The sequence below is a fragment of the Manis pentadactyla genome, chromosome 10, assembly GCF_030020395.1.
Source record: "Manis pentadactyla isolate mManPen7 chromosome 10, mManPen7.hap1, whole genome shotgun sequence".
Lineage (NCBI taxonomy): Eukaryota > Metazoa > Chordata > Mammalia > Pholidota > Manidae > Manis > Manis pentadactyla.
The window spans coordinates 121,003,145-121,147,323 of NC_080028.1; the positions used below are offsets into that span (position 1 = coordinate 121,003,145).

Here is a 144,179-nt window from a genome sequence, read left to right on the forward strand (position 1 = left end):
GCTTTTCAGCTTGATATAGTCCCACTTGTTCATTTTTGCCTTTGTTTCCCTTGCCCGGCAAGATATGTTCATGAAGAAGTCACTCATGTTTATGTCCATGAGATTTTTGCCTATGTTTTTTTCTAAGAGTTTTATGGTTTCATGACTTACATTCAGGTCTTTGATCCATTTGGAGTTTACTTTTGTGTATGGGGTTAGGCAGCGATCCAGTTTCATTCTCTTACATGTAGCTGTCCAGTTCTGCCAGCACCATCTGTTGAAGAGACTGTCCTTTCCCCATCGTATGTCCATGGCTCCTTTATCATGTATTAATTGACCATATATGTTTGGGTTAATGTCTGGAGTCTCTAATCTGTTCCACTGGTCTGTGGCTCTGTTCTTGTGCCAGTACCAAATTGTCTTGATTACTATGGCTTTGTAGTAGAGCTTGAAGTTGGGGAGTGAGATCCCCCCCACCTTATTCTTCCTTCTCAGGATTGCTTTGGCTATTCGGGGTCTTTGGTGTTTCCATATGAATTTTTGAACTATTTGTTCCAGTTCATTGAAGAATGCTGTTGGTAATTTGATAGGGATTGCATTGAATCTGTATATTGCTTTGGGCAGGATGGCCATTTTGATGATACTGATTCTTCCCAGCCAAGAGCATGGGATGCGTTTCCATCTGTTAGTGACCTCTTTAATTTCTCTTAAGAGTGTCTTGTAGTTTTCAGGGTATAGGTCTTTCACTTCCTTGGTTAGGTTTATTCCTAGGTATTTTATTCTTTTTGATGCTATTGTGAATGGAATTGTCTTCCTGATTTCTCTTTCTATTGGTTCATTGTTAGTGTATAGGAAAGCTACAGATTTCTGTGTGTTAATTTTGTATCCTGCAACTTTGCTGAATTCCGATATTAGTTCTAGTAGTTTTGGGGTGGAGTCTTTAGGGTTTTTTATGTACAATATCATGTCATCTGCAAATAGTGACAGTTTAACTTCTTCTTTACCAATCTGGATTCCTTGTATTTCTTTGTCTTGTCTGGTTGCCGTGGCTAGGACCTCCAGTACTATGTTAAATAACAGTGGGGAGAGTGGGCATCCCTGTCTAGTTCCCGATCTCAGCGGAAATGCTTTCAGCTTCTCGCTGTTCAATATAATGTTGGCTGTGGGTTTATCATAGATGGCCTTTATTATGTTGAGGTACTTCCCCTCTATGCCCATTTTGTTGAGAGTTTTTATCATGAACGGATGTTGAATTTTGTTGAATGCTTTTTCAGCATCTATGGAGATGATCTTGTGGTTTTTGTCTTCTTTTTGTTGATGTGGTGGATGATGTTGATGGATTTTCGAATGTTGTACCATCCTTGCATCCCTGGGATGAATCCCACTTGGTCATGGTGTAGGATCCTCATAATGTATTTTTGATTTTGGTTTGCTAATATTTTGTTGAGTATTTTTGCATCTACGTTCATCAGGGATATTGGTCTGTAGTTTTCTTTTTTGGTGGGGTCTTTGCCTGGTTTTGGTATTAGGGTGATGTTGGCTTCATAGAATGAGTTTGGGAGTATTCCCTCCTCTTCTATTTTTTGGAAAACTTTAAGGAGAATGGGTATTATGTCTTCTCTGTATGTCTGATAAAATTCTGAGGTAAATCCATCTGGCCCGGGGGTTTTGTTCTTGGGTAGTTTTTTGATTACCGATTCAATTTCTTTGCTGGTAATTGGTCTGTTTAGATTTTCTGTTTCTTTCTGGGTCAGTCTTGGAAGGTTGTATTTTTCTAGGAAGTTGTCCATTTCTCCTAGGTTTCCCAGCTTGTTAGCATATAGGTTTTCATAGTATTCTCTAATAATTCTTTGTATTTCTGTGGGGTCCGTCGTGATTTTTCCTTTCTCATTTCTGATTCTGTTGATGTGTGTTGACTCTCTTTATCTCTTAATAAGTCTGGTAGAGGCTTATCTATTTTGTTTATTTTCTCGAAGAACCAGCTCTTGGTTTCATTGATTTTTTCTATTATTTTATTCTTCTCAGTTTTATTTATTTCTTCTCTGATCTTTATTATGTCCCCCTGTCTGCTGACCTTAGGCCTCATTTGTTCTTCTTTTTCCAATTTCAATAATTGTGACATTAGCCTATTCATTTGGGATTGTTCTTCCTTCTTTAAATATGCCTGGATTGCTATATACTTTCCTCTTAAGACTGCTTTTGCTGCGTCCCACAGAAGTTGGGCTTTGTGTTATTGTTGTCATTTGTTTCCATATATTGCTGGATCTCCATTTTGATTTGGTCATTGATCCATTGATTATTTAGGAGCATGTTGTTAAGCCTCCATGTGTTTGTGAGCCTTTTTGCTTTCTTGGTACAATTTATTTCTAGTTTTATACCTTTGTGGTCTGAAAAGTTGGTTGGTAGGATTTCAATCTTTTGGAATTTACTGAGGCTCTTTTTGTGGCCTAGTATGTGGTCTATTCTGGAGAATGTTCCATGTGCACTTGAGAAGAATGTGTATCCTGTTGCTTTTGGATGTAGAGTTCTATAGATGTCTATTAGGTCCATCTGTTCTAGTGTGTTGTTCAGTGCCTCTGTGTCCTTACTTATTTTCTGTCTGGTGGATCTGTCCTTTGGAGTGAGTGGTGTGTTAAAGTCTCCTAAAATGAATGCATTGCATTCTATTTCCTCCTGTAATTCTGTTAGTATTTGTTTCACATATATTGGTTCTCCTGTATTGGGTGCATATGTGTTTATAATGGTTAAATCCTCTTGTTGGACTGAACCCTTTATCATTATGTAATGTCTTTCTTTATCTCTTGTTACTTTCTTAGTTTTGAAGTCTATTTTGTCTGATACTAGTATTGCAACACCTGCTTTTTTCTCTCTGTTGTTTGCATGGAATATCTTTCTCCATCCCTTGACTTCTAATCTGTGCATGTCTTTGGGTTTGAGGTGAGTCTCTTGTAAGCAGCATATAGATGGGTCTTGCTTTTTTATCCATTCTATTACTCTGTGTCTTTTGATTGGTGCATTCAGTCCATTTACATTTAGGATGATTATTGAAAGATATGTACTTATTGCCATTGCAGGCTTTAGATTCATGGTTACCAAAGGTTCAAGGTTAGCTTGTTTACTACCTTACTGTCTGACTTAACTCGCTTATTGAGCTGTTATAAACACAGTCTGATGATTATTTCTCTCCCTTCTTATTCCTCCTCCTCCCTTCTTCATATGTTGGGTGTTTTGTTCTGTGCTCTTTTTAGGAGTGCTCCCATCTAGAGCTGTCCCTCTAAGATGCCCTGTAGAGGTGGTTTGTGGGAGGCAAATTCCCTCAACTTTTGCTTGTCTGGGAATTGTTTAATCCCTCCTTCATATTTAAATGATAATCGTGCTGGATACAGTATCCTTGGTTCAAGGCCCTTCTGTTTCATTGCATTAAGTATATCATGCCATTCTCTTCTGGCCTGTAAGGTTTCTGTTGAGAAGTCTGATGATAGCCTGATGAGTTTTCCTTTGTAGGTGACCTTTTTTCTCTCTCTGGCTGCCTTTAATACTCCGTCCCTGTCCTTGATCTTTGCCATTTTAATTATTATGTGTCCTGGTGTTGTCCTCTTTGGATCCCGTCTCTCGGGAGTTCTGTGTGCCTCCGTAGTCTGAGCAACTATTTCCTCCCCCAGTTTGGGGAAGTTCTCAGCAATTATTTCTTCAAAGACACTTTCTATCCCTTTTTCTCTCTCTTCTTCTTCTGGGACCCCTATAATACGGATATTGTTCCTTTTGGATTGGTCACACAGTTCTCTTAACATTGTTTCATTCCTGGAGATCCTTTTATCTCTCTCTATGTCAGCTTCTATGCGTTCCTGTTCTCTGGTTTCTATTCCATCAATGGCCTCTTGCATCTTATCCATTCTGCTTATAAATCCTTCCAGAGTTTGTTTCACTTCTGTAATCTCCCTCCGGACTTCATCCCTTAGCTCTTGCATATTTCTCTGCAGCTCTGTCAGCATGTTTACGGTTTTTATTTTGAATTCTTTTTCAGGGAGACTGGTTAGGTCTGCCTCTGCAGATCCGTTCTCAGGTGTTGTTTGAACTATCTTGGACTGGACTAAATTTTTTTGCCTTTTCATGGTGATAGCGGTGGCTGTAGGCAGGTTGTGGGAGTGTCAGCTGGGAGAAGAAAGTCCTTTCCTGCTTGCTGGATGCCTTGCCCTTCTCCGCTGCCTGTGATGGTTACCTGCACTCCTGGGGCAGCCACTGGGTTAATCCCCTAAGCTGCTGTGGGCGGTGTCTCTGTCAGAGCAGTGCGGAGCCCTGTGGGGAGTGGCAGGCATGCCAGGTGCGCTCCTCTGTGCTAGCAGCACCCCTGCTGGGCAGCTGTGTGGCAGCAGCGGCCTTTGGGGCTGGCCCGGACGGCTGTGTGTTGGGCTGGGATTCCGGTCGGCTGCTGGGAGCGCGCCTGCTCCCTCTGGCTCTGCTGCAGGTGCACACGGGGCTCTCCCGCACAGGCCTCTACCGGGCTCCTCTGGCTTCACTGCCGCCAGTGTGCACGAGCTGAGCCTGGGCTGTTCGCTCACACCCCTGCGGGCTCGCACAAGCCTCTCTTGGTCCCGTCTGGCACCGCTGGTGCACGGATCTGCTACTGGTCCCTTCCGGCGCTGCCGTCCCCGGCATGCACTGCCACTCTCCTGTTACTGGGCCAGTGTGTCGGGGTCTGTGCCAGTTGGAGGAATGACTGGCAGGCTGCTTAGTGCCGTGAGGGGCTTCAGAGCTGCACTGCCTCCCCAGGGTTTAGGTCGCCTAAGTTTCCCCGGGATTCCCAGGCTGCTGGCTATGTGTATCGCGACAACTTCATCCAGCTATGAGGTCCCTGTCTCTTTAAGAGTTGCAGAAAGCACTCACTTTTCTTTTGTCTCAGGGGCGCCGGTTGCAAGGACCTGCCCACAGGTTTTGCTTTTCCGTTTCTCTAATATCCAGCATCCCGTGCACCTTGTGTCTGCGTTTTGGGTGCGGGTTTCTAGAGCTGGTTGTTTAGCAGTCTTGGGCTTTCACTCCCTCCCCATTCCGACTCCTTTCTTCCCGCTGGGTTTTGGGGTGGGGGAGCGTTCGGGTCCTGCCTGGCCACAGCTTGTATCTTACCCCCTTCATGTGATGTTGAGTTCTCACAGATGTAGATGTATCCTGGCTGTTATACTGCATCCACTGGTGTCTCTTTTAGGAATAGTTGTATTCATTGTATTTTCATAAATATATATGTTTTGGGGAGATTTCCTCTGAACTACTCAAGCCGCCATCTTCCCGTGATCCATAACCCATTGTTTTATCTCCCAACTTTTTCTTTTGAGAAATTTCAACCTACAGAAAAGTTGCAAGAGTAATGAAATGAACACCCAAGTTATTTTCCACTTAGATTCACCAACTATTAACATTTTGGTCACATTTGCAGTTATCTTTCTTTTACTATGTGTGTGTGTATATGTCAGTGTGTGTGTAAATGTTTTATGAACCATTTGTGAGTATTGATCTGAAAATAAGAGCTGCAATGACAGGCAAAGGAGCATTTACTTTGGGATCAAAGAACTGCAATTTGGGGAGCAGAGCTTCCAACACCCTCACGCCTTGCTCCTTCACATGCTCCATCCCTCAGTTTAAGGGCCCCCTTCTCCAAGAAGCCCTCCCTAACCAGCCTCTCACATAGCCTTCCCCTGTCCCCTTCCCTGTCTGCAGTACCTCACTGCTTATGTTCCTCACGGACCACGTTGCATCGCTCTGAAAATCTCGTGTGCGACTTTTCTCCTTGTTAATCTCGTGTGTCCCTAACTAGGTCAGCTCCAGGAGGGCAGGCACATGTTGGGGCTCCGGGGCTGCAGTTGAGGTCTTGGGGTGATGCGGAGAGCAAAGAAGGAAGTGGGAGTCATCATGGAGGGTGCTCAAAAGAAGCCACTTTATTTGCATTAAGTTGTACTTTTTATAGTGCTATAGTGCTGAGTCATGGCTACATAAGTATTGAAAATGCACATGTGTGTGGCCTTCATGGCCTGGTGTCCAGCCTTCAAGGCTCTTATCTAGCTCCTTACTCATGGGTACAACACGCTGTGTTTTCAAGGTTTACAGACGTATCTGGGATGAAGCAGCAGACAGCCGTCCTCATAGAACATTAGGGAAAGTGGGGGGCTTGCTTCCCTACGTTCCACCCCTTTCTATAGGACAGCAGCCGCCTGCTGCTTTCTTGCATACAGAGCAGTGCCCAGAGCCACAGAAACAATAGAAAGAACGGGAACAGACAAGGAGGCCGCGTGTAGGAACAACCGCCAAGCGGGACCAAGCTGTGACCACCACGTAGACGGGGGGTCCTGGGATGAGGCTTGTATCCGAGGCACTTCATCATCTGTTCCCTGGAGCACGGCTTGTGTTTGCTGCTGGTGGTCTGGGATATAAACACAGGAGTCAATGTGCAGCAAGGCACAGGTGCCCCCTTGCCCAGCTGTGAGTATATCCAGAGCCAGTCTGTTTTGTAAAACCATCTTCCGCATTTGGGTGACGTCATCTAGCAATAAGGCCAGCGAGGACCTCGTTGTATTCAGGGCATGAGCAACATGCTGTGCCAGGGCTTTGTAATTTTAATTTATTTTTTTGTAATTCTACATCTATAGTGCCAGTTCTTGGAAAGAAAATAGCCAGGGGTTCAAACCACCATGCCATCCGTTTGGGACAATGCCAATGGGAATATACAGCATCCCAATTATACGTGGGCCTTGGCAAGGTCTGTAGAATCTGTCCTGGCGGCCCCAAGAACAACGGCCTGTCCAGTTCTCAGGGGGATAGGACCAGCCGTATTTCCCACATATCCAAACGTTTTCTCCCAGTAGGAGGTCGGTCGGCACAGTGCCCACATGGGTGCGACGGTCCCACCAGCACTTAAGGGTGCGATTAACACTGGCGTTGGCACACAGTTCTCTGGGTAACCAGCTAACCGTGCGATTGGGTGTGGAAACCTGCTGTTCCATGCACAGAGGAGCTATGGGTAGCAAGGTCACATGTATACCAGGCATCCATCCCCGCCCATCATACACGGTACCCTCCCAGGCGGAGCGTATGCTGATTGTCAGATCAATTGCTTGGTTGTGCACCGTTTTGCTTCATCTTCGGCATCACTGCGACTCCAGGCTCGAAGGCACTCACTCCCACGTGGACAGGTTGGCGGGGATGATTTTCCGTGGCAGTCCGGCAGTGATGTCCGTGGGCAGTTCCACACACGGCCAGCAGTGGGAGACATTATGTATCTGGGCCAAAGTTTGGGCCATGCCACCATACTATTGCTCTGTCAACCTGGGCGGAAAGACAGGGCAGACAGACACCATCGATGGCAAGTCCTGGCTATCTGGGAGGATACAAGCCACCTTGTCATCTTGTGACAAAACAGTGACTGCCAGGGGCGGTTTCCCTGGTCTGATACCAGACCAGGGCGCCTGAAGACACTGGCAGAGCATCGGTTCAGCCTTCAACAGAAATTGTGGTATTTATTGGCCACACCTGCGTGGCCAAAGTCCCTGCCAATATGGCAGTTACCCCCTCCGGCAGGGAAGCAGACAGTTTAAAAGCCACTTTCCTATCCAGGGGGTAACTTGTAACCTGTGGGTCAGACCCTCCCCCATACCTCGTACAGTGTGGCCCACGGAGGTCCTTCAAACACCAAGGTCCGCGGCCACACCCACTCCTAGGTGCGGCCAGGAGACAGCGTACGTGGGGCAGGAGGGAGCAATGTTTCTTCCAGCAACTGTGCCTGCAACTCACTGGGGCCTTGTTTCAAGTATTTCAAGATGTTCGGGTGAGCCACCAGCAACCTCTCTGTGGGACTCCCCTCCTTATAGGGGCTTACCGTTGGTGCTTCCACGCTTGGTAAGGTGGGTGCGGGCTCGACCCAGACTTGCTGCAATTCCTGCGAGAGAGCGCTTTTGGGGAATCTAGCCCAGTGCCCTAATAGGCACCCCACTTGGTCAGGATGGGTGTTCCACCTGGTATGCAGGGAGAAACCTCCGCAGACACAGCTGCCCGCCGAGTCAGCATCCCAGGGCTGGGGTCGGGATCCAGGGAATAATTCGCTTTGTTTGGGGGGACTGCCCAGACACCTGCTTTCCCATTCCCCATCGGACACCAGGGACGGGCAGGAAGAGCTGCGCCCAACACTCAACTCAATTGGTGCTGCCCAGTTCTCCTACCTCCTGAGGAGACACCAGAGGGGTCCTAGCGAGGGCGAACACCGTTTACTTCATGATACAGTAAAGGAAGAATCAGGAATGCTCAGTCCGTATCAGGGGCTTCTGTGGAGAGCTGGACGTGGTCGCCCAACCGCTCTCGCAGGAGGATACTCAGGGCACTCTCCTGAGGTCCGCCCGCAGAAACAGGAGAGAAGCAGCTCCTCACGGATGCCCGACTGGGCTGCCGGGGTCTGACAGGAGACCTGAGGGCATCCGCCAAGGAGTGGCTTTGACCTGCACCCTGCACCCAAGGAGAGCTTCAGGTTCCCCACTCAGCCACCATTCCTGACTCCTGAGGGAGACGGGGGACCAACTGAGGACTCAGAGGAACCTCACACCCAAGTCTTTAAGGTCAGAAGCCACGCTAATCACTTTTTAAAAAGGCTGTCGGGTGCCCAATGTTATGTGCAGCAGGTGATGCGTCATTGTAAGGAAAGTGAAGGACTGGTTGCAGCGGATACCCACCCTTCAGAGGCGATCCTGGACAAGACCCCAGACGTTACCAGCTGAGGTGCTGAGTCTCCCAGGATTGTGTCTTGGAGGTGACGACGAAGGAAGCCAACAGACAAGGGTATGAAACAACCAGCAAAGCCTTTAATGAGGAGGGAAAAGGAAAGAAAAAGACTCACTCTAGACGGGAGGGGCTCCAGGAGAGGATACTGCCCGGGGCTGCCTTTTCTAGGGTTTATAAGCCAAACAAGTTCACAGGATTGCCTGGGGCTCGTTGCTAGGAAGACCCCCTTGCTTTTCAAGCTGAATTATCCACAAGTCCAGGATGCGGCTCATTTACTGTGAAGCGTTGACCCCGTTTCCCTCCTGTCTTCCCCTTCCCTGGGGCCACCGGTTCTAACAGCTGCCTACATCCCACTACCCGCTGCCTCCAGCTTCTCTACCTGCTGAGCTGCCAGGGCTCCTGGTTCTAGCATCAGCCTCACTCGTGTTCCTCACACAGAGGCATGCCCGGGACACATCTGTTGGAGCCCCTTAGTGATACGTTCTTTCTCCAGGTAACGACGACAGCCAGGAAACAAGGGTAGAATTAGGGAGTCAACAAATTAAAGCCTTAAATCTAAGGCAGACAACTCCATTTTCTTCAGTTGAAATAGGTCAAAAAATGCTTTTATAAGACATTCTGTACTGTGTACACAGCACACAATATTTAACTTTATTATGTGTCTAAATATACACATTTAGGGAAAACTTCCTGTTTTCCCCAAATGACTGACACAGACAAAAATTGGAGGGGGTGGGGGGGACGGGGATGTGGAGGGCACACATTAATAGCCCTTAGATTTGAACAGGATGAGAAGACATTTAATAAACTCTTGGTGGAGATGCACCCTAGGAATGATCTGGTCTCAGTAGAGCTGATTTTTCCCTACCTGTACAGACCACAAGTAGGTAACCAAAAGCTGGCTGTCAACAGAGGACATGGTTACTTGTAAACTAGGGCTTCTGTATCAGCAGCCCCAGAGCCACTAAAGGTATTGTTCACAGCACAGCTTAGCGACGTGGGTCTCTGATAGTGTAGTGTATGTTTCAGAACATACCCACCCACTGCAAGTCCTTACTGAATGCAAATCAGAGATTCATGAAACTAGAGGTCACTTACAACACAGGGAAGATGGCTGTCCCTATACAAAGGGTTCACAATCTGAACTGGCCCTTTAAGATGGCAAATAGTGTTACAGAAACACTGTGAACAAACAACTGTGAAAAAACAAAACAAAATGCGGTACAATATGTAATTATTGAAGACTTCTCTTTTCGGTAAGGTTTTCAGAAAACCCAGGGATAGACTTTATATCACAAAATGGTCCGTATCGCCCAAAAATATCTTTTGATTGGACAGTGAAATAATATTTGTTGGAAGCTAAAAACTGAGATAAAGTACAGGCCATTGGGAGTGGTAAAGCTTTAATTTCTCCAATTTTCTTCCAGATCAACTTGTTCCTAGGGTTCTCGTGGCACAGGAAGAGGTGGTAGCTCTCCACCGGAGCACACCTGGGGTTGATCTTGGCGATGTTCCAGGTCAGGGCAATGCCCCTGGGCTTCAGTACCCGTTTCACTTTGAGCTCAGGCTTCTGGGGCGGAAGTGTGTCTCGGACTCTGTCCACCACTTCAGGCGGTGGTGACGGTGGTGGTGGAAGGGGTGGCAGGTGCTCAAAGGACTCAAGAACCTAGAACACATTTGTGAAAAAGCTCAGCGACCTGGAGTGGGGGTTCTGATTATTTTAAGTGGGCAGCTGCAGTTTTACTACAGTTGACCCTTGAACAACATGGGTTTGAATTGCACAGTTTCACTTATACATGGGTTTTTTTCCAATAAGATCTGGAGACAATAAAAGTTTTTAACAATTTGACAAAAATTTCCCCCCCTTTTTTTAGCTTACTTTATTGTAAAAATATAGTATATAGTACATACTAATACACAAAACATGTTAATTGACTTTATGTTGACGCTAAAGCTTCTGGTCAACAATAGGCTGTTCATAGTTAAGTTTTTGTGGAGTCAAAAGCTATATTTGGATTTTCAACTGTGAGAGAGTCAAGAGTCAGCACCCCAGCCCCCATGTTGTTCAAGCATCAGCTGTATATATGTTTCCCATTCTTCAATCCGTTTATCGAAAACATAAGAACACAAAGATGCTTCAAGAATATGTTAAGCTGGATCAGTCTTTACAAGCCTAAGATGTTTTTGGAGTTAAGATTTTTACACTCTGGACTGTCACTCATTCAGAATGGATTAGGTCTCAGACATTCTGAATAAATTAGTCCATCTCATGTCCAAATTGTGTTCCCAAACACGGCGCAATTTCCATGAAAAGTATGAGTGTATACAGGAATACCCATTTCTCTCTACCCTCATCAACAATGGTTATTACTCTTCAGAGAAAAATCTTTTCCAATTTATTGGATAAAAAAATGTGTATTTGTTTTAATTTCTACAGCTTCTGGAAAATTCAATTACTTTGTGTAGATAAGTAGACTCACAGTAGCATATTTTAAAATGCACATTTAAGTGCTTTCTAAGCTGAAATGTGACCCAACTGTTTCTTAATGACTAAAATGGTTACTTCCACTCAATTTGGAATGAATACCCCTTAGAGAGCATTTCATATCAGTACCTGGGCTGCGTTTGGTGCCACTGAAACGGTCTCTTTTGAGATTGAAATAGCTTTTATAGATGACTCCAGGATGGATATTGGACTTCCTGTGAACACAAGGTTTAAGAAGTAAGGTTTATCTGCAATAATCACTTCTACAGCCTTTAAGCAAAGAATAGTTTACATTTTGGGTGGTAATTAAATGTGAACTACAATTACAAAACTGTGAAGATAAACTTTTGATAAAAGTTCTAGACCCAAAATATAATTTTCATTAAATGTGACCAAAACTTCCCTCTTAATGTAAACAGTTAAGTTATTACACAAGTGGAAACAAGGCGAAATTATACACGGGAGACAGATCCCTGCCCAGGGCTCTAAATGGCAGATTTTGCTGTTAGGTCAATAACGGATGTTTGTGAACACAGAGCCATTTACAATCCTGCATGAATGTGTAACCCTCCAGCCCTGGGAAGTCAAAGTAAAAACTCACACAGGCTGTGGTATAGGAATTTCTCCTGCTGAGGTCTGGGTTAGCTTAGAGGGCAAAAGACATAAACTGTGGATTATGGACAGGGAGAGGGGAAGGAGGGGCAGAAAGGAAAGTCGTAAGAAAGAGAAATGGTGGGAGGAAGAAAGGAAAGGGGGATATAAAGAACATGTGGGTGTGAGGAGAGAAAGAGGGTTTAGTAGGTCTAAAATGGTTTGAAGTCAGCCAGGGAGAACACACATGGTGATGCTAAGGGGCTCTGTCCTGGGAAGCAGTAGGGCTGGGTTGCTAAAAATTTCACAAGTTTGAGCATATCTAATAAACAGTAAAAGCCATTTCAGATGTATTTTATAAGCCTTTATGTAATTGCTTGAAATACTTTGTGACTTTCCCCAAACGAAATTTCTTTTACTTGTCTTTTTCTTTTGACTGACAAGGAGAATCAAGATCCTGTATTGTGTTTCAAAGTTAATTTCTTAGTTTTATTTACTGATGTTAAAAAACCCTTTTTAGAAGAGATAATAACTTTATGGTTTTAATTGTAAGAGAGTCTGTACAGCCTTTTTAACTGGTTTAACTAGAACTAGATTTGTGAAATCGTAATCTGTAGGTTAATCATCACACAAAAGCTGATACAAATAACCTTTAAAATTTCAAGCTAATAGTATCATACAAAAAAATTCTAACAAATAATAACTTCGTGTAACTAACATTCCTTCTTTCAAGGCAATACATGAACAGGCCCTTGGCAAACTAAAATAGGCTAAGACGGAAACTCAACTTGATGAAGAGACTAGACAAAACAGGACTTTTATCCCAAACTAGTTAATGTTTACATCCTTTGTGTCATCAGTGTTAATGTATTCTAAATACTCCCCAACTTATATCCTTATCTTTATAAAAATGAGTAATGGTTATTGCAGTGTTTTGTATTTTCAAAGCAATAGCAGCCGGTATCCCATTTTTTAAGGTTCCTCATTAAAGTGCTAGATGAGAATTGTGGCCTCTGGTTTCAACTTAACCCTTTGGTGTCTGACCTTCTGGGTCCTTTGCAGCATGGCATGTATACGCACGTGGAGATGCACATACACTGTAAAAATGATTTTTAAAGTTGGCATTTTTCAATGAACTATTTGAATATAATTCACATACAATAAAATGTACACATTTTAAATGTGCAACTCTGAGTTTTGATGAGTGCACGTGTGAAACAATCCCCAAAATTAAGCCACAGAATGCTGTTGATTCTGTTAATGCTGAAAGAACCCCAGAGGTTCTTTCCCATTCCTCTCTCACCTCCGGCGCCATGAAACCACACAGGTTTGTTGTCACTAAAGATCAGAGTTGCCTTTTCTAGAACTTCACATAACTCACACGGTATGTAAGATTCTTCTGCCCACCATAATGTTTCTCAGATTCATCCATGTCGTTGTATATAACAATTACTTTGTTCATTTTTATTGTTGAGTACTGTTTAGCTGTGTAGATAAGCTGTAACCTGTTTAACCACCTGTTGATGGACATGCGAACTGTTTCAAGTTTGGGGCTATTATGAATAAAGTTGTCATGTACATTTGTATGAAAGTCTTTGTGTAGATGTAGTTTTTAATTTCTACTGGGTAAATACCTAAGAGTGAACTAGTGTCATCTGGTAAGGGCATAGTCACTGCTTTGAGAAACTTGAAACCACTTCCATCCAAAGTGATTTTATCATTTTATCCCACCATCAAAGCATGAGGAACTCCAGCCCGTTCCACATCCTTGGCAGAACTTTGTAAATTTCTTGTTTTTAATTTAGACATTCTAGTGATATGTTGTGGTATCTCATGATGGTTTTAAATTCCCCTAATGAATAATAAAACACAGTATGTAAGATTCTTCTGCCCACCATAATGTTTCTCAGATTCATCCATGTCGTTGTATATAACAATTACTTTGTTCATTTTTACTGTTGAGTACTGTTTAGCTGTGTAGATAAGCTGTAACCTGTTTAACCACCTGTTGATGGACATGTGAACTGTTTCTAGTTTGGGGCTATTATGAATATGAAAAATGATGCTGAGGTTGCCTTCCTGTGCTTATCTGCCAGTGCCCTGTCTTCCCTAGTGAGGTGTCATCTACTTTCTTTAGGTTTCATCTTCTTTTTTCCCAGCGTCTATCTTAAGGTAGAAGCTTAGATTGTTCATTTTAGACCTAACACTTTTTCTAATATAAACATTAATGCTAGTACCTTCCCTCTAAGAACTGTTTTAGCTGCATTCCTCAAATTTTGATATGCTGTGTTTTCATTTTCATTCAGTTCAAAATATTTTTAAATTTCCCTTTTGATTTCTTTTTTGACTCATGGGTTGTTTAGAAACATGATTAGTTTCCAAATATCTAGGGATTTTTCAACTATCTTTCTGTTACTGATTATTAATTAATTCTGTTGTGTCAGAGAACATACTTTGATTACAATCCTTTTAAATAGACTTGTTTTATGGTCCAAAATCTGATCTGCATGTTTCATAAGCACTTAAAAAGAATGCATTTTGCCATGGTTGGATTGAATGTTCTATAAACATCAATTAGGTTAAGTTGATTGATAGTGTTGCAACCTCTGATTATAGTTGTTTACTTCTATTTGTAATTTCAGTCCTATCAGTGTTTGCATCAGGAATTTTGAAGTTCTACTATGAAGTGCATACACACCTAGGTTTACTATGTCTTCCTGACGAAATGACTGCTTTATCATTACAAAATAGCCTTTCTTTTCCTTGGTAATATTCCTTGTTCTGAAGTCTTTTTGTCTGACCGTAATATAGTGACTCCAAGCTTCTTATGATTCGTGTTTGCATGCTTCATCTTCTTCCGTCCTTTTCACTTTAACCTGTCTATATACTTATATTTAAAGTGCATCATGTAGTTATCATACAGTTGCATCTTGTTTTGTGTGCAGTCCAACAATGTCTGCTTTTTTAATGGCATGTTTAGGTCATTTACACATGCTAATTATCAATACAGTCAGGTTTAAATTATACTGTCTTGCCTTTTGTTCTCTACTAGTCTTTTTTATTTTTGTTTTTTTGCTTTTGTGGCTTCTCTTGAACTGAGTGTTTTAAAAATTCATTTTATTTCCACTATGGGTCTGCTGGCTATACTTCCACTTAAAAATGTTATTGCTCTAGGCATTACCATATGTATCTTTAATAACTTATAGTCTATCTTCAAATAGCATACAACTCATATAATGTAAGACTCTTATAACAACATCCATTTCTTTTGCACTATTGTCATACATTAACTTCTACACATATTATAAACTCCACTCTATGGTATATTCCTTTGTGAAAAATCACTTTCCACCTGGTATTTTCCTTTTGCTTGAAGAACTTCCTTTATATTTGATAATGAAGGTTTGCTGCCAACAAATTTTATCTGAAAAAGTCTTAATTTTGCTTTCATCTTTTGACAGATTTATTTTCTGGATATAGAATTCTAGGTTAACAATTATTTTCCCCCAGCCTTTTAATGGTGTCATTTGACTGTTTTTTGGTTTGCATAGTTCCAATTGAGAAAACTGTTATTTGTTCTTCTGTATATATTGGTTTTTGTATATATTTTTAAATTTCCCTTTCTGTATATATCTTGCTTTTCTCATTGTTTTTAGGATTTTTCTCCTCATCACTGGTTTTCAGGAATTGATTATGACGTGCCTTGACATGGTTTTCTAGGTATTTATGCTACTTGAAATTCTTGGTTATATGGGTTTGTGCTTCTCATTAAATTTGGAAAACTTCTGACCATACATGTATGTTAGACCACTTGATCATGTCCCACAGGTCCCTGAAGGTCTGATTCTTTTTTCCCCAGCCTCTTTTTCTTTTTTCTTTTTACTCAGTCTTACTTTGGATAGCTTCTTTCCAAACCACTCGGTCAGGAACTATTCCCTCCAGTATGCCTGTGTGCTTTCCTTTGGCGTCTAATATGCTGTTTTCTTCTATCCATTAAACTTGCTGTTTTTAATATCCACTGAAGTATTCTCTTTTTTGTCATTTGGTTCTATTTTGTATCTTTTTTTCCTCTTCTTGTTTTGTTCATGTTTTCCTTTAAATCTTTGAAATATTTCTATCAACTGTTTTAAAGTCTCCATCTGTAACTTCTGTCATCTCTCTCATTTCTACATTGGTTTCTACTGACTGATTTTTCTCCTGGTTTTGGGTTCCATTTTTTTTCTTTGCATCTCTAGTCATTTTTTTAAATTGGATGATGGGTATTATGAATTTTACATGGTTGTGTGTTTAACTGTTGTCTTAATAGACAACGGACTTTGTATAAGTCACTGGGTTACCTGCAATTCAGCCTGGTCCTTTCAAAAGCTTGTTATTAGGTTTTATTAGAGCAAGGTTTTTTCCTGTAAGATGGGTTTACACTCACATATTCAATAAGAATCTGCCACTCTTGGCTGGTCAGAACTGACCATTTCCCACCTCTATTTGAACTCTGGAAACTGTTCAGCATAAAGTTCCTTGGTCATTCTTTGCCCACATTTGTGGAGTTTCAGTCTATGAATGTGTGGCTTAATATTTTGGCAAAGACTCAAGAGGACTCCTATGCTGCCTCTCGGAGCTCTTCCTCTGAGTGGCTGGCTCCCTCATCCTGATACTCCTCCTCCCCTCCAGGGGAGTCAGCCTCTGAATGGCAATCTCTGTATTCTCACCTCACAAAGAGCTACTCTCTGTGTGGGGTCTCCTTCACTGTACTACAGTCCCGGAAGATAGTGGGGCACACTATAGGGCTCCTGTCATTCATTCCTTTCTCTCAGGGACTGCAGTCCTATGCTGCAAAACTGAAAAAGTTTTTCTTTTATCTTGTTTAGTTTTCTAATTGTTTACTGCAGAAAAGTTAAATCTGGTCCCAATTAGTCCATCACAATTCTATATATAGACTGTTATCACTTTTTTCTCTTCTTATATCATTAGTATGTTTATTTACATCAATACATGTACTTCTTCTACATTATTTTTAATGTCTGAATATTGCTGCACTGCATAAATCTAATTTGCATAATCAATCCCTTCTTTCTAGAAATTTAAGGGTTTCCGAAGTTTTACTTTTCACAAATAGCACGGCAATGAACATTTTCATACCTCCCTATACATTTGACTTCAGAGATTTCTTCAGAGAACTATTCAAAGAAATTCTGGGTCAAAAGGCTTGCATATTGTAAGTTTTTTATATTGATAAGATGTTTTCCAGAAAGATTAATTTACACTCCCATTTACAGTATATAAACTTACATTTCTTTTACAACATTTTAAATCTGTAAAATCTGCTGCATTAATTCAACATTTTTTTGAAAAGTGTACTTGTGCCGAGCACTGTGCTAGAAGGATGGAAATTTACAGATTAAAATGCTAATTCATTCAATTCCTTTCAGGAGGACAGATACATAAAGAAACAATTACAGAACAATGTAACAAAGCTAACTGGTATGCACAAAACACCAAGGGTAAGGAGAGCTTGGAAAGCCAATTTCTGCGGAAAGGAACAGTTCAGCACAAGTGTCTACCATACACGTAACAATCTGGATTGTTATGTGGGGGGAATTCTGCTAAGTGCAAGAAAGCAATCTCAGAAGGATACAAATTGTATCATCCCATTTATATGACACCCATGAGAAAAACCATTACAGTGGTGAGGACAGATCAGAGGTTGTCAGGGTTTAGGGACTGGGGGCAGGAGGTAGGTGCGGCCACTAAGGGGCAGCACCAGGGAAGCCAGTGGTGCTAGATGGTCATGTGATTTGATGTGGCCGTTACATGAATGTACACGTGATGAAATTGCACAGAACTATAACACACACACACACACACACACACACACACACACACACACACACACTAAAATAAACTTCATAAATGGGTCAAATGCATTTTGACTTGTCACCATTCCCTCTTTCTTAAAAAAAGAAAGACAAATCCTTTACCTGGGTTGCAGTTTGATAGGCCTTCATTTGTCAGATCAATCACAGAATCAAATTTCTGCCCTACAGCCTGAAAAGTTAAGAAAAAAAGATTATGCCTCAACAGCAGAAAATGTTTTTAAAAAATAAAAAACATACTATTTTTAATAACCATTTGGAAGCTACAGATTGAACACTGTTAAGTCTTATGTTTTAGTTTAAATCCACTATAAAAGAGAAGCTTATGAAATACTGTGTGGTTTGCAAGAATACGATTAAGTGTCTAAGTGAGTTAATAGGGTAAGTAAGTATGACTGTGAAATATGTTTATCATTAGCTGTTTGCTTTTGAATGTTTAAGCTTGACTGGGAACCTGGTTATGCAAACTAGCTACTGTTAATTTCTCAGAGAATGAATCTCCCAAATGAATGACAAACCTGAGTTATCCAACCGGAGCAACACTAAAACTAATGTTAGTTAACTCTGAGAAATAACATATTCAAGCGAACAACATTCAGAGACAATATTTATTACCTACCTTAATTTTAGCATCAGGTGAACTGTTAGAATTTCCTGATGGAATTTTTTCAGAATCTGAAAGAAAATGACTAAAATATGAACATTTCACAAATCTGTTAAACCATGAAATATTTATGGACTATGTAACATATGGATGCTGAGACACATGTAATAATGGGATGCTAATTAACTGTTCATTATATAATCAGAAAAAGTAATTCAGTTGATTTTGCCTATTCCAAAGACTGATGAATCAGTTCAAAAACACAAAATCTGATTTTGGTTTGAAAGATTTTGTTCTGTTAACTTTACAAATATATTATTAACTCTTAAAAAAAAAACTATCTGAGATGGCTTAGGAGCATTCTTCCTGAAACCAGTAGGAAGCCTCAGTAAAACTATTTGATTCACAATCTTAACAGCCCAAATTAGGTCACTATATAAGTGGAGACAAAGTTTTCTGAAATTAAGATGCAAATAATCTAATATAATAAAAAAATGAAAAGGAAATGGGGAATTTTGAATGAGAAATTATGGGCCAACAAGACACCTATTTTAAGAGAGGAAATTTATTGGAAATCTAAGGTTAAAGATTTTTACGTAAGTGTATTAAGACAGAAGCTTTAAAGAGCAACAAAAGTATTATTTAAAAAAATGAAAATTAGAAAAATCAAAGATACTAATAGCCAAATTTTAAATTTTAAGTGGACTACATAACTTAATAGATTAAAAAAAGCAAACAAGAAACAAATAATTACTACCACCAACACAGGCCAGAGCAAACAAGTAAATAAATAACATATATGAAAGGTAAGTAACTTTATAATTTACAAATCCATTAAACAACACAGTAAAGAAACAAAGGCCATAAATGAATAAATACAAAGTCAAAAAAACCCTCAATTATATTAAGGAATCATTTATTTATTCAGGTAATATTAATCACAGATATAAATTAAGACATTTTTGAGAGTAGAATTAAAATTTTATTAAAACATAATATTCAATTCTCTATTTTAAACAAATACTGATTTGGAGCTTTTTAATTTGATAGATCATATTTTACTCAATTTAAGATACCTGTTGGACTTGATGTAATTGGAGTTGTCAAATTAGAACTTTCCAGAGAAATCGAGAGATCATCGTTACTAAAATGATAAAAATTAAAAACAAAAATAAACATGGAATAGGCTTAAAATGCAATCAATGATTAGAATTCTTCTGTCTTAACATTTTATAACTGACATGTTTTATTAACAATTTTTGTGAAGGGTGAAGGTGATAAAACCAAATACCCAAGAAACCCTATGTCCTACCAATTAACTCTATGACCAAAAGTTCATGGAGATCCAGTAGTAACAGACCCTTAAGACTTTAGAGATACATTTACAATGACTCCAAATATAAAATCTATAAGTATACAATATACATAGATGTACAAAACATACAAACTCTGGCACATATACTTGGTGTCATGAAAATGAAACAATGTGTAATTGAAAGAAACCAATAAAGACACTGACTCTTACAGATGTGGGACTATAACAAAGCTATTAAAAATTAGTTCTGCGTTCTGTACACTTTATCACTGTAGTAGCAATATTTACCACACATTTACTAAACTGAGATACTGATGGTAAATGATGCCAATTATGGTTACAGAACATTCTGAGTAGACTGTCTTCTACTTCTATTTGACCCTGACTCCGTTTTTTTTGAGTTTGACATTTAAATCAGAATTTCTAAGGAGAATCTTGAAACAAATTTCATTAAGCACATAAAATGCTAGATGAATTTTCTATACACAATGTTACATCATTTTCTTATAAATATTTTTTATTTTTACCTTTTACATTTAGGTCTCTAATCCATTTTAAGATATTTTTGAATATAGTGTGAGGAATAGAGTTAAGGTGTACTTTTTCCCTCTTGTTATTCCAGCAATGTTTGTTGAAATCACTCTCTTTTCCCCATTAAATTATCTTGGTATCTCTGCTGAAAAATCAATGGACTATGTGTATACTCTAAACTGTCCATTAATTTATATGTCTACTCTAAGACATCACTGTCTTAATTGCTATAGTTTTATAGTAAGTCTTGAACTCAGGTAGTGTATGACATCCAACTTGTTCTTTTTTATAACATTGTTTTCATCTTCTAGGTCTTTTGCATTTCAGCTTGTTTTCTTTTTGATCAGCTTGCTACTTTCTACAAAAAGGCTGCTAGGATTTTGATTGCGATTGCATTAAATGTACAGAACAATTTGGATAAAGTGACATTAATAATGAATTTTCTGATTTGTGAACATAGTGTATTTCACCATATATTTAGGTCTTCTTTAATTTATCTCAGCAACATTTTTTTTGAAAGAAAGTTTTTTTATTAAGGTATCATTAATATACAATCTTATGAAGGGTTCACATGAGCAACATTGTGGTTATAACATTCACACATATTATCAAGCTCCCCCCACCCCATTGCAGTTACTGTCCATCAGTGTAGTAAGATGCTGCAGAGTCACTACTTGTCTTCTCTGTGCTACACTGCCTTCCCCGTGACCTCCCTACATTAAGTGTGCTAATCATAATGCCCTTTAATCCCCTTCTCCTTCCTTCCCCACCCACCTTCCCCAACCCCTTCTGGTAACCACTAGTCCCTTCTTGGAGTCTGTGAGTCTGCTGCTGTTTTGTTCCTTCAGTTTTGCTTTGCTGTTATACTCCACGAATGAGTTAAATCATTTGGTATTTGTCTTTCTCTGCCTGGCTTATTTCACTGAGCATAATACCCTCTAGCTCCATCCATGTTGTTGCAAATGGTAGGATTTGTTTTCTTCTTATGGCTGACTAATATTCCATTGTGCATATGTACCACATCTTCTTTATCCATTCACCTACTGATGGACACTTAGGTTGCTGCCGTATCTTGGCAGCAATAAACATAAGGGTGCATATGTCTTTTTGAATCAGGTATCTTGTTTTCTTTGGGTAAATTCATAGGAGAGGGATTATGGGTCAAATGGTATTTCTATTTTTAGTTTTTTGAAGAACCTCCATATTGCTTTCTACAGTGGTTGAACTAATTTATATTGCCACCAACAGTAGGTGGGTTCCCCTTTCTCTGCATCCTTGCCATCATTTGTTGTTCTTTGTCTTTTGGATGTTGGCCATTCTAACTGGTGTGAGGTGATATCTCATTGTGGTTTTAATTTGCATTTTCCTGATAATTAGTAATGTGGAGCAAGCATCTTTTCATGTACCTGTTGGCCATCTGAATTTCTTCTTTGGAGAAGTGTCTGTTCAGATCCTCCACCCATTTTTTAATTGGGTTATTTATTTTTTGGGTGTTGAGGTGTGTGAGCTCTTTATACATTTTGGATGTTAACCCCTTATCGGATATGTCATTATATCAGCAGCATTTTGTACGTTTTTTATTAATTAATAAACTTTGCTTCTTAGAGCAGTTTTAGGTTTCTATCAAAACTGAATAGAAAGTACAGAGTTCCCATATACCTCCTGTCCTCTGTCTTACACAACTTCCCCCACCATCAATCCTGTACCACAATGGTACACTTGGTATAACTAATGAATCTACACTGACACATCACCCAAAGCCTAGGTTATAATAGGGCTTACTTGTAGTGTTGTATATTCCATGGTACTTGACAATATATATATAATGATACGTAGCTACCATTACAGTAACATACAGAATAGTTTCAGTATCCTAAAAGTTCCCTGTGCTCTATCTGTTCATCTCTCCCCACTAAGCCCGGCAACATTTGATCTTTTTTTTGTCTCCACGGTTTGGCTTTTTCTAGACTATCATATAGTTGGAATCATACAGTAAGTAGTTTCTCAAATTAGCTTCTTTCACTTAGTAATATGCATTTAAGTTTATTTCATGTCTTTTCATAGCTTGAGAGCTCATTTCTCTTTTATCACTGAATAACGTTCCATTGTCTGAATGTACCAGTTTATTTGTTCACCAACTGAATGACATCTTGTTTGCTTTCAAGCTTTGGCAATTATGAGTAGGACTGCATTTTACATGATTCCATTTTCTCTCTTTTCTTAGCCTATCAATTATATTTTTTAAGTGCTTGCCCTAGAGTTTGCAATATGCATTTACAACTCATTCTAATCCACTTTCAAGTAACACTACACTGCTTCACAAGCAGTGCGAGTACCTTAGAGTAACAAAGTATTCCTAATTCCTCCTTCCTGTTCCTTGTGTCATTGCGGTCATTCAGTTCACTTATATACAGGCAAGTGCATGCGTGCACACACACACACAAAAGCATACATAATCAAATACACTGCGGCTATTATTTTAAACTTCTGTTTATTCAATCAATAAAGAAAAACGCTATTTTACTTTCACTCATTCTTTCTCTGATCTTTATGAAGATCTGATTTTTCTGACTTGCCATTTTCCTCCTCTGTAAAGAATTTTAAACATTTTTTGCAAGACAGGTCTACTGGAAACAAATACCCTCAATTTTTTTTTGTCTGAGTAAGTCTATTTCACCTTCACTTTTGAGGAATAATTTCACAAAGTACAGAATTTCAGGCTGGTGGCTTTGCTTTCTTAGCACCTTAAATATCTCACTCCACTCTCTGCTTGCTTGGAGAGCTCTAAGGAGAGGTTAACTATATTTCTTATCTTTGCTTCCTACAGGTAAGGTGTTTTTCCCTCTGGCTTCTTCAAAGACGTTATCTTTGATTTTCGGAAATTTAAATCTTATTACAGGTGCAGTTTTTTTGGTATTTATCCTGCTTGGTTTTCTCTGAACTTCCTGGATTTGTGGCTTAGTAACTAACACCAATTTGGGGAAATTCTTAATCATTGCTTCAAATATTGCTTTTGTTTCTTTCTTTCCTATCCTTCCAGTATTCCCATCACGTTACTCCCTTTGTAGTTGTCCCAAGTTCACGTTTATTCTGGCGAGTTTTGGGGTCTTTCTTCTTTATGCTTTTCCACTGTGGAAGTTTTTATTTTCATATTCTCAAGCTCATTCATTCTTTCCTCAGCTGCATCTATTGTATTAAGCCCAGCAAGGGCATTTTTCAATTCTGTTAGTGTTTTTGACCTCAAGCCATTTATTTTTCTTAGAACTTGCATCTCATATTATCCACCTGTTCTTGTATTTTGTTTAATTTTCCATTAAAGCCCTTAGCAAATTAATCATAGTTTTTCAGAATTCCTAGCCTGTTAATTTGAACATTCCTGCCATACCTGACAGGTTCTGATGCTTATTCAGACCCTACAAACTGTGTTTTCTCCTTTTCAGTGTGTCTTGTAACTCTTTACTGAAAGGTGGATGTGATGAGCTGGGTAAACGGAGCCCGGGTGGACAGGCCTTCAGTACTGTAGTGGCAAGATGTCGGGGGAGGGGGGGCGCTCTAGCCCTACGCTTAGGTCCGTCTTTCAGAGAGCTGGTGCTCGGCTTGGAGAGCGCGCTTCATCAGTGCTTCTCAGTCCTCCCAGCCCTTCGGTGGGACAGAGTGGCTGCAGCGGGCCAGAGCGGAGCATTTCCCTTCCTCCATGCGGTAGGCTAGAGGGCGCGAGAGTCGGTGATTTCCTTTCCCTGAAGTGGGTTAAGCTCTAGGAATAATTTCTCCTGAGGGCAGGCCTTGCTAAGAACAGGGTGTGCTGGCAACTTTCAAAAGGTTCCTGTCTTCCCCCTGCTAGAAGTCTGAGGGGCCTTTTCTCCGATTTAACTGGAAGGACCTAGCAGAGCTCTCCTAGAGGTAAACTCACAAAACTGTGGGGCGGCCCTACAACTGGCCCCCACCCGAGTTAACTCTCGGATGGTCTACTCTGAGCCTCCGGACATCAGTTTAGATTTTCCTTCCAAGTCCTGGTTCCTGTGGAGGCTTTTGCTCAAGGGTTTCTGCTCCAGTTCTCGTATGTTGTGATTCTGTTTCTGTCTGTCTGTTACTCCAATTTTGGGGGCAGCAGTTTGCTCTGTAACTTTACTTATCTAATGGATCTAAGAGTCATTGATTTTTTTCAGTCTGTTCAGCTTTTTATTTGTTAGAATGAAATGAAGACTCCTTATGTACTAGATCGGAAATCTGAAGCCTACTTTGTAGTTTTGAAGTTACGTTTTACAGATAGTTTGGTAATTTTATCCCTATAGATATCGTGTTCTTTGATCTTACATTTCAAATTCCAAGTGTTTATTGCCCGCACATAGAAATACTATAAGTAATATGACATACATATATATATATGTGTGTGTGTGTGTATATATATATATACACACACACACACACTTCACAAAGCATAGAGGAACAGTATGATACATACATACACATATATCATATAAATACAGAAAATATTTTATATTTATCCACATAATTTATAATTTCCAGTCCCCTCCGTGATTTACCTTTGGAAAGACCCAAATTTCCTTCTGTTATTACTTTCCTTGTTTCTGATGAACTTCCCTTATCATTTCTTGTAGTGCAGGTCTACTGATGTATTCTTTCATTTCTTTTCTTAGTGTGAAAAAAGTCTATTTCTCTTATACATCTGAAATTTATTTTCACTGAGTATAGAAATTTGAAGGGACAGTTTTCCTTTCAATGTTTTAGAGTTGTCTATTTCAATACTTTAGAAATGTCTTCTAGTTTGCACAGTTTACAGTAAAAGTCTCCTGATCTTAATGTTTTGTTCCTTTCTATGTAATGGGTCTTTCTCTCTGGTTGCTGTTAAGATTTTCTTGTCACCACTGATTTTCATCGATTTGATTATGATGTGGTTTTCCTTTATGGTTCTTAACCTTATTTATTTATTTATTTAAAATTTTTTATTAAGGTATGATTGATATACACTCTTACGAAGGTTTCACATGAAAAAACCATGTGGTCACAACATTTACCCATATTATCAAGTCCCCACCCACAGCCCAATGCAGTCACTGTCTATCAGTGCAGCAAGTTGCCAGAGATCCACTATGTGCCTTCTCTGTGCTACACTGTTCTCCCCGTGATCCCCCACACCATGTATAACAAACATAATACCCCTCAATCCCCTTCTCCCTCCCTCCCTACCCACCCTCCCACACCCCTCCCCTTTGGTAACCACTAGTCCCTTCTTGGAGTCTCTGAGTCTGCTGCTATTTTGTTCCTTCAGTTTTGCTTCATTGTTATACTCCATAAATGAGGGAAATGATTTGGCATTTGTCTTTCTCCACCTGGCTTATTTCACTGAGCATAATGTCCTCCAGCTCCATCGATGTTTTTCCAAATGGTAGGCTTTGTTTCTTTCTTATGGCTGAATAATATTCCATTGTGTATATGTACCACATCTTCTTTATCCATTCATCTACTGATGGACACTTAGGTTGCTTCTATATCTTGGCTAATGTAAATAGTGCTGTGATAAACATAGGGGTGCATATGTCTTTTTGAATCTGAGAAGTTGTATTCTTTGGGTAAATTCCAATGAGTGAGATTCCTGGGTCAAATGATATTTCTATTTTTAGTTTTTTGAGGAACCTCCATATTGCTTTCCACAATGGTTGAACTAGCTTACATTTCCACCAGCAGTGTAGGAGGGTTCCCCTTTCTCTGCATCCTCGCCAGCATTTGTTGTTCTTAGTTTTTTTGATGCTGGTCATCCTTACTGGTGTGAGATGGTATCTCATTGTGGTTTTAATTTTCATTTCCCGGATGATTAGTGATGAGAAGCATCTTTTCATGTGTCTGTTGGCCATCTGAATTTCTTCTTTGGAGAACTTTCTCTTCATATCCTCTGCCCATTTTTTAATCAGGCTATTTACTTTTTGGGTGTTGAGGTGTGTAAGTTCTTTATATGTTTTGGATGTTAACCCCTTGTCAGATATGTCATTTACAAATATATTCTCCCATACTGTAGGATGCCTTTTTATTCTGTTGATGGTGTCCTTTTCTGTACAGAAACTTTTTAGTTTGACATAGTCCCATGAATTCATTTCTGCTTTTGTTTCCCTTGCTCAAGGAGATGCGTTCAGGAAGAAGTTGCTCATGCTTATATTCAGGAGATGTTTGCCTATGTTGTCTTCTAAGAGTTTTATGGTTTCATGACTTACATCCAAGTCTTTGATCCATTTTGCATTTACTTTTGTGTATGGGGTTAAACAATAATCCAGTTTCATTCTCTTGCATGTAGCTGTCCAGTTTTGCCAACACCAGCTGTTGAAGAGGCTGTCATTTCCCCATTGTATATCCATGGCTCCTTTATCGTATATTAATTGACCATATATGGTTTGGTTTATATCAGGGCTCTCTAGTCTGTTCCATTGGTCTATGGGTCTGTTGTTGTGCCAGTACCAAATTGTCTTGATTACTGTGGCTTTGTAGTAGAGTTTGAAGTTGGGGAGCATAATGCCCCCAGCTTTATTCTTCCTTCTCAGAATTGCTTTGGCTATTCGAGGTCTTTTGTGGTTCCATATGAATTTTAGAACGATTTTCTCTAGTTTGTTGAAGAATGCTGTTGGTATTTTGATAGGAATTGCACTGAATCTATAGATTGCTTTAGGCAGGATGGCCATTTTGACAATATTAATTCTTCCTATCCATGAGCATGGGATGTGTTTCCATTTATTGGTATCTTCTTTAATTTCTCTTAAGAATGTCTTGTAGTTTTTCAGGGTATAGGTCTTTCACTTCCTTGATTAGGTTTATTCCTAGGTATTTTATTCTTTTTGATGCAATTGTGAATGGAACTGTTTTCCTGATTTCCCTTTCTGCTAGTTCATTGTTAGTATATAGGAATGCCAGAGATTTCTGTGTATTAATTTTGTATCCTGCAACTTTGCTGAATTCGAATATTAGATCTAATAGTTTTGGAGTGGATTCTTTAGGGTTTTTTATGTACAATATCATGTCATCTGCAAACAGTGACAGTTTAACTTCTTCCTTACCAATCTGGATGCCTTTTATTTCTTTGTGTTGTCTGATTGCCGTGGCTAGGACCTCCAGTACTATGCTGAATAGAAGTGGGGAAAGTGGGCATCCTTGTCTTGTTCCCGATCTTAAAGTTAAAGCTTTCAGCTTCTCGCTGTATGATGTGGGCTGTGAGTTTGTCATATATGGCCTTTATTATGTTGGGGTACTTGCCCTCTATACCCATTCTGTTGAGAGTTTTTATCATGAATGGATGTTGAATTTTGTCAGATGCTTTTTCAGCATCTATGGAGATGATCAGGTGGTTTTTGTCCTTCTTTCTGTTGATGTGGTAGATGATGTTGATGGATTTTCGAATGTTGTATCATCCTTGCATCCCTGGAATAAATCCTACTTGATCAAGATGGATGATCTTTTTGATGTATTTTTGAATTCGGTTTGCTAATATATTGTTGAGTATTTTTGCATCTATGTTCATCAGGGATATTGGTCTGTAATTTTCGTGTGTGTGTGTGGTGTCTTTGCCTGGTTTTGGTATTAGAGTGATGCTGGCCTCATAGAATGAGTTTGGAAGTATTCCCTCCTCTTCTACTCTTTGGAAAACTTAAAGGAGGATGAGTATTAGGTCTTCACTAAATGTTTGATAAAATTCAGGGGTGAAGCCATCTGGTCCAGGGATTTTGTTCTTAGGTAGTTTTTTGATTACTAGTTCAATTTTGTTGCTAGGAATTGGTCTGTTCAGATTTTCTGTTTCTTCCTTGGTCAGCCTTGGAAGGTTGTATTTTTCTAGAAAGTTGTCCATTTTTTCTAGGTTATCCAGTTAGCATATAATTTTTCATACTATTCTCTAATAATTCTTTGTATTTCTGTGGTGTCTGTAGTGATTTTTCCTTTCTCATTCCTGATTCTGTTTATGTGCGTAGACTCTCTTTTTTTCTTGATAAGTCTGTCTAGGGGTTTATCTATTTTGTTTATTTTCTTGAAGAACCAGCTTTTGCTTTCATTGATTCTATTGTTTTATTCATCTCGATTTTATTTATTTCTGCTCTAATCTTTATTATGTCCCTCCTTCTACTGACCTTGGGCCTCATTTGTTCTTCTTTTTCTAGTTTCGTTAATTGTGAGTTTAGAGTGCTTATATGGGATTGTTCTTCTTTCCTGAGGTAGGCCTGTATTGCAATATACTTTCCTCTTAGCACGGCCTTGGCTGCGTCCCACAGATTTTGCGAGTTGAATTACTGTTGTCATTTGTCTCCATATATTGCTTGATCTCTGTTTTTATTTGGTCATTGATCCATTGGTTATTTAGGAGCATGTTGTGAAGCCTCCACGTATTTGTGGGATTTTTCATTTTCTTTGCGTAATTTATTTCTAGTTTCATACCTTTGTGGTCTGAGAAACTGGCTGGTATAATTTCAGTCTTTTTGAATTTACTGAGGCTCTTTTTGTGGCCGAGTATATGATCTATTCTTGAAAATGTTCCATGTGCACTTAAGAATGTGTATTCTGCTGCTTTTGGGTGTAGAGTTCTGTAGATGTCTGTTAGGTCCATCTGTTCTAATGCTGACCTTATTTTTTTAAAAATTTAGAATTTTCACCAAATTTGGAAAAATTTTAGCTGTTGTGTTTTCCTGCCTCCCTTCTGTCCCTCTGCCTAGTGATATCCAATGATAAATATATATTAGACTGCTCAATACTGTTCTATAGGTCTCTGATGCTCTGTTCGTTTTTTGTTGTAGGCTAGTCTTTTTTTCTCCCCATGATTTTTAACAGTTTCTATTGCTATTCACTGATTTAAAAAAAATCAATAATTCTGTTGTTGATCCTATCCAATGTACTTTCCACTTTTGTTACTGACTTTTCTATCTCGAGGTCAATTTGAGTTGCTAACAGCTTCCTTCTTCATCATGTTCAGATTTTCCTCTATGTTGCTAGACATGAAGATTATTAACAGGTGTCTTACATTCTTGTCTGCTAGGTCCATTAGCCATAATATTTCTAGGTTTGATTCTATAATTTCAGTTTTCTCCTTATTTTTGGGTCCTATTTTTTGCTATTCTGCATGCATGGTAATTTTTTAATAGATATCAGACATTGTCAAATTGACATTATTGGATGATGTTTCATTCCTTCCAGAGTGCCAGTCTTTGTTCTGGTGTGCAGTTTAGTTGCTCAGGATTAGTCTGATTCCTCTGAGTCCTTTTACCTTTTTGAGGTAGGTCCTTTGCAGTCGTTAGGACTAATTTAGCCCTGCTATGGATATACCCATCTAAAGAGTGACCTTACCTGTTGTTCCATGATTATTAAAAGTTTTTTCATTATAGCCAGTGGGAAATCAAAATGCTTGCAGCCCTATGCAATCTCCAAGAAATGTTTGGTTTTATTCTTTTCAGTGGTTCTTTCCCCAGCCTCTTATAGTTTCATCCTTTGCATGTATAGATCTATATTCAGCCAATGATTTAAGAGGCTCACTTCGTAGATCTTCAGGGCTCTTTCTTCATGCAATTTCTTCTTTTTATTGTTCTGCCAAACAAATTTAACCAGCTCAGACTCCATCCTCTGACCTAAATGCAAAGCCACTAGGTTGTTTGGGCTCCTCCTGCCTCTGCTCTTCAACCTGGGAAATGCCTCCAGGCATTAAGCTGGGACAATGGTAGGGTGCGTTTCATTTGCTTCCCTTCTCCAAGGATCACACTCTTGTGCTCCCTACTGAACAATGTCCAAACATATTTCTTTTTTGGTCTGGTTTGTTTCACAGTAAAAGAACAATTCCTGAAGCAGATAATACTTTGTGGCAGAAGCAGACATTTTTTTAAAGTATCATTGATATACAATCTGAGGAAGGTTTCACATGAACACTGTGGTTTCAACATTCACCCACATTATCAAGTCCTCACTGGCCCCCCCCCATTGCAGCCACTGTTCATCAGTGTAGTAAGATGCTAGAGAGTCATTACTTGTCTTCTCTGTGTATTGCTTTCCCCATGACCTACCTATATTGTCACTGCGAATTAGTGTCCCTTAATCCCCTTCTCCCTTCCCACCCACCCAAAGCCTCCCCTTTGGTAACCACTAGTCCCTTCTTGGAATCTGTGAGTCTGATGCTATTTTGTTCCTACAGTTTTGCTTTGCTTTTATACTCCACAAGTGAGTAAAGTCGTTTGGTACTTGTCTTTCTCCACCTGGCTTATTTCACTGAGAATAATACCCTCTAGCCCCATCCATGTTGTTGCAAATGGTAGGATTTTTCTTTTTATGGCTGAACAATATTCCATTGTGTGTATGTACCACATCTTCTTTATCCATTCATCTACTGATTGACACTTAGGTTGCTTCCATATCTTGACTATTGTAAATAGTGCAGCAATAAAATAGGGGGCATATATCTTTTTGAATCAGGTTATCTTGTTTTCTTTGGGTAAATTCCTAGGAGTGGAATTACTGGGTCAAATGGTATTTCTATTTTTAGTTTTTTGAGGAACCTCCATAATGAGAAGCATTTTCTATCCAGTCATTTTCTTTTTATGAAATCAACTGTTTTTCATGTACATTTTAAAACACAGATTTAATTCAATTAATTTTTCCCATATCAAATTTATCAATAAGAGTTTCTGACAACAGTCATTATTTCTAAGATGAATAAACAAAAACAAATGTTCAGATCTACATTTTATCCAGAATATTTTTATTCTATACCTTTTTGGCTGCTAATAAAACTTATAAAGTTTACTTCATATATATTTTTCCCTCCTAGTAATAGTCATCATATGGATGAAAGACTGACAGCTGCATTTATTTTGTTGCTTAACTACAAGAAAACTACAAATTCTTTTCAAAACAGTCAAAATCTTTTATTAATCTCAAAATTCCTCATTTAATATTTCTATATTTCTAATATTTTAATATTTCTATTTGCTGGTTCATTACAGCAAATATAATGTTATTTAGCAGTTTAAGTAATGGAGTTTTTGGCCATCTCATTGGGCTGAGAAGATAAGGATTAAGATTTGGGGCCCACCAAGGTGGAGGGGCTGTGGTGAGCGTGTGAAGCTTTCAGCTGGAATCCCTGGAGGGCTGCACCTTACAGCGTGAACAGAACACAGAAGGCACCTTACTGAAATAACAAGAACCTTCCATTTATGCTATCCCTGTGTAAATTATCAGGTCCTTCTCTATCTGCCAAAGGAGAGAAGAAACCTTGTCTACAGGAAGATGCTATCATTTAGAGCCTCACAAATTTTTCAGAAATTATCAAGCATGCCAACAGACAGCACCAAATGACTAGAAACTGACAGAAAAACAATAGAAACATATGTATAGATGATCTAGGTATTGGAGTTATAAAACAAAGACATTTAAAAAACTATGATTAACAGTTTTAAGGATATGGAGTATAGAGAAAATAGTTAAACCAGATGGAACACTCATCATAAAAGAGGAATTTATGAAAAAAAAGACTACATTGAAATGAAGAAGAGTCAATTTATATAAAGACACTGTTGTGGAAGTGGAAGGCTTTGGAGTTGGGAAAAAAAATCTTGACAAAAATTTCAGAAAAAATAAGGCAATTCAAAAGGAAAATACACAAAAGTCTGAGAGAAAATGTCATCAAAGAAGATATCCAAATGGCTAACAAACAATTAAAACCAATATATGTATTCCTATAAAACCAATAGTTTGGCTAAAATGAAAAAAGCAGTTAATACCAGGGGTTAGTCGAGGGTATAGAGTAACAAAACCTCATGTACTTTTAAGGGGAGTTTAACTTGGTACAATTTCTTAGGTAAAGTGTTGGTAGTATCTATTAAAATCAAACACACATATACCCTGTGACCTACCGATTCTGTTTATAGGCAAATGTCCAACAGGAATGTATTTATGTACACTCACCAAAAGACAAGGTAAAAGAAATTCATAATTTCCCCAATCTGCAAAAAACCCAGATGCCATCAATAGTTGTGAATGGGTAAATCATGTTATAGTCATATGACAAACATTATACAGCAGTAAAAGCAAATTAAGCAATAGCATGGATGAATCTTGTAACACATAATGTTGGGCCAAAAGAGGTGAGACACCAGAGTTCACTGAGTATGATTCCATTTATATAAAGGTGAAAAGCAAAAAAGAAGTTAGAAGTTAGACTGATGTTTATGTAGGTAGGTGTGGTATGCAAGGGACCAGGGACTAGTCAGGTATGAGGCACAGTAGCTGCCTCTGTTGTCATTTTTTGATCTGGGTGATATTTATGTAAGTGCTTACTTTGTCAAAATTCATCAAGCTATACACTTACTGTTTTTCGGTTTTTAGTATGTTATATGTCAATTAACTTTACTTTAAAAAATTGTGTGTGTGTGACAGTGCATATGTAAAGCTGTTCATGTTTATCCTGAGAAATCCCTCTATAAATCTACAAACTAAGGATTGAAATACCAAGAGTATTTAAGGATATGTAACTTTCATGAAACGGTTCCACTGACTGCTACCAATAATGGCTTTTTTAAATGAACTGTATCTAGGAGGAACACTGAGGAACCTGATGAGTTTAATGGTTGTCTGGATGCACCAGCATGTGTTCTACTTGCATTTTACCTTGGAGAAAAATTTCTGTGTTTAAAATTAGTAATTACAATTCTCTAGTAATGTTATAATAGATTAAGATTATGGGGTTTGGAGTCAATTGTCTGGGTCTAAATTCTGGCTGTGCTACTGACCAGCTGATGTTTTGGGGCAAGACACCCTGCCTCGGCTTCTGCATCTGTAAAACAGGGATAGGTTTGTTATTGAGATTAAATGAATATTAATAAAGAATGAGTAGGAAGGAGTATATGCAAAACCACAGGAAATTTCTTAAAACAACTGTGGCTGGTAACTGCTTTTTTCTCTTTTGTGTCTCTATACACATTTCTTCACATGAAATTCAATAAAGGCATTTTTTAGACAGTAGTAATGTTTCATTCACTCAACATTGGTGAAGTGTTGGGTGCTTTTTTATCTTGGGTGCTTGCTTAAACCTTAATGTTTACTTTTCATATTTGGAAATGACTTAACAAAGCCATTTTCTTCCTGTTTAAGGAAGTTCCTTCTTTATCAAGTATGTGTTCTGGTCCATAAGCCTTCTCTTCTGTGAGCTCTTTCAGCCCAGTTGTTACTGCCTTTCCCATTTTCTTCACATTCTAAAAAGAAAAACGCTTGAACTTCTAAATTCAACCAACCACTCCTATAGACACAGAAAGTAAGTAGTGGCAATAATTCCTCCAATACTTGAGGTATCAGAAGAAACAATTATAAAACCTTCTGGCTTTCTCTAGAGTTATAATAGAGGGGAAATATGTTTCATTCTTTCTTTCTTTTTTAAAAGTTCCTTTATTTCTTAAATATTTTTTAAAATTTTTAAATAAATTATATCTACAGAAAAGTTCATAAACTATTATGTAAAAAAACTATGATGGAGCCCTTCACACTTGAACAATTTAAGAAGCTATATCAAAAAAAATTTTTTTTAAACTAAATAAAGAAAAAAATAAAAGTACGTAAGGAGGTCAGAAAGCTGTAATGGAAGTGAGGACTTTAGGGATCCCAGAGAGGAGAAGGGTATAAAGTGGGCTAGATGCTTACCATTCATGTTCCTCTCAAGGCATGGGTCAACTAAACCATTCAGGACTACAGTGGGCTGTACTGGGGAAATAAAAAGTGGAATACAATTTTGATGGGGAGCCATACAAAACAGCCCAGGATTCCTGGTGGAATTCTTGGAGGACTATACCATAGGCCTGGGGAAAAATCAGAATAGACTTGAGTCTTACAAAGACTGCAAAGCAGTCTCAGTTCTGTTCAATTCCTGATGGGATCAAAATGTATTATTTATCTGTTGCTTTGAACAGTTTATTCCAAAATATAATAGCTTAAAAAATAACATTTATTATTTCACAGTTTCTGTGAGTAGAAAAGTAGGGAGCAGTATAGCTGGGTTTTGGCTCAGGTTCTCTCATGAGGTCACAGTCAGGCTGTTGGCAGCAGCTGGGGCATCTGAAGGCAAGACTGGGGCTGGAGGTTATACTTCCAAAATGACTTATTCACATGGTTGTTGGCAGAATACCTCACCACCTGGAACTCTTGATGTTCTCAAATAACTTATGCTGTGGCCATGTTATCATGGTCATTAATTAACTTGCTCCAGAGCAAGCAATCCAAGAGAAAGCAAGGAAACCACTATACCTTTAATGATCTAGGTATATACAGTCACTTACACTGTATGCATCTGTTGTCACTAAGTCTAGCTTAAGACAGGAATTAGATTCTATTTTTAAAGGGAGGAGTATCAAAGAATTTGTGGGAATATTTTAAAACCATCAACAGAAGCTGTATTCCTCCCTCTGCTGCCTGCCAGAGTAGAGGGTGAATCCACTCTGATGGAAGATAACATCACTTAGAATCTCTACAATTTTTGGTATACAATGTCCAAGATTCAAGCAAAAAATGTGCAGGTATAACAAGAAACAGGACAAAAATGAAAAATAACAAATAAAAACAGTTCAAAGTGACCCAGATATAAGAGTCATAAGAGGTAAATCAGAAAATAACAGTGATTAAAATATTCAATACATGATTGACAATATGAATTTCACCACAGAACTTGAATCTATAAGAAAGATTCCAATAGAAAGGGGAGAACTGGAAATTAAACAAACTGAAATTAAGAGTGCAATACATGGGTTTAACAGCCAGATGGATCCAGCTGAAGAGAGAATTAATAACTGGAAAATAGGTTAGTAGAAAATATCCAGACTGAAACATGGAGAACAAAACAGTGTACAGAGAAGCATGTGCTTGGAATACCAGAAGGGAAGAAGAGAGAGAATGGTGCAGAAATAATATCTGAATAATGATCAAGAACTTTCCAAAGACAATGGAAAACAACAAGCCATAGACTTTACAAGGACTCTGAGTCCCACTCAGGGTAATTAAAAAACAAATCCCTCCTTGACCTAGTGTCACACAGTAAGCACACTGATGAAAACTAAAGATAAGTAGAGTATCTTCCATTATCTTTAAAGAAGCAACAAAAGATTGATATCTAACTTTTCAAAATTATGTAACACAGAAGACAACATATGATATATTGAAAGTGCTAAAATAACTGCCAACAGTACCCATGCTAAAATATCCTTTAAAATAAGCACAATATCAAGTTATTTCCAGACAAACAAAAACTGACAGAATTTATCCTGGGCAGAACAGAGTAAGTAACAAATGGAGTTCTTCTGGCAGAAGAAAAATTATCCCACATGGGAAGATGGATGAACAGAAAGAAATGAAGAGCAAAGAAAGGGTAAATACATGGGTAACTCCAAATGAATAATGACTGTTCTAAGTAGTGATATTATTCTGTGAGATTTACATGCTTGAAAATACAAAAGATGGGGCAGGGAGCAATAAATGGAGTTAAAGTGTTCTAAGGTCTCATCAACATCATGATCCTTAGGACAGCTTATAAAGGAACAATGAAAGAGGTATAAATAACAAGGTAAAGAGGAATAGAAAAAATTTTAATCTAAGAGAAGGCTAAAATAGACACAGGGAAAAAATGATAAAAATAGAACACAACTACAGTGGACCTCTTAACAATGTGGACATTAGGTCACTGACCCACCCCCGCCCCCACCTCTGCCCTGGCAGTCAAAAATCCACATATAACTTTTGACTCCTCTAAAACTTAACTACTAATAGTATACTGCTGACTGAAAGCCATATATTAACTTTTGACTTCTCCAAAACTACTAATAGCATATGTTGATGAGAAGCCTTACCATTAACATAAAGAGCCAATTAACACATATTTTATGTTTATATGTATTAAATTCCAAAATAATTTCCAAAGTATTTATTGTGAAAGATCTGTGTATAAGAGGACCCATGAATCCAAATCCATGGTGTTTTAAGGGTCAACTGCAGTTAAGATTGTAGTTATGAATTCATATATATCAAACTACATTAAACATAAAATATCTAAATTTTTCTAATGACCATTTTCAAATTAGATTAAAAATACATGTTCAGTCTAATAATTACAAAGCTAGCACCCATGTAGCTACCATTCAGGTAATACATTTTAAATTATCAGCAGTTCAGAAACTCACATGCTTCTATCCTATCATAAATCTCCTCCATAAATAGCATTTGTGGTGCTAATCTCCTTGTTTTACTCTTTAGATTTACCATCTAGCTTTGATTTCCTAAATAACACATTTTTTTCTGGCTATTCTTGAACTTCATACTATTCTTTTGTGTGTGCTTTTCAATAATGTTCTTGTGGGAGTAACTCACACTGCTGTGACTGCAGTTCCTTCCATTTTCATTAATGTACAGAATTCTATGTACATTAATGAAATTAATGGATTTATGGCAATTCATTTTTCTTTTCAACTTTAGGTGCACTTTTTCTCCTTCCAGTTTTTGGCTATTATGGAAAATGCTGCTCTATGCATTTCTCTCTATATATCCTATTGCACACATATAGGGTATCTATCAAGGAATGGCACTGCTAGGCTTAAGGATATTCAAATCTTAAATATTACTAGACAATGCCAAATTTTTTCTAAAGTACGACATCAATTTACTCACCTAACAACAAAATATTAAATAAAATCAATTCCCTTTTTTTTTCAAAAGCTCACAAATCCCTGGTATTGTCAGATTTCAAAATGTTTTACATCTCTTTACCTGATATGAAATGATATCTCACTGTGGTGTTAATTTGCATTTCCCTGATACTAATGCAAATAAAGCACCTTTTCATATGTTTATTGACCATTTGGAATTCCTCTTTTGTGAAGTAAATGTACAAGTCTTTTGCCCATTTTTCTTTTGTATTATCTGGCTTTTACTCATTGATTTTTTTAAAGCTCTTTATATATATTCTGGGTACTAGTCCTCTACAGGTTATATGTGCTGCATGTATCTTCTCCCACTCCATGGCCTGTCTTCTCACTATAATCACAGTGCCTTTTGAGAAAAGTTTCTAATTTTAAGGTGGTAAAATAGATCAATTTTTTTTTAATGGAGGGGGTAATTGTGTCAAGAAATCTTTCCTTATCCAAAGTTCATGAAGACATTCTATATTATATTTTAAAAGCTTTATAATTTTCCTTTAGATATTTAGTGCCTTCAACCACATGAGATTGATTTTTATGTATACCTGACAAAGATTTCCAATTTCTTTCATATTTCCCCGAAAATGTATAGTAAATTAACAGTACCATTACTAAATGTCAATCACTTCCCAAATGATATACCACACAATCTCCATGATGTATCACATATACATATAAGCATAGGTTTCTGGACTCTGTTACACTGCTCCATTTGTCTAGTACTTGCCAATATCACATGATCCTAATTACTGCAGTTTTGTGGTGTCTGATATCTAGTGTCAAATTCCTTCCTTTTTGTTTCTTTACTTGAAGGATATCTTGACTGCTTAACTCACTGCATTTATATTTCCATTAGAATCAAATCAGCTTGTCAAATTTCATGAAATTACACATTGGGAAACTGAAACTGTACTCAAATTAATTTGAACAAAAGTTAAAACACTTTATAATATTGCAGTGTCTGAATCATAAACATAATACATTTCTCCACTGAGTTCTTTAGTATCTCTCAAAGGTTTGTAAATTTCTTCAGTTATTTCATGCCTTGTTAAATGTTTTCCTAGGTACTTAATATGTCTGGTGCTACTGTAATGGTATTGTATCTTCTTAAAAATTTCATTTCCTAATTGTTAATATATCGAAACATGATTTCTTAAATACTTTATAAAACTCTTATTAATCCTAATAATTTACCTGTAAATTCCTTTGTATTTCCTACATACCTCAATCATCCAAGGAGAGTAATAATACTTAGAGTTCCTTCTTTTTGAATCCTTTATATTTTTACTTCTTTTTCTTTCATTTTTTTACATTTTTGCATTAGCCAAGATATCCAGTATGATGTTAAAGTGGTGAACATCAGCCATCCTTCCATTTTGTATCTCAAAGGGAATACTTCCAGTATTTCACCCTCAGATTTTTTAGAGGGTTTTGGTAGATATTCGTTATCAGATTAAGTAAGTTACCTCCTTTTCCAAGTTTGCCAAGCATTTTTAAAAAATTATAAATAGGTATTTTATCAAATCCTACAGCTATTGTGAGCTGATAATGATTCATCTGGCAGATTACATTAATTGTTTTTTTTTATTGTTGAACCAACCTTAGAGCATTCCTGGGACAAACTCAACTTATATAGATTGTTGAACCTGGTTTATCAGTATCTTCTTTAAGATATCTACATTTATTTTATGAGTAAAAGTAGACTTTAAATTTCCATCTCTGTAAAATTTTTAAATTGATTTCAGTATCAGAGAAATAGTATATTTTAGATCTAGTCTCATATTGATGCCGGGGTTCTTGTTCATGAAGCTGAAGAATGAGCTTCACAAACACTCAAGGTAGGAGAGCAAGGTACAGGCTTTTATTTAGAGATGAAGTGAGAGGACAGAGCTCCCAGCTCATGCCAGGAGGGGACAAGAGAGTCCGTGGTTGGCTCACTGTCTAGGGGTTTTATGCGCGGTTGAGGATTTTCAGGAATGAGGGTAAAGGGTTAGGGGTGCAGACTTGTAAGACCGCCTGCCCTGCCCCCAAGGTGGGCTGGGTTGTTGTCTGTTTGCTTGGGTTGTTTATAGTTGAGATTGCTTACCAAAGTAGTCTTTTGCCTAGGTTGCAGATTACTTGATTATGATTAAGGAAGGGAAAATAGCACATAGTTAAAATTAAAATAAACTTGGCCTTTTAGCAGGATAAGGTAAATTTTACATTGTCATGATGTAATTGATAAAATAAGTGATGGTTTATGCTGAGATATTTTTCTTTATCTGCACAACACTCAAACATTCCAGGCCAAGTTGCTCCTGGCCTTTGAGCTTTAAGCGACTTCACTGAAGAATGTCTATATTCCTAGTCATGTATACAAATCTTTACCCTAGAGAATTAGTGTGACTCTGACTTTGCATTATGTTTGACACAGAATTTTGATAGGGACTTCTTTGCATATTGTTACATTGTTCTGGCTGTAATTATCTTGCTCTGCTTTTTCTCCGGAGGCCCTCACCCTACTCTGCCTAATCCCATGGTCCCTGTCTCAATATAATGAACCAAAGAATATCCCTTCTTTTTCTTTTTTTGGAAAAGTTGTTCAGAGCTGGTGGTGTTTTCATAAAACTCACCACTGAGCCCACCCATCCCAGTCACATTACATACACATTTGTTCCACCTATTCCCAACTCTTACCATGGGCTGACAGTACTGCCAAAAGTTTCATAAATTACAGGTTCTTCTTTTATTATAGAGCTTAAGGAGGATTGTTTGTATCATAGATTTAAGCTACCAATAAATCTGACATATTTGTCTATAAAATGCTATTTCACTTTTTACTTTTGCTAGTATTTTCTTTTTTTGTCACTATGAGTTTGAGGACATGCATTAACAAGTGGTAATGAGAAGACTCACTCCAACGTGACCTTTGCCTTCACCAACTAAATAAATGCCTCCTTCATAGCAGCTTCCAGGCTCAAAGCTAAACACAGGCCTCCGTATTAGGGTTTTTCCCAAAAGAGTCAAAACTGCACATAAATTCCCAAATACCAAGAATCTACTACTGTGAATGGTGTAGATCTGTAATGCTTGCCCCCTTTATGTTTTAGCATCCTTGAGTATGCATAATTATTTGGGGAAAGAGTATTATTCTTCAAACAATGGCCATGATTTAATTCACTTATTTTTGGTTATATATTTTCCTCTTTAAAAGCTGAGGTGTAAGGGGCAGAAGATGGCGGCATGAGTAGAGCAGCGGAAATCTCCTCCCAAAATAACATATATCTATGAAAATATAACAAAGACAACCCTTCCTAGAATAAAGACCAGAGGACACAGGACAATATCCAGACCACATCCGCACCTGAGAGAACCCAGCGCCTCGCGAAGGGGGTAAGATACAAGCCCCGGCCCCGCGGGAGCCGAGCGCCCCTCCCCCCAGCTCCCGGCGGGAGAAGAGCAGGCAGAGCGGGAGGGAGACGGAGCCCAGGACTGCCGAACACCCAGCCCCAGCCATCCGGGCCAGAGTGCAGGGCCCTCGATACTGGGAAAACAGGGCAGCAAGAACAGTGAGCAGGCACTGGAGGCTGGGCGACAGAGGACATAAGAAAAGCGCGCGACCATTTTTTTTTTTTGCTTTCTTGCTGTTTTGTTTTGGCGAGCGCTTTTTGGAAGTCTTAAAGGGATAGGGACCCCAATACTAGGGAAACAGGGCAGAAAGACTGGTGAGCAGAGGCCTGAGGCTGGCACCGCAGAATAAAGAAAAACGAACGACCACCTTTTTTTTTTTTTACATTAAAAACTTTTTTTTTTTTAATTAAAAAAAATTTTTTTTCTTTTTTTTTTTGGTGGGCGTTGTTTTGTTTTGGCGAGTGCTTTTTGGAAGTCTTAAAGGGGCAGGGCGGGTCACCTAATCCAGAAGTAGGGAATCCGGGATCTCTGGGCACCCTAACCCCTGGGCTGCAGGGAGCAGGAAGGCCCCTTGCGGAGATTAATAGCCTCCCAGCAGCTCCTGCTCCAACGCGACTCCACCATCTTGGAGTAGCTGCCCGAGCCAGGCCACGCCCACAGCAACAGCGGAGATTAACTCCATAGCAGCCGGGCAGGAAGCAGAAACCCTGTCTGCGCGCAGCTGCCCAGCACAAGCCACTAGAGGCCGCTGTTCTCCCAGGAGAGGAGGGCCACAAACCAACAAGAAAGGAAGTCCTTCCAGCCGTCACTCGTCCCAGTTCTGCAGACTATTCCTATCACCATGAAAAGGCAAAGCTACAGGCAGACAAAGATCACAGAGACAACACCAGAGAAGGAGACAGACCTAACCAGTCTCCCTGAAAAAGAATTCAAAATAAGAATCATAAACATGCTGACAGAGATGCAGAGAAATACGCAAGAGAAATGGGATGAAGTCCGGAAGGAGATCACAGATGCCAGAAAGGAGATCGCAGAAATGAAACAAACTCTGGAACGGTTTATAAGCAGAATGGATAGAATGCAAGAGGCCATTGATGGAATTGAAATCAGAGAACAGGAACACATAGAAGCTGACATAGAGAGAGACAAAAGGATCTCCAGGAATGAAACAATGTTAAGAGAACTGTGTGACCAATCCAAAAGGAACAATATCCATATTATAGGGGTCCCAGAAGAAGAAGAGAGAGGAAAAGAGATGGAAAGTATCTTAGAAGAAATAATTGTTGAAAACTTCCCCACACTGGGGGAGGAAGTAATCGAACAGACCACGGAAATACACAGAACCCCCAACAGAAAGGATCCAAGAAGGGCAACACCAAGACACATAATAATTAAAATGGCAAAGATCAAGGACAAGGAAAGAGTGTTAAAGGCAGCTAGAGAGAAAAAGGTCACCTATAAAGGGAAACCCATCAGGCTAACGTCAGATTTCTCAACAGAAACCCTACAGGCCAGAAGAGAATGGCATGATATACTTAATACAATGAAACAGAAGGGCCTTGAACCAAGGAAACTGTATCCAGCACGACTATCATTCAAATATGACGGTGGGATTAAACAATTCCCAGACAGACAAAAGCTGAGGGAATTTGCTTTCCACAAACCACCTCTACAGAACATCTTACAGGGACTGCTCTAGATGGGAGCACTCCTAGAAAGAGCACAGAACAAAACACCCAACATATGAAGAATCGAGGAGGAGGAACAAGAAGGGAGAGAAGAAAAGAATCTCCAGACAGTGTATATAACAGCTCACTAAGCGAGCTAAGTTAGGCAGTAAGATACTAAAGAGGCTAACCTTGAACCTTTGGTAACCACGAATTTAAAGCCTGCAATGGCAATAAGTACATATCTTTCAATAGTCACCCTAAATGTTAATGGGTTGAATGCACCAATCAAAAGACACAGAGTAACAGAATGGATAAAAAAGCAAGACCCATCTATATGCTGCTTACAAGAAACTCACCTCAAACCCAAAGACATGTACAGACTAAAAGTCAAGGGATGGAAAAACATATTTCAAGCAAACAACAGTGAGAAGAAAGCAGGGCTTGCAGTACTAATATCAGACAAAATAGACTTCAAAACAAAGAAAGTAACAAGGGATAAAGAAGGACACTACATAATGATAAAGGGCTCAGTCAAACAAGAGGATATAACCATTCTAAATATATATGCACCCAACACAGGAGCACCAGCATATGTGAAACAAATACTAACAGAACTAAAGGGGGATATAGACTGCAATGCATTCATTCTAGGCGACTTCAACACACCACTCACCCCAAAGGATAGATCCACTGGGCAGAAAATAAGTAAGGACACGGAAGCACTGAACAACACAGTAGAGCAGATGGACCTAATAGACATCTACAGAACTCTACATCCAAAAACAGCGGGATATACATTCTTCTCAAGTGCACATGGAACATTCTCCAGAATAGACCACATACTAGGCCACAAAAAGAGCCTCAGAAAATTCCAAAAGATTGAAATGCTACCAACCAACTTTTCAGACCAAAAAGGCATAAAACTAGAAATAAACTGTACAAAGAAAGCAAAGAGGCTCACAAACACATGGAGGCTTAACAACACACTCCTAAATAATCAATGGATCAATGACCAAATCAAAATGGAGATCCAGCAATATATGGAAACAAATGACAACAACAACACTAAGCCCCAACTTCTGTGGGACACAGCAAAAGCAGTCTTAAGAGGAAAGTATATAGCAATCCAAGCATATTTAAAAAAGGAAGAGCAATCCCAAATGAATGGTCTAATGTCACAATTATCAAAATTGGAAAAAGAAGAACAGATGAGGCCTAAGGTCAGCAGAAGGAGGGACATAATAAAGATCAGAGAAGAAATAAATAAAATTGAGAAGAATAAAACAATAGCAAAAATCAATGAAACCAAGAGCTGGTTCTTCGAGAAAATAAACAAAATAGATAAGCCTCTAGCCAGACTTATTAAGAAGAAAAGAGAGTCAACACAAATCAACAGTATCAGAAACGAGAAAGGAAAAATCACGACGGACCCCACGGAAATGCAAAGAATTATTGGAGAATACTATGAAAACCTATATGCTAACAAGCTGGGAAACCTAGGAGAAATGGACAACTTCCTAGAAAAATACAACCTTCCAAGATTGACCCAGGAAGAAACAGAAAATCTAAACAGACCAATTACCAGCAACGAAATTGAAGCGGTAATCAAAAAACTACCAAAGAACAAAACCCCCGGGCCAGATGGATTTACCTCGGAATTTTATCAGACATACAGGGAAGACATAATACCCATTCTCCTTAAAGTTTTCCAAAAAATAGAGGAGGAGGGGATACTCCCAAACTCATTCTACGAAGCTAACATCACCCTAATACCAAAACCAGGCAAAGACCCCACCAAAAAAGAAAACTACAGACCAATATCACTGATGAACGTAGATGCAAAAATACTCAACAAAATATTAGCAAACCGAATTCAAAAATACATCAAAAGGATCATACACCATGACCAAGTGGGATTCATCCCAGGGATGCAAGGATGGTACAACATTCGAAAGTCCATCAACATCATCCACCACATCAACAAAAAGAAAGACAAAAACCACATGATCATCTCCATAGATGCTGAAAAAGCATTTGACAAAGTTCAACATCCATTCATGTTAAAAACTCTCAGCAAAATGGGAATAGAGGGCAAGTACCTCAACATAATAAAGGCCATCTATGATAAACCCACAGCCAACATTATATTGAACAGCGAGAAGCTGAAAGCATTTCCTCTGAGATCAGGAACTAGACAGGGATGCCCACTCTCTCCACTGTTATTTAACATAGTACTGGAGGTCTTAGCCACGGCAATCAGACAAAATAAAGAAATACAAGGAATCCAGATTGGTAAAGAAGAAGTTAAACTGTCACTATTTGCAGATGACATGATACTGTACATAAAAAACCCTAAAGACTCCACCCCAAAACTACTAGAAATGGTATCGGAATACAGCAAAGTTGCAGGATACAAAATCAACACACAGAAATCTGTGGCTTTCCTATATACTAACAATGAACCAACAGAAAGAGAAATCAGGAAAACAACTCCATTCACAATTGCATCAAAAAAAATAAAATACCTAGGAATAAACCTAACCAAAGAAGTGAAAGACTTATACTCTGAAAGCTACAAGTCACTCTTAAGAGAAATTAAAGGGGACACTAACAGATGGAAACTCATCCCATGCTCGTGGCTAGGAAGAATTAATATCGTCAAAATGGCCATCCTGCCCAAAGCAATATACAGATTTGATGCAATCCCTATGAAACTACCAGCAACATTCTTCAATGAACTGGAACAAATAATTCAAAAATTCATATGGAAACACAAAAGACCCCGAATAGCCAAAGCAATCCTGAGAAAGAAGAATAAAGTAGGGGGGATCTCACTCCCCAACTTCAAGCTCTACTATAAAGCCATAGTAATCAAGACAATTTGGTACTGGCACAAGAGCAGAGCCACAGACCAATGGAACAGACTAGAGAATCCAGACATTAACCCAGACATATATGGTCAATTAATATTTGATAAAGGAGCCATGGACATACAATGGCGAAATGACAGTCTCTTCAACAGGTGGTGCTGGCAAAACTGGACAGCTACATGTAGGAGAATGAAACTGGACCATTGTCTAACCCCATATACAAAAGTAAACTCAAAATGGATCAAAGACCTGAATGTAAGCCATGAAACCATTAAACTCTTGGAAGAAAACATAGGCGAAAACCTCTTAGACATAAACATGAGTGACCTCTTCTTGAACATATCTCCCCGGGCAAGGAAAACAACAGCAAAAATGAGTAAGTGGGACTATATTAAGCTGAAAAGCTTCTGTACAGCAAAAGACACCATCAATAGAACAAGAAGGATCCCTACAGTATGGGAGAATATATTTGAAAATGACACATCCGATAAAGGCTTGACGTCCAGAATATATAAGGAGCTCACACGCCTCAACAAACAAAAAACAAATAACCCAATTAAAAAATGGGCAGAGGAACTGAACAGACAGTTCTCCAAAAAAGAAATACAGATGGCCAACAGACACATGAAAAGATGCTCCACATCGCTAATTATCAGAGAAATGCAAATTAAAACTACAATGAGGTATCACCTTACACCAGTAAGGATGGCTGCCATCCAAAAGACAAACAACAACAAATGTTGGCGAGGCTGTGGAGAAAGGGGAACCCTCCTACACTGCTGGTGGGAATGTAAGTTAGTTCAACCATTGTGGAAAGCAGTATGGAGGTACATCAAAATGCTCAAAACAGACTTACCATTTGACCCAGGAATTGCACTCCTAGGAATTTACCCTAAGAACGCATTAATCAAGTTTGAGAAAGACAGATGGACCCCTATGTTTATTGCAGCACTATTTACAATAGCCAAGAATTGGAAGCAACCTAAATGTCCATCAATAGATGAATGGATAAAGAAGATGTGGTACATATACACAATGGAATACTACTCAGCCATAAGAAAAGGGCAAATCCAATCATTTGCAGCAACATGGATGGAGCTGAGGGTATTATGCTCAGTGAAACAAGCCAAGCGGAGAAAGAGAAATACCAAATGATTTCACTTATCTGTGGAATATAAGAACAAAGGAAAAACTGAAGGAACAAAACAGCAGCAGAATCACAGAACTCAAGAATGGACTAACAGGATCAAAGCCTAATTGGGCTACCCCTAAAATGAACTAAGATATGATATGAAAAAGAACTTCCAACATCTGCACTCTCTGGAAGACTCATGCCAGAAGATGATCATCAAAAAACCCCAACAAAGATCCACGCACTGCTACAGCTGTAGATGCGCTCATCCCACCAGTTCCTGGACTTGCCATGGGAATGAGGAAGGAGATATCTAAGCTGGCCTGTGCATACAGTAAAACAACAAATTTGACTCGATCTATACTGTTGGAACTCAACCAAGAATTTGGAGAAGTGCAAATTGTAGCGCTCCAAACTCTTACAACTACAGACTATTTACTGTTAAAAGAACATATGGCATGTGAACAGTCCCCAGGAATGGGTTGTTTTAATTTGTCTGATTTCTCTCAGACTGTTCAAGTTCAGTTGGACAATATCCACAATATCATAGATAAGTTTTCACAAATGCCTAAGGTGCCTTAATGGTTTTCTTGGTTTCACTGGAGATGGCTGGTAATTACAGATATGCTTTGGTTATGTAACTATAGTCCTATTATGTTAATGTGTGTGCGCAATTTAAGTAGTAGCTTAAAACCTATACATGCTGAAGTTACTCTACAAGAAGATATGTCAAAGAAATAATCAATCTTCCCAGGTTTTCTTCCGTCTGCTACTTCTATAGCTTTTCTTCTTCCTTCCTAATTACAACCCTTAAATAGAATTCGTGCCTCATATCAAATTTACCGAGTATCATAACTCCTCCAAGTGGTAAAGATACCTCAAGACAAATGCTGGGCATAGAAGCCACAGGGCATAAATATGCAAAGAAGTAAAAAGCTAACCTTTTCAAACAATAAGGCTTCCCTCTCAGTTACCAACTTCATATTTCCCTGTATGGCCCCGGAAGATGACTGGTTAGCCAGAGACGGGTAAGATTCCTCAAGGGAGGAACAACCTAAGACAGGCACAGTCGCAGGGGGGCCATCAGGTGAGAAATTGGGGATCAACAGAGGTGAGGCTTAGAACCTCACCCCCCCTATTCTGAGAGAAATCTTCTGCATACGTGGATGTTTTATTGTCCTGGTCTAGCTTGGATTAACACATAGTCTACAGGCACACACCTGATCATCTACATTTGCTCTCTTACAACACTAAACTATGTTTTCTACCTTTATCTTGTATCTACCTACCACTTCAGCATTTTATTAAAAATAATAATAAAGAGAGAAATGTGGTATCCACATATAAATCAAGTATAAAAACCAAATGAGTATTCATATTTGAACTGACTGTTTATAGTTCATAATGCATGAGCAAAACCGAAAGTTTCTGTGATGACTGCCCTTGTACTGTTCACTATGTAACTTATTCATTATGTAAGAGTTTGTTCTACATGTAAGAACTTGTTTGTTATGCCTCAGAAGATTGGAGACTGACGAAAATTAGGCTTGGGGTGGATTAATGATTGTGCATTGAGCATTGACTCCCCTATACAGAATTTTATTGTCGTTAACAACCATTTGATCAATAAATATGAGAGATGCCCTCACAAAAAAAAAAAAAAAAGGATAGACTTCCAATGGTAAAATAAATAAGTAACCGGGATGTAATGTATAGCATAAGGAATATAGTCAAGATATTGTAACAGCTTGGTAGGGTGATAGCTGGAACCTAGAATTATGTATATAAATGTTCTACCACTGTGTTGTACACTTGAAACTAATGTAATGTAATACTGTGCGTCAACTACCCTTCAATAAAAAATAATTATTTAAAAAAAAAAAAAAAAAGCTGAGGTGTAATTTAACATATAAAAGTAAAACCACAGAACATTTAAAGGAGTGAATGTTCAGAATAAATAAATAATATGATAAAGTTTCAAAACTGCTGAGAACTACCAGTGAAAAGAATTCATTAAAATGGGGCCCCCTCCCGCCCCTCAACATCAACTGAGCTCAGGATCACCGATCATGTTTCTTTGTTAAGATCAACTACTTTTTCCCCACTAGTCCCAAATCTTTTAAACTAGATCACAGAATTAGGTGCTTTGTGTGACTCACTTATACAAATAAGTAAACCTGTTCACTCAAATTTGAAGTTAAAATAATATGACTTTCGACATGCAGAGAATGAATTTTAGGCACTGTTTTCCTTGTCTCACTTTCCTAGCCTTAATTTTCTGTGTAAGTTTTTTTAAGCTACGATTTCAGTTTTCTATCTGTAGAACTGCAAACTACTGGAAGGGATCAGTCCAGAAACGAAAGCTGGAAAGGATAACAGTGAAAAACCTGAGCACCTAACCAATTCAAAATTTTATTGAGTGCTATTAAAACAATGATAAAAGCTTTGGAGAATGAGTTCCATTCCTTCATAACAGACAAATATAGTGTTCATATGAATATAAAGCTTTAAGATATTTTATGTTTGAGAGAAGGGTATATAAGTGTATGCTTAGGTATATAAGTTTATGCATGTAGAAATAATGCCTACCTTTCAGAAACAGCCTTGTTATGATCCTGCCACAAGTGAATCTTTTCATTTGCATATTCAGAAGGCGTAGAAGGTTCAGAGTTCACATAAATCCTTCTTTTATCTGGACTAATAACTGGCTCTGGATTCTCATCCGAATCTGTGGTCTCTGAGTTTGCAAACTGTTAACAGGGTGAGGAGAAAACAGTTGATGTGGGGCAGGTAACCAGCAGTGCTCTTCTACACAAAATTGATGACAGGTAAAATTTCACTTGGAAATGTTCTCAAAATTTTCTCAAATACACAGGGCAAATTATATATTCAATTATATGTGTTTCAGTGGCTGATGACCACAACTGCAGTTTCTCTGACCGAATGAATAAAAAGCAATACTTCAAAGAAATAAAAATGACAGTAAAAATCAACTTCCTAGCTTGGATGGAAAGAAGGAAAAACAAATACCTAAGTATTTAGACATTTTATTCCTATTAGGCTAAGTTTTAAGAACATCAGACTTAAGAAAACTTCTTACTTTTATTATACCCCTAATAATGACAAGACCAGGAATAAACCAGATTTCCAACTTGCTCTTCCATTTGAGGAGTTCTGTTTAAAACTTGGAGCTGAAATATTCAGTCCATGCTTTGGTTGAGAACTTGCAGCATTTTAAATATTTGTGTTTTAATCAGTACAGAAAGATCAATTGATTGCCCAGCTCATGGGTTTTTCTGGCAGAAAGCATGAACAAAAGTACAAGTACACAAAAGCAAAATTCGGAAATGCCATACAGATTTTATATGTAGACACAGGTTCAGATAACACTGGAAAAAATAGCGCAAAAAATTGGTATCCCTTCCGTTCCAGGACAATGTCTTTTTCTCTGCTCCTCCCCTCTAGGCACAACTAAGGACCCTGGAAATAATTCCACAGATAATCATAGAACATCTCTGAAAGGAGGAAGGAAGAGGGCAGACTGCCTGGGGACCTCAAATCTGAGGAGCAACACCACAGTGAGTTTCCTGAGTTTTCTTTTTATTATCCACTATCCTGCGCTGTGTCCCAGAAAGGCCAGGGACCCATCTTTTTCTTTAAGTCTGGAGCAGGGGTGGCTAATCATCCACTCCACAAGTGCAGAAATCAGCAGACAGATTCGCTGCAGTAGTAGTAGTGTCAGCTGGGCCTCCACCTGACACCTGGACAAAGTGGCCCCAAGAGGCTGTTGCGGCAGTGTTAGCAAAGCCCAGCCAGGGCCCAACCTGGAACAGGAGCGGGGGAGCTCCACTGCACTGTCAGCAGGGCTACCATCCCACCCTGAGGACAGTGGCGGGTGTGCACTCCTAAGTCATCAGCAGTGTCCCTGCTCCCCACCTGGGGTCCCCTGCAGTGGCAGTGACCATAGGCCAATGTTTCTTGAATTTCCCACCAACATAACTGGGGAGCCCAGGCAGCACAACAGGAGATCCAGGGGAGCCAGAAGAATGACGTCAACCAGGAGCGTGCCCCATGGGCTTTGAAAAGTGAACGGTCATTGAAACTACAGCTCACAAAAGACAGCCACACTAAATCTCAACAGGGTAACTGCCTGCTGAAAAAGAGTCAAATGCCTCATCTCTGAATATTCTCTGACCTTTTGATCCTTCAAAGGCACTAGTAAAAGGCTATCCAAATACACCATTGGCTTTCTCTCCAGGGCATGCTTTTCAGACAGGGAACCTCTTATTTTAGGGTCTTCTGCCGTCTGGATAGACTCAGAATTTTCTATGTCAAGTAGTGGTTCCTTTTTGCTAAATAGTTTTGCCATTAATTTCTTTCCTTTCACATTTTGCTATAAAAAGCGAGAAACCAAGCCTAACATTCAATTTTGCTCAAAAATCTTGTCAGCCCAATAAAAATGCAAGTTCATCACTTCTGAGTTCTGCTTTCCCTATCACTGTAGGACACAATTTAGCTAAGCTTCCGCCTCTATCTAACAATAATCCCTTTTCTCCAGTTTCCACTAACGTGTTCCTCATTTTCTTTTGAATCCTCACCAATAGTGCTTTTAAATGTCCATATTTCTACCAATAGTCTGTTTATGAAGATTCAGGTATTTTCTTGGACTATGCAGGCTTTCTGGCTTTCTCTGAGGTGTTTCTCATTTCCTTTTGAGCCCTCAGTTGTAGTCTTTAACATCTGAGTTCTCCTGAGAGTCTGTTCAAAGCAGTTCAGGCTTTTTAAAAATCATGCTCCTCAATATTCTTCTGGCCTCTACCCATTATCTCATTCCCAATCCACCTCCTCCTCTTTAGGCCCCACTTTCTGGTACCACACTCTGTATTAGTTTCCTAAGGCTGCTATAACAAATTACCCCGATTGGGTGATTTAAAACAACAGGGATTTAATCTACCACAGGTCTGGGGGCCAGAAGTTTGAAATCAGTTTTACTAAACCAAGATCAAGTTGCTGGCTGCACTACTCCCTTCTGGAGATTTCTGGGGGAGAATGTTTGCTTTTTCCCCCCCAGCTTCTGAAAGCTGCCAGCATTCCTTGGCTTATGGCCCCTTCTGTATTCAGTGCAGTCATTCCGACCTCAGCTTCCATTGTCCCATTTCCTCCTTCGCCTTTGACCCTGGTGATTATATTGAGCCCACCAGGATAATCACCCCATCTATAAGCTGCTTTTACCATGTACAGTTAACATACTCATAGCTTTTGGGGATTAGGTCATAGACATCTTCTTGGGGCCATTATTCACCACTGTCGGCCACCTTGACACAACCGACACAGAAGTGACATTTATAGAATATTACACCCAACATTCTTTTTATGTGTACATGGAACATTCCCCAAGAGAAAGCATATCTTGGGCTATCAAATAAGTTTCAATAACTCCTAATACTGAAATTTTACATAGTATGTTCTCTGACCAAAGTGAAATGAAATTAGATATCAATAAAAATAAGGTATCTAGAAAAGCCCAAATATTTGGACGTTAAACACACACTTGTAAATAATCCATGGGCCAAAGAACAATACAAGGGAAATTAGAAATTATTTTGAACTGATGGAAAAAAATAGATAGTATATCAAAGATTATGTTATAACCTATGCACTAAGAGGTGTATAATCCAAGCACTGAGAAGATGCTCAGAAGCAAATTCATAGCTTTAAATGTTTTTTAGTAGAAAAGGCTAAAAATTAATGCTCTTTCACTCTTAAGAAGCTGGAAAAAGAACAAATTATACCCGAAGTAAGGAAAAGGAAGGAAATAATAAAAAGCAGAAAAGAAACAAGTGATAGGGAATTAATAAGATTTAAAAACCCCAGCAAAACGAATCAAGAAAACATAGGTTATCAATATCAGAAATAAAACAGTATATCACTACTGATACATAAATATTAAAAGGACAAGGGAATTTTATCAATTACTTCATGCCAGTAATTCAACAAGTCAGATTAAATGGATAAATTCCCTGTAAAGCTAACTTATAAAACTGATTCAAGATGACAGAGAAATTTGAATTGCCCTACAGCTATTAAAAAATTGTATTTTCAAGTAAAAGTCTTCCAACAAAGAAAGCTCCTTGCCCAGATAGTTTTCAGAGATGGATTTTATCAAACATTTAAGGAAGTAATAAAAACCTTACACAAACTTTCAGAAAAAGAGGGTAAAATTGCTCCCCAGTTCATTGAGGCTAACATGCATATGATAACAAAGCAAATAAAGACACTATAAGAAAAAAATTCAATGAATTACACTGAAGGTAAAATTTTATGTAAAAACTATAAACAGATACCAAACTCTAATTGTATGCATGCTGAAATATTCTAGAAGTTATACTGCAAAGTGCATTTTGATACAAAATACATTAATACTTTTGAATGTACCAAATATAAAGACAGCTTAGAGGATGAACAGATGGAACAGATATGTGACAAAAACATATAGTTGGCTACTGAACAACATGGGTTTGAAGTGCACATGTCAATTTATACATGAATTTTTTTCAATATATATACTGGAAAATTTTTCGGAGATTTGCGACCATTTAAACAACTGTTCTTTTTTCTAGCTTACTGTAAGAATACAGTATATGGTACATATAACATACAAAATATGTGTGAACTGTCTTGACTGCTTACTACTGGTAAGGCTTCTGGTCAACAGTAGGCTGTTAGTAGCTAAGTGGGGAATCAAAAGTTGTATGTGGACTTTCGACTGCTCAGGGGCGTCAGTGCCCCTAATCTCTATTTTGTTCAAGGGGCAACTGTATTAAAATAGTAAACATAGAATTTAGGTGTCCAGTATACTAGGTGTTCACTGTAAAATTTTCAACTTTGATGTTTATGTTTGAAAATTTTTGTAATAAAATGGTGGGAAGGGGGACAGTCCAGGCAATCACAAGTCACTCTTCTACTCACTTGTGAAAGAAACATAAGCGCCCTTAACTTTTGGTTTCCTAAGGGTGTCTTATCCAGAGACAGAGTGATAGGAACATACTAAGTATAAATTTATTTTCTTCTAAGCCTTTTATCTTATTATGGAAATATATTCATTTCTTAAAATACAACTACTTATAATGTGGGTCAACTAAGTTACTAAAACTCCTTTGTGTTTTAATACCAACCTTATAGGCTGTATCATTGGATAAGCTGTTTGGTTCTGAACAATTCCTTTGAGATAGCCAAATTGTTTTAATACATCTTTGAAGTTTTGTTATTTTTGCCTAAAGGAAAAAGAGAAGAATAAATAAGAAACCAGAGTACTAAAAAACATATAATAGAGATGGAGGGAAAACTTTTTGCCAAAGTAGTTTTGTGAGACTTTTCATCCACCCAAATAAGTGAGAAATTCTTAGATAAACCAATGATTTAAATCACATTTGATGCTAGTACAACATTAAAGCATGCAAGATAAACCGTCAAATTTCTGATTGGTCCACAATAACATTAATGTTGGTAGAAACACCACTTAGCAAGGAATCTTGGAAGAGTAAAGAAAGAAGAGACTCCCAAAAGGCTCCAAAGTTTGTACAAGTTCAAGTACAGAAATGTATTTTCAATCAAAAGAAACTGCCTATGTATTAAGTCTGTCAATTGACAAAGAATGGCTGGTACTTCTAAAAGCATTGCTTGGGCCAATACTGCTAAGATAAAATAAATTCTATTACCTAGGATATAGCATATCAGGCTTGTAGCCAGGGATCAGATTTGTGTCTGCCTTTACTCTTTTCCTTTCCTAACATGTAAAATATCACCAAATTCTAATTTTTAAAAGGACTCAAGTGAAATCAAATGAAATTAGAAACTTACGAAAAGTTCACCCGCTATCGCTTCATGCTTATTCCTGCACTGTGTCTTCCCAATGCGCTCAGTCAATTCTTTCAGTTTGTTATCAAATAGTTTGTAATTTGCACTATAGGTCTCCTGTCGAATCAAATGTCTGACCTAGAATTTAAAAATAAAAACCAGAACACCCCACGTTTCAAACTTAAAAGCAATTTTATTTTCCACTTCTTATAATAGCTTTGCTCATTTCTGGATTTACTGGAACCAATAAAGTATCTTATATTTTTATGTTTATATTACTATACTAAGTAAGCTTTATGAAAGTTGAATATCAAATTCAGCATAACACACCTAATATTTAAATACAGATATTAGAAATTAAATATATTCTGCTAGTGCTAAGTTTTCTGTAGTTCATTGATTAATACATATAAAAGGAACAATAAAAGCCTATATCCCATTTACATTTTTTAATGACCATAACTGGAACCTAGTAGTCCATAAAAAGGAACTCCACTTATTTGAGAACCAGAGCCTACTGAAAATGCTTGGTTGGTCTGTAGTAGATACTTGACCCTGCCACTAAGAAGCTGTATGCACCTTGGGAAGTCACAACATCTAAGCTTCAATTTCCCTGTCCACAAATGGGTTGAAGTTGAACAAATGATGCTCATAGGATTTTTATAAGAATGTATAAAGATAACGTGGGAAAGAGCTCCACAAAATGAAAAACAGTGAATTGATACGAAGGAAATAAGTATGCAAGATGATCTCCTTTAATTACATAGTTTTTTAGGGGGTGGCTTTCTTATTGCTAAAACTGAAAGAAGCCAGGGACCAATTATGTAGTGACTATCTGGCATACTACATGCTATTCTAACAGATTGTAGTAGTTATCACATGAAGCATTTAACGCATTTTATTATCTCACTGTTTTTTAGAAAATAGACTGCCTATTTTCAGAAAGCATAATTAATCTCAGTGGTCACTGGTAAGAACAGCTCTGCTGGGCCAAACATTCAGAAACATCCACTGTAGTTTTTTGCTTAATTTGTATCCTTCCTGTAAGCAACTTTCATAATGATAGTCCCTTTTAATAATGAACCCTGTCATGATACCTTTAAGGTATTTATTAGTATTTTTAATATCTTTTCCCTACTATCTTGTTACTTGGTGCTCAAAACTGGAACACAGTTTCTATGTTAAACTCTTTTATATCGATATCACCCGGATGATTGGTCATATTCAGTAATTTTATTTGATTATTTCCAAAGTTTTTCCTTCTCATTTTCTATTCTTGCTCTTCAACATATCGTTTACTTGATATCTTCTGTAATGCTTCATTAACATTTCAGTGGTTTCTCAACATTATTAGACTTGTCATTTTTACTTTCACTTTTAATTTTTGATTAAATTAATAAGTGCTCAAAATATATGTATTATGTAAATAAGTGCTCAGAAACATATTGTTTTTACTGACACATTTCTTGTCACCCATGTGTAGTTTTTATGGATTACTGCATGTTTGCCAATTCACCGCCTGGAGATATATGAAGCTTACACTCAGGTCGGTCTTGGAGAAACCTATCTAAATGTTTGAATATAGAATACAGTTTGGCTAACAAGCAAAGGCCACATAATGTTTGCCTAACTTCCCTGGTGAGGGAGAATCACATGGGATACTTGTAAAAAAACACAAATTCCTACGCCCTACTCTGGATTCACTAAACAGAACTGCCTGGAAAGGGGCCTGGAAAGTTGTGTTAACACTACTAGGGATTCTTATCAGGTAAGTTGGAGAAAAGAGGAGCCTAAAATAATAGTCTAATTGTTAATGAGTTCAACAAACCACAATTTAAACAAGTACTCCTGATGATTCAGATGGAGGCAGACTCTTAAAACTTGACTGATAAATGCCCTCCAAGGGCTGGATCCTCCTGATCGGAGTGGACATCTGCTCTCATGTACTGGTGATGTTCCTCATACAGAGGAAGCCAACAACCTCCACCAAACACCTCACAAATGTCTTCTGGAGATAGCAAAGTGTCTAAAATGATGGGATCGGATGGAAGTCCAGGCTACAATTTGTAGACGGCAGCCACGGTAGCCTAAAGAATGGAGAAAGATTGGCAGTTTTATATCCCTAATCTGCCTCAACTTTCTAAAACGATGGGTAGAGTGAATAACTCAGACTTTAAGAGAAAAACCCCTCTACTTCAGTATTTGGAATCAGGTGGGCTGGGATTCTTACAAAACCTCAAGTGATCAGAGTCAACAGCTTTGGGACTCTAAGGAAACCCTATTCTACTGGGATTCAAACAAGAAAAACAAACAGATGCGGTCTACAGAGATAAGTGTTTAGACAGGAATTTAAAACAAAAGCGAGGGAAAGTTAGTTCTTTTGAGACAGGTAAAAAGATATGAATTAGCTAAAACCGAAGTTGTCTCTGAAGAATGTGCAAGAAACTTTCAGTGAGATGGAGGAATACAAATTACATTCACTAAACCATTTTCTGTATCAACCTGGACCAAGTATTTTGTGAGGTAGGTAACAGTAGTGAATGAAAACCCTGCTTTTTTCATGCCAGTGAAATTAAAATGTTTTGTCTTTGTCCAGACAGAACTTATTGCTACATTCACCCACTAATCATTGAGAGTAAGATGCAGCTGGAATCCCCAACCCTTTTCTTAAACCAGATCCATGCTTCCCATAATTCTGCTACCCCTTCCCTGTACGCAACAGAACATTCACATATTTTTTATTAGTGTCTCCTTTGATCTTCCTGGAAGAAAGAGGTAGAGAGGAAAGAACTGTTGACTCAACTTTTAAGCTGTTCTACCTGAGTGTCTCAAAGAAGTTTCCATTTATTAGTGAATACACATTTATATAATATGTAACTATATAATTGCAATGGTCTGTTTTAGAAAACAGTAATGTTTTTGTTTTTGAAACAGCAGGATAGTTTGGATTGGGTATTTTGGTCCGTTGCAGCTGACTGACATTAATCTACCACATAATGACTTTTCATCCTGACATTTTAGGGTTAGTAAAGCAGCAAAACATGACCACCCAAACAGGTCTTCATTACAGGACCTACTAAGACAGAAGCTCATTCTTACACTCAGAGTTGATCACACATATATGAAAACTGTAGTAAGAGTTGAAATGGGGCAAAAATGAAAGCAAAATGTGCATTTAATGAGGCTATAAAGCAAAGTACCATATAAAGTAGCATATCTGTGTAAGCTTGGAAATTAGGGCAAGTAAAACATGAATGCAGCAGGATTCTTCAGTGGACTTCTTGGTTGTCTGAGTCTATGATAGAGTGGTCAGTTGTGATAGAGACTACAAACAGCTATAGCTGTAGATCAAAGAACCCCAAGACCAGTACAGAAAAGACTGGATTGTTCAGCCAAGCTCAAGGTTATGCAGTGTCCAACTCACAGAGATTTGAGTGTAATATTGACTGAAATGTCGATTCTATTTCTACCACAGCACTCTACCTACACAAGATTCTCTAGGTTATTCTGCATAGGATCATTTTCAAGAAACTGGACATGTTTTGGTAATGTAAACAATCACCTTTCCCTAATACTTCCATTTGCTGATTCAGTTTCCATATACCAGCTTTGCAGCAAGTCAAAGTCTTCTGTACTAATCATTGTGAGAGCAATTAACTTTTACCATTTTTCACTAATCAAAAGTAAGTTTCTGAAGCAAATATGTAAGGCCCAATATTTTACCTTTTCCAGAATTGCTGTTTCCTTTTCCAGACCTACACAAATAGTTTCATTAATTTGCTCTGAAGTTTTTGTGCGCTTAACATTTTCTTTGTTTTCTGAAAACATCCTCTTCTTTTGTTTATGGCCTTGGGGAGATGGAAAGATCAGAGGTAAAAATATTCCTTCTAGTGGAGAACAGGGGAATTCTCTCATTTAGGGACCCTCTAAGAAAATGGAAAAACTAAAACATGGCCATGACAGTATTTTTTAGAAAAATGTGATTATATAAAAAATTCTGGCCAGTAGATCCTTAAAAAAGGATGACTATCTTAGGTAGGTTTCTGGTCTCAAATACACTTTCCCTTCAGTCTTATTTAATGCACATTTAACACCTATTTAATCCCAACAAACACTGAATGAACTATAGCATTTAATCCTCTATTTATAGTTACTTAAGTAGTCTTACATTATTTTTATTAGTAATCATTTAGGCAGTTCTATGTATTTTTAACAGGTGATGCTAATATTATTTTTAAGCAACTTTAAATTCCTCTTGTTAAATGATCACTCTGTAGCCTAGCCAAGAGCATAAATAAAATATTACCCTTTGAAATTTTTTTCTTACATTCTGTTCACCTACAAACACACCCTATTTCTAATGAAATTTTCTTTTGTTATTTTATGACTTTAGAACATTAGAACTTTTAGTTAATTATTTGGTTCATTTCTCTTTCACTCTACACACACAAGTGTGTATGTATATGTGTATACTTATGATCTATCAGCTTTTACTTGGCATGTGACTTACAGATCAATTCTGTGGAGAGAAATGGGTTTACCAACAATTAAAAAACCCATTCTCTTTCAACTAGTCTCCTTATTAACCTAATAAAACTTTAAAAACAAGAAGAGATGTAGATGAAATAAACCAAACAATTGCTGTAAACCACAAAAAACCCTTCGGTTTTTTTGTACTCTTAAGGGAAAGTGACTGATTCCTTCTTTGCCAGAATTTACTTCTCTTTGGATATGGGGGCTACCATTACCCTCCCGACCAGGAATGGTTCAGAAACAAAATACTGTTAAATAATTGTCATAATTTATTCTTTTCCTGCATATATGCACTTTACTGTTGCTATACCTGAGACTATAAAATCCGCCAAAAAAAATGAAAAGAACTATTTTAGTTTCTCCTAAAGACATGTAAGTATAGACTTACTGTTACAATGGTCAGTGTCAAGTGACGACAGCCGCGTTGCGTATGTACTTTCACAATCTGAAATTCTGGAATGACAGGTTCTACAGGGCTCACTTTTCAAAATGCCAGCAGCACAGTCACTAGAAATGACTGAATTGGCCACCTTAGGTATTTTATCAACAGGCACAAAATGGATGTCTGAACTTAAAATGTCATTTTGTCTTTTATCGTGTGACTCAGAATTAGAGTTTGCTTTTAAATAGGAAAGTCTCTTGTCAATAATCTTATCATCCAAGGTACTGGTTACTGTAGACTTTGGCATTTGAACTGTACTGGATGGTGGGCAAATAGATTTCGTATTACAATCCACTTCATGTTGTTCCAAAAAGGATTTTCTTACATCTGCTCGACATTCAACATCGCTTTCAGAAATGTTTTGTGAATCTCTTGCCCCTTGTGTTAAGAGTTTTCTGGGAGATTCTACTGTTTCACGTGGCTTTTGGTGCAGGCACATAGCTTGTTCTTCAATGTATTCCAATCTTGTTTCTGAACCAACGACTTCTAGTGGTTTTGTTAAATTCTGAGAAAACACTTTACTTTTCTGTATGCATACCGAATTTTTGTTTGAGTCCAATAAGGAAGTGTCATTTTCGGAAAGTCCACATTTGCTACTTATGACACCAGTACTTGAATTCTGATTGCCACTTGACACATTGTCCCCAACTGCTTTTGTTTTCAGGGCTTCAACATTCTTTGACTTACTCAGAATCTCTGCTTGCTTCCGGCAACTTGGAGGCATTGTTTTTTTGGCTTTTAATATCTTCCGTTTGCTTTTATCTGGACTTGCCATGTTTCATATCCTACAATTTAAGATACCACATTTAAGTGCTTTTCTCCAACAGACAAAAGCTAACTTATTTTCAATATTAAAATAATGTTGAGACTATCTCTCCAAATTGATAATTATTTTTATTGAAAATTACATCCATTTTCATCTGTCACTGAAAATGTACAAATAACTTAAATTTTTTTCTATAAATCTAAACTAAATAAATTTAGAATTTATATTGCCAGTAAGCCTCTACTTCATCCTAAGCCTGATAATTTATTTGGCCAATTTTGTTATATTACCTCACTGCTTTAATCCTTAAAATCTGGTTAAATCAAGCAGGCCATACTTTAGATAATCTAAAGATTAAACTGTATTTCTTCATAAGGACAAAAGGCCATATTTTACATAGAACATTCCATTTTCTACACATAATGGCGCCTTCTCAAAACTTTTCCTAATGTTCAAATTCCCAAAATAAATGGTACTGCAGGAGTAACTTCCAATAGTCCTGAGCATAAAACATGCACACAGGATGCCAGTTCAAATAAGCCAATTTAGGTTTCATAATACTTGTAATTATTTCTCATAAATAAGAAAAACCTACTACGTGGCAGAGAAAAATATTTTAGCGTTTATCCCTCGGTATCAACATTAAGTTTGATCTGAACTGGTTTAAAAGAAAGCAATACTGCCAAATGATAAGGCAATCAAAAGGCATAATAATAATAAAAAAGAATTTACACAATAGAGCAGTTATCTAACAAACTATAGAACACTTACTAAACTCAAAAGCAGAATCTAGGACGTTTTAAGGCACAAATAACCCAGCCAAAGCTACTGTGGATAAAATGAGAGTTCCTGTGGCCAGGATTCTCACCTGGCCCTGGTTGACTAGCTCATTGCACACCTGTGGGCAATATATGGCTGTTGACTCTATATAAAGAGTTCTGCCCAGTGCTCTGGGCGCAACATGGTGGCAGGGCTGCAAGGCTGCAGGAGAGCAGAGCAGAGCAGAGGCTGGAGTGGTGGCAGTGCCGAGGACAGAGGCCCAGAGGATGGCTGTGCAGGACGACTGTGCAGAGAGGCCCAGAGGACAGCTGTGCAGACAGAGGGGCCCAGAGGCAGAGACCGGCTTGCTGCATGCAGACTCACTCTGAGTGAATGGGATTCTAGTGACTGACCTGCCACCTGGAAATAAACTTGGGTATAACCCTTTCACCCCAAGAACGTTTTGCTGTCAATTTCTTTGGTCACACTGAATCCATAGCAAACTTGCCTGGGGCTGAAACCCATTGGCAAGACAGTTACCTAAATAACTTTTTCATTTATCATCTATTTTCTTACTTCAAGCTTTTACTATATTGTTTTTGTTCAAGATATCATTTGATCAGATACAGTTCCAGGATCTGTGAGAGCTGAAAGGTGAGAGTATTTATTTAGAATGAGAAAATGAATCACAATAAATTCAAATTTAAAAAACTGTTATGTATACATAACATCACAAAATCCAGAAAAACAGCATACTTTCATTAAGGGCCTACTATAATACAGAACTCTATTTTTCATGTATAACTGCATAGTTGATTGCCTCTTCATAAACATAACTTTTGTAATATTTCCCGGAGAGAGAATAGACAAACTCTTACCTCTAGTTGTTGATTTTTAAAATTGATAATCAGGTTCACCTAAACTTCTTGTTGGTACTGCTACAACTTTGTGCCCTATAAACACAAAATTCCTGTTTTATTTGAAAGGCAGAATTCCTACTCAAAAAAGAAAATTACAGTGAATTTCTAATTGAATGTGCTGTTTTTGAGTATATTTCTAACAAGAGAAAACTTCTCTTTCGACTGGAAAACTAAATCCTCTACTTATGATTTTAGACATCAGATTAATTGGAAAATTTTTGTTACTACCTTTGACTTTGTATGTTTCAATCCTTGGTTTTTTCACTACTCATGTATTTCGGGTGCTAAGCACTGTAGACCACATTCCCATCACAATCAGGCTGATAGGCAACAATTACTTTTACTTGAAAGTGACTGTGAAATACAAATGCATTGTATGAAACCCACACTAATTCAATTTCCATTCACAAACTGCCTGAAACCATTCTATTGCCAGGTGTCACAAAGGTAAGGAGAAATGAAGATGTGAAGAGAGACAGCAGTCTTAAATGATTGCAGATTAAATATCTTACTACTTCGTAAATCTTACAAGAATATCCAACAGTGTGACCACCTTGCTACAGTAGTCCTTCTCAGTGCCTTTAGGAAAGGCCCAGACTAGTGAAAATCTCTGAAAACTTTGGGGTAAATATTTCTCTAAATTTGATGCATTGAAAAGACATGTGATACTCTTGATTATCAACCGTAACAACATACTGGAAACACTGAATAGCTTTGAAACACCCACCGTTCAACACTACCAGTAACTTTTCATTTACCTACATTTACCAAGTGTTCTTCCCCCTCTTCTCCATCCTGAGGTAATCTAAGTTTTGAGCTATACTTCTACTGCCTTTTGTAAATTATAGTTTCATTAAAAATGTAACATGTAAGCAACATAGTTTAATTTTAATTGTTTCTAAGCAAACTATAGTTATCTAATATTGTTTTTTCACTCATATCTCCAAAGTTCATCCATGCAGTTGTGTATAACAATAATGCATATACTTATGTGATGCTATAATAACCTATTGGGTCCATATAACAAAATTCGATTATCCAGTGATCTATGAAGGATATCAGGGTCATTTCCAGTTTTGTCTGATTTGTTTTCCTAACATTGCTACCGTGAATATTTTTGTTTCAGGGTGCGTATCTGCAAGCATTTCTTAAGTGAGTTTGTTGGGTAGTAGTAAGGTGGACAAATGTTCAGCTCTTCAGGCTAACCAAATTATTTCCCAAAGCAGTTGTATCAATTTACATCCCTACATGCAGTGTGTAAGAGTTAGCACTGTTCACATCAACCTGAACCTTTGGTATAGCCAGACTTAATTTTTACCATTCTACTTGGATATCAATTAGTATCTCACTATTCTTAATTTGCATTTCCCTAATTAGTAGCATCTTTTCATGTTTACTGGCTATACATTTCCTTGTTGGCAAAATTCCTGGTTCTGTATTACTCATTTTCTATTGGGTGTCTTTCCTCATTTAGTTCTTAAAAAATAAATTATTAGTAATAATCCTTTGTCAATACTTTAGTTACAGGTATCTTCTCTTGTTCTGTGGGTGGTCTTTACTCTTCCTAATTTTAATACAAACACATTTATACATTTCTTTTTTTCTTTTATGGCCAAAGCTTAATCTCTCCTCTGAAAAATCCTTCCCTACCCCATAGTAATGTGTGAAATACTGAAGCCTACTGGTGGTGGAGAAGCCTTTTTCTGACCTGGATTATCCAAGGACAAGGAATTATACCATGGCTGTGAAGTGATGAAAATATGTAATAGTAATGCAGAACTCAGAGTGAATATGCAATAGAAATGCTTGCTCTGAGTGAATTATTATTAAAGTTTATAAGTAACATGAGATAATTGGTAGTAACAGTGTGCAACTTGCTAGTTGACAAAACTTAGGGGGCTAAGGAGAGGTACTTTACCTGGAAAAACCTCTCCATCAGAAGAATGCTTAAGGAAAACAAATAAAACTGCCAGTAAAAGGCCCAAGAAAATAAAGTAAGGCGACTCCCTAAAAGGTGAGGGGAAGGTTTATGCCTTGTAGAGAGGTTTAGTGAAATTTATTACTGGGAGAATAAAAAGTAACAACTCATTCTAATTGAAGGGATCTTCAGCATCACCTGAAATCAACTCTCTTTCATCAGCTTGAATTCTTTGTTGTCAAATAAGCTACATTTCACAGACTTCTTTGGAATCATGGTACTGTACTACAGCAAAAGGTCAGAAAGATTAGTTATCTCTATTTTCTCAAGTTTACTTTGTCTTTTATAATTTAAGTCCTTAATCCATCTAGAACTGATTTTAGCATATAGTGAAAGGATCTGACTTTGTTTTCACTCAGATGTGTTAATTGACAGTTTCCTGTTAAATTTAAACTTTAAAAATAATATGTCCCTATTTTTACTTACCTGATGGAATTCCTGTTCAATATACTATTACTAATCCCATCAATTTTTTAGCTGTCTCTTATAACACTTACTGAAAATATTTTAACCTAATGAGTATGTCTTTGAAATAGAACAAATTAACCGTTATATTTATGATAAATGACATTGACGTTTAGTTTAGTTTTATGCTTTCTGATTTTTACAGCTTTGTTGCTGTTATCTTTTACTTTCTGTTACTTGTTACTTCTGTACTACCTTAATATGAAAATGTCCTTTTTATTTTTTAAGGTCTACATAAGCTTCACAATTGCATGGATTCTGGCATAAAGATTTTCTAAAAGCATCCTTCAGTCAACATTTCATTAACCACTGAGGTCAAAAATGAAACAATATTACCTGAGTAAATCTTATCCTTTTTAAAAAAGTAAACTTTTCTTCATTACCCCTTTTAAGTGTCTTATTTCACTTTTTAATTTTACATCCCAGATTTTACCTTCTATATTATACTTTCAAGAATAACCTTGGATATTCAAATCCTACTACAGAGCCAAATTTGGCTTTTATGAATAATGCTGCTATGCACATAGATGTACAAGTTTTTGCATGGACATACGCTTTCTTTTCTCTTGGGTATATGCCCAAGGATGGAATTGCTGAGTTATTCAGTAACTCTATATTTATAAATGTTTTCATGAGTCACGGTGAGAGTGTTTTAACAAAGGGTCTGAACCAATCTACATCCACACTAGAAGTGAATGACGGATCCAATTTTAATACCTCTTCATCAACACTCATTATGTGTCTTGGGTAGTTATCTTGGTGCAAGTGTCTCACTGTCATTGACTTGCATTTCCCAAGTGACCAGTGAACACCTTTCCACGTGCTTTTTGGCTATTAGTATTGACCCTGTGCTGTAGGACAGCACCATGACTCCAAAGACATTTACAGAAATATCTATTCAGATAGCTTGCCCACTTTAAAACTGGGTTATCTGCTTTACATTATTGACTTGAAAGAGCTGAATTCTAGGTTGAAACCTTATCAGATATCAGTCCCTTATCAGATATGATTTGCAAACTTTTCCTCATGTTCTGTGGCTGTTTTTACAATTTTTTTGTTGGTATGTTTTGAAAATCTAAAATTTTTAATTTTGGAAAAATCCAGTTTATTTTTTCATTTGTTGCTTGTGTTTTGGTATCATACCTAAGAAATCAGTGCCTAATCTAAAGTCATTAAGATTTATTCCTGTTTAAAAGTTTTATAGTTTTAACTCTTTGATCCATTTAAATTTTTATGAATAGCATGAGGTAGGGGGGTCACGTTTGTTCTCTTGCACGTAGACATACAGTTGTTCCAGTACCATTCAAAAAGACCATTCCTTAACCTGCTGAATTGTTTTGTCACTCTTGTAAAAAAATTGACTATAAAAATGAAGGTTTATTTCAGGATTCTCAATTTTATCCCACTGATAGATATATAGGTCTGTCCTACGTCAGCACCATACTATCTTGATTACTGCAGCTTTCTGGTAAGTTCTGAATTCTGGATGTGTGAGTCCTCCAACTGTTCTTTTGGAGAAATGTTTTCATCATTCTGAATTCCTCAAATAACTATATGAATTTTTAGAGCAGATTAACAATTTATTCAAAGAAGTCAGCTGAGACTTTAGTAAATTGTACTGAATCTGTAGATCAATTTTGAGTTTTGCTACCTCAATTCTGTCAAGTATTTTGATCCATGAACATAAGACATCTTTCAATTTAGACATTTAATTTCTTTCAATGTTTTGTATTTCTCAGAGTTCAAGTCTGCACTTCTTTTTGATGCCACTGTAAATAAAACAATTTCATTTTTTTCTTAATTTCATCTTTGGATTGTTGAAGTACATGTAAATACCATAGAATACTGTGTGTTGACCTTGTATCTTGCAATACTGTTAACCTTGTTTTTACTTCTAAATAGATTTTTAAAATTTTGATATCATTAATGTGCAATTACTTGAACATTATGGTTACTAGACTCCCCCTATTATCAAATCCCCCCCATATACCCCATTACAGTCACTGTCCATCAGTGTAGTAAGATGCTATAGAATCGTTACTTGTCTTCTCTGTATATACTGCCTTTCCCGTGTTCCCCACCACTACATTACGTGTGCTAATTGTAATTCCCCCTTTTCCCCCTTATCCCTTCCCACCCATCCTCCCCAATTCCTTTCCATTTGGTAACTGTTAGTCCATTCTTGGGTTCTGTGAGTCTGCTGCTGTTTTGTTCCTTCAGTTTTTTTTTTTGCTCTTATACTCCACAGATGAGTGAAATCATTTGGTACTTGTCTTTCTCCGCCTGGCTTATTTCACTAAGCATAATACCCTCTAGCTCCATCCATGTTGTTGCAAATGGTAGGATTTGTTTTCTTCTTATGGCTGAATAATATTCCATTGTGTATATGTACCACATCTTCTTTATCCACTCATCTACTGATGGACACTTAGGTTACTTCCATTTCTTGGCTATTGTAAATAGTGCAGCAATAAACATGTGGGTGCATATGTCTTTTTTCAAACTGGGGTCCTACATCCTTAGGGTAAATTCCTAGGAGTGGAATTCCTGGGTTAAATGGTATTTATATTTCAAAATTTTTGGGGAACCTCCATACTGCTTTCCACAATGGTTGAACTAGTTTACATTCCCACCAGCAGTGTAGGAGGGTTCCCCTTTCTCCACATCCTCACCAACATTTGTTGCTGTTTGTCTTTTGAATGTTGGCCACCCTAACTGGTGTGAGGCAATATCTCATTGTGGTTTTAATTTGCATTTCTATGATGATTAGCGATGTGGAGCATCTTTTCATGTGACTGTTGGCCATCTGAATTTTTTCTTTGGAGAAGTGTCTGTTCAGCTTCTCTGCCCATTTTTTAATTGGATTATTTGCTTTTTGTTTGTTGAGGTGTGTGAGCTCTTTATATAATTTGGATGTCAACCCCTTATCGGATATGTCATTCATGAATATATTCTCCCATACTGTAGGATGCCCTTTTGTTCTACTGATGGTGTCCTTTGCTGTACAGAAACCTTTTAGTTTGATATAATCCCACTTGTTCATTTTTGCTTTTATTTCCCTTGCCTGGGAGATATGTTCATGAAGAAGTTGCTCATGTTTATGTCCAGGAGATTTTTGCCTATATTTTTTCCTAAGAGTTTTATGGTTTCATGACTTACATTCAGGTCTTTAATCCATTTTGAGTTTACTTTTGTGTATGGGGTTAGATAATAATCCGGTTTCATTCTCTTACATGTAGCTATCCAGTTTTGCCAACACCAGCTGTTAAAGAGGCTGTCATTTCCCCATTGTATACCCATGGCTCCTTTATCGTATATTGACTGACCATATATGCTTGGGTTTATATCTGGGCTCTCTATTCTATTCCACTGGTCTATGGGTCTGTTCTTGCGCCAGTACCAAATTGTCTTGATTACTGTGGCTTTGTAGTAGAGCTTGACTCTAAATAGATTTTTTGTGGATTCCTTACAAGATCATGTCATTAGTTAACAGTTTCATTTCTTCATTTCCAATCTCAGTGCTTTCTGTTTCATTTTTTTCCCCCCAATTGTCATGATTAGAACCTCCAGTACAATGTAGAATACACATGGCAAGAGTGGTCATCCTTTTTTTTTTGTAATTTAGAGGGAAAACTCCAGTCTTTAACCATTATGTAAGATCTGTTATGAGTTTTTCACAAGATGCTCTTTATTAAAGAACTTCTGAACTGTCCCTACTTTATTGTGTTTTCATCATGAAGCACTGTATTTTGTTAGAAAATGCTTTTTCAGCATCTGTTAACATGATCACATGACTTTACTCTTTTTTTCTGCTGATGTGATATACCACACATTAATATATTTTTGAATGTGAAATCAACCTTGCACACCTGGGATAAATCCCACTTGGTCATGCTGTATAATCCTTTATGAATATATCCTATATTCAATCTGCTAGTATTTTGTTGATGATTTTTACATCCATATTCATAAAAGATACTATTCTGTAGTTTTCTTTCTTGCAATGTCTTTGATTTTGTTATCAGAATAGTGGCCTCCCTCACAGAATGATTAGGGAAGTATTACTTCTTCTTCTGTTTCTTGGAAGAATTTGCAAATAATTGGCATCTTTAAATGTTTGGTAGAATTCAACAATAAAGCCATCTGATACTGAGATTTTCTTTGTGTTCTAATTCAATCTCTTATAGGCCTGTTCAGATTTTCGACTTCTTGAAGTAAGTTTTTTTTCATCTGTGTCTTTCTAGGATTTTGTCTATTTCATCTGCTTAACTGATTGGTATATAAGTGAATTGTTCTATAGTATTCTCATAATCTTTTTTAACTTCTGAAAGATAGGTAGTAATGCTCTTTCATTCTTGACTTCAGTAATTTGAGTCTTTTTCATGGTCCATCTAAGTAAAGGTTTGCCAATTTTGTTGATGTGTACAAAAAACTACTTTGGTATCCTTGATTTTTTTTTCTTTCTTGATTTTTGTTAATTTTCAATGTAATTGTCTTCATATCTTTCATTCTGCTGACTTAGGTTTAGTTGTCTCCATTTATATTAAGATTAAAAGTTAGATTGATTTGAAACATTCCTTTTTTAATACAAGCATTTTACACTATAAATATCCTTCTAAGAACTGCTTTAATTGCACCCACAAGTTTTGGTATGCTGTATCTTCATTTTCATCCTCAAGGTATTTTCTAATTTTCCTTGTGACTTCTTTGACCAATTGGTTACTTAGGAGTATTACTTTCCATACAGTGAATTTCTTACATTTCTTTTTGGCAATGAATTCTAATTTTACTCCACTGTGCTCAAAAAATGTACTTATTACTTCAGTCCTTTTAAATGTGTTGATGTTTGCTTCATGGCCTAGCATAATGTCTATATACTGGAGAATTTTCTATATACACTTGAGAAAATGTGTATTTTGCTGCATTTGAATGTTCAAAAGATGTCTCTTAGGTTTAGCTTGTTCACAGTGTTACTCAAGTCTTTCCTTACTGCTCTCCCACCTAATTTTCTATCCATTATTAAAGTGCTGTCCTTAAGTCTCCAACTTACTGTTGAATTGTCTATTTCTCCCTTCAATTCTTGTCAATATTTGCTTCATGTATTTTGGTGCTGTTATTAGGTCCATGTATATTTACAACTGTTAGAACTTCCTGAGAGACTGATCTTTTTATTATAAAAGACACTCCTCTTTACCTCTAACAATATTTCTTCTTATAAAGTCTATTTTGTCTGAAATCAGTATAGCCACTCTAGCTTTCTTCTTATGGTTGCTGTTTACATGAGATCCTTTTACTTTTAACATACTTGTATCTTTCATTTCTAAAGTGTATCTCCTGTGGACAGCATATCCTTAGATGCTGTTTTTCCTCTAGCCTGAAAAACCTCTGGTACTTAACTGGTTTAATCCACTCACATTTGACAGTATCACTGATGTAGTTGGATTTGTCCACCATTTACTTTATGCTTTATAAGTCTCATGTCTTTTGTCTCTCCATTCCTTTACTGCCCCAGATATTAGTTCAAAATGTTTTATAAGTTGAATCATTGAAATTTTTTATTGTATCAAAATCAGTGTTTTTTATTGGTCACTTCTCCACCTAATTCATTAAATTCACTTGTTAAATATTGTTTTGAACTTTCTACGTCATTTTTTATTGCTAATCCTTTCACTTTTCTTGTTTTATTACATTAGTTGGAACCTCCAGTATGATATAAATAGGTATGCTCTTAGTAGGCAACCTTCTCTCATCAATCTTGCACAGGGTGTGGCGTTTCACTGTATCACCACTGAATAGAATGTTTGCTATATGTTTTTTTATATAAATATTCTATTGGATTAATTATCCTTCTACTTCTAGGTAAGATTTTTATCATGAATGTGTTCTCAATGTTATCAAATGCCATTTCTTATCTATTTAAATATTACATAATCTCATTTTTCTTCAACTAATTTGTATCATATACGCCTTTTAAATTATTAAATCTAGCTTATTCCTGGAATAAACCTAAGTAATAATGTGCCTTTTTTTTTATGTTCCTGAATTCAAATTTCTTATTTTGTTTAGGACTTCTGTATCAGTATTTTAAGAAATGAGTCTGTAATTTTCCTTTATCAGGTTTTGATATCAAGGTTATCCTGTTCTCATAAAATGAACTGGAAAATCTTTTCTATTCTGTGAAGAGTCTGTTTGCAAGTGATATTACTTCTGCCTTAAATGTTAGAGAAGTAATTCATTATAATGCCATCTGGGCTTGGAGTTAACTTAGTGATAAAGATTTCCAATTATGATTGAATTCAAAATATGTACACAGGACCATTCATATTTCCTTGTTTTTTCCTAATTTTAGTTGTTTTTCCATTTTAACACAATTTCAAATCTTCAACAGAATTTCAAAATTTTAAAGTTCTTCTTCATGTTTTCTAATTATACTTGTAATAACCACGCATTTTTTTTTTTCTGTAAGACAGGTTACATCAAAGGGCAGGCCAGTCTCAGCCTCTAGCTGCCACACCACCTGCACAAGCTTCTCTAGCTAGTCTAGGCAGTTGTTAGGGCAGTTGAGTGAAGCGAATGTACATCAGCAGTCAATGGTCCTGGAAGTCAGCTTTGCAGCAAACTTAGCCCAGTGGTCCATCAGGATGGTCATACTGGCTAATGGCTGCCTGGTACAGGACCTCTGTTCACTGCTGTCACCTCCACTGCTTCCTCCCAGCCCTTGTGGCCAGCAAGGCCCCACCCAGCCAAGTGTGGTGCTCTTCTTATTCTTGATATTGTGTTTCTTTTTTCTTTATTATTCTTACTAGAAATTTATCCATTTAATCAGTACCTTTAAAGCACTGACATTTGGCTTTGGTGACTTTCTATTCTAAGTAGTGGTCATGATTTCCTATTAGTATTAAAATCCATTTTCTTTTGGCTTGATCTGTTCTTGTTCCAGCTTGAGAGAAAAACTCAGATCTTTAATTTTCAATCCTTTTGTTCTAACTTTGCATTTAAAGCTATACATTTTCCTCTAAGTCTTGCTTTAGTTGTCTCACTAATTTTGACAAACCCTATCTTAATTATCACTTGGTTTAAATATAATCTAATTTCCATTGTAATTCCTTCTATCATCTGTGGATTTTTAAAGATTATATTAAGTTTCAGGCAACTACAGATTTCCTAGTTACATTTTTGTTGAAAGTTAGCCTAATTCCACTGTAATGAGAACATCTTCTGAATTATTTCTATCCTGTAGTATTTATTGAGGCTAGCTTCTGGTCAATTTTTCCAAAAGCTCCGTGTATACTTGAGCAACACACGTATTGTAACATTGTCGGGTGCAGTGCTATCATACATCAATACCAACTACTTTGATTTCTTAGTTGCGCTGTTCATCTTCCAGCTATTAAAACGGGTGTGTAAGAGTGGCTCACTGTGGTTGTGGATTTGCCCACTTTTCATTGTTGTTTTCTCCTTTATATAGTTTCAGGGTATGAGTACATATTCATTTGAGTTTATTTTTTCTGTTTCTGAAGATGGACTGGTTATTATGAAATGTCTCTATCTCTGATATTGCTTCTTGCTGTGATAGTATCTTAATACATTATAAACACTTTAAATAAAGGGCAATTCTTATTATATTTAAAAAAAATCCACTGAACCAAATCTTTTTCTACCTTTTCCTAAAAAGTAAAGACTTAAAAAAAGCAAAGAACCTATGTTAGGTTATATAACCTGTTCAAGTAAACAGTTCAAAGACAGTATTTGAACCCAGGATCTTAAGACGCAAGGAAATCTCATATCACAAGTACAAATTAGGTAAGGTATTAAAAAGAGAAAGGATTACCTTAAGGGTTACATACTGATCAACAAAATGACAAAACTTGACTGTGTGCCAGACGGCAACCTCATAATGACCATGAACTAATCTTTACTACTCTAAGTATGGTCCACAGAGCAGCAGCATCAGTATCTTCTAACTGCTTGTAGAATTTTGACTTTAAAAAAGTGTTTATCCAATAAGGCTTCTCTCTCACTTACCAACTTAACATTTCCCTGTATGGCCCCGGAAGATGACTGGTTAGCCAGAGACGGGTAAGATTCCTCAAGGGAGGAACAACCTAAGACAGGCACAGTCGCAGGGGGCCATCTGGTGAGAAAATGGGGAGCAGCAGAGGTAAGGCTTAGAACCTCCCCCCTCATGTTCTGAGAGAAATCCTCTGCATACATGGATGTTTATTGCCCTCGTCTAGCTCGGATTAACACATAGTCTACAGGCGCACACCTGAACATCTACATTTGCTCTCTTACAACACTAAACTCTGTTTCCTACCTTTATCTCGTATCTACCTACCACTTCAGCATTTTATTAAAAATAATAATAATAGAGAAATGTGGTATCCACATATAAATCAAGTTTAAAAATCAAATGAAAATTCATATTTGAACTGACTGTTTATAGTTCATAATGCATGAACAAAACCGAAAGCTTCTGTGATGACTGCCCTTGCACTGTTCACCATGTAACTTATTCACTATGTAAGAATTTGTACTCCATGTAAGAATTTGTTCGTTATGCATCAGAAGATTGGAGACTGACGAAAATTAGGCTCGGGGTGGATTAATGATTGTGCATTGAGTATTGACCCCCCTATACAGAAATTTATTGTTGTTAACAACTATTTGATCAATAAAAATGAGAGATGCCCTCACAAAAAAACCAAAAATAAATAAATAAATAAATCTTTCATTTGTAGAAAGAGAAAAAAAAAAGTGTTTATCAATGTAAATAGCATAAAATGAAGCAGTATAAAATGCTTATAATGAAATAAGAGTAGTTGCTTGTTCATATTCCTTAATGCCTAGCTGCAATCTTTTTAAATTAAATTTTGTTTTAAGTCTCAGTATTTTTAAATAATATATCCATACTAATATTTCTTAAATCACAAATTTTAGCCATTATCAAGTACCTGTAATTACAGATGAACAGATGAGGATTTAACACTGTAAGTCTTGTCATCACATTTGTAGTTACATCAATCCTTAAGCTGTTCTCTACATAACCATATTATCTCTACATAATTATCACATATGTTCTCTACATAACCATATTATCACAACAATGTTATTTTTCCTATGACATTGTTTTTTCTGAAGCTATCAAATTTTATCTCAAATTCATCAGAACCATCATATACCAATATTTTCCCTAATTTTACAGTCCTTCAAGGTCATGTTTAAAGGTCATCTCTTCAGGGAAGCCTTTCCCCAAGAGAACTACTTCCTGGTCTTAATTTCCCATTACAAATACGTAGTTTTAGTCATGCGCTTTGAGGGCAGAAATGTGCCATTTATTTCCATAACTTCAGCAATATGCCTTTCACATAGCTTCATTAAATGATGTTTAAATGGATACTCAACTTACAAAAAAGCCACCCAAGGCTAGGAACTTTTGCCATAGCTATCCCATAAACTATTTCACAGGAGCAGTACTATACACACATACTAGAACCTCAGAAGTATACTAACGGTACTACATATAGTAGATACAAATAGTGCCTCTATATAACTAATGGTTAAAATTTAGAAAGATGTGTATATAAACCTACTTTATGTTCCTAGAATTTTAATCAGCGGTTCAAAAATTCAAATTATATCTGATTAGCTTCCGCACCCAGAGTAGTTTCTTTCTTTCTGGGTATTGCCTGACTACAATCTTTCTGTCCTACTTAGGTTGGTAAAATTAAAGAAGTATACGAAATTATTTGAGTCTATAGTAATGCATCTTAAAGGTATGGGTTGAGGTTTAAGCCTCGGAGAAAATATTTAAGTGATGTAGTAATATGCGACAGAATAAGAAGAATATGGTTCTTTGTATTTTATACTTAATATCTCACTAAACTTAATGGGGACTAATATTCTTGCGCATTTAAAGTTTTATTTTTAACTACTCAGTATATTACTTAAAATTTGATTACATCAAATGAAATACACCTTTACACACCCACTGGGAGAGAACTACATGATACACCCGGGTAAGGAGGTAGGAATCATTTAATATTTTCATAGCAGAATTCAAGATATTAAGTTCAAGAAAATACTGTGGGATGTAAGGCTGAGGTAAAGTACAAGAGTCAGTAAGTTAAGCAGAGCAGAAAATTCAAGGTGTACTTAGGTACTCGAATTCTTAAAAGATGCAAATCATTTCTGAAAGGCACTGTTCATGCATTTCTGTTGAGGCAGAAATCAGTCTTAGGATGTGGTCTGTATGAATCTGCAGATAAGACTGGAGAGTTAAGTAGATTCATATGATTAAGGTCAAATTCAACATTTCTAAAAACGAACTGAAGGATTAACTAAGGAGGCATATTTCCCTAAAGCTGCATTCTGTGTAATCCATTCAGATGCTTCGGTTTTGCATTTTCAATAACTTGCCTGTGATACAAATTACCTTGAATGTTTTTCCCCATCTGTTTTGCACACAGTTGTGTCCCAGATCATTTACAGACTACACTAAGTAAATATATGACAAAATCTTAAGGAAAAAGTATTAAATCGCAATCTGGAACCTCAGTCTGTTTAAATGGATATGGCATAATTTTCCTAAAGGTTTATTTCTAATGAATTATTCAGAACAATTATCTTTTTCTAGATCTTGACCACATTTAAGTCTTCAGAGCAGTAAAAACTGACTTGTCACCAAGCAAGCAACATACGCTGGCTTAAAACGTTACTAACTGCATCTTCACCACAGTAACACGGAAAAATGGATGTCAATATTCCGGGCGCAGTATTAGAAACTTCATCTTCACCATACTAACACGGAAAGGCGAGGTCTGTCTTCCCAGCGCAGCAAGGTCTTGGTCAGAAGAACAAAGCAGAACATTTGCTGCCTCGGTACTGGACACATCCTTGAACCTCACAACAATGAAGAGAGCAGGTGTGGGAGGGGCAATAAGGAGAAATGTTTTTCTTTTTAACTTATAACAATGAACTTGTGTGTTAAAAAACCATCTCTGTCCGCATAGGGCTTTCCTCAGTAAATCCCGGTGTGAAGGAATGATCCCTGCCCCCACAACGCCCACTGAGCTAACCGAAGGAATGTCCCCTGGGGGCGTTCCCTGCCCAATGGCCCAGTAACTGCCCAAAGGCCCGGCCCATCCCGGAAGACTGCCTGTACAAAAAAAGCCTTGCTCGCTGCATCACCGTGCTCAGCCTTTGGAGGGTACTCTGCGGAGGCCGCACCGGTGCCGTAATAAACCATTTTTTCTGATCCCTGACGGCGTGCCGTTCGTCTCTTTCCGCGCTGGGTCCGATTTCCAGTACACCAGCATCCCTGTACTGTAAGCTCTGCAGGTGCTCCGGGTTCCTTCATTTAAAAAGGCATTTTGGCGTGTTGCTCAATTAAAATATCCCTTATGTCCCAGTGCCTACTTCGTAACACTCTTTTATCAAGGGATGTCTCACCGCCGTCGGGTGAAATCCAGTGAACTGTTCTGGCCCCGGTTTCTTGACAAACATGAAACAACTCAAGGAAATTTGGCAAAGGAACGCAGAAGTTGGGGCTGGGGGAGCCTCCGTGTGACCCGTTCGCCTGGGAAAGTAAGCTGGGCAGGTCCGAGGCGTTTGCTTACTCGGCAAGCACCAAACCCCGAGGCGGGTCCTTCCGCAGCCCGGCTCCCACGCCGGACAGGCTCCGCGCGCGGCCGCGAAACACGGCCACGCCCACCGAGGCCGGCTCGGAACGGGGTGCGTAGGCGTCCGTTGGCCCTTCGGCGGCTGTCTTCTCGGCCGGGCCAGACGCCCAGCGACTCCGCGGGCCCCTTTCAGTCAACCCCGCCGCAACCGCCCCCGAAGAGGCGCATGGCGTCCGCGCACCCCCGACCCGGCCAACCGCCGCTTGCGCTGGACTCCTGCCCGGCTCCCACGTACCTCCAGCGGGGCCGCTCCAGCCTCCTCCCACAGGTCCTGCTCCGACCGCCACCGCCGCCGCACACACAATAACGCCCCACCTCAGAACAGCGGAGCTAAGTCTCTCAGGACCCAGCCCCCGGGACTCCGCACCAATGGCAGCGCGAACCTGGGCAACTCAGCCAATTAGAGACGAGTGTGGAGTGGGCGGGGCGGGCTGAGCAAGGGCTGCTGGGAAATGGAAGTTACCTGAGGAACAACCGGGATTCACTCCCTTGAGTACTGCTAAGTCAGCCCGTTTGGGCTTCCCCGCCCAGTCGGGCCAGCGAGTCCCTGAGTTAGGCCTTTGTTGTGACTTGCGCGGAGACTTGGTAAGTTTTTCGAAAATCATTATTAGTAAAACTTTGTTTACAAAAACAGGTAGCCTGTCTGCAGGGCACAGGCTAACCCATTTGAATTTTTAAATCGTGTATTAAAACAGTATCTTGATGACAGAATTTTTTGAGGACTCAAGTCTTGTGACCAGGCGAGTGGTCATGGCCTAGTGGTGTTTTCTGGAGTTTCCTAAGTTGTCCCAAGGATCTCAAAATTCACAAGACCTGCCCTGCTGCCCGATAATCACGCTCAGCTTTTGAGTACCCTCTATGTGCCAGGTACAGGAAATAGAATCGTTCCATAAAGCCCACCTCATCACCGATAGAGCTGGTAGAGTCGCTGCCTAATACTGGTAACTACTGACAAGCACAGACCATCTGGAAATCTAGGTCAACCACAGAATACCATACTCTAAGCCGGTGGATTCCCAAAATGTGCTTCAGGGATCCCTGGGGGTATGCAAGGTCTATGCTATTTTCCTCATAGGAAGACACGTGTCTTCTTCATTATGGTAGTCTCAGTAATGTTCAATGGAATTTTCCAGAAGCTTCTGGAAAATTGTCATATATGCTATCATAACAGATTGAATGTGGAAACACATGAGAATCTAGCTGTTTTAAGTCAAACACGTAAGGAAATTGGCAAAAAATGCAACACAATGCCAACTTTTGTACGACTTGTTTTGGAAAATAGTTTTTAATGTAATTGAAGGGTTTATGTAGCTTATTGCTGAGAGAGAGATGGTGTTGGGAGTTAAGTACATTGGAGCAAGATAAGGAATTTGGACTCTGAATCCAGTCAATAGTAGGTAGCCTTTAGAAATATCATGTCTATTTAGACTAATAGTATATTTTGTGTGTCATGTTAATTATAATATTTACTGGGCAGTATGTTAACCAAGTTAATTGCATGAAATGTTATCCATTTATTTCTACATTTGAAGTTGGACAATCTGTATTTGAAACCATATGCTGGTTACTGATTAGTCTTGTGGTCTTGGGCAACTTAGGTTGCCTCTCAGAGCCACATGATCTTATCTCTGAAGTGGCAACAACAAGTGATTTGAGTTCTTAATCATCTCAGGCACTATGCTAAGCACTTATCTGTTATTTAAATTATAACACACTACATTATGTATTGTGAAGTCTCTCAATTTGCTATTTGACTTTTTAAAAGAAATACATGGGGTAACAGAGATACATCTTATACATTTTCTGACTTATAGTAGACACTTGGTATGTGGTAACTGTTATTAAAATTGATAAACCTGAAGAACATGAATAATTTTGAGCAAATCTCTTAGCCTTTTGTGTTGAAATGTTTTCTTCCAGTGGGGATTGTGGTAGGCAGAATTTTGACTCCCATGATCTTCATCCCCTGGTATTCCTCTCATGGTTACATTAGATGATAAAAGGGACTTTGCAAATGTATTTAAGGGTACTAATCAGCTGGCCTTAAACTAGAGGAATTAGACTGGATTTTCCAGGTAAACCCGACGTAACCCTATGAACTGCTAAAGGAAAAATAGCAAGTCAGAGAGCTACAGCAGAAAGGAAATAGAGATTTGAAGCATGTGAAGGACTCAACCCATGGTGTGAGCTTGAAAGATGGAAATCACACTGAAGAAATTAATTCTGCCCACATCCTGAGCAAGCCTGAAAGCAGATTCCTCCCCAGGGGCATGGCTGGCTGACACCTTGATTCCAGCTTTAGGAGACCCTAAAGAGTTCCCAGTTGGGTCCAGTTGGCTTCTGACTTACAGAACTGTGAGATAAGGAGCGGGTTTGTTTTAAGCCACAAAATTTGTGCTAATTGGTTATGGCACCAGTAGAAAATGGATACTAGCATTCTTTCTCACATACCCTTCTCTGCTATTTTTAAGGCAGGGCTGGAATCCTGGGAACTACATTTCCCAGAGCCCTATGGCCAGTGTTCTGGATTCATTTACATTTTGCCAAGTGCGATGTACTTAACCGAGATTTGGAAGTGTAAGAAAGACAAATTATTCTTCTGTGTTTTTGGGCTTTGGCTCTTTTCCCTGCCAGTCCCTGCCTCACACCAGTGGTGGTTTTCTGGCATTTTCAGGCTTCTGAGTGGCAGCTGCAGCACCAATAGCAGCAACTTCCCTGTTCTCTGAACCATAGAAGCAGTGGCGCAAATGAAAACTTACTGTGACAGTAGTTCCTCCAGCTCCTCCAAAGGCTTTTCAGCACTTGATTTTCTGTACTAAATACTGTCATGTTTGAAATTTCCAGAGTGGTTTCTATTTTCATGATTGTACCCTGATAGATTCTCCATGCCTCAGTTTGCTCACCTGTAAAGGGGAATCACCATGAATGCATCACACATACTAAAAAGTGACCTCTTAGAATTATTGCATGGGTTAAATTACATGGATTAAGCCTAGGGGAAGTGCTTAATAAGAGTATTTAACACACAGTAGGTGCTCAATAAATGTTTGTTACTATTTTTTTCTAAAGTGCTATTCATGTGATTACTAAATTGTCACTACCAAGTGGCAGTTTATTCTATCTTTGTCCTAACTTATCGTCAATGTCCTTACCTTAAGAACACATACACATTGTCACTACTTTGTCTACTGGGGAGTTGTAGCAGCCACAAAGTACTTTATAACATAAGAAATCAGGATAATACATAGTTCTCAGCACTGCCAACTGTGAAATACAACTCCAGGGTTAGACAGTTTATTTTACTCCAGTCTTCTCTGGATATTTTTCAAAAGCCATATGAAAAGTCTGGAAATACAACAGTTGCAGAGAGCAAACACACTTTTGTGTTAACTTTCTGGAAAAAGTACCCCCTGCCTAGTTTATCATATTCATTTCTAGCCCTTGATCTCCAGCCTCTCCAGGGGCTATATTATTATCGATATAAAAATACCATATTACATCAAGACTTGGGAGTTTGCATTTGTTGCTCCAACTATTTGGAAAAATCTTCTTCCTTTTCTTTACCTGGCTAATGTTTATGCACACTTTAAGTGGCTTCAACTTTACCCACAGCATAATGCTTATGTTGTTTTGTCTCTTTTCTCATTTGTCTCTTCCTACTGATTATGAACATCTTGAAAGCAGTGATTTATTTTTTAGTATTGTGTGAAATTAGGTGTGCCTGACCCCTAGTGCTTAAAAAAAAGTTTGTTTATAACTACTAATAAAATCATCATTGCCATACTCTCATTATCATTATATACCCCTATTTCCAGTATCTGATTATATAATAGGTGCTCAATAAAAGTTCATGAAAATGAATCAATTCATTCAGCAAGTTTTTCCAACATATTCATTATGGTATCATTCCACTAGCATATTCAAAATAGAATAATTTGATTCTACTTAAGGGAAAATTACAGATAACATAATTGCTGATTATGAATGCAACAGTAAAATTATAGGATGAATAATTTTTTGTATGGTTATTGTGATGGTTAAATTTTATTTAGATCTGGATCAATTTTGAGTTTATTTCTATAGATGTGTGAAGTTAGGATCAAGATTCATTTGTTTGTTTCAGTAACATTTGTGGAAAAGACTATTCCTTCCTACTTCGAATTACCATAGCACTTTTATCAAAAAGCAATTGACCATATACATCTGGATCTATTTCTGGACTCCCTATTTGTTCCTATTATTTATATATTTATCCTCATGGCAATACCTCATGGTTTTGATTATTATGGCTTTACAGTAGGTCTCCAATTCAGAGGGTATAAATCCTCCATCTCTGTTCTTCTTTTTCAAAATTGTCTTGCCTATTCTATATCCTCCTCATTCTCATAAAAATGGTAGAATCCACTTGTCACTTTACATTAAAAAACTGCAGTGGTTTTGATCTTGATTTTATTGAATACATAGACAAATATGGTGAGAACTGACACCTTAATAATATTGGCTTTTCCCATCCATGAGTAGCTAACACTGTCATGTACTATTTATCATGTATATATATAATTTTATTAAAAATAATAATAGTGATCCTCTGAGTGCTGGGATTATAGAATACTTTTATTCTTTTTATTTTTCTGTCTCAAAAATATTATTTAAAAATATTTAGCTAGACTAAAAAAAGATACTAATTTTGGTTATGCAACAGCTCAATTTGAATGATTCAGAGACAAGTAGCTATATTAGAAAAATAGAGGGTAATTGTTTCTGTCTTTCCAACTAAAATAGAAGATTCTTTACCAAAAGAAAAAATTTGATGATGTGTCCTTAGCAACTAAACTTTAAAAAGATAGTTGAAAAAATGAGAATGAGAAACTGGGTATTCATCTACATCATGAAAGCACCTTCATCCAAATAACTTTTTTTCTACATGGTGAATTCATAGTCTGTTTTCTCTTTTGAAAACAAAAATATCTATTTCTAACTTACCCACTGAAAAAAAAACAAGAAACAGTGACCAGTCTAATGGCAATAGATGTCATTTCCCACCCCAAGAAACCAGAGCTTCTTGGAGAAATAATTGATTCCAGGTCTGAGCAGCAAAGCACAACTTAACCTGCAACATCCTGCATTCTTAAGGAGGAGAATTAAATTTTACCTCTTAAATGGTGGAGTGTTCTAGAATTTGTGTGCATATTTTTAAAAAGCACCGCAAATCCATTAAATGATTTTGATTTTTTAAAAAAGTAACACAAACCATATAGAAGCATATTCTATACAGTAAAAATTGGAATTCTGTCTTCATAAACTTACTCACACCCCCACTCTAACCTTCCTAGCATGACTTTACAGATTTTCGTATTTACATATTCATGCGCACATACACACCTATATATATATGCACAAATTTAGATGCATAAAATTATTGCATGCATAGGCTCATCCTACCATTCTCTCAATCCAGACATAATATGTCTTGAAGCTCTTTCCATATCAGCCCAGAGCTAGCTCCTTTTTAAAACTGGACTATATTTTACTGTGTTGACATATAGTAATTTATTTCACCAGTTCCCAACTAGAAGACATTGGATGATGCCCCCTCCTTTTTTCTGTTATAAACATTAACCCAGTGAATATCTTTTCAGTCTTGTCCTCCTAGTTCTAGAAATTAAAAGGCCTTAAAGTGAAAACAGTGCTCAGTTAAATAGTATCTGTGTTTTAAATTTTGACAGTAATTGCCAAATGAGGGGCTCACAGAGAAGTGCCTCAAAAGGGAAGTTGTTCCACGAAGGAAGAACAGACTTTTATGAGTTTGGATGTTTTGCAAGTAACAGAAAACAACTTCAAGAAGCCCAAACATTTAGAAAAAGTTAGTGATTGCAAAAGAGCATTTCCTCTCACCTCCCCAGTGCAGTGACTAAGATCCTGTGGATTAAGATTAACTTGAAAGTGTGGGATGGAACCCAAGGCTATTTAGTGCAAACAACCTCAGCCAAGCTGCTTCAGTTAAAAACGGTGGACAAAAGCCGATTCTCCGATTCCCAGCAGTCAGCACAGCAAGCAGGCTGTTGGCTGAAGGCCTGCGGATGAGCTGAGTCCCCTGGACGGCTGCAGCCCACCGCCCCCCCCAGGCCCTGAGGCAGCAGCAAGCCCTCCCGACCCACAACCTCTCACCTCCTCGGCAGTCTCGCTGAGCCCGAACCCAGCCCCACGCGACACTCTCTCGGGTTGGGGCCGCAGCAAATTCCCATCATGTCGCGGAGGTCACAGTGCCTTTGGGTGGCACGTGTGGTGGCAGGGCAGAATGATGGCAGCCACAGGAAGGGCATGGAGATGGGGAGGCAGGTCCAGGCAGATGTGAGCTTGGCCAGCTCCGCGTTCGGCCAAGGAACTGTGCAGATCCAGTACCTGGGGGTGGCTGTTCAGTCCAATTGGACAAAAACGACCCCTCTTCCGGACCACGTGGGCAACGTTTTTCAGGGCTGGAATGGAACCCAGCCGGTGGCAATGACCGTTGGAAACGCTGAAGCCGTTGGAACCGTTGGAACCGTTGGAGCCATTGGTCTTGACACTGGAGGCCGGAAATGGTGGAATAACATACAGCACTGGGCTAATAGGAAGCGCTCACCTTCCTTAAGGAAGATTTGCTGGCCTTGATAGAAAGCCTGTCACATTTAATAGGAAAATGCGGCTCTCCCATCCCCCCCACCAACCTTGTAAAAGAAAACTACTACATGTCAGCTTTCTAGATGTAAAGAGGTTCATGCCATTAGTGTTAGAAAATCACAGGGCTTGAAAGTGACCCTTTCGGTTTTTTTAAATATAGAAAATAAATGTTTTCTGGAATGACTTTTTGAAATGGAATTGTTAGACCACCTCTAGAACCAACGTCAGGTGCAACACACATCCATGTTTGTTCCCTGGTTTGGAGGACATAGAGCAGAAGGCCGTGAAGAGGAAGAGAGGATGCTTCTGTGCCAGAATGGTCATTTTCACGCTAAAACCGTTGCTCTGCAAGTGCATTTTATTCCTCACTATATTTAGCTGACAATGCTAAGTACTTTTTTGAAACATCTCATCTTTCTGTCCTGAAGTGCTTGATATATGTTAAAAGTAGAGGTAGTAAAATAACACATTTTGTAAATATTTTTGATCCAAATTTGTAAGAAATACTGCTTTTTATTGCTTTTGGGATAGCCCAACCACTTCTCTGAGCATTGTGTTTGCACATTGGTTTGGGGGGAGGGGAGAGGAGACACAACTGCAAAGGGCTGTAAGCAAGTGTGCTTATACTTGGGCAGATTAACCATTATCCCTACAAATGTTATGGAAACCTGGACTGGATCGCAGACGGAAGAACCAAGCAGCACTCGGAGGTCTTGGTGGAGGTTTATTTCACACCTGTGGACTGAGAGGAGGGTAATCTCCTAAAAGTCTGAGCCCCGAACAAAGGCCAAGGGAGCAATTCGTATTTTTCTACTTCCGTATCTGTGGCATTTCTGTGTGTGCAGCAAGCAGGGTGAAATAAGGGTCGGAGAGAGCAGAGAAAGGGGAGGGGGCCAAGAGCTGCTGACCCTTTCAACTGTGATAAATGTTTTCGCAAAACAGTAAAAGGAACCCAGAAAGTTTTGTTCTCTCCACATCGTTCACCCTCTGTTTTTCAACATGATTCATTATTTACCCTTGTTGTGCCCTTTTTTCCTCGAGTGCCCCATGTGGAGCCCCAAGTCACCAGACTCAGTCATGAGATGCAAAAGCAAAACAAGTCTTTATTGCTAGCTCGAGCTAGGGTCTCAGTGGCCCATCAGAACACAGGGCTCGGTCTGAGACCCCGAACAAAGTTCCCTTTTTGCTTTTATACTTTTTGGAAAGTAATTAACAGTTAGCAGATGCAGCAAAAATAGTTAGGGGCTTTCCAAGGGGCAGATTCAGCAAAAATGGTTATTTACTTATTGTGGTTTTTTTTCTCGGTATTTCTAGTTTGTGGTTTTTCCAGGAAGGGGTATTTCCTTTCTTATTTTGCTTAGGACTGGGATTTTACCGATTTTGCTTAGGACTAGGGTTTTAACACAAAATGGAGTTAGTTAGGCTAAGCTTACAAAATGGAGTAAGTTAGGTCAAGCTAACTTTCCGGGGGTCCCACAACCCTCTGTTTTTCCACATGATTCATTATTCACCCTTTGTTTTCCCACATCACCTTAGGTTCATACATTTTATTTTACATTACTATGTGTGTAATAGGGCATATAATGGACAAACAATTCCTAGTTTACAGCATTAAGTCTTTCTAGATATTACGAAGATTTCCAGTCTATGATAAAAGTATAGGTGTTAAACTAATACATTTTATATGTTATATGTGTTAAAATTCCCAGAAAGATTGTCTCCTGATAATTTGAGCATTATAGCCCACTGGGTTGGTGGAGGAGGGAGAGAAGAAGGAAGGGCTTTATGCCAGAATATGTTTATGTAAAAGACACTTTCAGCTTATAACTGTTGACGTGTGTGCAGTTTATTTAGTACTGCTCAGTGTATAGTGGACAAGCAAAGCCCTTATTTGAAACAGCTCGTCTAGATATTTTGAAGTTTCCAACATATGTTTAAAATAAAGGTAGCAAAATATCAATTTGTTAATATCTTTGTGCTAAAAGTCATAGGAAATACTGTCTTTTGGGAAAGGAATTGCTAAACCACCCTATGTGAACAGTACACTATTGTCTACACTTACTCAGTGGTTTGGAGAGGTGGTAGGGAAGGAAATGCAGAGAACAATATGCTGATGTGTTCCTATTTGGATAGTTTCAGACAAAACCATTTTTGTATGTTATATACATTTCGTTTTTCTGTTTACATAGTGCATATAATAGACAAATGAGTCCTAATTTTGTAACATTTAGTCTCTAGATGGTAAAGAGGGTGCCAAAGTTTGACAAATTAGATTAGTAAATGTCTTGCCTGAGGGTTTCAGCCCTGGGCAAGTTCACTCTGGATTCAGTGAGATGGAAAAATGACAACCGAATGTTTGGGTGTACAGGGGACTTATACCAAACTTTATTCTCGTGGTAGTAGGTTGAACACTAGAATTCTGTACCTCCATCTCAACCTCTGCCCCAGGCGCTGCCTCCACTCCACACTCTGTCTCTGCTCATCGTCTCTGCTGTTCTCTTTCCTGCTGTCTTGCTCACTTCTCTAGAATCTGCTCTTAGCACTGGGGGAGCTCTTTTTATAGCAATACAGGCAGTAATGGCTTATTGCCAACAGGTATACTTAGTATGGGCTAAGTATTACATCATCGCATGCAAATTAGGATCAGGTGACAATCCTGGCCATGAAACTTCTATTTTCCCTACAGTAAAATTGGCACCTTTTGTACAGTTCATGTTGAAATTCACAGAATAGCTTGCCTTCTATAAATGACTTTTGGATATGAATTTGTTCAACCACCTCCAGGCATTCCCCATGCCTGTACTGCCCATTGGATTGTGGTAGAGAGAAAGAAGTGAGGAAGAAATGGTTCAGGGCTGAAATGCTCATATTAGAACACATTTCAATTAGATATTTCTACGTGTGTGCAGTTTTATTTAACAGTACTGTATATATAGTGGACAATTAAGTTATTATTTGAAATATCTAGTCTTTCTAGATGTTTAAAAGTGCTTTATATATCTAAAACAAGAGGTGGTAGAATGACATTTTGTAAATAGCTTTAAAAATTGATGGGAATCTTATACATTCCACTTTTGTGAGGTGCTTAGAATAGTCAAATTCAGAGGCAGAAGGTAGAATGGTGGTTATCAGAATTTGGGGGGAGTGTGTAATGGGGAGTTATTTTTTAATAGGTATGAAGTTTCAGTTGCAGATGATAAAAAGTTTTGGAGATGGATGGTGGTGATGGTTGCACAAAAGTGATAATGTACTCAATGCCATTGAAATGTAGACTTAAAAATGGTTAAGTGGTAAATTCTACGTAATGTATGTATTACCACAATAATCAGTTTTTAAAAATCAATGGGATATAACATCTTTGCATATGGTATTGTTTAAGCCACCTCTGTGAACAGTATAGTCTTTATATTTGTTTACTGGGCTGAGGGAAGTGGGAGGAAGAAATTACAAAAGATGTTTTGCTGACATGTACTAGAAGATTTCATGTTGCACATTGCCCAGTATGTTATCTGCATTTCACTTAACTTTCTGTACTGTATGTATATCCAGGAGTACCTTTCTCAAGGGACTGGGAACCATCTCTTCGAAATCTAATCCTCAAGTGAGATGGCTACTATGTATGGGAAAAACCTACAGTTCTCCTGTGCCTCTTGCCTTTACTTTCACAGAGAACATTTTATTTCTGACACTTATAATCACCAAATGTGTGGGTGTCGGTGAGTGAGAGTAATGCCGTCTCGACGAATCTGCTATGATGACCACTCAACCCCTTTATCCTGTAGGTACTGCGAACTAGGAACATTCCATAGATGAGATCTCACTTGGTTTAGGGGCAGAGCCAAGATGGCAGCATGAGTAGAGCAGCAGCAATCTCCTCCCAAAACCACATATATCTATGAAAATATAACAAAGACAACCCTTCCTAGAATAAAGACCAGAGGACACAGGACAACATCCAGACCACATCCACACCTGCAAGATACCAGCGCCTCGCGAAGGGGGTAAGATACAAGCCCCGGCCCAGCGGGACCCGAGCACCCCTCCCCCCAGCTCCCGGTGGGAGGAGAGGAGTTGGAGCGGGAGGGGGAGGGATTCCAGGACTGCTGAACACCCAGCCCCAGGCATCCAGACCAGAGCGCAGACACAGTGCATGCGAGGGGTCCTGGATACTAGGGAAACAGGGCAGCAAGAACGGTGAGCGGGTGCCTGAGGCTGGTGCCCAGGGACAAAGAAAAGTGAGCGGCAATTTTTGTTGTTGTTGTTGTTGTTGTTGTTTTGTTTTGGCGAGTGCTTCTTGGAAGTCTTAAAGGGACAGGGACCCCAATACTAGGGAAACAGGGCAGCAAGACCGGCAAGTGGGTGCCTGAGGCTGGCGCCAGAGAAGAAAGAAAAACGAGCGGCCATTTTTTTTTTTTGTTGTTGTTGTTGTTTTGTTTTGGTGGGTGCTTTTTGGAAGTCTTAAAGGGACAGGAACCCCAACACTATGGAAACAGGGCAGCAAAACTGGTGAGCAGGTACCAGAGGCCGGTGCCGGAGAATAAAAGAAAAGCGAGCGGCCATTTTTTGTTTGTTTGTTTTGTTTTGTTTTGGCGAGTGCTTTTTGGAAATCTTAAAGGGACAGGGACCCCAATACTAGGGAAACAGGGCAGCAAGACCGGTGAGCGGGTGCCTGAGGCTGGTGCCAGAGAATAAAGAAAAAAAGAGCAGTCATTTTTTGTTGTTGTTGTTGTTGTCGTTTTGTTTTGGCGAGTGCTTTTTGGAAGTCTTAAAAGGAAGGGCAGGACACTTAGTCCAGAGGTAGGAAATCCGGGATCTCTGGGCACTCTAATCCCCTTGGCAGCAGGGAGCACGGATGCCCCTTACGGAGAAAAAGAGCCTCCCGGCTGCTCCCCCTCCAAAGTGACTCCACCATTTTGGAGTAGCGGCCCGAGCCAGGCCATGCCCATAGCAACAGCGGAGATAAACTCCATAGCAGCCGGGCAGGAAGCAGAAGCCCTGTCTGTGCACAGCCACTCAGCACAAGCCACTAGAGGTTGCTGTTCTCCCAGGAGAAGAAGGCCACAAACCAACAAGAAGGGAAGTCCTTCCAGCTGTCACTCGTCCCAGCTCTGCAAACTATTCCTATCACCATGAAAAGACAAAATTACAGGCACACCAAGATCACAGAGGCAACACCAGAAAAGGAGACAGACCTAACCAGTCTTCCTGACAAAGAATTCAAAATAAAAATCATAAACATGCTGACAGAGATGCAGAGAAATATGCAAGAGAAATGGGATGAAGTCCGGAGGGAGATCACAGATGCCAGGAAGGAGATTAAAGAAATGAAACAAACTCTGGAAGGATTTATAAGCAGAATGGATAAGATGCAAGAGGCCATTGATGGAATTGAAACCAGAGAACAGGAAAGCATAGAAGCTGACACAGAGAGAGATAAAAGGATCTCCAGGAATGAAACAATATTAAGAGAACTGTGTGACCAATCCGAAAGGAACAATATCCGTATTATAGGGGTAACAGAAGAAGAAGAGAGAGGAAAAGGATGGAAAGTATCTTGGAAGAAATAATTGCTGAAAACTTCCCCCAACTGGGGGAGGAAATAATCGAACAGACCACGGAAATACACCGAACCCCCAACAGAAAGGATCCAAGGAGGACAACACCAAGACACATAATAATTAAAATGGCAAAGATCAAGGACAAGGAAAGAGTTTTAAAGGCAGCTAGAGAGAAAAAGGTCACCTATAAAGGAAAACCCATCAGGCTAACATCAGACTTCTCGACAGAAACCCTACAGGCCAGAAGAGAATGGCATGATATATTTAATGCAATGAAACAGAAGGGCCTTGAACCAAGGATACTGTATTCAGCACGACTATCATTTAAATATGATGGTGGGATTAAACCATTCCCAGACCAGCAAAAGCTGAGGGAATTTGCTTCCCACAAACCACCTCTACAGGGCATCTTACAGGGACTGCTCTAGATGGGAGCACTCCTAAGAAGAGCACAGAACAAAACACCCAACATATGAAGAATCGAGGACGAGGAATAAGAAGGGAGAGAAGAAAAGAATCTCCAGACAGTGTATATAACAGCTCAATAAGCGAGCTAAGTTAGGCAGTAAGATACTAAAGAAGCTAACCTTGAACCTTTGGTAACCACAAATTTAAAGACTGCAATGGCAATAAGTACATATCTTTCAATAGTCACTCTAAATGTAAATGGACTTAATGCACCAATCAAAAGACACAGAGTAATAGAATGGATAAAAAAAGCAAGACCCATCTATATGCTGCTTACAAGAAACTCACCTCAAACCCAAAGACATGTACAGACTAAAAGGCAAGGGATGGAAAAACATATTTCAGGCAAACAATAGCGAGAAGAAAGCAGGGGTTGCAGTACTAATATCAGACAAAATAGACTTCAAAACAGAGAAAGTAACAAGAGATAAAGAAGGACACTACATAATGATAAAGGGCTCAGTCCAACAAGAGGATATAACCATTCTAAATATATATGCACCCACCACAGGAGCACCAGCACATGTGAAACAAATACTAACAGAACTAAAGGGGGAAATAGACTGCAATGCATTCATTTTAGGAGACTTCAACACACCACTCACCCCAAAGGATAGATGCACCAGACAGAAAATAAGTAAGGACACAGAAGCACTGAACAACACAGTAGAACAGATGGACCTAATAGATATCTATAGAACTCTACATCCAAAAGCAACAGGATATACATTCTTCTCAAGTGCACATGGAACATTCTCCAGAATAGACCACATACTAGGCCACAAAAAGCCTCAGCAAAATCCAAAATATTGAAATTCTACCAACCAATTTTTCAGACCATAAAGGTATAAAACTAGAAATATGTTCTACAAAGAAAACAAAAAGGATCACAGACACATGGAGGCTTAACAACATGCTCCTAAATAATCACTGGATCAACGAACAAATTAAAATAGAGATCAAGGAACATATAGAAACAAATGACGAAAACAAGACAAAGCCCCAACTTCTGTGGGACGCAGCAAAAGCAGTCTTAAGAGGAAAGTACATAGCAATCCAGGCACACTTGAAGAAGGAAGAACAATCCCAAATGATTAGTCTAACATCACAATTATCAAAATTGGAAAAAGAAGAACAAATGAGGACTAAAGTCAGCAGAAGGAGGGACATAATAAAGATCAGAGAAGAAATAAACAGAATTGAGAAGAATAAAACATTAGCAAAAATCAATGAAACCAAGAGCTGGTTCTTTGAGAAAATAAACAAAATATATAAGCCTCTAGGCAAACTTACTAAGAGAAAAAGAGAATCAACACAAATCAACAGAATCAGAAATGAGAATGGAAAAATCACGACAGACTCCACAGAAATACAAAGAATTATTAAAGACTACTATGAAAACCTATATGCCAACAAGCTGGAAAACCTAGAAGAAATGGACAACTTCCTAGAACAATACAACCTTCCAAGACTGACCAAAGAAGAAACACAAAAGTTAAACAAACCAATTATGAGCAAAGAAATTGAAACGGTAATAAAAAAACTACCCAAGAACAAAACCCCAGGCCAGACAGATTTACCCAGAAATTTTATCAGACATACAGAGAAGACATAATACCCATTCTCCTTAAAGTTTTTCAAAAGATAGAAGAGGAGGGAATACTCCCAAACTCATTCTATGAAGCTAACATCACCCTAATACCAAAACCAGGCAAAGACCCCACCAAAAAAGAAAATTAAAGACCAATATCCCTGATGAATGTAGATGCAAAAATACTTAATAAAATATTAGCAAACCGAATTCAAAAGTATATCAAAAGGGTCATACACCCTGACCAAGTGGGATTCATCCCAGGGATGCAAGGATGGTACAACATTCGAAAATCCATCAACATCATCCACCACGTCAACAAAAAGAAAGACAAAAACCACATGATCATCTCCATAGATGCTGAAAAAGCATTTGACAAAATTCAACATCCATTCATGATAAAAACTCTCAGCAAAATGGGAATAGAGGGCAAGTACCTCAACATAATAAAGGCCATCTATGATAAACCCACAGCCAACATTATACTGAACAGCGAGAAGCTGAAAGCTTTTCCTCTGAGATTGGGAACAAGACAGGGATGCCCACTCTCCCCACTGCTATTTAACATAGTACTGGAGGTCCTAGCCATGGCAATCAGACAAAAAAAAGAAATACAAGGAATCCAGATTGGTAAAGAAGAAGTTAAACTGTCACTATTTGCAGATGACATGATACTGTACATAAAAAACCCTAAAGACTCCACCCCAAAACTACTTGAACTGATATCGGAATTCAACAAAGTTGCAGGATACAAAATTAACACACAGAAATCTGTAGCTTTCCTATACACTAACAATGAACTAATAGAAAGAGAAATCAGGAAAACAATTCCATTCACAATTGCATCAAAAAGAATAAAATACCTAGGAATAAATCTAACCAAAGAAGTGAAAGACCTATACTCTGAAAACTACAAGTCACTCTTAAGAGAAATTAGAGGGGACACTAACAAATGGAAACTCATCCCATGCTCGAGGCTAGGAAGAATCAATATCATCAAAATGGCCATCCTGCCCAAAGCAATATCCAGATTCGATGCAATCCCTATCAAATTACCAGCAACATTCTTCAATGAACTGGAACAAATAATTCAAAAATTCATATGGAAACACCAAAGACCCCAAATAGCCAAAGCAATCCTGAGAAAGAAGAATAAAGTAGGGGGGCTCTCACTCCCCAACTTCAAGCTCTACTGTAAAGCCAAAGTAATCAAGACAATTTGGTACTGGCACAAGAACAGAACCACAGACCAGTGGAACAGACTAGAGACTCCAGACATTAACCCAGACATATATGGTCAATTAATATTTGATAAAGGAGCCATGGACATACACTGGTGAAATGACAGTCTCTTCAACAGATGGTGCTGGCAAAACTGGACAGCTACATGTAGGAGAATGAGACTGGACCATTGTCTAACCCCATATACAAAAGTAAATTCAAGATGGATCAAAGACCTGAATGTAAGTCATGAAACCATTAAACTCTTGGAAAAAAACACAGGCAAAAACCTCTTAGACATAAACATGAGTGACCTCTTCTTGAACATATCTCCTCGGGCAAGGAAAACAACAGCAAAAATGAGTAAGTGGGACTATATTAAGCTGAAAAGCTTCTGTACAGCAAAAGACACCATCAATAGAACAAAAACGAACCCTACAGTATGGGAGAATATATTTGTAAATGACAGATCTGATAAAGGCTTGACGTCCAAAATATATAAAGAGCTCACACGCCTCAACAAACAAAAGACAAATAATCCAATTAAAAAATGGGCAGAGGAAATGAACAGACAGTTCTCCAAAAAAGAAATACAGATGGCCAACAGACACATGAAAAGATGTTCCACATCACTAATTAACAGAGAAATGCAAATAAAAAGTACAATGAGGTATCATCTCACACCAGTAAGGATGGCTGCCATCCAAAAGACAAACAACAACAAATGTTGGCGAGGCTGTGGAGAAAGGGGAATCCTCCTACACTGCTGGTGGGAATGTAAATTAGTTCAGCCATTGTGGAAAGCAGTATGGAGGTTCATCAAAATGCTCAAAACAGACTTACCATTTGACCCAGGAATTCCACTCCTAGGAATTTACCCTAAGAACGCAGCAGTCAAGTTTTAGAAAGACAGATGCACTGTATGTTTATCACAGCACTATTTACAATAGCCAAGAATTGGAGGCAACCTAAGTGTCCATCAGTAGATGAATGGATAAAGAGGACGTGGTACATATACACAATGGAATACTACTCAGCCATAAGAAGAGGGCAAATCCTACCATTTGCAGCAACATGGATGGAGCTGGAGGGTATTATGCTCAGTGAAATAAGCCAAGCGGAGAAAGAGAAATACCAAATGATTTCATTCATCTGTGGAGTATAAGAACAAAGGAAAAACTGAAGGAACAAAACAGCAGTGGAATCACAGAACCCAAGAATGGACTTACAGGTACCAAAGGGAAAGGGACTGGGGAGGATGGGTGGGTACGGAGGGATAAGCGGGGGAAGAAGAATGGGGGTGTTAAGATTAGCATACATGGGGGGGGAGAAAGGGGAGAGCTGTACAACACAGAGAAGACAAGTAGTGATTCTACAACATTTTGCTATGCTGATGGACAGTGACTGTAAAGGGGTTTATAGGGGGGACCTGGTATAGGGGAGAGCCTAGTAAACATAACATTCTTCATGTAAGTGTAGATTAATGATAACAAAAAAAAAAGAAAGAAAAGGGGGATTACTCCCTGATAGGATAAAACTAACTGTAAATCAACTATTAATGCATGCTTTAAATATCCTTAATTTTGATCACTTAAAGGGTGTCAGATGTTCGGCTATGGAGGTACATTTTTCTGATAATATTCCTTTCTCTTAAAAAAAAAAAGTAGTTCCTGTGTGGTGACCTCCAATGAGTTCTACACAATGGTATAAAGGGCATATCAAAGTGTGGGCAAAGGGTCTGTTTGTGATTATACAGAGGATCAAAGCCTAATTTGGCTACCCAGAAAATGAACTAAGATACAATATGAAGAAGAACTTCCAACATCAGCACTCTCTGGAAGAGTCATACCAGAAGATGATCACCAAAAAACCTTAACAAAGATCCAGGTGATGCTGCAGTTGTAGCTGCATTCATCCCACCAGTTCCTGAACTTGCCTTTGGAATGAAGAAGGAGATATCTAAGCTGGCCTGTGCATACAGTAAAACAACAAATTTGACTCGATCTATACTGTTGGAACTCAACCAAGAATTAGGAGAAGTGCAAGTTGTAGCGCTCCAAAATCTGATGACTACAGAGTATCTACTGTTAAAAGAACATATGGGATGTGAACAGTCCCCAGGAATGGGTTGTTTTAATTTGTCTGATTTCTCTCAGACTGTTCAAGTTCAGTTGGACAATACCCACCATATCATAGATAAGTTTTCACAAATGCCTAGGGTGCCTAACTGGTTTTCTTGGTTTCACTGGAGATGGCTGGTAATTATAGGTCTGCTTTGGTTATGTAACTGTATTCCTATTATGTTAATGTGTGTTCGCAATCTAATTAGTAGTTTAAAACCTATACATGCATAAGTTACTCTACAAGAAGATATGTCAAAGAAATAATCAATCTTCCCATGTTTTCTTCTGTCTGCTACTCCTATAGCTTTTCTTCTTCCTTCCTAATTATAACCCTTAAATAGAATTCGTGCCTCAAATTGAATTTACTGAGTATCATAATTCTTCCAAGTGATAAAGATACCTTAAGACAAATACTGGGCATAAAAGCCACAGGTCATAAATCTGCAAAGAAGTAAAAAGCTAACCTTTTCAAACAATATTGCCTCTCTTTCACTTACCAACTTTACATTTCCCTCTATGGCCCCGGAAGATGACTGGTTAGCCAGAGACAGGTAAGATTCCTCAAGGGAGGAAAAGCCTTAGACAGGCACAGTCGCAGGGGGGCCATCAGGTGAGAAATTGGGGATCAACAGAGGTGAGGCTTAGAACCTCACCCACCCTGTTTTGAGAGAAATCTTCTGCATCCGTGGATGTTTTGTTGCCCTTGTCTAGCTTGGATTAATACTTAGTCTATAGGCACACACCTGATTATCTACATTTGCTCTCTTACAGCACTAAACTAAGTTTTCTACCTTTATCTTACATCTACCTACCACTTCTGCCCCAGCTGGTGGGGAGTTCAATAAGGGCTCGAGGGGATGTTAACCTGGATGAGAGACAAACCAGACACAAAGAAGGAAACCAAGTCGAAAGTCTGATCAAGGTCTCAAAGTTTATTCTTACAAGGTAGATTATATAGGAGCTAGGAGGGGGAAACAGCCCCAGCTGAAGTGGCAAGGATTATCTAGGTTGCTAGGATACCTAACTGAAGAATGTTCTCTGGAAAAGATCATGGGTGGGGGATTACTGAGAAAAGACAGAATGTTTTACTAAGGAGGAGATGTTATCACGGCAGCTGCTTAATCTCTATCCCAGCAGTCTAATCACAAGCTGGGTCAATTGATCTTTCGTAAATGGGGCAGGCTTGAGAAACTAGAGACCTAGGCGAAAAGGGTGAGACCATTGTTTCTATGGCCTACGGCTCCCGACATCTCCTCCTTTCTTTTATACAAAAGAGGGGGAGGCCCGCTATTTAGTGGTGGGCATTAACCAATTGGGGGAGTAGTAACCTGGCTACTCCGAGACTCCCCATTGATGGGGGTCAACATTGGCCCTTGGTATCTTTTGTGGAGGGGAGGAAGGGGGTATTTATTTTAGATACCAACCTCCATGCAAGCCAGGTTTTTCTCTCAGGGAATTCAGAGGCGGTTCATGGACCTTCCCTTGCGATGCTTAGCTTCGCACCCACATTGGTGCCTATATCGCACTCACTTTATTGTGAGCCGACATGCATAGGTCTGAATCCTATGCAGCTTCTAAAGGAGGGGAGTCATCTGGCACATCATAGCCTTGGTCCGCAAGGTCAAGCTGGTGATAGTGGACTTGTATTTGTCTGCCGAGGGCAGTATTGATCTGTTCTCTAATGAAGGTGGTAATTCTCCGGAAGGCCCAAGGGCCAAGGGAGAGCACAAGCATGAGACTAAGGAAGGGTCCTAGTATAGGGAGAAGATAAGGAAGAAACCCACTCATCCCAGTCCATAGGGGATTTTCAAACAGTTTTTTCTTTCTTTGCACGAGATCTTCTTGGAGTCTTTAAATTTTGTCACGAACTACTCCGGACTTGTTTGCGTAGAAGCAGCATTTCTCTTCTAAGGCTAAGCAGATGCCGCCTTGTTCCGCGGTGAGAAGGTCTAGGCCACGTCTGTTCTGTAAGACTACTTCTGCAAGGGAATCTATTTGGTCTTGAAGATCTTGTAAGGTTCCTGAAACAGCCTCAATATCATTAATTAATTGATGGGATAGTTGATTATATTTGTGTATGGCAATTCCCATTCCTGCGGTACTGGTCGCCAGACTGCCTTTGACTCCAAGAGCGATTAACAGAGGAAGGATAGTAACTGCTCTTTTATGCCTTATGGGGTAGTAATCAAAGGTTGGCAAAGGGACCGGTTCTTTTCTGTAACTAAGGATATATCAGGTAAAGGGCTAGCAGTGGTGCACTGCCCTGTCCAGTTGGTGGGTAGAGAGGTGTATGCCATGTTAGTCCCACAAACAAAGATTTGGTCTTTGGGGGTGCATAGGACAGTGTTTGTAATGTTAGTGACAAGAATTTCTGAGCAGTGGCTGAAAGAAATGTTCCCTAGGTCAATATCATAGGAATTATTTTGAAATCTCTGGTACAAGTAGGTTATGTTATCTAGTGATACTGGTTGCACTTTAGAAGGAGAGAAAAGTGAGCAATGGTTATTATTTTGGAGATTTTGTGTGATATTGGGTGTGAGAATAGCTAGAGGCATGGGTGTTCCCCAAGGCAGACAAAGCCAACAATCGGACGCAAGGTCAGGGTTGGTAAGATTAAGGAGTTTGTGAGTTTCTTTAAGCAGGTTGCTCATGGGTGAATTAAGATTGATTCCTCTGGGTTTTGGGAGAGCCAGGGGGTGATATTTTAAGGAAGGATACATATACTCTATGAGTTGCTCTATACGCTGTTGCATGAGTTGTTCACGGGCCCTATCCGATGGACCTCCTCCATCGGACACATGAATAGGTGACAAGACCTTCCAACAAACAGGTTTTCCTGGCATCCCTGCACAACTAGCTGAAAGTGGTGAGTTATGGGAATGGGTCTGTACAGCACCTCGGCAGGCTGTCTTTAGAATGGCTGTCAGATAAGTCTGGTTTTTATGATGACAGCTCTGGACAGAGTCATAGCAACTACTATGCATTTGATCTTGGACTGTAAAGGTGCCGGTGGCATTGCAATTACAGGGTATTGATTTCTTGTCAGCAGTTGGTGTTACGGAAGGCTTTTTAATGCATTTCCAAGAGAGTTGTTTCCATCCTCTGCTAGAGGAATATCCTCCTGCAGAGATATCTGCTGTGAGATATGCTGTCTCATCCTGACAACCTATGGGTCCTCGGGCGGTCAACTGGGGTCCAGCTAAGTATTTTGTCCCTTGAGATGTTACTTGTTTATGTCCTTCTATATTGGGTTCTAAATCCTGTATTCTTCCTTTACAATCACATGGTTGTCCAAATAGCTGCATATAGATCTGTTCTTTGTTAGGGGGTGATTGAAACCCCCCCTGACAATAGAGAGGGAATAGTATACTTACCGTGAAGAAGGTGAAAACGTGAGAGTTGATGGGCTTCATCTTTTTATAAGGTGCAGTTAAGAAGTGCGAAGACGCCAACAAGGATCCAGTAAGTGGTAACAAGAATAGTCTGCTGTACAAGGGTCCACTGGGGAGGGGTGGAGGCAGTGAGTCCTATGCCTAAGATAAAGGCAAGGACTAAACTGGCAGCCAGAATCTATGGAGAGAAGAAGAAAAAGGATGTCTCAGGGGGTGTCACCACCCTGAACAGTTGGATAAGATTTTTAAAAATCTTCTGGTAAATCTATTGGTTTAATCAAATGCTCTGGCAGCCAGCGAGCAACTCCTTCTTTGGTGTCGAAAACACAGGCAAATCCCCAGCCCCATATGAGTATGGGGTCGGGGCCATTCCAATGGGAAGTGAGGGGGCCTCTCCACATGACAGTGGCATAAGTTTTATCAGTTTGTGGGTGCCAAAGGCGATCAGTTGCAGATTTGCCATGAGCGTCCAAAGTTAGAAAATTAAGAACAAACAAGGCATGATGAAGAATATTTCTTGGAGAGCCTTTCATGGGATATAAATCCCCCATTTTTAATTTGTGGAAGGTATGTTTAATAGTGAGATGGGCTTGTTCAACAATCCCTTGACCCTGGGGTTTGTATGGTATGCCTGTAACATGCTTAATTTGTAATTGGCGACAAAATTCTTGGAATTTTTTTCCAGTATATCCAGGACCATTATCAGTCTTGATAATCTCGGGTTTTCTCATGACACTAAGACAATTGAGTACATGAGCAATAACATTTTTTGAAGCTTCTCCAACATGGAGGCTGGCAAAAATAAATCCTCTAAAGGTATCTACAGTAACATGAAGATATTTAAGATTTCCGAATGAGGGGACATGTGTTACATCCATTTGCCAGATCTCACTGGGAACTAGGTCCCTAGGGTTCACACCCAAGTGAGGAACAGGCAGGAGAGTGACACAATTTGCACATTGTTTAACAATCTGACGGGCTTGTTCTCTAGTAATTTTAAAAAGAAGATGTAAGGTTTGAGCATTAAGGTGGTGTAAAGAGTGAGCTTCTTTGGCTTGAGCCACAGGATCGAGCTCAGCAAGAAGGGCAAGTTGGGTAGCTTTATCAGTCACAGCATTGCCTGTGGCTAGAGGTCCAGGAAGACCAGAATGGGCACGAATATGGCTTATATAAAAGGGATGTTGCCTGGAATGTATGCACTGCTGGATGGAAAAAAACAGAAGGGTGGCGTTTGTAGTGGGTTTTATATAGGGCACGGTCTCTAAAAGGGGAATGGATTGAGCAATATAAGCACTGTCAGTGTATAGGTTAAATGGAGTATTTGGGAGTTGATGAAAAACTTGTAAAACAGCAAAGAGTTCAACCAATTGAGCGGAGTGGAATGGGGATTGTAGGGAAGTGGTTTGATTATCTATGGTGAAGGCTGCCACTCCATTGGAGGAGCCATTGGTGAAAACTAGGGAGGCATGAGGAAGGGGTTGGGAGGAGGTCAATGTAGGGAAAACAAATGGTTGGGTCCTTAGAAAATGGAGAAGCTTGTTAGCAGGGTAATGATTGTCAAGGGCTCCCTGAGAAGAGGTGCAGGATGTTGCCCATTCATCGTCATTCTCTATCAACCACTGGATTTTGGGTAGGGGAATAGGGTAGGACAATTTTGTCGGCGTCTTTACCAAATATTTTCCTGCTGTGGTCGCGTCCGATTTTTATCAGCTCAGCCACCCAGGAGGTATAGGGGATAAGGACTTTGGGTGGCGAGGCAGGCAAATGGACCCAAAAAAGGGGCCCTGTAAGAATGAGAATAAGTTAGCATAAGAGTAGCCATCTTAAGGGCCTAGAAGCAGTTTTCTGAGGTTGTGACTTAAAAGAAAAAAACTGGAACTGGGTAAGGCCTTGGAAAACAAGTTAATCATGAACACCGGGATGGGGGCAGCTGTGGCCTTCGGTCAGCTAACCTTGGTCAGTTAATCCTACATACCAAGCTTATCGTGCAGAACCTCCCTAACAATTGAAGAGTGGTCTTATCTTGCTCTTGCTTACCCCAGGATGTATGTCTTGCAAAGATAATGTGCAGCTGTGGAAAATTACTAAGAGTTAAGTGTTTTGAAAATGCCATATAAACCCTTGGTTTTGAGTGCTCGGGGTCCTTGTTGAGACCCGCTGCGTTGGGCTAACTTGGACCCCAGCTAGCTGGTTCCTGAATAAATTCCTCTTGCTTGTTGCATCAAGAGACGCCTTTCGTGAGTGATTTGGGGCGGCGTCCTCCTCTGGGAGAATCCAACAGCCCCTCTTGCCAGAACACTCTGGTGGGTGTAAAATCAGTAGCACAAATGACTAGGAGAAGAGGCTTCTCCTAAGAGATAAAGGTGACCCTTTGGTTTAGAATTGTGGCTTCCACTGCCTTTAGGGCTTCTAGGGCGGGGGCTGTTAATGAGCGACTGGAAGTAGGATCTGGGTCCCCTTTAAGAATATCAAACAAGGGTTTAAGCTCTCCAGTAGTTAGCTTGAGATAAGGCCTGAGCCAGTTAATATCTCCTAGAAGTTTTTGAAAATCATTTAAAGTTTTTAAGCAATCGGTTCTAAGTTGAACCTTTTGTGAAAGAATCTTATTATGAAAGAGTTCGAAGCCTAAAAACAAGTAAGGGGGTTTTAATTGAATTTTATTGGGGGCTATCTGAAGACCAGCTCTGGTAAGGGCCCTAGAAAGCTCTTGGGAATAAGCAAGGAGTTCAGTGGGGTTAGGACCAGCCATGAGGATGTCGTCCATGTAATGAATTAAATATGTAGTAGGCCATCTTTGTCTAAATGGGTCTATATTTGAGCTACAAATTTTTGGCACAGCGTAGGGCTGTTTGCCATTCCTTGGGGCAGAACTTTCCATTGGAATCTTGGCATAGGGCCTTTAAAATTAATCACCGGCAAACTAAATGCAAAATGCTTGCGGTCTTTAGGTTGTAGGGGGATTGTGAAAAAGCAATCTTTTAGGTCAATAATGATTTTACAGTATCCCGCAGGAATCGCCACAAGAGTGGGGAGGCCTGGTTGAAGGGCCCCCATAGGTATCATAGCTTTATTAATTTCTCTAAGATCTTGAAGTAACCTCCATTTTCCTGATTTTTTCTTTATGACAAAAATAGGAGTATTCCAGGGGGAGGTGGTGGGCTCGATATGGCCTGCAGCAAGTTGTTCCTGTACTAACATTGTGGCTGCAGCCATTTTTTCAGAAGTTAAGGGCCATTGATCAACCCATACAGGCTCTGTTGTTTTCCAGGATATTTTATCTGCATGGGGTACAGGTATGTCAATGGCTGTTAGGGTAAATTTTCATAGCCAATTCCAGCACGATCAGTTTTTATGGTGACTGGGACCGGCTCTTTTGAGCCCTGAGAGTGTTTGCCCAACCCTTGCCCAGGGCGAAAGCCTTGATTGAGCATCTGGTGAGTGACTAGTTCATTAGGGCTGCACATAATGAGCTTCACTTGAGAGAGAATATCTCTGCCCCAGAGGTTGATAGGTAGGCCTGCAACCACGTAGGGCTGGAAAGTACCGTGATTGCCTTCTTCATCTTCCCATTGAATAACTTTGGAGCTTTGTAGGGGGTTGGAGGTGTGTCCAATACCTCTAAGGTGAGTCCTGGACGCGGTGAGAGGCCAAGATGAAGGCCAATCCTTACTGGAAATAATTGTGGCATCCGCGCCAGTATCTATAAGACCTTCAAAGGTTTTTCCTTTTAATTTTAACTTAAGAAGGGGTCTTTTTTGAGTGATCTCTTGTGCCCAATAAACATCTGATGATCCAAACCCATGGGGGCCTCTCTTTTGCTTATAGCAAGGATTTTTATCATCGAGGGGGAGTAATATTAATTGAGCAATCCATTGGCCAGGGGAAATGGTAATTGGTCCCTGAAAGGCTGTAGCCATAAGTTTAATTTCTCCAGTATAATCGTTGTCAATGACTCCTGGAGAAATAGTGAGGCCCTGAATAGTGGAGCTGGCATGACCCAGAATAAGACCAAAGGTGCCTTGCAGCAAAGGGCCAAAAATCCCCGTAGAAAGAATTTGAGTTCCTATTTCTGGGGTCAATATTGACTGGGAGGTGGAACAGAGATCCAGTCCTGCGCTACCAGTGGTTGCTCGGGAGAGGATAGTGACGCTGGATTTTGGACTGACTGGGGGATGAACCTGACGAGCCCAGGGTTCTGTCCCGGGTAGGTTTTGGGGCCCTGGGGTGGGCCCCGTATCAAGTTTCCCTGCTTTGGAGGCAGAGGGTTACCCTGTATATCAGCCTTGGAGCGGCATTCGGAGGCCCAATGCTTACCCCGTTTGCATCGCGGGCACAGGGATGATGGAAGCGATCGTTCGGTCCTAGGGGCTGTGCACTCTTGAAAAATGACCTGGTTGCTTGCAATTAAAGCACGTCTTGGGCCTGGCTCCCTGAGTAAAACCTTTAAGAGCTGCTCCTATGGCTATTCCGATATTGCGAGAGGTTGGGTCGACATCGGCACAAAGTTTTATAAAATCAGAGACATTTTTGCCGTGGCGATGGGGACGCATAGCCGCTTGACAAGCTGAGTTAGCATTTTCAAAAGCAAGATGTTTAATGAATTCATTATCTGTTTCCTCCCTTCCCATGAGGCGTTCAGCGGCCTCTGTAAGGCGGCCTATGAATTCACTGTAAGGTTCCTGCAGCCCCTGTCTAACCTTGGCAAGAGAGGTGACGGCCGACCCTTTAGAAGGGAGGCTCTTCCAGGCCTTAAGGGCTGCATGTTGGATTTGTGTGAGTAAGCCTGGAGAAAACTTGGCCTGTTTTTCATTTGTGTCATAGGGGCGATTGCCCAGAAGTTTGTCTAATGTCCAGGATTTGGAAGGACCGCTGGCAGCCATATTGCGGTGGGCAGTATCCTGGCATCTTTCAGTGTAATCAGCTTTCCATAAGAGAAAGTCACCTCTTGTTAAGGTGGCTTTAGTTAACATGCCCCAATCATTAACTGTAAGACAGTCTTTACTTAGAGACTCTAACAATGAAATAGTAAAGGGGGCAACAGGGCCATATGAGGAAACAGCATTCTTTAAGTCTTTTATATTTTAAAATTTAAGGCGGCGGTACCGCTGAGTCCTAATGGTTGAAGTTGCATTCTCGTCCTCTCCCTCAGTGTTTTCTGACTCAAGCTGGGCTATAGGCTCTTCTGCGTCTGTATCTCCCCCTTCTGATTCTCGTGGTTCAGCCTCATTTGACTCTCCCTCAGTCGGTTCTCCCTCGGTCAGTCTAGTTTGGGATCGGGTCACCAGGAAGACATGAAGGGTTTTATTTTTGGTTTTAACTTTCTGAACGGGGGGAGCAGAGGGGGAACTTACTTTTATTTTCTGAACAAGGGGGACAGGGGGGGAGCTTATTTCTAAGTCAAGGTCACGTAATTGCCTAAGCAATTGGGATCTCTCCCTTTTGATCTGAAGCAGTGCCTTAAGGGACTGCGCCTCCTGAGAGAGTTTAACAGTGGCTTGTTAAAGGGGGTGGTATTTTATAGGGCGGTGGTATGTTATAGGGCGTGGTATGTTATAGGGTGGTGGACCTGCACCTAAAGGTGCTTGAGGGGGCCAATCAAGATTATGGTGCTTAGCTGCAGCGTCTTTTAGTTCGGCCTCCTCTTCAGGGGAGAGGGGATCATCATCAGGGCTGTTGGACTTGAGACCGGACAGGACTGGGTAAATAGATTTTGGGGGGGCTGCTAGATGGCGGATCATTATTAACCTCAGGCATGGGAATGGAGACAGAGGGACAATTAGAGGCTGGGGAGAAGGGACAAAGGTCCTCGGGGACCTCCTCTTTGTGGAGAGAAGTCTGACTGGTTTTAAACTTTCCCTTCAGATAATTTTCACTATTGTCAACAATACTTGAAACATCTGGGTGACAGTGGCGGACCTGCAACACATCGTTTATGAGATTCCAATAAGAAAATGCCCATAGTGGGACCTTCTCAGAGCCAAAGGAATGATAATAATCATTCAGGCAGTCACCAACTCGGCGCCACCATTTCTCATCTATAGTTTCTTCCTGGGGGAACCATGGGCAGACATCCTCTAGCAAGATAAAGAATTTAACTAAATCTTTTTTCTTAACCCGTATTCCTCATGTCTTGAGAGAAGCCTTAAGCCCCTTAACAAATAACTCATGCTTATTTAGTGTTTGCCCCATGATTGCGTCACTTTCCTTACCTTTACCGATCTGTGTCACAGGCGGGTACTCCTGTGGTGATCTTCATGCAGATCTTCAGTCACCGGCGGGGTGGCGATCCAAAGAAAGAAGGACGGCCATCCATATGAGCGACGTCCAGATCAGGCTTCATACCTCGAGCCCCACGTTGGGCGCCACTTGCCCCGGCCGGCAGGGAGTTCAACAAGGGCTCGAGGGGAAGTTAACCTGGATGAGAGACAAACCAGACACAAAGAAGGAGACCAAGTTGAAAGTCTGATCAAGGTCTCAAAGTTTATTCTTACAAGGAAGATTATATAGGAGCTAGGAGGGGGAAACAGCCCCAGCTGAAGTGGCAAGGATTATCTAGGTTGCTAGGATACCTAACTGAAGAATGTTCTCTGGAAAAGATCATGGGTGGGGGATTACTGAGAAAAGACAGAATGTTTTACTAAGGAGGAGATGTTATCACGGCAGCTGCTTAATCTCTATCCCAGCAGTCTAATCACAAGCTGGGTCAATTGATCTTTCGTAAATGGGGCAGGCTTGAGAAACTAGAGACCTAGGCGAAAAGGGTGAGACCATTGTTTCTATGGCCTATGGCTCCCGACACACTTCAGCATTTTATTTAAAATTTAAAAAAATAATAATAATAATGGAGAAATGTGGGATTCACATATAAATCAAGTATAAAAATCAAATGAATATTCATATTTGACCTGATTGTTTATAGTTCAAAATGCGTGATCAAAACCGAAAGTTTCTGTGATGACTGCCCTTGTACTGTTCATCATGTAAGAATTTATTCACTATGTAAGAATTTGTTCACCATGTAAGAACTTGTTCGTTATGCTTCAGAAGATTGGAGACTGACGAGAATTAGGCTTGGGGTGGATTAATGATTGTGCATTGAGTCCCCTATACAGAATTTTATTGTTGTTAACAACCATTTGATCCATAAATATGAGAGATGCCCTCTCAAAAAAAAAAAAAAAAAAGATCTCACTTGGAACGTACCAGCATTGGTCCTTATGTGCTCTTAAGGTTACTAGTCAGCCCCTGCTTTGACTAAACACACAGATGGCCACCCTGCATGTAGACCCCTCTTCTTTGCCTCTATAAATTAGCCTCTCTAGACACAAAACAGGGCAGAGATCTATGAGTCCTACAGCCACCTAGGACAAGCTTCTGTAGGAGAGATCCCCTCAATAAAGCTCTACTGAATTCAAGGTGGACTTGACAGCCTCTTTCTTTAGTCTCACAGCCCTTTGGCCTTCTGGGGTCAGTTGGCTTATACCTTCCCCAAGTGGGACACCAAGCAATTCTGCAACACCAGCTGGGTGTTCTACAATGTAACTCAACTCTGACACTATCTACCTGGAGATAAGGGCCACAGGTTAAGAGCTCAGGCCTATGAGGCTGCCCCACACTTCAGATGCCAATCACACATTGGAAGTCCCCCAGGTAACTTACAACTTCTGTCCAAATTGGCTACACAATGGAGGTTCCCCAGACCCTCCTCCTCTTTGGATTCCATTATTTGCTAGAACTGCTTGCAGAACCCAGGGAAACACGTGCAGTAGTCCCACCTTATCCGCAGTTCCACTTTTCCCTGGTTTCAGCTACCTGTGGTCAATCATGGCCTGCAAGTAGGTAATCCTCCTGTTGACTTATTGTCAGAAGCTCAGTAATATCCTAGTGCTGTGTCACAATGCCTGCATCATTCACCTCACTTCATCTCATCAAGTAAGCATTTTATCATTTCACGTCATGCCAATGAGCAAAATACAATGAGATATTTTGAGAGAGACCGTATTCACATAACTTTTATTGCAGTATATCATTGTTATTATTCTATTTTTTAGTAGTAATTGTTGATCTTTTATGTTTAGTTTATAAATTAAACTTTATCATAGGTATGTATGTATAAAAAACAATATATATAGGGTTAGGTAGCATCAGCGCTTTTTGGCATCCATTGGGATCTTGGAACTATCCACCCTGCCATAACGGGAGACTACTGTACTTAAGTTTACCAGCTTGTTAGAGGATATGGTAAAGGATACAGATGAACAGCCAAGTGAAGATACCTAGGAATAGCCCTGGGATGGGGTGGGGGGTGCCAAGTGTAAGAGCTGCTGCTCATGGAGAGTTGGGGTACACCCTCTTCCTGGTATGTGGATGTGTCCACTAACCTGGAAGCTCTCCATACCCCACAGGATTGGGATTTTTATGGAGGCTTCCTCATGTAGTCATGATCAATTGTAACTCCATTTCCAAGCCCTCTCTCCTCTCTGGAGGATGGGGTGGGGCTGCAATTTCCAAGCTTCTAATCTTGGTTTGGTGTTTGACCAGCCCTCAGCCAGGAGCCCCCCTGACAGCTGCCTCAATAGAACAAAAGATGCTCTTAATGCTCTTATCACATAGACATTTGCAAGGGATTCAGGAGCCCAGTGTCAGGGATGGGGTCAAAGACAAATATTAGAACAAGAGATCCTCCTAGTGTCCTTATCACTTAGGAAATCACAAGGGTTTGAGGAGCTCTGGGCCAGGAGCTTGGAACAAAGACCAATATATTTCCTATTGTCTCACACCCTGTCTCCCCGCTCCTGTGGGAGGGTAGGCGCCTAGCTTCAGTGGGCCCCCACCAAGTTGCAAAGCTACCTTCTGTCATAGATGCTCAAAATAAGAAGCCTCGTTTTTCCTTTGGATAAAGCCAATTAGCAAACGCAGCTGGCCACCTCAATTACCAGGTGAACTGAGGATGGGCCACGTGTGATGAAGGGTGCTGTCAAGTCCTCCTACCTTTCACCTGAGCTCTAGTTACTGTTTACCTTGAGAACAGTAATAGGTCGTATCTGCTTGGCATGAGAAAGGACGCCAGGAAGAAAGGGTGAGATTTCTTCCTTTTTTGCAATCTCTTAGTGGATTGCCTATGATGGGCATCACATTCTGGTTTAATTTTTATTCAATCATAAAACATTTTCTTTATTACTTTTGTGGAGAGGATTTCTGGGTTGGGAGATGATTTTTTGTATCTGCTCAACAGGGTCAAGAGTTAACAAACTACCACATTTCATTCGCTTTGTGTTTAAGTTCAGAGAAAAATTGTCTTCTGAAAATGGCTTTGGGTATAAAATTGTAAAAACCATCTCTCATTTAGTGGGTCGATTTGGAGAGAAGACATCGAGAGAAATGAAGGATTGTAGACTAAAATGTGTACTAATTAAAGTCACTTCAGATCTAACCTTTATTATATGAGTGTAGTTTATTCAATACTACTGTGTACATAGTGGACAAACAAGTCTTATTTGAAACATCTTGCTTTTCTAGATGTTTAGTAGCACATTTTATAAATACCCTTTTGTTAAAATTGACATGAACTGGTGTATTTTGGAAATGGAATAATGGTCAAACTACCTCTCTGAGCAGAACATACTGTATTTGTGATGGTTCAGGGAAGAGCAAGAAGAAAATGCAAACTGCTCAGTGCCAGTCTGTTTATAGGTAGATAAGACTAGCCATCGTCCTCTTATGTCCTGCATTTTGGTTTGTTTGTTTTTGTACATTACAAAATGGTCCCCATGATAAGTCTAGGTCCCATCTGTCACCATCAAAGTCACTATAATATTGTTGACTGTATTCTCCATGCTGTACATTAGGTCCCTCAAGACTTACTTATTTTATAACTGAAAGTTTATACCAACAGTTTCCCTGCTCTGGTAAAATTTCCTGTATGTATGGGTCTGTTTCTATTTCGTTTTGTTTGCAGCATATATAGAGGATGAATGAGTTCAAAGTGTATAACCTCTAGTGTTTCTAGATGTTAAAGAAGTTGCTAGTGTTGCTGGGCAGCTGGGTCTGGGGAGGTCTCTCCCTGCACACTGGGTGAAACTGTTGCAGGAACTGGGGGAACTACGAACAAGGAGTCGGGCCACCGAGACATTTGAGGAGAAGCAGAGATGATTAGAGCCGGCACTGGCTCAGCGGATTCCTATCCAAAGGCTGAGCCTGGAGCACGTGGGGCCATGCCTTTAATACATTCGTTACAAGGTTAAGGGGGAGTCAGCACCCAAGAAACGCCGCAGTGGAGCTATTATGTCACTATGGGAGTAGCCAGGATGCTAGTTATATTTTAACCTATCTCTGTACAGGTTACCAGGATACCCTACTCTAAACTAATGGGCCTGGGTGACTATGATCAACAAGCGGGTGGGGGTGGGAGGTACATTGTTACATTGTTTCAACCTCAAACGCCTGGTGATTCCTCTACATTCTTGAAGCCTCAACAAAAACTTTGTCTCCTTGGCCCCCTACCACATTCCCTCCTTTGATGCTCAGACCTCTTTAGAGGCTACAGAGCATCACCTGTGTCTTCACGTTGCTCATCTTGGTCTAGGGGTTTGTATTTCCATAATAACAGTACTGGAGCTGTGGTCTTCCTTTCAATAAAGTTTCAGTGAGTGTGGTGACAGATCACAGCACTAAGGGGTGAGACAAAAGAAGGATCAGATAGATTCCTAAGGTTAAGAGTATTATGCCTATCAGGGTTTTGAATCCCCCAAAGGTCAAGAACCAGCCTCCACATAGTTAATTTGGCCTCCAGCCCTTCCAGGTTTGAACTGGGACATGGGCTACTTTCCTTATTCTGTCAGTAATTTCTTCTATAACTTTCCCTTCGTCATCTGTTTGTAAACAGCAGTTGCTAAGATTAAATTTCCCACAGACTCCTGAGGCGAGCAGGTAATCTAAGGCTAAGTGGTTTTGACAGATAGCATTGTGCATTTTAGTTTGTTGTCTGACCAATATATATTGTGAGCCTCTGCAGTCTCATTCATTATAATTTCAACTGCAGCCTGTAAACTGATGATACAGTTAATGTGTAGATGGGGGTGCGGTATCCACAGGATCCATCCTCCACCCATGTAGCCGGGACATAATAGTGAATGATTCGATCAGGGGGCCATCAGTAATCCTTCCAGTTGCCAATTTGTAAGGCGCACCCCTCTCTTTGGCCTCCTCGGTTTTCATATATGGGGATTCCTGGATGTTCTCCCCTGGTTAGTGGGAGAAGGAAGAAGGAGGGGCATGTAGTCCCCAGTACACGAGATCCAGACCAAAATATCGAGGTAATTTGGGATAGGCAGCCCTTCCACATATCCAGTATAGCCTTCCTGGGGTCTGCCACTTGATTTCTGCAGCAACGTTGTCCCAGGCTTGTCTGAGGTGAGTAAAGTTAGACAAGGGGTGGGGGTTTGGTTCAGTGTAATTTGGGGATCCCCACCATTGGGTTTCCTGGGCAGTTGCATGGTAGAACTTTTGGCCCAAGCATGTCAGGCTCCCAACAGAGGTGTTAAATCGTCCTCCTCACCTGGTGAGACAGCTTTTCCCTACAACTGAGGTTTTTAGCAGCTAAACCCGGGTAGTAGGACTCGGGTATTGGGTCTCAGTATAGGGCTCCTGGGAATCTAGTACTATAGCTTCCTAAGGCCCCTGGTCTCCCATATTGGTTCCTCCACATACATAGCAAGAAGAGACGCCTAAAGATTGGTCTATAGCCTCTGCCAGGGCCAGAGACAGGATTCTTGCTGTGTGGAAAGGGGAGGAGAACTACTACTTATTTCTTCATAAAAGGAATGAAAGACCTCATGAGATGAGGCTTGGAGTGAAACTGTGACCCTCTTGAGTAGCAACAGGGTTCCAGACTCTGTGCCTCGTCCATGGACAAGTATACCAGTCTGGCATCCTGCCGTCCATTTAGGTTCCTCTGGGTCCAGGATGATGAAGTTAACAGGATTACAGTACAGGCCCCTGTTTGGCAGTTGGCGTGGCAACGTTCATTTGGAGGAATGCAGTTTTACCCTTATTTTGACAGGTGGCCCATGATACACCGCTCCAATAGGGACAGTAAAGCTCATTTTCATCAGTACATCCAGACCAAACCAAGGACTCTTCACACATACACTTATCATTAAGTCGGTACTCTTGTTCCCATTGTAACCCCCGACATGGCCTATTACCTATTGACCAGGTATTACCTATGGCCTGGCACACATCAAAGAATAAAGATACTGGCTGTTTGGGTTAAGAATTTGGGTGTGGTTAATCAAGGTCCCACCAGGATGTCTCCAGACCTCTAGCCACTCTTCAGGTGGGGAGTACTGGGGGTTGAAACAAGTGTACTGATCACCCTGTTGACAAATAGAGTAAGTGGTCTTACTGTGACTTCACTGTCCTATAATAGCTCCTGGAGAGCAGGAGAAATAAGTGTGATACAGCAAGGTTTCTGTAATGCCCGTACCTGACTTAGTAGCCCATATATATTTGTCACAAGAGTTTTCTGCCAGGACACCTCTGGATTTTAAGAGTAGAGTACCCACAGTTATTAATAACACTAACAGGTTATGCATCTTCAAGCTGCGGATCCCTCCAGCTTCTGCCGTGCGTAGATTGATCAGCTCCCGGAGTGATCAAAGCAGGGCTGTAGTCCTCTGGCTCCTTTGGATTGGTGGGGGCCTGTCTCTAGACGGTTAGCCTGTAGGGGGATACTGCATCAGGAACCCACCCCCACTGGCTGGTGGCAGGCTTCAGTCGGCTGTGATGCATCCAGGGAGTGACTTCTGCCACCTTGACTGAAGTAGGGGTGGACAAATCAACAGGAAAAGGTCCCCTCCAGAGGGGCTTTAAGGGTTGTAAATTCCATTCTTTAACCCGTACTGAATTCCTTGACTTTAAGGGATGAACCTCTTTAGTGAGGCTAACTGGCAACCTTTCCCTGACCCACTGGTTTTGTTATGGAAAACTGGAAAACCTGGACTAGATCGCTGACGGTCGAACCAAGCAGCGCTTGGAGGACTTGGAGGGTGGAGGTTTATTTTACACCGGTGGGCTCAGAGGAGAGTGATCTCCAAAGGTCTGAGCCCCAAGCACAAGCAAGGGGAGCAATTTATACTTTGATATGTGGCATTTGGGCATGTGTAGCAAGCAGGGTGAAAGAGGAGCCCGGAGGAGTGAGGGGAGGGGGGCTGGGAGTGTGCTGCTGACCTTGCCAACCAAGGGCCCTGGGGAGGGAGAGAAAGCAGAGGGGACCAAGGGTTTTCTTCTGACCTTGATGGCTGTGTTGAATATTTTCCTTATCACTAATCCCTCTGATGCCCCTTTAAACAGTTCATTTTCAGGGGCATCATCATCTTGGCTTATCATAGGGTCATGGCTTGTATTTATACCTTCAACCACTTTGAGCTAGGATTTTTCTGCCTGAGGACAGTGTAAAGTTGTATAGCTTAGGGTTTCTCCATTCTGGTTTGGTTTTGGTAGTTAAGCACAGTCCAAATAGGTATAGAGGTAACATTATAGAGAGGCACTGGGGAGATGCAGGCTGAGGCTTGAGTTTAGTTAGGAGAGACAGGTAAGCACAGCAAAACAACCTATGATTACCCAATAGACACTAGAAAGGGCAACTTTTTGAGGAACAGTCCAGTCAGAGGGGGCACTAGCAGAGAGCCTAGTGCCCAGGATCTTACTCCGGTGAGGGCCAGGATCCATGCGGTAGATTGTTTCAACCTCAAGCACCCTGTGATTCCTCTGCATTCTTGAAGTCTCCACAAAAACTTTGTCTGCTTGGTTCCCTACTGCAAAACCTCAACCTGGATGGGGGTCGGTTCTTGACTCTGAATGAGAAAGAATTCTCCAGCAGGTCCGATGAATATAGGTAAGGAAGGAATTCATTACAGTGAGAACAGCAGGGAATGGCAGCTGCTTTGCAGGCAGCAGAGAGCAAGGAAGCTGAAGAAGGACAGGAAGAGTGAAGACTTGTGTTAAAGTCTAGAAAATAGAATGAAATAATGAAGTAACAAAGACGCTTACCACTGGAGGAGCTCAGAGGCAAAATGCAGTAAGTTGAGCAGTGAGAATTTTTTTTTAAGGCAAAAAGTACACATTTGAAGAAAGGAGTGTGGGCAGTCTCAGAGGGGAGGCGCACTTAAGGACTTAGGATTCTGGCTTTAAGGCTTTCAAGAATGGGGCAAAGGGTGGGGTGGGGGCTGTTGGGCATAGGCTTGACTTGCAGTGTCATGATGTCCCTCTGCAGTGGACACTACGTCCTCCATCTACAGTCAGTCGTCTAGGTAATTCTGCAAGATAAACTTAGCCCAAGGAATTTATTGATCCTGTTCCTGTCTAAGATAGTGATTTTCCTCAACCACTGGGAACACAACAGTTAAGACTGCCTGCCCTGTCCTAAGATTGGGTGGGCTATTGTCTGATTTCCAAAGAATATGTTAGGAATCTTAACTCCTAACTCTCTGGTTTTTGAAATGGAAACTTACCTCAAGATGGAGTCCCTCCTGTTCTTACTATGCCATTTATATCTCAGCTTTTTTGGAAAATTAATCATGATGCTTGTCCCCTGTCCTGAATCACTAGTGTATGATGAATGTAGAGTTTTTTAATCCACCTCTTAGTGCTAGATGACTTTTTGTACTTGGTCACTGACATGGTGGAAGGGGGAGATAAAGGAGCGCAGGGAGGGGCTCTTCGCTAGAAGCTTCATATCTGGAAGATAGTTTTGGATTATATCCAAGGCACTTAAAGTATGTGAAAAGTAGTTCAAAATCCACAATAGACATTACTTCTGGGTGTTTCCAGAGCCAACTCCAATCAATCCATCAATCACTCCTTTGTATATTTTTTATGAAGTTGCCTTTGTTTATTATAGACAAAGCTCATTGTTTTGCAAGATTTAAGGTTTTGGGGTATCTTGAGGTAATGAGGTATGATAAAAAGTAGAGGTAGTGAATTACCCAGTTTGTAAATATCCTTTAGAAAGTAATTAATAGAAAAGAAACATCTTAGACATGGAATTATTAAACCACCCCTGAGCAGTGAAAGTCAGGCTTTGTAGGTTAGGTTTGTGGTCAGCGGGAGGGATGTAGGCGATTGTGTTCATGTTCACATTTTGATGATAACCATTGATATATGTGTGACTCTTTTGGCTGTACTGTAGGAATATATTGCTAATAATTCAATGAAAACATACCTTCTTGATAATATTTTAGTGACTATATCTGATATTGAATTATCTTAGAGTCATTGTTGTCTATTGCTTTATGTCTTATTTAATACTGATCATAAGGGAATGCCGTATTTTCACTGTAACTCTGTCAGTACCTTTATCTAGAGACCCATTGCCATTTTAATCTTTTATAAGTTTTTGTCCTCAAGTGTATTAGGATTCTCCAGAGGAACAGAACGAGTAGCATTAATTGATTGGTTGGAGTTGTCTTTGGAAACACCCAGAAATAATTTTAAGTCTGGGCACTCCATGACCAATCAAGTCAAGACATAAAATTAACCATCACACCAAGAAAATCAGGATTTCTTTTGTTTGTTTTGGATTGAGTTAGTGTAGTGTTTTCTTGGTTACTGAAATACACATGGCTTTTGGACTTCGAATTGTTAAATATTTATGATGCATAGGGTACAATCTCAACCACAAAAAAATATTTGCATAGTTCTGTATATATACACATAGGACCTATAAGGACACATCAGTCTATAAGATGCTTATGATTCTGGATGATATTTGTGTACTTTGCTTCCTGTGTTTTTCAGGTTTCTATAATGCACATATTAACTTTGAACAGTTTACAAAATGACACCAACATGTCAGTGAATCCCTCAAGAAAAGTTAATTACTCACTTGCTCCTGTTTGCGTTGGCTGTTATGTTGGTTTTCTAGAGCCACCGTAACGAAGTAGCACAAACCACCGGGCTAAACAATAAGTTCATTCACAGTTCTAGAGGCCAGAAGTCCAAAACCAAGGTGTTGGCAGTGTAACCACGAATGTTCAGTTCTGCTGCTGCCTGATTCAGCCAATACATCAAGAGACACAGTGTCAGCTAGAGAAGAGCTTTACTTGATAAGCTGGCAGTTTAGAAGATGGGAGGACCATTGTCCTAAGGACCCATCTTGTTAGCCTGCTATTGTGGACAGTTTTTATAGGATCAGTGAGTGGGAAGGGACATTTTTCAGCAGTCATGTAGCATCCAGACTTGATGGTGCCTGTCCAGTCATTAATTTTTGCAATCCAGGGTCTGACACGTAATTCTGGCTTAATTCATGATCACCAGATGTGATTATTCCTGTAAATCTAAAAGGGAGTGTTGATTAAGGGTCTTGTGGCATTTTCAGTTCCCCTCCTTCATTTGTCTTTGAACTATTTCTCTCTCTAAATTCCAGGAACAAAACACCCATAAGGAATGTTGCCACATCTACCCAGTCAACCTTATCTTGTTATTGGCAGCCTGCAAGCAGCTAGAGACTGTTAGGGTCCAGAATCAACCACCCCTCAATTAGACAGTGGACACTCACGATAATGCAAGTCACACAGCGAGGTTTATTTCCAGCTAGCTGGGGTCCAAGTGTCTGCCCGACGCAGCGGGTTTCAACAAGGACCCAGAACACTCAAAGCCAGGGGTTTATATAGCATTTTCAAAGCACTTAACTCACAGTAGTTTTCCACAGTTACATATTATTTTGGCTTGCGCCACATCCTAGGGGTTAAGCGAGAGCGGTTTAGCAAGATAAGCTCTCTCTGACCAGTGCAGAGTGGTTTAGCAAGATACACTCTTTACCAATGCATCTGACCCGTGTCGCAACCACCCACAACCTGGCGCTTATGATTAACTTGTTTTTCAAAACTTGTTTATCAAGCTTTACCTAGTTCTTCTTCCCTCAAGTCACGTACTCAGAAAATGGCTTCCCAGCCTTTAAGATGGCCGTTCTCATGCTAACCCATTCTTACATTCCCCCGTTTTTGTGTTTATAATGAGGAATCCTGCTCATTTGTAGGGCAGTCGTAGGGGCCCTCAGGAGTGGGCAACTTTTCGTATTGTTGTCTTAAGACCAGGAGTTGGACGGTATTAATACGGTCCTTTACAAAATTAGTAAGTTTGTTTAGAATGCAGGGGCCAAAAGTTAAAATGAATACAAGTAAAATAAATGGGCCAACTAGGGTAGAAACTAGGGTGGTGAACCAGGGAGACTTATTAAACCAAGCCTCAAATCAGTTCTCTTGTGCTTCTCTTTCTCTCTTTCTCTTGGCTAATCCTTCTCTTACTTTAGCCATGGATTCTTTTTTTTTTTTTTTTTTTTTTAATAATTATTTTTTATTGAAGGGTAGTTGACACACAGTATTACATTACATGAATTTCAAGTGTACAACACAGTGGTAGAACATTTATATACATAATTCTAGGTTCCAGCTATCACCCTACCAGGCTGTTACAATATCTTGACTATATTCCTTATGCTATACCTTACATCCCGGTTACTAATTTATTTTACCATTGGAAGTCTGTCCTTTTTTTTTTTTTTGTGAGGGCATCTCTCATATTTATTGATCAAATGGTTGTTAACGACAATAAAATTCTGTATAGGGGAGTCAATGCTCAATGCACAATCATTATTCCACCCCAAGCCTAATTTTTGTCAGTCTCCAATCTTCTGAGGCATAACAAACAAGTTTTTACATGTAGAACAAATTCTTACATAATGAATAAGTTACATAGTGAACAGTACAAGGGCAGTCATCACAGAAACTTTCGGTTTTGCTCATGCATTATGAACTATAAACAGTCAGTTCAAATATGAATACTCATTTGGTTTTTATACTTGATTTATATGTGGATACCACATTTCTCTCTTTATTATTATTATTTTTAATAAAATGCTGAAGTGGTAGGTAGATACAAGATAAAGGTAGAAAACATAGTTTAGTGTTGTAAGAGAGCACATGTAGATGATCAGGTGTGTGCCTGTAGACTATGTGTTAATCCAAGCTAGACCAGGGCAATAAAACATCCACGTATGCAGAAGATTTCTCTCAGAACGGGGGGGTGAGGTTCTAAGCCTCACCTCTGTTGATCCCCAATTTCTCACCTGATGGCCCCCCTGCGACTGTGCCTGTCTTAGGTTGTTCCTCCCTTGAGGAATCTTACCCGTCTCTGGCTAACCAGTCATCTTCCGGGGCCATACAGGGAAATGTGAAGTTGGTAAGTGAGAGAGAAGCCTTATTGTTTGAAAAAGTTAGCTTTTTACTTCTTTGCATATTTATGCCCTGTGGCTTCTATGCCCAGCATTTGTCTTGAGGTATCTTTACCACTTGGAAGAATTATGATACTCGGTAAATTTGATATGAGGCACGAATTCTATTTAAGGGTTATAATTAGGAAGGAAGAGGAAAACCTATAGAAGTAGCAGGCGGAAGAAAACATGGGAAGATTGATTATTTCTTTGATATATCTTCTTGTAGAGTAACTTCAGCATGTATAGGTTTTAAGCTACTACTTAAATTGCACACACACATTAACATAATAGGAGTATAGTTACATAACCAAAGCATATCTGTAATTACCAGCCATCTGCAGTGAAACCATGAAAACCAGTTAGGCACCTTAGGCATTTGTGAAAACTTATCTATGATATGGTGGATATTGTCCAAATGAACTTGAACAGTCTGAGAGAAATCAGACAAATTAAAACAACCCATTCCTGGGGACTGTTCACATGCCATATGTTCTTTTAACAATAAATAGTTTGTAGTTGTAAGACTTTGGAGCGCTACAATTTGCACTTCTCCAAATTCTTGGTTGAGTTCCAACAGTATAGATCCAGTCCAATTTTGTTGTTTTACTGTATGCACAGGCCAGCTTAGATATCTCCTTCCTCATTCCCATGGCAGGTCCAGGAACTGGTGGGATGAGTGCATCTACAGCTGTAGCAGTGCGTGGATCTTTGTTGGGGTTTTTTGATGATCATCTTCTGGCATGAGTCTTCCAGAGGGTGCAGATGTTGGAAGCTCTTTTTCATATCGTATCTTAGTTCATTTTCGGGGTAGCCCAATTAGGCTTTGATCCTCTGTATAAACACAAACAGACCCTTTGCCTACACTTTTATATGCCCTTTATACCCTTGTGTAGAACTCGTTGGAGGTTACCACACAGGAACTGCCCTTTTTTTTTTTTTTTTTTTTTGCTATCACTAATCTACACTTACATGACGAATATTATGTTTACTAGGCTCTCCCCTGTACCAGGTCTCCCCTATAAACCCCTTTACAGTCACTGTCCATCAGCATAGCAAAATGTTGTAGAATCACTACTTGCCTTCTCTGTGTTGTACAGCCCTCCCTTTTCTCCTACCCCCCCATGCATGTTAATCTTAATACCCCCCTACTTCTCCCCCCCTTATCCCTCCCTACCCACCCATCCTCCCCAGTCCCTTTCCCTTTGGTACCTGTTAGTCCATTCTTGAGTTCTGTGATTCTGCTGCTGTTTTGTTCCTTCAGTTTTTCCTTTGTTCTTATATTCCACAGATAAGTGAAATCATTTGGTATTTCTCTTTCTCCGCTTGGCTTGTTTCACTGAGCATAATACCCTCCAGCTCCATCCATGTTGCTGCAAATGATTGGATTTGCCCTTTTCTTATAGCTGAGTAGTATTCCATTGTGTATATGTACCACATCTTCTTTATCCATTCATCTATTGATGGACATTTAGGTTGCTTCCAATTCTTGGCTATTGTAAATAGTGCTGCAATAAACATAGGGGTGCATCTGTCTTTCTCAAACTTGATTGCTGCATTCTTAGGGTAAATTCCTAGGAGTGCAATTCCTGGGTCAAATGGTAAGTCTGTTTTGAGCATTTTGATGTACCTCCATACTGCTTTCCACAATGGTTGAACTAACTTACATTCCCACCAGCAGTGTAGGAGGGTTCCCCTTTCTCCACAGCCTCGCCAACATTTGTTGTTGTTTGTCTTTTGGATGGCAGCCATCCTTACTGGTGTGAGGTGATACCTCATTGTAGTTTTAATTTGCATTTCTCTGATAATTAGCGATGTGGAGCATCTTTTCATGTGTCTGTTGGCCATCTGTATTTCTTTTTTGGAGAACTGTCTGTTCAGTTCGTCTGCCCATTTTTTAATTGGGTTATTTGTTTTTTGTTTGTTGAGGCGTGAGAGCTCCTTATATATTCTGGACGTCAAGCCTTTATCGGATGTGTCATTTTCAAATATATTCTCCCATACTGTAGGGATCCTTCTTGTTCTATTGATGGTGTCTTTTGCTGTACAGAAGCTTTTCAGCTTAATATAGTCCCACTTACTCATTTTTGCTGTTGTTTTCCTTGCCCGGGGAGATATGTTCAAGAAGAGGTCACTCATGTTTATGTCTAAGAGGTTTTCGCCTATGTTTTCTTCCAAGAGTTTGATGGTTTCATGGCTTACATTCAGGTCTTTGATCCATTTTGAGTTTACTTTTGTATATGGGGTTAGACAATGGTCCAGTTTCATTCTCCTACATGTAGCTGTCCAGTTTTGCCAGCACCACCTGTTGAAGAGACTGTCATTTCGCCATTGTATGTCCATGGCTCCTTTATCAAATATTAATTGACCATATATGTCTGGGTTAATGTCTGGATTCTCTAGTCTGTTCCATTGGTCTGTGGCTCTGTTCTTGTGCCAGTACCAAATTGTCTTGATTACTATTAGCCATGGATTCTTTTACTACTCCTGAATGATCAGCGTAAAAACAGCACCCTTCTCCTAGCGCAGCACATAGTCCCCCTTGTTGGAGGAACAATAAATCAAGTCCTCTTCTATTTTGGAGGACGACTTCGGATAGGGAGGTGAGAGATTTTTCTAAATGACTAATGGAGGTCTCTATTCTTTCTATATCTTCATCTATGGCCGCTCTCAGGGATGTCATACCTGCTTGTTGAGTGGCCAGGGAGGCTATGCCAGTTCCGGCCCCAGCTACTTTAAACTGAATAGGGTGGCAATGGTTAGAGCAGGGATGGGCTCTCTCTTATTTCTTTGGCTCGTGCCTTTACTCCAGTGAGAATACATGCTTTCCTCGGGGCGGTAGAGGATGCGGGGTATCACAGTCACTAGGACACAGAACTCCTTAGAGGCGTTAAAGATCGAGGTTGAGAGGCACAGGGTGAGGCCAGTCCTGGAACATATCCACCGTCCATTACTTTCTGGGGTCAGCCACTTTATGTCATCCCAACTAGGGGTGGCTTTATGGAAGTGCATAAACTTATCTTGTGGCACTTTCCCTAGGCAGGTCCCTTTACCACTCACATGCTGTAGAGTTAAGCCTATTTTATGGACCCCCATGAACACTGAGAGGGATTTTCACTAGTTGATACATTATAAGTGGCATTTAGGCCTATGGCTTCATAAAATGGAGGCTTTATATCATAACATAGCCAGTATGAGGCCATGAGGTTAGGGCTGGTAGCATTAAGGGTCTCATACATAGCGTGCATCAGTTTCCATAGGGGGTCTTTGGTGGCCTGCACAGCAGGTGCCGGGGGGTTACAGAGGTATTAGTCTGGCATTCTGTTATCTCTTTTGAGGTGCTCTTGTTATCTGGGTTTTTAGTAGGGGCAGGAGGAGCCAATACCTGATTTGGACCCACAGGAGCCATGTTTATCTGAGACTTATGGATAACTAGTTTAGTGGTTAAAAGTCCACTTGGGTAAGGGCCAACCCAGGTGAACCAGCCCATATCAAGCCGAAAGCCCCAAGTCACTCCGGACATACAGGACTTTTCATTTTTAGCCCGTTCTTGGTTAAATTGTATACTCACTTGGGGTACCCTGTTGTTGGGGTCTCTGAGGGTGAATTTAACTAAATCTCGATTCTCAACTGCCCACTTCCAGGGCCCATCATTAGAGGTTACACAACTCCAGCTCTTGCAGTAAACACTTTCTAAGCCACCACAGGTCTTCCAGTTATTTCTTAGATTGCCAGGGCAGGCCCAGAACCCCTGTGTTCGTCCTTGAGCTGTATCAATAAATGCCCATTTCTGTAGGACATGATAATTGTGTTCTCTCCCCCGCATGAGTTCAAAAAGCTCCCTGAGGTTGAAATATAAATCCAGCCACTATGTGGTTAGTGGGGCCATGCTGGAGGTTTCATTGAGGGTTTTACCAGTTTGTCCATCTGTCAGGATCCATGTCTGCTTATGAGGTTGGTGAGGGTTGGTCTCTGCATAGTTTTCTCTCCAGTTGTTGAGCAGGGTCAGGACCAGTAGCCATTTCATCATCAGGCTGGGCGGGAGATTCGGTGTGTTCCTGAGGTCTTGAGATCTGTAGTTTCAGGGGGTTATCAGGGTGCTGCTGCATGGTCCACTCTCTGGCTTGTCTTTGCTCCGGCTGAGTGGCTCAGCGCACGTGGGAGTGGTGGACCCAAGGTCCAGTGCCGTCAACCTTTAAGGCAGTTGGGCTAACCAGAACAACTACGTAAAGACGCCTCCATCTTTCTTCTAAGGTTCGGGTCCTGTGCCTCTTTACCCATACCCAATCCCCTGGGGCAATGCTGTGTTCCAGACTCGGTGTGTCTCTTGTCTCATACAAAGAGTGCACCAAGAGCCAAATCTCATGTTGGACTTCCTGCAGGGCCTTCAAACTGGCCAGATAATTTGGGGTCACATTAGGGTCTTGGTCCGACAAGGCACGGACAATAATGGGGGGTGGTCTCCCATATAGGATTTTGAAGGGAGTCAATCCGTGCACATAAGGGGAGTTCCGAACCCAGAAGATAGCATAGGGTAGGAGGGTCACCCAGTCCCCGCCAGTCTCAATGACCAATTTAGATAAGGTCTCCTTTAGGGTCTGATTCATTCTTTCTACTTGCCTTGAGCTCTGGGGATTATATTCACAATGTAACTTCCAATTGGTCCCCACCGCTTAGGCCAGTCCCTGTAGGACTTTACTGATGAAAGCCAGACCGTTATCAGTCCCTAAAACCTCGGGGACCCCATATCAGGGTATGATTTCTTCTAGTAATGCCTTAGCAACAACCTGGGCAGTCTCTCGTTGCACGGGGAAGGCTTCTACCCAGCCTGAAAAAGTATCAACAAATACCAGCAAGTATTTATATCCATACCTCCCAGGTTTTACTTCAGTAAAATCCACCTCCCAGCTCCGTCCTGGCGCCCTCCCTTGTATCCTTGTACCTGTATGTAGGGGTCCCTTCCTACTGGGTCTCATAGCCTGGCACCCGACACATTGGTCCATTATTTCCTGGATCCGGACGGCTTGTCGGGGGAACTTAAGGCGGGCAGACTCGAGAACTCTCAGCAACTTCCTCTTTCCTAAATGGGTGGCTTGGTGCAGGTTGGAAAGAAGGAACAGTCCTAGTTTTGCTGGTAGTATTAGTCTTCCCTCTGGGTCTCGATGCCACCCATGTTGATCAGGCTCTGGGCAGTGGTGGTTTTGGATCCAATGGAGATCTTCTGGGGTGTAATCAGGTTGTGGGAGCAGGCACGGAAGCTCGGGTGTGGGTAGGGTGAGTGCCAAAGCTGGTGAAGCTATTGCCGCCTTTTTGGTGGCCTCATCTGCTGCCCGGTTTCCCTTAGGTTCCGAGGTTCAGGCAGACTGGTGTCCAGGGATGTGAACCACTGCAACTGCCCGGGGCTTTTGCAGGGCCGCCAGCAACTTCTGTACCTCTGGGAGATTGCATAGTTCTTTTCCTTCCGCTGTAACAAAGCCCCTCTCCCGGTAGATGGCGCCATGCACATGGACAGTGCCGAAAGTGTAGCGGCTATCGGTGTAGACAGTCACCCGTCTCCCTTCAGCCCGTTCTAGCGCCTGCCTCCGCCAGCACAATCAGTTCAGCCTTTTGGGCTGAGGTCCCCGGGGGAAGCGAGGCACTCCAAACGACATTCCCGTCTTGGTCCACCACCGCCGCACCTGCCCTTCGCATCCCGTCCATGATGAAGCTGCTTCCGTCAGTGTACCATACCAACTCAGTGTTGGGAAGGGCGGCGTCCTGGAGGTCGGGGAGCACCTGGGTGATTTCTGCCATGATTTCTTGGCAGTCATGCAGGGGGGCCTCTAGATCCGGGGTCAGCAGAAGGGTGGCTGGATTTAGAGCAACAGGTTCAGCAAAGATGATCCAGGGTGCATCTAACAGGAGTCCTTGGTAATGGGTCAGGCGGGTATTGGTCATCCACTTACCAGGGGGGTGTTTTAGGACTCCCTCAATCGCATGAGGAGTTACTACCTTTAGATGCTGCCCGAAAGTGAGTTTGTCTGCGTCCTTTATCATTAGGGCTACTGCTGCGATGATCCTTAGACATGGGGGCCATCCTGCTGCAACCGAATCGAGTCTTTTGGATACATAGGCAACCGGATGCTTCCTTGGCCCCAGACACTGCATTAGCACCCCTTTCGCTATTCCCTTCCTCTCATCAACAAAGAGGGTGAAGGATTTTAGGGGGTCTGGCAAAGCCAGGGCTGGCACCTTTAAGAGGGTGGTCTTGAGTTCATCAAAGGCCTTTTGTTGTTCTGGCCCCCAGGCCCAGGGGGCCTTATCTTTGGTTGCCTCATATAGGGGCCTCGCTATCACAGCATACTCCAAAATCCATTAGTTGGCAGTAGCCTGCCGTCCCTAGAAACTCGCGGACCTCTTAGGCTGAGGTCGGGACTGGAAGCCTAAGAATAGTCTCTTTCATGGCCTTTGTTAGCCATCTGGTTCCTCCCTTTAATTCATATCCCAGGTAAGTGACTGTCTGCCTGCATATCTGAGCCTTCTTTGCACTGGCTCGATTGCCCAATTGCCCCAGTTCCTGGAGGAGATCTCCAGTGGTCTGTCGGCATTTGGCCCCAGTGGGGGCTGCCAGAAGCAAGTCATCTACGTATTGCAGGAGTGTAACTGACTCATAGCTCTGGCGAAACGAGCCCAGGTCCTGATTTAAGGCTTCATTAAACAGGGTTGGAGAGTTTTCGAAGCCTTGTGGTAGTCTAGTCCAGGTCAACTGTCCAAGGGTCCCGTGTTGTCATCATGCCATTTAAAGGCAAAAAATGTGTTGGCTGCTGGCTGCCAGGGCTATGCTTAAAAAAGCACCCTTTAGGTCTAGGGTGGTGTACCAAATGTGAAGGGGGCAAGTGACTTAGTAAGGTATAAGGGTTGGAGACCATGGGGTGGATGTCCTCGTCCTCTTATTTACTTCCCTCAAGTCCTGGACTGGCCTGTAATCTCTTCCCCCTGGTTTCTTAACGGGAAGAAGCAGGGTGTTCCAGGCGGAGGGGCAGGATTTCAGTATCCCAGCTTCTAAGAGGCAGTTAATGTGTGGGGCAATCCCTTTTCGTGCCTCAGTGGACATGGGGTACTGGTTGACCCGGATAGGCTGGGCCGAGGCTTTGACTTCGACCACTACTGGTGCTCGGTGGGCTGCCAGACCCATACCCACTATTTCTGCCCATGCCTAAGGGTACGTTCTAAACCAGTAATCTATCTCATGGGGCCACTCTGTAGGGGGAGAGGTGCCTTGCAGGGCAAACAGGCGATACTCATCTGTGAGGGACAGGGTCAAGACATGAAGGGGCTGTCCTTGGCCATCCATCACTTTGATGCCATCCAGCTTGAAGTGGATATGGGCCCGGACCTTGGTTAGGAGATCACGCCCCAACAAGGGGGCCGGGCATTCAGGGATAACCAGGAAGGAGTGGGTTACTTGATTGCAGCCCAAGTCCACCTGGTGCTTACTGGTCCATCGATAAGCCTTGGACCCAGTTGCCCCTTGCACCAGGCTGGTTTTTTGAGACAGAGGCTCCGTAGGCTTGTTTAAAACTGAGTACTGGGCTCCTGTGTCCACCATGAATCCCATTGGTTTCCCCTCTACATACAGTTACCCAAGACCCGGGTAAGGGACCCAAGTCCCATCCCCCCTAGTCACTGTCCATTCCCACCAGCAAAACCTGAGCATCCTGTCCGGTCTGGCCCTGGCGCTTGGGGCATTCCCTCTTCCAATGTCCATATTCTTTGCAGTTCGCGCATTGTCCCCTATCTAGCCTGGGCCGCAGTTTCCGAGGTCGGGCTATTCCGATGGGACCTGGTCCTCCCTGGGCTGTGCCTTGCACCCCTGCCAGCAGGATTTTGGCCATCTCCTTCTGCTGCCTTCTGTTTTCCCTACTCAGATGCTCTCTGTCTTCTTTCCTAATTCTTTCCTATAACTCCTGATTTTCTTTTCTGATCTGATCCTCTCTTTCTTCCGGGGTCTCCCGAGTGTTGAAAACCCTCTCTGTCACTTTTATCAGATCCTGAATGGTCATTTCCCCTAATCCTTCCTGCTTATATAGTTTCTTCCTAATATCTGGGGTAGCTTGGTTTATAAAGGACATAATCACAGCTGACTGATTCTCCTCTGCCAGGGGGTCTAGAGGGGTGTACTGTCTATAAGCATCATAGAGGCATTCTAAAAACACGGCCGGGCTTTCAATTTCCCCCTGCATTACAGCTTTTACCTTAGCCAAATTGGTGGGGCGGTGTGCCGCCACTCGGAGACCTGCCACAAGAGTCTGGCAGTAGACTCGGAGACGCTCCCTATCTTCCGCGTACCCAAAGTCCCAATCTGGTCTATTCAGGGGGAAACGCTCGTTGATCAGGTTCAGCAAGGTTGTCGGCCACCCGTTGTCGCCGGGGACATTCTTTCTGGCCTTGGTGAGGATTCGCTCGTGCTCTTTGGTAGTGAACAAAGGTCTTAAGGAGCTGCTGACTATCGTCCCAGGTGGGGTTAAGTGTATGCATGACAGACTCAAATAGGTCAGTTAGACCCTTTGGGTCTTCAGAAAAAGGGGGGTTTTGAGCCTTCTAGTTATATAGATCACTACTTGAAAAGGGCCAATACTGGTAAGATCGCTCCCCATCTGGGCCAGTACCTCCCAGGGCCTGTATGGGGAGAACGGATGCCCCGACTGAGGTGGAGGAGGATGGTTCCTCTTCTGGGGTCTCTTCCCAGTGCCTGTGGGGCCTTAATCCCCTTGCTGGTCCCTGGGTTGGGGCTGGGGGGACTGACAGGGAGGCGGACTAGTGAGGGGGCTCAGGAGGGGTGGCTGCCTCAGATTGGAGCGGCGCCACAGGCACTTATGGAGGGGGTGTTTCTTCAAGATCTAGGTCTATCAGGGAGGGTACAGTTCTGGCCCTTCCTGTAAGATGGGTTTCTTGGACTGGTCCCCTGGGAGTTTCGAGCGGGCCGTAAGAGTGGGCGCAGTCAGGTGGTGGGGGGCCCGAGAGACGGCCAGTACCCGGGGGGGATCCTCCAGCTTCTCAGGGACAGATGGTTTTAGCCAGGAAGGAGGACTTTCTACCAAAGCCTGCCACATCAAAATATAGGGATATTGGTCCGGGTGGCCCTGTAATCCGGACCAGTTGATCACATCTCGGACTTTCTTAATAATGTCCAGGGAAAAAGTTCCCTGGGATGGCCAGCCCACCTTAAAAGTAGGCCATTCTGCAGAGCAGAGGCTATCAAACTTACCTTTTTTTACTTCCACGCCATAATTGTGAGCCTTGGCGTGGATCTCAGGGAAGTGGTTCAGGAGCAGGGTCTTGGGCGTTACTTGAGCCTGTCCCATTATTATCACAAAAAGAAGCCAGAAAAAGACAAGGGACACAAAGCCAGCAAACATACAAATTCAAATCGAGTTTTCTAACACCCACCAGCCGGTCAGCCACACCACATCCACAGGCGCTGTCTCAATCACGCAGTGCTCAGGATCCTTACCTAGCCGTCCAAACGGCATCCACTGTGGATGTTGTCCTGGCACCCTTTCGTCGGGGACGTCTCCCACGACTTTCAGTAATGGAGCCTCCAGGGTCGTAACCCGCTCCTTCCTTTCTGTGAGAATTCTCGATTGGGACCGGGCAGAGACCCGTTTCAGTCCTCCCCTCTCGGAGGTGGCCAAATCTCCTGCTGTGGCTTCTGAGCAAACCTTGGTATCTATCGGTGGGTGGGGGGTTCATCTGTCTCCCTGAGGAGGGGTCTTCACATCCTGGATGAGCTCCCAAAATGTTAGGGTCTGGAATCGACCACCCCTCAATTTGACAGAGGACACTCACGATAATTCAAGTTACACAGCAAGGTTTATTTCCAGCTAACTGGGGTCCAAGTGTCTGCCCAACGCAGTGGGTTTCAACAAGGACCCAGAGCACTCAAAGCCAGGGGTTTATATGGCATTTTCAAAGCACTTAACTCACAGTAATTTTCCACAGCTACATATTATTTTGGCTTGTGCCACATCCTGGGGGTTAAGCGAGAGCAGTTTAGCAAGACAAGCTCTCTCTGACCAGTGCAGAGTGGTTTAGCAAGATAAGCTCTTTACCAATGCATCTGACCCGTGTTGCAACCGCCCACAACCTGGTGCTTATGATTAACTTGTTTTTCAAAATTTGTTTATCAAACTTTACCTAGTTCTTCTTTCCTCAAGTCACGTACTCAGAAAATGGCTTCCTGGCCTTTAAGATGGCCGTTCTCATGCTAACCCATTCTTACAAGACGAGATTTTAACCATTTTAAGCACAGTTACAGTAGGTTTGGTTTTTTCTGGAGAGACTGGGGTCTGCCTGTCTCTTAGTTTCTGGTGGTTGCCAGCAGTCTTTGGAGTTCTTAGCTTGTGGCTGCATTACTCTAATCTATGCCTCAGTTATCACATGGCCTTCTCCCCTGTGTGTCTCTGTGTGCCCTCTCTTCTTATGGGGATACCAGTCATATTGGATTGAGGGCCCACCAAGCTAATATGATCTCGTCTTAACTAATTACATCTAGGGAGACCCTATTTCCAAATAAGGCCCTATTAACCGCTACTGGGGACTAGGCCTTATCTTTTTGGGGGACACAATTCAACCCGTAAAAAATTGTAGGTCAGTGATGACTCTCCTGCCAGATGTGTCTTTCCATTCTTGGACTCAGACTGAAGGAGGGGCCCCTACATAGCAGGTGCCATTTTATAAGCACAAAAATGGAGAAAGGAATAAACAAAAGCTCTCAAAACATCTATTCAGATGAGGCATCTATCAAGTTTGATCATATGCCATATAAGTCGCTGTGCATCCTGAGTTCCTGCCTGAAACATGTGTTTGTCCAAAACCTGCATCATTTCATAGTCACGGAGTTCCTGCTAAGAGTCAGTTTGTTTTGTTTTTAGTTGATTTTTATAGTGATTCTTTTTGTAACTTAACTGTAATGAAAAGTATTCTCTCTTCTCTTGATCCAGTCAAAGCCCACTTATCTGAAGAAGTTTGCAGTTTTTCTTAAGAATTCAGATGCATTTTCAGCTGATTAAATGCAAAAAGCAAATGAAAAAAGTCTTAGTGTTACCAGTGGAGGAGTTAGTATTCTTCCTGGGATTGAGTCTCAGAGGTGACGAGAAATGAAGCCAGCAGACAAGAGTACAGAGCAACCAGCAAAGCTTTTAATGAGGAACATAAAGGAAACATGACTCCTGTGAATTGGAAGTGCTCCAGGGGAGGATGCTGTTAGGGCTGATGTGTCTAGGGTTTATAAGCAGAAAAATGGAGAAATTTACATGACTGGTGGGGGGCTTGTTGCTAGGGCTGAATTTGTTTCACAAAAACAACTCCCTTATGTCTCAGGCTGTATTTTCCAGTGTCTAGGATGTGGCTTCTTATTTACTGTGAAGCCTTGACCCTAGGTCCCTTCTGACTGCAACTTACTAGGGGCCCTGAAACGTACAGGGGCCTTGAACTCTATCTGCCTGTCTCCCACTAACACCTGCCTTGCTTAAAATTCTTTCAAGAAAAGACTGTTTCTGGAATATATTTAGAATATGACAGTACTTAGACAATACAATGATTTCACTTACATCCTGTAAGTGTTTCTAAGTGGAATGTCCACATTGATGGGAAAAACACTAGATGTTGCATGCAAGTGTTGGTGCATGTGGTAGTGAAGGCAGCAGGACAAGAACAAGCAGGTTCTTTGCTCTACATCTGGTTTGTGAAAATTAATAAAAGGAAACCACGCTAAAGTGGAGGCTGGAAGGGGGAGCCTATACCACTCCACATCAATTACAGGAAGAATCATTGATTATAGACCTCAACAAATCATCAGCAGGAAAAATTCATCAGTTGCAAGTCTCAACAGGAAAAGGTGTACATTGCATCTCCTATAAGACATTGACTATCACTGCAACTCAGCCACTGGAAAACTGCCAGTCATTACCCTGAACTCTTGCTTTTCTCCAATGGACTTGCATTCAAAACACCTTCCAAGTTACTCTTTCTTCTTCACAAACTAATGGTCCTCTCCTTTGTTTACTTGCCTGTGGTTTTGCTAGCTTACATGTCCTGAATGGTAGTTCTCTACTATTTGCCAATAAACCAAGCTGGTAAAATAACTGGCAATTTTATTTGTAAGGTTCCATTTTGCTAAGTAATTTGGGTGCTGGACTATAGCTATGCCATATTGTTATTTGAATAGTAGAAATTGCATAGTCATCTCTAACAGTTGAGGAAGCATGATGGAGTTGACCACACCTCTGAACTTCAGGAAGTGGTCAATCTACACAGTAGAGGCATTCTATTCTTAAGCTCATTGGTTAGCTGTTTTGGAGTATGCTTGTGTTTTGTTTTGTTTTGTTAGTGATCACTATGATAAATCTAGCCACCATCCCTCACCGTGCAGAGTTGTTACATATTATTAACAATATTCCTTATGCTATACATTGTATCCCTGTGTTTTGCTAATTTTAATTCTGGAAGTTTGTACCTTTTAATCCCTTACCTTATTTTTCCAAACTATCACCCTACTCCCCTCTGGCAACCACCAGCTTGTTTTTTATGTATGAGTCTGTTTCTGGGTTTTGTTGTTCATTTGTTTTGTTTTTTAGATTCCATATGTAAGTGAAATTTGTCTTTCCCTGACTCATTTCACTTAGCCTAATGTCTTCTAGGTCCATCCATGTTGCCACAAATGGCAGGGTTTCATTCTTTTTCATGACTGAGTAATGTTCCATTGTGTGAATGCACCTCATCCTCTTTATCCATTCATCTATTGATGGACACTTAAGTTGTTCCCATATATTGTCTATTGTAAATAATGTTGCATTGAACATAGGGGTGCACCTTTCAAATTAGTAGTTTAGTTTTTGCTTTGGATGGATACCCAGAAGTGAAATTGCTGGATCATATGGTGTTTCTATTTTTAATTTTTTTGGAAACCTCCATACTATTTTTCCCATAGTGGCTGCACCAATTTATATTCCCACCAATAGGGTAGACGGGTTCCCTTTTCTCTCAAAGACTTGTGTTCTTTTCTTTCTTTCTCTTTTTTTGTTTTTGTTTATTTTTTTTCCCTTTGGATTGATGTTAACTTATTATGGTTCACCTAGGAATGACCTATAAACACATGTAAAGGTGCTCAGCATAGTCATCAGGGAAATGCCACATAAAGCTGTGATAAGATGCCATTATATACCCTCTAGAGTACTGAAAATTAAAAAGATGCAAAATACCAAGTGTTGATGACAATGTGCAGAAGTGGACTCTTTTTTTATTAAATTTTTTTATAAATTAAAATATCATTGATACACAATCTTATGTTGGTTTCAAATATACAACACAGTGGTTAACAGTTAACAATAGTATTAAATCCTCACCCACTCTAGTACAGTTAGTGTCTATCAATGTACTAAGGTGTTACAGAATCATTGACTATAGTCTCTGTGCTGTACTACCATCTCCATGGTCAACTTATATTATGATTGCAAATTATTATGCCCCTTTATCCCTTTACTCTACCTCTGCACCCTCCCCAACTTCCCCCCCTTGGTATTTACTAGTTAGTTCTCCATGTCTATGAGTCTACTGCTATTTTGTTCCTTCTGTTTGGCTTTGTTTTTATATTCCACAAATAAGTAAAATCATATGGTATTTGTCTTTCTCTGCCTGGCTTATTTCACTGAGTATGATTCCCTCTAGCTCCATCCGTGTTGTTGCAAATGACAAGATTTCTTTTCTTTTTATGGCTGAATAATATTGCATTGTGTATATGTACCACCTCTTCTTTATCCATTCATCTACTGATGGACACTCAGGCTGCTTCCATATCTTGGCTATTGCAAATAGTGTAGCAATAAACATAGGAGTGCATGTATCTTTTTGAATCAGGGATTTTGTTTTCTTTGGGTAAATTCCTAGAAGTGGAATTACTGGGGCAAATGGTATTTCTATTTTTAGTTTTTGAGGAACCTTCATATTGCTTTCCACAGTGGTTGCACCAATTTACATTCCCACCAGCAGTGTAGGAGGGTTCCCCTTTCTCCACATCCTCGCCAGCATTTGTTGTTTCTTATCTTTTGGATAGTGGCCGTCCTAACTCATGCGAGATTATATCTCATTGTGGTTTTAATTTGCATTTCCCTAATGATTAGTGATGTGGAGCATATTTTCATGTGCCTGCTGGCCATTTGTATTTCTTCTTTGGAGAAATGTCTGTTCTGGTCCTCTGCCCATTTCTTAATCGGGTTATTTGTTTTTTGGGTGTTGAGGCATAAGAGTTCTTTATATATTTTGGATGATAACCCTTTATCAGATGAGTCATTTACAAATGTTCTCCCATGCTATAGGATGCCTCTTTGTTCTGCTAATGGTGTCCTTTGCTGTACAGAAGCTTTTTAGTTTAATGTAGTCCTACTTGTTCATCTTTTATTTTGTGTCCTTTGCCCAAGGAGATGTGTCCAGGAAAAAATTGCTCATGATTATATTCAAGAGACTTTTGTCTATGTTTTTGTCTAAGAGTTTTATGGTTTCATGATTTATATTCAGGTCTTTGACCCATTTCGAGTTTACTTTTGTGTATGAAGTTAGACAGTAATCCAGTTTCATTCTCTGACATTACATGTAGCTGTCCAGATTTGTTAACACCATTTGTTGAAGAGGCTGTCTTTTTCCCATTGTATATTCATGGTTCCTTTATTGTTATTAACTGACTATGCATGGTTTTATATCTGGGCTCTCTATTTTGTTCCATTGATCTATGAGTCTGTTCTTGTGACAGTACCAAATTGTTTTGATTACTGCAGCTTTATAGAGAGGTGGACCCTTACACACTGATGGTGGGAATGTAAAATAGTACAGCCAGTTTGGAAAAGAACTTGGCAGTATTGCCTATATATATAAAATCAAACATATGTTTATCATATCACTCAACAATTCCATTTCTAGATATCTGAACAATGGCCCCAAAATTGGCTTCTAGGACACAAAAAATATCTTCCCAGCTATCTGGGCATCCCTTGGCCCAGTCAAGCTGACACATAAAATTAACGATCACAAGTAGCAACTGATTTAAGATGCCAGAAGAGGAACCGTAAAGATTCTCACAAGGACATAATTGAGTCTTAACCAGTGACAGTGGCTTCTCAGACACTATCAGTCAGTTTTAGAAGTACAAGTTTTTTCATTAATTTATTCCTTCAGCCATTCAACACCTATTTCATGAGCATCTGTGGTGTGCCGGGGTCACAGAGAACAAGAAACAATCCATATCCTCAAGGGATTTGTCATCTGAAATTAAGGTGGGTAAGTAAATCAGTGACTTTATACAGTGTGATCAAGGCTATGATCACATGATGTATCTCAGGTTCAATTCCATTAATAGCATGCCACCAGGGATCCTTAGCCTAAAGGTTCACTGTCAAAGCACACAGCAGAGGAACACTGTAGACAGAAGGCATGACATCTGGATCTTTCTATGTTCCCTGTCCAGATATGGAGTCTTTGGTTTAATAGTGATATCTTGATATGCAAGGGAATGTGTTTGATCAGGAATTCACGCTCAGCCTCTCTGAGGAGGTGACATTCAAAGAGATATGTGTCTGATTGGCAAGATGGCAGAATAGCAGGTGCAAAGGCCCTGGATTAGGAACACACTGGGTATTAGAGGAACTGAGGAAGGCCATGTGACCATAGCATAGTGAGTCCCAGAGGCCAGGTCACAGTGGCATAATTTGGGGTAGCAGATTTTAGTTCATCTAAAGGCATTGGGAAGCCATTGGAGTACCGTAAGCATAGATCAGATTTGGCTTGCATTGTGCCTGCAAGTTGGGATCCCACTTTTCATTTTTCACTTCACCCAACCTAGTGAGGTGAAGTAGAGCAGTGCTCAAGCTTCTGTGGTTAGTAGTAGCTGACAAATACATGGTTCCCTCTGTTTCCTTAATTCAGAAAAATGGACTCTGATCAGTTTTTCTTCACTCTCACTCCCCCTTTTCCTAGCCAAAAACAAACAAATAAGCAATAAAAAATACAGGAATACCAATAGCAACAATGAAAGCCTCGACAGAGCTCTTTAGGGCATTCCTTATAGGGCCCAAGAGAACTTTTTAGGGAGTTTCATTATGGAAATATCTATATCTTGATGGTGGCGGTGATTACATGTATATACATTTATCAAAACCCATCAAACTGCAGACTTACAGTGGAGGAATTTTATTATGTGTAAATTATATCTCATTAAAGTTGGTTTAAGGAAGGGAATTCTCTACACACTATAGGTAAATACCAAGGGGGGTACTTCACACTATTTCTTCGAGAGTACAGGAAACTCTTCAGAGGGGGCGTGTACTTCAGTCTCTAGTCAAACCACCCCAGCTAATGTGAGTAGAGCAGAGATAAACTCCCTACTGAACGCTGGTCAAATTACAGATGTATGAGCTCAGTACATGTCTTAACGCACTATGTTTCGGGGTGGTTATACAGCAGTAACAGGTGACTGGTTAGCCAGATAAAAAGGGTGGCAATAGGGCATGTACTCGACACAAACAGTGCTAATATCTGCATAGGTCCACACCCACTTATTCAGAATCCTTAATGATTTCTGTATTCTTAATGAGCTGTATTTCAGAATTCAGAATGTTTTGTTTGATTTTTAGAATACATTCTCACACCTGTACTCTATTTTCATAATATTCTAGTGGGTAAGGCAAAATATTGACTCATCCATCAGAAAAGGCATAAATATGTGTGCTAAATGTGACAGATTAAGACCATAAAGAGCTACAAGTCAGGCTTTGCTACCCAATGAATTAACTGTGAAAGAAAAGAAAATTTTTAGTTGTTAAAAGACTACTTTAAATTTTGGAATTGCATTTAAGGGATGATGGATAGACCTATAGTTTGGCCTGCCTAGAAAACAGGGAAAGAGAAAAGGGGTGTGGGGAGAGAGAAGGCAGGACAGGCTAGTGGGTAAAGAAGAGTTTTGTAGCCTGATTTATGGACTCGAAGCTTGTCAACCTGAAAATACAGAGCCACAGTGAGAGGCCAGTGAGCTTTTATTTGGGATTAAAGAATTATAATTTGGGGTGCACAGATTCAGGTAACTGCCCAGTGTTCCTGACTGTAGGGTGAGAGCAAGGGGGTTTTATAAGGAAAAGGAAGCAGGCAATTAATTACAAGAGTTGAAAAGAAGAAAAAATTTTTCCTAATGGTGTTAACAAGCTCAGGCACCCTGGGTTATACATTGACTGCAGATTCTATCTCCATAGAGTCCGTCACTACTAGTCTCGTGATCAGGTTGTCTGTTCTCCTGCTGACTACTCAAACAACTTCTTGAAACAATGGTAGTTGTAGGGGCCAAGGTCAGGCTGCCCCAAGATGTGCCACAGCGACATGGAGATTTTGTGAGCTGAAAACAAGACACAAAAGACTCAGACAGAAACTTTGACCGTCAGCCCACAACTGCATAAAAGAATTTAGATGGAAGATCTGGGACCTGCTCCAGAAAGAGAATTATCACCATAGATAACTATATTATACTGAGAACTAGGAAGGGTAGACAGGGAGGAATGTGGCGAAGTCTGTTAAAATTCCTCCCTATATCACATCAAGCATTTGTTTACCAAACATTTACTCTTACAAACATTTATTCTTTCTTCCCCATCCCCTCTCCTAAATTCACAATAACGTGGTTACTTCTCTGTCCCTGACTGTCTTTGGAATCTCATGTTTATGGTTTATCTGTTCCTACATAATTAAACCCTGCTTTTTTTCTCCTGTTAATCTGTCTTACGTCAATTTGATTCTTAAACCAGCTAGAAGGACCTCAAAGGGTACAGGAAAATTCTTCCTCTGCAGCTCCATTTTGCCCAGCCCAAATATTTGGTGCAGTTTTAAATAAAAGCAGGGAAGGCGGTTTCTCTACACTGGCCAGTCCAAATCCATTTCTAATTGGTTCTACTCATGTCCCTTTTTCACCAGCTTGAAGTTTATGCTGGTAGCAATGTCAAGAAAAAAATGCTAAGAATATGCATTTCTGAGAAGTGCCTGACATCAACGCTCAGGTTATACCTAAAACAAAGACCTGATTTATTGTCTGTAGGGCCAGCATTGTACCTCTGCTCTGTACCTGAATAGTTGCACAAAATTACCTCATGCACAGGTCATGATCAAAGAAATACCATCAGTTTCTGAATGTACTAACCTCTAGTACAGAGCTGCTGACCCCAGGACTTTTAGCCTTCGTTAGAAAGCGTGTGTAACTTTGTGAGAAAGCTCTCCTTTTTGGAGCACTTTTCTCCCTCAGGAGGACCGTGTTTCCTAGGCCAGACTCAAACAAAACTCTAAGTCTTCTGGAGTTTTACTATAGCATTTTCTTTTTCTTGACAGCTGTCGGGGAAGCAGGGGCCTGCAAGGTCAGGGGAAGATCGTTGGTTCCAGTATGGAGCATGGAGTGAATGGGCAGGCGCAAAGCAGAAAGATGTCAAATGCTGGGTGTTAGGTAGAGAAAGCCAAGGGAACGCTGGCTTTCAGAGTGGTGACAGCAAGATTGAATAGAAGACTCACTACAGAGGCAGGGAAGGGCTGAGTCGCAGAGACTACAGCCCTGAAAGGAAAAAGCGTTGGGCTTTTATAGTAAGTCTGGGGCCAAGCGGATGTTCCCAAGGGTCTGGACAGGATGCAGGTGTAAGAATTTCCTTCTCTTGAGGTTAGTGGGACTCGAGCCCCGTGGATGTTCTCAGGGTCTGGGCAGGATGTTTTTCAGCTCCTCTCCTGGCCTATGGTTTCTTTAAGAATTAAACTCAAAATATTACAATTTGTTTTCCTGTTTCTGCCTTCTTTACGGTGGGGACTACAGTTTTGGTGGCAGTGGAGGTGGAGAGGAGAGGACATGTCTTTCTCAGTGGCACACAGAAAAGTGGTACTGTTTATTCCATACATTGTGGTACTTGGAGGATACCACTCACAAATGGAGGCCGCTGGCCCTGAGGATCTGGCCCTCCCTCCCCAAGCTGTTTCCTCAGTAACTCAGCCTGCTGTGAACAGGTCTGGGACATACCTGTGGGCAGGGCCCCCGGGCTGGGAAGCTCTGGGTTTAAGAACTATCAAGGAGGTAAGCAGGCAGAAGCTGTTGGACTTGGCAGTTGATTTGATGTGAAAGAGAAGGAAGAGGGTGAAATCAGGGGTGATACTCAGGTTTTCGTTTGGACACCAGGGTGACTGTGGCTAGGACACATTAGGGTGCTGTTGGCCAGAGTCAGATCGAGGAAAGGCCTTTGGGGTTGTAAGAATGGGAATAAGTTAGCATAAGAGTAGCCATCTTAAGGGCCTAGAAGCCATTTTCTGAGTATGTGACTTAAAAAGAAAAACTGGAACTGGGCAAGGCCTTGGAAAACAAGTTAATCATGAACACCGGGTTGTTAGCAGCTGTGACCCTTGGTCAGCTAACCTGGGTCAGCTAATCATACATACCAAGCTTATCGTGCAGAACCTCCCTAACAATTGAGGAGTGGTCTTATCTTGCTCTCGCTTAACCCCAGGATGTATGACTTGCAAAAATAATGTGTAGCTGTGGAAAATTACTATGAGTTAAGTGCTTTGAAAATGCTATATAAACCCTTGGCTTTGAGTGCTCGGGGTCCTTGTTGAAACCCGCTGTGTCGGGCAGACACTTGGACCCCAGCTAGCTGGAATAATAAACCTCTTGCTTGTTGCATCGATCTGCCATGGCCCTCGTCTCCTCACTGGGGAGAAGCACAGTCCAGAATAAGGCCGTTGGGTCTTACAGGGTCTTCATCATGAAGGTGGCAAATGAAGTCTTTGGAATGTGTGAGATTGGCCAGGAAGAATGTCTCCACTGTGAAGGGAGGGAAGGGGCAGGAGAGAGTGAAGAAGGGAGAAGAGGCAGCTTTGATGTCTTTTAATTTGTCAGAGTTTATCCCTACAAGCCCATAATCTTGACCAGCCCCTGTGTCCATCACAGCTCTTGATCCATTGATCAAGGTATCCAGACTTATGTCTGGCTCGGTCTGACTTTCAGATAATATTCCTTATAAATAAATAAAATCTTCACACAATACATGGCCTTCAATGACCGAGGGCTGTCATTTGAGGGCCAAACCATCTTTGAGGTGCAAAAGACCCAGGAAGTCAGAGAATTCTCCCCAACCTGTCAAACCACTTTAGCCTTTGTTTCTTGAAATGCATAAAAAAAGGTCAGAGTGACCTCTTAGAGGAGAAGGCTGTGCGGGGTGGGGGGGAGATGGCAGGTGAAGGAGGAGGGAAAAGAAAGAACATTTTCTCTTTTAATTCTGTGTACTTAATTCATTCTTTGAAAAACTTAACAGGAATGTATCCATGTGTTACTCCTGTAAAAATATAAAAATGTATACCATACAAAGTAGGTCCTGGCAATTTTCTTGACTTGATGACTTGCTCTACATGACTGATAGCAGTTGCTGTGATGCTAACTGTTGATGTATTTGACTCCCGGGGCACTGATGCCATGGCAGTCCTTCCCCAGCCCCACTCCAGGGGGCTTTCCTGTGCACACCGTTGCCTCCAGTGAATTTCCTGATGAGGGCTTGGGACACTAGGAAGGGACTAAAATGGCAGAGCAGGAAAGGCAGGATAAGATGACCTGGCTTTCTCTGTCTAAAGAAGACCCAAAAATATGGCACCTCAGCATATTGAATATTTTAAACTGATGGAGTTTGAGAAAGTGGCAGAAGCAGGAAGGTCCCTCTGACCTCCTCCCTCCCACCCTGCTTCCCTGAAACAGGCGATGCGGTCTCAGGTGGGAGGCACCTTCCCTATACCCAGAGTAATGGAGCATCCTTATCTCTGAAGACAAACAGCTGCTGTCAAGTATCCTAACAAACGGGACTTGCTAATCCCCCCCTGGTTTGCTGCAATTACCTATGCTCCACAACCTGTCATGTTCCTCTGTAAGGACCTAGCCTAAAAGTACACAGGTCTGATTCTTAGGGCCTCATTATGAAGGTTCCCATGTCACCTGAAGCATATATGGAATAAATATGCATGCTCTTCTCTTGCAAATCTGTCTGTGTCAATTACATTGTTAGACCCAGTGAGGGACGGACCCTTTCCTTCCCTACATCTGCTTGGGCTCTCTTAAGGCTTCAGGGGATCTCCTTGAAAACAATAGGCCCCAGCAGAGGCCAACCTTCTGATTTTGCAATGCAAAATGGTGGGCTCTCTGATCCCTGGGGCCAGCAGCACATGCCTCAGGGCTAATTTAGAGGTTCCCTCACAAGGTGTGTAGAAGCCATCATGGAGATGAGTTTTAATGATTCCCTCTTCTACTTGTCTGTACCCACATGTGTGAAACGCTGTTCAGACTTGGGAGTCACTTTTATGTTGCCTTCCATGCCTGCAAATACTCTAACGCTACTCAGTGTGAAGTTGTGTTTTTGTATTGGTACGGAAGGGTCTTTGATTGGATTGTATTATTTTCCCCCAAACTGATAGAGTATAAAATGAACTAATTAAACAACAGCAAGACTGTCAGGAAAAGTCACACACCAGACTCTCAGTTTAAGTGGAAAGGGCTCAGGAGAGAGAGAGGCAAAGTCTCAACAAGAATACCTAACTAGGATTCAGATTAAAGATGGCGGCGTGAGAGGAGAGATGGAGGCTTCCTCCTAAAACTGGATACAAGAAAATATAGTTGGTGCAACTAATCCTGAGAGAGCAACAGGAAAGAGGATGGCAACAGACTGCACACACCTGGAGAAAAGAGCAGACCTCACCAAACAGGGTAATGTACCAGAACTGTGGCTCCACGGGACCTGAGCCCCTCCCCCACCCCAGCTCACTGGTGGGAGGAAGAGAAACAGAGCAGGGAGGGAGTGGAAGGCTTGGGACTGCTGAATACCTATCTCTGAAGATCTGCTCTGGGAGCACAGACCTGCACTTCATGGTGCTTTCATGAGACTCACATGACTACTGGGTTGGAAAGTTAATACAGGCAGAGTTCCTGGGGAGACTGGGATTCCAGCTGCTTGTGGAAAGCAGGGATCCATATCCAGCAGCTCTGGGACAAAAACTTATACCTGTGTGACCAGCCCACTGGCTCAGGCAGTGGAGACAGGCACAGCAGCTGGGAGGCGGGAAACAGCTCTTTCCTCCCCCCAGGCACCAGTACCGCTCCCCTGCGACCCCTGACATTGCTTCAGGGGCTGAGCAGCTCCAGAATAGAGCTTCTGAACACTAGAGGGCGCCATATACAAACATGAAACGCCAAAGGAACCTTGTCCAGACTAAAATTATTAATACAACTCCCGAGAAAGATTTAAATGATGTGGACCTCGTGACTCTTCCTGAAAGGTAGTTCAAAATAAAAATCATCAACATGCTAATGGAGGTAAGGAAAGATATCCAAGAACTCAGGAATGAATTCAGGTCGGAGAGCCAATCATTGAAGAGCACGATGGAGGGTATTAAAAGCAGGTTGGATATGGTGGAGGAGACAATAAATGAAATAGAAACTAGAGAAGAGGAATACAAAAAAGCTGAGGCACAGAGAGAAAAAGGGATCTTTAAGAATGAAAGAATATTGAGAGAACTGTGTGACCAATCCAAATGGAACATTATTCGCATTATAGGGATAACAGAAGAAGAAGAGAGAGAAAAAGGATAGAAAGTGTCTTTGAGGAGGTAGTTCTGTAAACTTCCCCAATCTGGGGAAGGAGATAGTCTCTCAGGCCATGGAGATCCACAGATCTCCCAAAACAAGGGACCCAAGGAAGACAACACCAAGACACATAGTAATTAAAATGGGAAAGATCAAGGATAAGAGCAGACTGTTAAAAGCAGCCAGAGACAGAAATAAGATCACATACAAAGGAAAGCCCATCAGGCTAGCATCAGACATCTCAGCAGAAACTTTATAGGCCAGAAGGGAGTGGCATGATGTATTTAATGCCATGAAGCAGAAGGGCCTGGAACCAAGATTACTTTATCGGGCAAGATTATCATTTAAATTTGAAGGAGGGATTAAACTATTTCCAGATAAGCAAAAGCTGAGAGAATTTACCTCCCACAAACCATCTCTGCAGTTTATTTTGGAGGGCCTGCTATAGATGGAAGTGTTCCTAAGGTTGAATAGCTGTCACCAGAGGTAATAAAACCACAGTAAAGAAAGTAGTACAGCTAATTATGAAGCAAATGCAAAATTAAATTAACTATCCCCAAAGTCAATCAAGGAATAGACAAAAAGTACAGAATTTGATGCCTAATATATAAAGAATGAAGGAGGAAGAAAAAGGAGGAGAAATAGAAAAGAAATTTTAGATTGTGTTTGTAACAGCATACTAAGTGAGTTAAGCTAGACTCTTAGATAGTAAGGAAAGTAACCTGGAACCTTTGGTAACCATGAATATAAAGCCTGAAATGGCAATAAGTACATACCTATCAATAATCACCCTAAATGTAAATGGACTGAATGCACCAATCAACAGACATAGAGTCACTGAGTGGATAAAAAAGCAAGACCCATCTATATGCTGATTACAAGAGACTCACCTTAAACCCAAAGACATGCACAGACTAAAAGTCAAGGGATGGAAAAAGACATTTCATGCAAACAATAGGGAGAAAAAAGCAGGTGTTGCAGTACTAGTATCAGATAAAATAGACTTCAAAACAAAGAAAGTAACAAGAGATAAAGAAGAACATTACATAATGATAAAGGGCTCAGTCCAACAAGAGGATAAAACCATTATAAATATATATGTACCCAACACAGGAGCACCAGCATATGTGAAACAAATACTAACAGAACTAAAGGAGGAAATAGACTGCAATGCATTCATTTTAGGAGCCTTCAACACACCACTCACCCCAAAGGACAGATCCACCAGACAGAAAATAAGTAAGGACACAGAGGCACTGAACAACACAGTAGAGCAGATGGACCTAATAGACATCTACAGAACTCTACACCCAAAAGCAACAGGATACACATTCTTCTCAAGTGCACATGGAACATTCTCCAGAATAGACCACATACTAGGCCACAAAAAGAGCCTCAGTAAATTCCAAAAGATTGAAATCCTACCAACCAACTTTTCAGACCACAAAGGTATAAAACTAGAAATAAATTGTACCAAGAAAGCAAAAAGGCTCACAAACACATGGAGGCTTAACAACATGCTTCTAAATAGTCAATGGATCAACGACCAAATTAAAATGGAGATCCAGCAATATACGGAAATAAATGACAACAACAACACAGAGCCCCAACTTCTGTGGGATGCAGCAAAAACAGTCTTAAGAGGAAAGTATATAGAAATCCAGGCATATTTAAAGAAGGAAGAACAAACCCAAATGAATAGTCTAATGTCACAATTATCAAAATTGGAGAAAGAAGAACAAATGAGGCCTAAAGTCAGCAGTAGGAGGGACATAATAAGGATCAGAGAAGAAATAAACAAAGCTGAGAAGAACAAAACAATAGAAAAAATCAATGAAACCAAGAGCTTGTTCTTTGAGAAAATGAACAAAATAGATATGCCTCTAGCCAGACTTATTAAGAGAAAAATAGAATCAACATACATCAACAGAATCAGAAATGAGAAAGGAAACATCATAACAGACCCAAAGGAAATACAAAGAATTATTAGAGAATACTATGAAAACCTGTATACTAAGAAGCTGGAAAACCTAGGAGAAAAGGACAACTTCCTAGAAAAATACAGCCTTCCAAAACTGACCAAGGAAGAAACAGAAAATCTAAACAAACCAATTACCAGCAAAGAAATTGAAGCAGTAATCAAAAAAATACCCAAGAAAAAAACACCCGGGCCAGATGGATTTACCTCGGAATTTTATCAGACATACAGAGAAGATATAATACCCATTCTCCTTAAAGTTTTCCAAAAAATAGAAGAGGAGGGAATACTCCCAAACTCATTCTATGAAGCCAACATCACCCTAATAACAAAACCAGGCAAAGACCCCACCAAAAAAGAAAATTACAGACCAATATCCCTGATGAACATAGATGCAAAAATACTCAATAAAATATTAGCAAACCGAATTCAAAATTATATCAAAAGGATCATACACCATGACCAAGTAGGATTCATTCCAGGGATGCAAGGAAGGCACAACATTTGAAAATCCATCAACATCATCCACCACATAAACAAAAAGAAAGACAAAAACCACATGATCGTCTCCATAGATGCTGAAAAAGCATTCGACAAAATTCAACATCCATTCATGATAAAAACTCTCAACAAAATGGCTATAGAGGGCAGGTACCTCAACATAATAAAGGCCATATATGATAAACCCACAGCAAACATCATACTGAACAGTGAAAAGCTGAAAGCTTTTCCTCTGAGATCGGGAACAAGACAGGGATGCCCACTCTCCCCACTGTTATTCAACACAGTACTGGAGGTCCTAGCCATGACAATTAGACAAAACAAAGAAATTCAAGGAATCCAAATTGGTAAAGGAGAAGTTAAACTGTCACTATTTGCAGATGACATGATATTGTACATAAAAAACCCAAAGACTCCACTGCAAAACCACTAGAACTGATATCGGAATACAGCAAAGTTGCAGGATACAAAATTAACACACAGAAATCTGTAGCTTTCCTATACACTAACAGTGAACCAATAGAAAGAGAAACCAGGAAAACAATTCCATTCACGATTGCATCAAAAAGAATAAAATACCTAGGAATAAACCTTACCAAGGAAGTGAAAGACCTATACCGTGAAAACTATAAGACACTCTTAAGAGAAATTAAAGAGGACACTAACAAATGGAAATTCATCCTGTGCTCTTGGCTAGGAAGAATTAATATCATCAAAATGGCCATCCTGCCCAAAGCAATATACAGATTCGATGCAATCCCTATCAAATTACCAAGAACATTCTTCAGCAAACTAGAACAAATAGTTCAAAAATTCATATGGAAACACCAAAGACCCTGAAGAGCCAAAGCAATCCTGAGAAGGAAGAATAAAGTGGGGGGGATCTCGCTCCCCAACTTCAAGCTCTACTACATAGCCACAGTAATCAAGGCAGTTTGGTACTGGCGAAAGAACAGAGCCACAGACAAGTGGAACAGAATAGAGACCCTAGATATTAACCCAAACATATATGGTCAATTAATATATGATAAAGGAGCCATGGTCATACAATGGGGAAATGACAGTTTGTTCAACAGATGGTGCTGGCAAAACTGGACAGCTACATGTAAGAGAATGAAACTGGATCACTGTCTAATTCCGTACAAAAAAGTAAATTCGAAATGGGTCAAAGACCTGAATGTAAGTCATGAAACCATAAAACTCTTAGGAAAAAACATAGGCAAAAATCTCTTGGACATAAACATGAGCAACTTCTTCATGAACATATCTCCCCAGGCAAGGGAAACAAAAGTAAAAATGAACAAGTGGGACTATATCAAGCTGAAAAGCTTCTATACAGCAAAGGACACCATCAATAGAACAAAAAGGTACCCTACAGTATGGGAGAATATATTCATAAATGACAGATCTGATAAAGGGTTTACACCCAAAATATGTAAAGAGCTCATGCACCTCAACAAACAAAAAGCAAATAATCAAATTAAAAAATGGGCAGAGGAGCTGAACAGACAGTTCTCCAAAGAAGAAATTCAGATGGCCAACAGACACATGAAAAGATGCTCCACATTGCTTGTCATCAGGGAAATGCAAATGAAAACCACAATGAGATATTACCTCACACCAGTAAGGATTGCCACCATCCAAAACACAAACAACAACAAATGTTGGTGAGGTTGCAGAGCAAGGGGAACCCTCCTACACTGCTGGAGGGAATGCAAATTAGTTCAACCATTGTGTAAAGCAGTATGGAGGTTCCTTAAAAGCTCAAAATAGAAATACCATTTGAACCAGGAATTCCACTCCTAGGATCCTTTACCCTAAGAATGCAGCACTCCAGTTTGAAAAAGACAGATGCACCCCTATGTTTATCGCAGCACTATTTACAATCGCCAAGAAATGGAAGCAACCTAAGTGTCCATCAGTAGATGAATGGATAAAGAAGATGTGGTACATATACACAATGGGATATTATTCAGCCATAAGAAGAAAACAAATCCTACCATTTGCAACAACATGGATGGAGCTAGAGGGTATTATGCTCAGTGAAATAAGCCAGGTGGAGAAAGACAAGTACCAAATGATTTCACTCATCTGTGGAATATAAGAACAAAGGAAAACTGAAGGAACAAAATAGCAGCAGAATCAGAGAACCCAAGAATGGACTAACAATTACCAAAGGGAAAGGAACTGGGCAGGAGGGGTGGGAAGGTAGGGATAAGGGCAGGGAAAAAGAAAGGGGGCCTTATGATTAGCATGTATAATGTGGGGCGGCATAGGGAGGGATGTGCAACACAGAGAAGACAAGTAGTGAGTCTACACCATCTTACTATGCTGATGGACAGTGAGTGTAATGGAGTTTGTGGGGGGGACTTGGTGAGTGGGGGAGTCTAGTAACCATAATGTTCTTCATGTAATTGTGGATTAATGATAATAAAATGAAAAAAAAAAAGAATAACTAACTATTGTCCACAATTGTGTCCCACTTTCTGCTCAGTTACCCACCTCCCATCCTACCTGAGCTGGAATGGAAAACAGGAATCTGCTCTTCTCCTATGCCTCACTTCTGAAGTGGTGCTTGTCCCTGAGTGTGTGTCTCATCACCCTGAAGGTGATTCTAGTATGTGGAAAACAGCCAGTTCTGTTTGGCATGGCTCCAAACACAAGCTAGGCACTTTAGTGCCCGTGAAAGCATGACTTAATCTGCAATCAGAGAAAAGACTTGGTGTGTTGATTGTTTTGAGAGAAGGTCTGTCGTTCTCCAAGGTGGGACACCAGTCTCGGACTATATGTGTAGGGGGAGAATAGTCACTGTAAGATAAAGTCTAGCTGAAATAAGCAAAGAGAGTCAACAAAGGGCCAGGTAGTTTATTTGAACGCAATTCCCAGGCGAGGTTCACCCGTCTATGGAAATGGAGGCTGGGGAAGTTGCGCCCAGCAGGGCAGGCAGCAAGTTTTTAAAGGCAGGGGGAGGGAGAGCAAAGGTATACAGTGGCATGGGGATTGGCTTGCCTAGGGTATGTGGGGGTCTTTCATTGGCCTTTAGCCAGTACTGGAAACTTACCACTACTCTTCTAGCTTAGGGGCGGGCTCTAGTTAGGAATGTTGTCTGATCAGACTCTGGAATGTTGTCAGACTGGAACCTGTTGGTCTCTTCACCTTGTTTGGTGAGGCCTGAGCTTGTCCAGCAGGCTCACCCCTTCCCCTGGTGCCTCCAGCCTTACATTCCAGCCTTTTGGTCATAATGGGTGACGACTTGATCTGGCTACTTCTGGCTGACAAGGGGTGTTGTAGGGGGGTTTAAGGCTAGTTGACAGCCGGAGGAGGCTCAGTCGGGAGGGGCGAGTACTTGTGCAGCAACAGTTGATTAAGTTTTATGTGTGAAATTTCTGCCATGCGCTGTTGAAGGAACTTGAACAGGTACTCGTGTTTTGTGGAGGTCTTTTCGTTTTCCACATCGGTACCTCGCTTAAAGGGAGGCCGCAGTCTTTTTCAGAGGAGTTTACTGGTTGAGCCTGGAGAAAACTAACAGGAACTGCTGCCCCCCAGGGGCATTGGAGGGAGGCGCAGAGGAAACAATCAGACACATTGCTGAAGATATGTGAAGCATTAAGAAACCGCACTGTTTCTCCAATGACTCCAGCCCAGGAAAGTGGTGCTCCTGCTGGTTGTAGGGAGTGGGGGTAGGGATCCGATTGAATCTTCTGTTTTAGTGCCTGTTCTGTTTGTAGAATATTAGTTAATTAAGAGTAAACCACAAACTGTTGTTGATGGGCCCAGCAGAGGCATTAGCCAGGCCATTATGGGGGACTGAAGCCACCAAAACAGGTACTCGTGTTTTGTGGAGGTCTTTTTGTAGTTCTTGTAGTTTTTTTTTTTTTTTTTTTTTAAATAATTATTTTTTATTGAAGGGTAGTTGACGCACAGTATTACATTACATTAGTTTCAAGTGTACAACACAGTGGTAGAACATTTATATACATAATTCTAGGTTCCAGCTATCACCCTACCAAGCTGTTACAATATCTTGACTATATTCCTTATGCTATACATTACATCCCGGTTACTTATTTATTTTACCATTGGAAGTCAGTCCTTTTTTTTTTTTTTTTTTTTTTTTTGTGAGGGCATCTCTCATATTTATTGATCAAATGGTTGTTAACGACAATAAAATTCTGTATAGGGGAGTCAGTGCTCAATGCACAATCATTAATCCACCCCAAGCCTAATTTTCGTCAGTCTCCAATCTTCTGAGGCATAACAAACAAGTTCTTACATGGAGAACAAATTCTTACATAATGAATAAGTTACATAGTGAACAGTACAAGGGCAGTCATCACAGAAACTTTCGGTTTTGCTCATGCATTGTGAACTATAAACAGTCAGTTCAAATATGAATACTCATTTGGTTTTTATACTTGATTTATATGTGGATACCACATTTCTCTCTTTATTATTATTATTTTTAAT

At 40.2% G+C, this 144,179-nt stretch overlaps 1 protein-coding gene across 5 annotated transcripts; it reads right to left on the reverse strand.

Annotated features, from left to right (window-relative positions):
* Positions 1 to 8,791: 8,791 nt before the first annotated feature.
* ATF7IP2 (activating transcription factor 7 interacting protein 2) lies at positions 8,792 to 75,621 on the reverse strand. 5 transcript variants are annotated; one of them, XM_036928187.2, is made up of 12 exons: positions 75,525 to 75,621; positions 61,124 to 61,198; positions 59,408 to 59,505; positions 57,469 to 57,593; positions 53,749 to 53,883; positions 53,064 to 53,162; positions 48,478 to 48,638; positions 19,360 to 19,427; positions 18,299 to 18,354; positions 17,785 to 17,851; positions 11,348 to 11,433; positions 8,792 to 10,399 (listed from the first exon to the last, which is right to left on the reverse strand). In XM_036928187.2, exons 3-12 carry the CDS (start codon positions 59,493 to 59,495, stop codon positions 9,968 to 9,970), a joined length of 1,317 nt encoding a protein of 438 aa, XP_036784082.2. In that variant the 5' UTR covers positions 59,496 to 59,505; positions 61,124 to 61,198; positions 75,525 to 75,621; the 3' UTR covers positions 8,792 to 9,967. The 5 variants fall into 5 exon arrangements, with proteins under 5 accessions (XP_036784082.2, XP_036784079.2, XP_036784081.2 ...); XM_036928184.2 differs by having other exon boundaries at positions 58,667 to 59,505; XM_036928186.2 differs by lacking the exon at positions 53,749 to 53,883 and having other exon boundaries at positions 58,667 to 59,505.
* Positions 75,622 to 144,179: the final 68,558 nt, after the last annotated feature.

Bases quoted from the DNA above. Each gene is read 5' to 3' on its own strand.
- ATF7IP2 (XM_036928184.2), bottom strand. From the start codon at position 59,495: ATGGCAAGTCCAGATAAAAGCAAACGGAAGATATTAAAAGCCAAAAAA. The intron at 18,355-19,359 runs GTATCTTAAATT...ATTTTCTTTCAG, and splicing joins AATTACATCAAGTCCAACAG to ATTCTGAAAAAATTCCATCA. The intron at 17,852-18,298 runs GTAGGTAATAAA...TTAACTTTTCAG, and splicing joins CACCTGATGCTAAAATTAAG to GCTGTAGGGCAGAAATTTGA.